This window comes from Humulus lupulus, chromosome 6 (genome assembly GCF_963169125.1).
Source record: "Humulus lupulus chromosome 6, drHumLupu1.1, whole genome shotgun sequence".
In the NCBI taxonomy this organism is placed as follows: Eukaryota; Viridiplantae; Streptophyta; class Magnoliopsida; order Rosales; family Cannabaceae; genus Humulus; species Humulus lupulus.
Genome location: NC_084798.1, coordinates 209,093,671 through 209,207,727, shown reverse-complemented (window position 1 = coordinate 209,207,727; position 114,057 = coordinate 209,093,671). Strand labels below are relative to the sequence as shown.

Below are 114,057 nucleotides of genomic sequence, written 5' to 3'. Positions count from 1 at the left end.
TATTTCATTAGATTAATTTACACTAAATGCTTTGAAATTATAATTTTGAAAAGTGAAGAAAAATCCTATCTTTTTATAAGAAAATTGTGCTTAAAATTATAAATATTTTTGGAAAATGATAGTTTAAATTATTTTAACTATCACTAAAACTTGGGAATCAATATACTAATAAATATTATTAAACTTACATTTTGTGGATTCTAGTATCTTAATAATCTTTTCTTTTAACACTTATTTTCAACTCATTATTGGTTTATTTTCATTATCTTAAATAGCTTTATTTTTCAATCTTTTATTTTATGTTCATAATATTGAAACTTATCAATCTTTGGAACTAGGTTAGAATTTATTACTTTTGATTTAAAATAGTTTCATTTTCGATTTTAGACAACTCCTTTGGGTTCGACATCCTTGCTTACGATCACTATTCTATATGGACGATTCGTGCGCTTGCGATATATAAATTTGTAAACATACCCGTTTCGGGTCCATCAGCATTCAAAGATTGTCTCATGCCGAATGTCTCGAACAAATCCACATATAATGTGGTATTATTCATAATTTACCAAACATGCAGTAAAATACACAATTACGCCCTCAACGAGCCAAATTACCAAAATGCCCTTATATTTAAAAATGTACCCATATGCATGCATTTATCATCATATAATAATATAATTCACATAAACATGCATATAATCATTTAGTGACATAATAAATCAATTATGACCCTCTCGGCCTCCTAATAAAAGTCTTAAACCTTATTAGGGATTTTAGGGAATTACAGGTTCTCATTTGCTTCTAGCCTCTGACAGTTGTTCACCTGATGGAACTGCTACAGGTGGTGCCTCTAGTAGACTGTTCCCTGCAGGAACCTATTGTTGTCTCAAGATACAGATTTCTTCTTCCTGCCTCATAACTCTTGCTTGTAAATCAACAAACAGCTGCTGCCAGTTATCAGGACTTGGCTGAGGAATCTGATTCTGGTCATTCTTTTGACCCTGTTTGTCATTCTGGCCCTGATCATCCTGGCGAGCTGATGAATCTGTCTGCCTTGGAAGCATATTATCAACTTAAAGCTTGCTACAATAGTCAATGTAGCCAGTTAGGCAGTAATAACTAAAACTCTTGCCGCCTCACGGTCCAAGATCAAACAGATATTCATCCATATACCACAATCATACAGATAAACATGTTGAGACATGATCATAACATTTAGCATTTAGTAATCAACCATTATCAGTTAATAATGCAAATAAGCATGTTCTAGCAATATAAGTAGTATTAAGCACGTTCTTGCTTATGATGCAGTAGTCAAGGCCCAACCTTATTAATGTATCACATGTAGACAGGTAAAACATGTATATTCTATTTAAGCAGTTAAACATATAATCACATAAATAGTTATCAAACCATGAGTCGAGCTTGCCTTCAATGGCGAGTTTACATACCCAGCCAGTCTATAGGAACCCTAAACCTTGGCACGCTCTGATACCAAGTTGTAATACCCTGGTTACTTAAATACTGTTACTGTGGACTTTAAACAGTGCTTAACTCGTTAAACGAGTCATTTGGTTATAAACATGCATCTAGGTGTTATTAATAGGCTAAGGTGAAAAATCGTGATAAAAAGGAATTGATATATTTTATTTAAAACATAAAACTGTACATGGGCCCATAAAAGTGTTTACAAAGTTATTTACAATTCAAAATGGTTATTAGAGTGTAAAAATTACAACCCGACGACCTAAGCGACAAAAATAGGGTTAACCCCTGGGTCCTTTGAGAAACACCTTGGCTATGGTGGTCAAGCGGCCGCATATGTACACATCGCCACCTAAGCTCTCCGCTCAAGGCTGGGTGAGCTTTTCTTTCCCTTTACCTGCACCACACAGCACCCGTTAGCCAAGGCTCAGCAAGAAAACTTATTACTGCATGTATGTAATATCAATAAATGATTCTGGCAATCATTCTGGGGCTTGCAGCTTTAATCAGATAGTGAGTCACACTTCGAGCTCCGCACCCTAATCAGATAAGTGACTATTAAGTAATACTCTGAATAGATGACTAATAAGTCTATCTCTGGATAGATGACTAATAAGTCTATCTCTAGGGTTCTGCACCCTAAGCCATGTGACATTCGGTCACCTGAGCCTTTTGGCTCTGGATTTATGTAACTAGCGTTTAGACTAGACAAGCACTTTTAGATTTCATCGAACTTAGGGTCGGTCAAGCATTTCATGCTCATGGTGATTAAATATAATCATTTCGGCCTGTGTTAAACACATTAATGTCATTCTTGACTCTTAAGCCAATAACGTACAACCAGTGCCCATATCACGCTGAACTTGACTGGTAAGTCACAGCTTCAGGATCAATACTAAACACCATTATCATTCTCTGACTGATAAGTCAGTACCATACACAAATAAGCCAAGCTGCTATGCATTTACTATGCAATCAATGTCAATATATAGAGCATCTCAACATGCTTCTTCAATAACCATGTGTGTCACATACTGTGTGCAGTTTTCTTACCTCTAGTTCGAGCGAGAAATAATAAAAGAACGACATTTGAGAACGATCGGTCCTTAAGTTCCTTAGCGGTCACCTAGTCATAACCAATATGAAATCACATCAATAAAAATAAATAATAAAATGTTCATAATCTAAAACCTCGCTCCCGAGGCCTCAGATTGTTAGTAGTGAGTCTAAAACGGTTAGTATATTCTGTCTCGAGCCTTAGGAAATGGAACCCCGAGCCTAAGCCCTTGAAAAACTCCTCCCTGGTACAAAAGGAAGGGGCGAGCTACGACTTGGCTTAGTGAGTTGCGGCGTGCCCCCAAGACAGAGAGCAATCTATCTGGGGTACTAGGGGCGGGTCATGACTTGGCCTAGTAAGTTGCGGTGCGCCTGCCTAACAGAGCCCAAGGGAGGCTTTGGCTTGGGTCCAAGTCGTGACTTGCATGAACTTGGTCGCGACTTGACCCAGCGAACCCAGCTCCCCTACCCCTTTTCTCAATCCAAACCAGCCAAAATCTTCACCAATTAAATCCCAAAATCACAACCAAGCATTACCACAACATATCCATCATTCAACCAACAAAACCTAAGTTTTATAACACTTAAAACCTCATCAAATTCCCAACTACTCAATCCAAAATATCAACTAAAAACCAACTGAAAAACAGAGCACAAACCAGGAACATGGACTAAAATCTTACCTTAAACTCATAATTGAATCCCCTTCAATGGTTGAACTAAAGTCCTAAGTCTCCAACCTTGATCTCCTAACTTGAATCCTTAGGTTAAGCTTCAAAATTCCAAAGGAAAGGAGAGAAAGAAAGATGATCGAGAGGGTGAAGGAAAATAGTCTCTGTTTTCAGCCTACTTCCTTCTACAACCATCTAGTTTAAATATAACCCTTGGTCAAAAGACCAAAATGCCCCTAAGCCTATTTAATTCCTATACAACCACCCAAGGGAAAACAGTAATTTCTCACTTATCCCGCTAATTATAATTAACGTCCTCCAATTCTCGTTATTCCTGAAATTCTCAAATAATAATTAAATCATAACCCATTACGCATTCATTCCCGGTAATGTACTAAGCATCAAATTACCCTCAGACTTACCTCGAGCCTGAAAATTAATCCCGCTATGACCACACCACTAATTTTCATTCTAAGATTGTCTCATGCCGAATAGCTCGAACATATCCACATTATAATGTAGTCTCATCCATAAATCACCAACATGCATATAAATGTACAGATATGCCATCAACGGGCCAAATTACGAAAATACCCTTTTAATGATAAGTGAACTCACATGCATGCAATTATCATCATATAATCATATAATCATGCATTTAATCACATAATAAATAATAAATAAATTATGGCCCTCTTGACCCCCTAATCCAACCATTAAACCACATTAGGGATTTTGAGACATTACAGTCAGAATCCTATGATCCACAGAAGGAAATACCGAGTAAAAAGCTGTGCAATCCCACATCGCCTAGGGAAGGTCAAGTGTGATGATTCTAAGACTGTGTAGGTATGAGACTATACAGTTGAAGAAAGATTAAATGGATTGATGAGTACTACCTATGCCAACAAGATGCATCTTCTTTTCGGTAGCCCATTACTCGAGAACTCCAAAGTTAAACGTGCTTAACATGGAGTAGTCTCATGATGGGTGACCTCCTGGGAAGTTTTCCTAGGAAGAGTGCGAGTGAGGACAAAGGGCGTTACATATATTCTGATGTAGTCCTCTCGAGAAGATATTCCTTTTGACTAGCTCTCTAAATTTGACATCGTTTACTGCCACGTGTCCTCATTTAAATGCCACATCATCATCTCCAAATCTGGGTTAAAGTTACCCCAAATGGACACCCGAGTAAAAAATTACGCCTCTTGTAAGAATCGCATTGAACACCATCGAGCAACTATCGAGTAACCATTAAGAAAAGTAAAATTTTCATGAAAATATTGATTTTGAAGGCCCCATCGAGCAGCCATAAAGCAAAGTCAATTTTCTACAGATTTCAGAGTTTAAGATTTGAAAAAAAAAATTGCAAAAAAACCAAAAAATCATGGCCAGATCTGTTTGAAATGTAGTATTTAGTGTCTTAAGTGAAAGAAACAACACTATATTTGAGAAAAAATTACTTACCCATATATTTATACTCCAAAAATTCTCAAAATGTATGTTGCTTTGGGTATTGTGTTGATTTATACAAGATGGTCGAAGTTATGGAAGCTTATCAGTGGCTGTCGTGTAAGAAGAATGGTTTGATGGTGGTTGCTGTGAGAGTGAACCGTGAGAGAGAGACAGGGAGGGAGAGAGAGAGAAAAGATAAGAGGAAATGTGAGGGGTATTTTGGGGAAGTTGGGAAAGTTTAGCATCATTTTTTAATTTGCATAATGCCTGGGATAATTTTGAATTAGCAACATCCATCAAGCATAGAAAGTGAAATTTCCCTTTGGACATTACACCATATGGACATTAATAATGCCATTTTACATATGAATGTATACAAGACATTACCAAAAGGCTATACTCCACTGATGATTCCACCAAATCTAGTCTACAAATTAAACGAAAGCTTATATGGCCTTAAAGAGGCTTCTAGACAATGAATTTCAAAGCTTAGCTCTACCTTGCTCAAAGATGGGTTCCACCAGCCTTAATCTGATCATTCTCTTTTCATCAAAAATAAATTAGGCATTTTCTTTAACTTGCTCATTTATGTTGATGATATTATTATTAGTAGTAGTAATAGTGAATCTGCCATTCATGATTTTAAACTTCATATTGACTCAATATTCAAACTAAAAGACTTTGGTCATCCCAAAAAATTTCTTGGTCTAGAAATTGGTAGATATGATAAAGGCTTTTTTTCCCAGAGTATTGTTATGACTAAGGCCCTAAAAGCATGTAAATACATTTTATTGATTTAAATAAAAGTACGATTTTATTATATTTGAATGTTATACTTATTGTTTGAATTAATTATATAATAATATCAATAAAATTCCTTATTCATTCATGAGAAATATGATCTTGTATTAGTACGAGAGAATTAATATCATATATAATGAATAAAATAGTCAATAACATATTAAAGTAATGAATCTTTAATGAATGGTTACTGGTGTGGTTTACTAAGTATACGAGATGCAAGTGTTCTAGATTCAGATTACTGATGTGGATAGACATCTTAGTAAATGTGTTGTATATAATAGAGATTATATATGACAGGACCGATGAGAATTAATTATCTTTATAAACTTGTCGTTTGACATAAAGATTTGATTTTTATCATAATAGATGATCATTTGTAGCTTAGTCTAAATTCTGAGTATTCATGAACTTCTGTTTGTGATTATTGGATCTTTTGATTCACTCGTTAATGTTTACTAGTATAATGAGACTAATGACTTTTGTTTTGGAGATTCAATATCATGAATGGCTGGGAACATGATTTACAATAATGTAATTCATACTTTCCTAACAGATCGAATATTGATTCCTTTAATTTTGAAATTGAATAGTTATTGAGCTCAAATCTATAATTTGAATATAGATTAATTATTTGCTAGTGAATTAATGTTACTTAAGGATCAAGATGTAATTAGAAGGGTAAAACGATAATCTTGACCAGCTCTAATTAACGAACCAATAAATGGAGGACATAACTACATTTATTGATTATATCAATGACTACAAGAGAAAACTCTACAAATATAATTCTATAAATACTCAGAGTGCAATTCCATATTTATAGTGAAGTAATCACGGAATTAATAAATAAGATTATTAGATTAAAGAGTTCAATTAATAATATGGTTTATTGGAGCTTTGTATTATAGGTTCATGGTCCTCATATTACATATGTCCTACACAGTCAAGGGTAAGGATGTCAAAAGAAAGATTTGTAGAGAGAATAACTTAATTGCAAAGAAATTAATTTTCCAGGGCAAGGGAATAATTATGTGATAATTATGGGCAATTGTTTAATTATGAATTAATTAATTATTTAACTATATAGTTTTATTCTAAAAAAACTATATGTTAAAATAAATATTAATCATGTTTGGATTAATATAAAAAGAGAGATTAATAATTATCTTATTTATAATAAGATATTTATTTAAAACTGATATTTTAAGATAAAGTTATTTTTGAATTAACTGATATTTATTTTGGGATAAATATATCGTCTTAAATATTGATTAAACAAACAGATGAGAAAATTAGGGAGAGCCTTAATAGTGTGGGGTGACACACTCATTGTGCCGTGAGTGTAGCGCCACACACATGGATATCTGTATCCTTGAGATTTGAATTTTGAATTTCAAATAATTTATTTATTTAATTATATATATTTAATTATTCTTTTTAAATATGATTCAAATTAAATAATTAAATAGGTTATAACTGATCGGTTTTATTTTAATAAAATAAATATTAATTAATTAAGTTAATTATCTTTATACAACTAAAAGAGCCATACTTTCAGGAATAAGTTGTTTTAAGCGATTAAAAAGTTTAGACTGTCCGACTCTCTATGAAAAGAAAGCGATATATGTATCTTCTCAATGATCCCACTTCTCATTGGAGAATTGATATATTTCATTATAATAAGGTTAGACATCTCACATTCAACAACATGCTAATTTAATATCCATCTTATCCTCAAGTATCTCACCTTAAAGCTGCTAACAAATTTCTACAATACCTTAAGGCACTCCTGGTCAAGGCTTGTTCTTTCATTCCAAGATAGATACCAATATAAAAGTTTTTGATGATGCCAACTGGGGTACTTGTGTTGACACACACAAATCCATTTTAGGTTACTGCATTTTTCTTGGCAAGAATCTTGTCTCATAGAGGTCTAAAAAGCAACATACAATCTCAAGGTCCTCAACTGAAGCAGAATAGTAATGCCCAGTGTCACTTGTGAAATCAATTGGGTGTTTGCTATTCCCTAAGACTTTGATACACTCCATCTACTCTAACTTTGCTTTTTTTAACGACAATGCAACAATACATATCTTTGAGAACCCAATCTTTCATGAATGCACCAAACATATTGATATCAATTGCCATATAGTTAGAAAAAAGGTCCAAGTAGGCATCGTCAAAATGATTCATGTTACATCTTCCAACAACCTAGTTGATGTCCTAACCAAATCCCTTTTTCCAACTCCTTTCCGAGATTTAATATCTAAAATGGGAATCATAAATTTGTATACTCCATCTTGAAGGGGCGTATTGGGATTCATTTAGGTTGTTACTTTATAGTTAGTTGTTAATTCAATTAATGAGTAATGATTGAAACACACTTTTTTATACACTATTTGTACACACAATGATGTGTCAATATTATTAATCACCTATGATAAGTCACATGGTCCCTCTCTTAATAAATTATACTGTTAAAAAAAATCTCCCCATCATTGTGTGAAATAGTATGTAAAAAGAATGTGACTAGCATCACTCTTCAATTAATACTAATTACTCATGTTGGTTTAATTTTTGTTATAACATATTACTTAGGGAAATTTGAGTTTTAATGCAATAAGTGACACTACATTTAAAAAACACCCTATCACTATATAACTCTCGTTTTTGGTGCTACTAATGACGTTACTACTCAAAATACCCCTGACATAATTTTCCCTCTCTTTTTCTCATAGTCTTCACTCTCTATCTCTTATGTTTTCCCTCTCTATCTCTCAAACTCTCGTACACACAAAAAAAAGCCAGCCACCATTAATTTGCATTTCGGATCTAGGGGCAAGTTGTGAGTCATTTCAAGTAAAGAAACTTCATTTTGGATTTCGGATCTAGGGGAAAAAATCGTATGGGTAAGTATATATTTGTTATATGTAGTGAGGAAACTTGTCTGGTTACATTACTTGTCTTATTTCGAACAGAACTGTGTATGCCTTCATGTTTTATTGCAATTTTTCACTGTCGAATGAATTTTGGATACTTCGTGCGTTTTTTTTTTGGATTTTTTTCCTGCCTCGATGAGTTTCGATGAAACTCGAGAGGTCTCGATGTGTTGCATGCATGCTGGCTCGATGGTCCTCGATGGACCTCGACATGCCTCGATACTGTTAGGATGTTAATACCTCGATGGTCCTCGATAGGTGTATAAGAGTTTAATTGGATTTAATAACTTGATTGTACTCGATAAAACTCGATAGGTGTATAGGAGTTTAATTGGATTGTTTGCCTCGATAGTCCTCGATAAAACTCGATAGGTGTATAAGAATTTTATTGGATTGTTTGCCTCGATAGTCCTCGACTGTACTCGATAAAACTCGATATGTGTGACCTCGATAGGACTCGACATATATAGATAGAAATCGATATTTTCTATTTTATGTTGTAGTTTAACTTTTTGACCTTTTTTTTTGTTTTTTTGTTGCAGATTCAATTGTTTTCGTATTTTTTGCATTCAATGGTGTTTGGAAACTCAAAAATAGGGGTTGGATTTTCAGAGATGCTGAAAATCAAGTTCTGCTCGTGGAGAAGGGTGTGACATATGAGCAACTGCTTGACATTCTGTACGATGAGCTTGAAGTGGATAAATATGTGCATGACTTGAAAATTGAGGTCCCGTACACATGCCTATCACAATCCGTCAAACCTACCGTTATAAAAAATGATAGGCATGTGCGTGCATTCATTGGGTTAGTATCGAAATCTGTAGAGAAGCTCATTCCTCTATGTGTGACATTGATTAAGAATGGAGGTGTAAGAAATGCATCGGCTTCTGCCAGCGTTAATAAAGAAGTTCGATTTGAAGAGAACATTTCTCCTCCATGTCATGGTTTCAAAGGAACTCAAGGTGACGTTGGAACATGTGTTCTCGAGACAAATCCAGATGTCATAGTCCATAATGATATCCCGGTTAGAGATCTGTCATTTGTGCATGACACGGCAGAGTACGATCCCTATGGCTACGAACCTTATGTCAACGACGATCCTGTTGCTGATGCAACAGATCTTGGTGGGCCAAATGTTAGGGCAGATTTTCCAACACAGAGTTAAGATGTTATGGTAGATGAGGAGCGTAGAATAGAAGACCGGCAAACACCTGGGACCAGCAATAGTCGTCCAGGTCCAAGTAGAACCGATGATAGTTTTAGATGGAGTTCTCCATTGGACTTAGGTAAAGATCGTAGAACATGGAGTGCTCCCATGTTCACCAAAGAGGATATAGAGGCCTCACATTAACATCATTCCTCAACCAGCAAAGCTTCAGGAGAATTGCACCTTGGGAAGTTCTTTCAGAATAAGCTTGAATTGAAAACCAAAGGATCCATATTTGCGAGAAAGAATAATTTTGAGTTTATGGTGAAGAAATCTGGGACTGATGTGTGGTACATTACTTGCAAGGATCCTGATTGTGGTTGGAGACTGAGGGGTAAGAAAAAAATGCGATCTGAAATGTTTGAGATTACTGTATACAACGAAGTACACACTTTCTCACAAGAAATAAGAGATAAGGACCACCTTCAAGCATCACTGTGGGTTGTTGGGCACCCAATCAAGAGGAAATTTGCTACTGACAGTACTCGGTACATGGCAAACAACATAAGGGAGGACATGAAGCACCATTTTGGGGTCGAAATGAGCTATGAGAAAGCGTGGAGATGCAGAGAAAAGGCTCTTATGTATGTCAGAGGGACACTTGAGGAATCATACTCCAAGTTACCTGGATACCTGTGTCAGTTGGAGCATAAAAACCCAGGTACAATTATTGATTTTGTAGCAGAAGATGGTCGTTTCTTGTATTGATTCTTTTCCCTCGGTGTTTCTAGGTGTGGTTTCCAGTACTTTCGTCCTGTAATTTGTGTGGATGACACATTCTTGAAGAATAAGTATGGTGGCCACATGCTCTGTACTGTTGCGTTGGATGCAAACAACCAGTTGTTTCCAATTGCGTTTGCATTGGTGGATAGTGAGAACCATAACTCTTGGACTTATTTCATGAGAAAATTGAAGGAAGCCATAGGGGACGTTGAGAACCTTGCTTTTGTATCGGATAGGCATAAAAGCATTAATCATGCTTTGGAGCTTGTGTTCCCAGATGCGTATCACGGTGCATGTTACCATCATATCTGTATGAATGTTGTGGCAAAATTCAAAACTGACCACGTGCAAGACATCATGGGGTGTGCAGCGTACGCATTTCGAAGAACGAAATTTCACAAGTTCTTTGAGAAGATTAAGGTAATTGATCTACCCATTGCTCAATATCTAGAGGGAATTGGCTTTGAAAGGTGGAGTAGTGCTTATTTTCCTGGTAACCGATACAATATCATGACGAGTAACTACGCAGAAAGCTTTAACAATAAGACCAAGGAGGCAAGGAGCTTTCCAGTCGCCACTTTCTTGAATTCATAAGATTCACTCTTCAGTCTTGGTTTGCAGATAGACGTGAAAAAGCTGCAAAAACAACAACTGTGTTATCACCTGAGATGGAAAAAGATTTGAAGCAAATAAGTGATAAAACAATTTTTTTAGATGTCCAAGTCTTTGGTCATCACGAATTTCTTGTGGTCGATGGTAATGGTGATGGTGAGGTGAACTTGGCCACAAAATCATGCTCTTGTGGCATGTTCCAAACCATTGGGATACCCTGTGTACATGCTTTTATTGCAGCTAGAAAAAGAAGCATAAACATTTACACATTGTGTTCCCCTTATTATAGAATCGAGGCATTGAAGAACACTTATAAAGATACTATTTACCCTGTTGGGAACGAGGATGAATGGGTAATCCCTGATCACATCAGAGATACAGTTGTCGGCGTCCCTGTTGAGAAAACCCCTGTAGGAAGGCCTAGGAAACAGAAAGTGGGTAGGCGAAAGACAAATCGCTATGCTTCACGCGGGGAAAAGATTGTCAAGCCACGTAAGTGTAGCAGATGTGGTGGTAGTGGGCGCAATAGGAAGTCATGTAAGGCTAGGATTTAAAATATTGTGTTATGTAATTATTTAATTGATTTTGCTGCATTTATTATATGGAATACTTCTTCTAATACTTTGGTGGTTTGGATGTCGAGGCAGACACATTATGTGAATTTAGTACTTTTTTATTTAATAACCTTTTCAAAAAATATTGTTTGATAAAAAATAATATACAAAACTAACTATATGCTATACTATACAAGATGTGTAAGACAAAAATGTAAAGAGAATCACGGGGCCAAATTCTTATAGAACAGGTCCACACACCAATTGGTCTTGAAATGCTGGATGTTCTCATCGATAACAGTATCGAGTGGTAGCCTGGCAACCAGATGCTCGATATGTTTGATGGCAAACATACCACAATCCCCATTGCATATAATCGATTTTGTGTCAATAGAAGATAAAAATAATTTTGGTTTGTAGATTTCAAAATACACTAATTAAATAGGGGAATGCCTTGTCTTAGTCTGCGGACACTCCTCTGGAGGAATACAACAATAAGAAAAAGGCTTTGCATTCTGCTTAGGATATACCTGGAGGTCCTCATGGTCGTCAAACATGCTAGAACACCATAACAACGAAGGCAACAATAAGCACCAAGGCTTGATCGCTTCCTCCATCAGAGTGGGACTGAGCACGCTATGGTTGGAATCATAAATGTTGATGCACCACGTTGGAATGGAGACTTCAATGGCGATCCAATGCGCGACTTTCTCGACGTGCAAGGCAAAATATACTTCACTCACATTTTGCCATGATACAAGGAATTGATTATCATCTCCCTTCAACATTCTCCGCACATCTTTGTCCCATGTATACTTAGTGTCGGTCTCTCTGAAATGATTCCAACGACCTAGGCACACCTGGGGGAAGGTGGTGTTCATGATCGCAGCATCCTGCCGAAATGCAGCATGGTAAAAGTGGCGTCGGCGACGTAGCATGTGCAAAGCGGCATCAATATGCTAAAAAAACATAAAAATTCGTCAGTACCATCAATATATTTTAATATTGAATTGAAAACATGAATGTAATTTACATACCGAATCCCAAAGCCAAGTCTGGACTGGTGCAACTGTAAGAACCATGCCACACCGTGCGTCCCAGTATACACGTTCCGGTCTCTCTTATTGTCGAGCTTCCCGATGATCCACTTATGGAAGCTCTTCTCCTGCTGTGGGTCATACTTCCTCAGTGGTTCAGCAACTAGCCCCTGTTTATCTAGTCTGATCTTCTTTGTTGGGTCGGTGAAGTCATCAATACGCTTGGGCCTGTGTTTCTTCCTGACAACTTCAAGGCCAGTTGCCTCCTCGGGCTGCAGTACTCGTACACTGGGACTGTCAGCATCACTGGCAGCTACAGATGTCTGGGCTTGTGGAGTGGAGGGTTGATCACCGTGCTCGTAGTCTGCAGGCAAGATATCAGACTTTGTATCTGATTTTACGTCGGTGGATTGACCTGAGACCAGTGAAAGCAGCTGCGCCAACTGAGCCATGATCGTGGTCTGATTCTGTAGTAAGGTTGCCTGGCCCTCCTCAACCCTCTTGAGCCTCTGCATCAATTGCTCATAATCAGGCTGGGCAACCTGACTAGATGAAGCTGCACAGGCCTGTGAAGTGCCCTCCTCAACCCTCGGGATATCCTCATAAAAAATGGAGGCTTCCTTTGCAACTTTTGCTAGCTTCTCTGCCTTCTTCTCAGGTACCGCTACTTCATCCACTGCAGTCCCAGCCTCCCCCACAGTTGATTCTAACTCAGGGAATAACCTGGAATCAACTTCTGGGAGGCTATTGTAGTAGACTACCTCACAGGGACGTGGCTTCAGCATGGAAAATACCACTAACTGCATGGTTGAATAACATGTGCCAGAAATTTTTTAATAAAATAAATCGTTAATCAATTAATTTGTGACATTTAACAAGATAAAATGGAACTTACTCGATGATTGGCGAATATAGGAACCAATAGAGCTGTCGAAATAGTGATATCAGTCTTCGTAGCCCAGCTAAGCATCCTCGGAATCTGATTCCCACTATTCTCACCGAATTTACTCCCGAGAGAAGGCATGGCCTCAAAAGCCCAGTAAAGAAGCACGGGTGCATAGAAATTGAAACTATACTTCGCCTCCTTCTATTTTTTGCTTGATCCCTCTTTCTTCTTCTCCTCGTAGTGTTTCAATTGCTTCTTCATGTCCTTTTGAACTCCTTTGCTAACCTTCTTAAATGACAACTTCCCCCAAGGATACTTGAAAAAGTAATCAATATCCTCAACCATCCTCAGGGAATCTCCCCATATCGTTGTTGTCTTCTCTGGGGCATTCAGTACCCCCTCTATCAAATAACACAAACCCAACTTAAATGCATCTTCTGGGTTAGTGGAGGCCTTCAATGCATCTTCCAACTGACCAAAACTAACCTTCGAATCACCATTAAAATATTCCTGGATGATCAAATCACTTGAAAGATGCTCTTTCAATTCATTTAGGGACGATGATTTCCCAAAATTTAGCCTGGTAACTAAGGCAAACTCTGCAATACCAAATCTACACAGAGTGTTGCCCAGGTAGAACTGACCCTCTTCAGGCTTCTTACTTTCTACCTTACGCAACATTAGTTGATGCAGCAGAACCCCAGAAAAACTAAATGGCTTCGCCTTAAAGAACTGTCCCAACAGGCATGCCTGTGCCCTTTCAATAAGACCATGCCTCTTAAACTGCTCTATAAGGGTATCCACGTAGACACTACCCCTATAAGTGACACGACCAGGAAAGTGTTTCTCCAACGACACAATAAGGTCAGGCATCTGGAAAAAAAATGTTAAAAATGTTTAAAAAAATGTTAAAAATGTAAAACAATCTGGTAAGGCAGTTACTATCAAGGCCTATTGAGTCCCATCGAGGCAGAAACTATCGAGTTCTATCGAGTCTTATTGATGCCTATCGAGGTGGGTTCCAAAAATCACAAAGAATAATATCATCGGGTTACTATCGAGGCCTATCAAGGTAAGGCCAAAAAACCAAAGTCTAGTAATATCGAGTCCTATCGAGGCCTATCGATTCCTATCGAGGTATGTCCTAAAATATCCCAGAGTCTTGTATCATCGAGTCCTATCGAGGCCTATCGATTCCTATCGAGGTGGGTCCCAAAAATCCGAAAGCCGTGTATTATCGAGTCCTATCGAGGTAGGTCCTAAAAATTCCAAAGCCGTGTATCATCGAGTCCTATCGATTCCTATCGAGGTAGGTTCTAAAAATTCCCAAAGCCTTGTATCATCGAGTCCTATCGATTCCTATCAAGGCACAGTCTAATCCAGTCTCTATCCTATACTATCGACTCTTATCGATTTCTATCGAGTTGCATGAAAAATATCAAAAAAAACCCAGATTTCTTCATTCCCAGCCCCGATATATCCTATGAACAAAAATCAACAAAAAAAACCAGGCACATACACATATTGCAGATTAAAAACGAAATCCCTCACCTTCGCTTTCTTTGAGGTTGTTTCCTAAAAATTTGGTTGGCTTGCTCGACGTTTTCTCTTTCCCCTTCTCCGATCGTCAAGCCCGACCCTTTGGGAGCCCTTGTTTGTGGTCGTGGAAGACAATGAAGGTTGGTTTCTACGGATTCAATCGAGGCCTATCGATTTCAAAGTTTGCTTGGTTCAGGTATTTTGGGAGAGAATACGGAGAGTTTGAGAAAATTATGCCAGGGGTGTTTTGGATAGTAACGTCATTAGTAGCATCAAAACGAGAGTCTTATAGGGATAGAGTATTTTTCAAATGTAGTGTCACTTATTGCATTAAAACTCAAATTTCCCATTACTTATTACCTTTGGTTACTAAGCTATATAAAGGCCATATGTATAAACTCATTCATTCAAAATGTTATTCAATTCAATACACAATTTTCTTTCTTCTCATATTTTGAACTCCGACCATGGGTTACCAAGCCCAAAGTCCCAACTACTTTAGCTAGGGGTGATTAGATTTCATCAAAGCTTTTTTATATAATAAGTTATAAGAGTATCTCTCAATTTAAAATCTAGTTAATTTGTTATCATGCTAACACATATATGATATTGAATAGTTTAAAAATAACTCACAACAATTTATCTATCTATATATTTATAAAGCTAGGTTCTAAAGAGTTTTTGTGGTACTCTAATTTTTTTTTAAACCACTCTATTTATTTTCTCATTTTATTTATTCTATTTTTTAATTTATTTTTAGCAACATTTTCTCACTCTTTTATATTTTTTTAATTTAAAATTCAAAAATAAAAATCTTATATACAACTCATTTTTAAATATCATTTCATATAATATAATACAATACAAAAATAAATATTTAACATATAAAATAAATATTTTTTTAATCAAGATAGAAAATTAATTTAAATATATATATAATTTTCAATAATTATAAAAAGAATATTTTCTAGTACTCATAAGATTGAGATTAAAAAAATCACATCTTGTACTTTTACCAACTACAAGTTTTATTAGCTTTCCTTATGAAAAAAAATGGTAAGCCAATCCGATGTGCAGTTTTTCTAACAGCAGGTGACTTTATCATATTATCCAATTTAGGATATCGTCGGAAAAAAATGTCATAAATACCCCTACTCAGTACACTGTACAAAAGCAAACAAAGCCTAAAGCAAATGAGATAAAATAGTAAATTCAATTTCGTGAAACACTTGTCTTCGTATCAGAGCCCCACTTGTACGGAGCGTAATCTTTATGAACAAACTATATTTTATTTTATATTAAATTAAATTAATTTGTTTAGCTTTTAAACTTTTTAGCCTATTTTTACGCCATTATTAGAAAAAAATAAGCCACTATATATACACTCTGGGTTTGACTGATCTGAGTATTCGTTCTTATCGCCATTGTTACCTATTTCAGTTTGTAAGTCTCAGTTTTTCTTCTTCTTTGGAGTTCTTCTGCCTTTTCTCTTTCTGGGTTTTGCTGATGGTTATTATCTATCGATGTTTGAACCCTTTTCTGGGATTTTTATTCTGTATTAATCTATATATATTATGTGCTTTTTATGTGCAAGGCAATAGTTTCATGCACAGGAGACTCTTCTGGTTATTGTTTAATTCTTTAAACCGATGTTAATATCTGTTATTTTCATTCTCAGTTTTCCAAAATTTGCTCATATAATTTTATACTCAAATTTTTGGGCTTGTTTATTGATCAATTATGAATTATTTTCTTAAGTAAACTTGTTTCCACTCTGAGTAAATACATGAATGAATGGGAAAAAGAAACAATTTTCTTATATCCATGTCTTCTGCTCTTCATTATGAATAGGTAAATATGGCCTTGTCTTTGTTAGATTGATTGTGGATGCTGTAAAGATTGCATTTTTGCTACTGTTGCTTATTGATTATTTGATGGATGGTCATGATCATTTATTCTTGTGCATTATGTATTGCAGAATTATTTGCGAGTGACAATGAAGATGAAGCCTGCAGAGATATATATGCTTCTGCTTTGTTTGAGTGTGCTGACCTTTGGAGTGGTAAAAAGAAATCTTATTTTGATATAGTTTGTTTAATTACAATGGTTTTGGTTTTTAAGATTGTTGGTCATTTATTCTTTCTTTTTGTGTTATTTGTCTATGGCTTTCTTCAATGCAGATTGGTGGTCCAGAAACATGCCCAGCTAATTTGGAAAGTGAATGCAATGATTCTGGTGAATGGAAAGGGGAATTTTTCCCTGAAATTCCAAAAATTAAGTATGAGGTAAGAATAACTGTGGCTGTTTTCCTCTCAAAGTTGATTAGTTTTGTTAGCATGGTAAATTACATGCCAAATATATCATTGGCTCAATTGCATCATGTCGTGGATGGAACCTTCAGCGTTATATGTAATTATATAGTAAGACAATCTGTGGAAGTTAACCTTTATTTCAATGGCTATTGCTAAAAATTACACCATTGTTTGAAGTTGTCAATGCTCAGTTTCTGAAATGGTCATAGTTTACATGTGAAACTTACTACCAATCTGTTTCTTTCTACAAATTAAATTTACATGATGAGCCTATAATCCTAATTTCAGGGCCCTTCTAGCAAGAACCCACTTGCATTTAGGTGGTATAATGCCGAAGAAGTTATTCTAGGGAAGAAAATGAAGGTTAGTCTCTTTCTCTAAATTGTTTTCTTATGTAAGTTTTCAATTTAGTAAGGTATTAACATTTTCAATTCTGGCTACAGGATTGGTTTAGATTCAGTGTAGCATTTTGGCACACATTCCGTGGAACTGGAGCTGATCCATTTGGTGCACCAACTAAATCTTGGCCTTGGGAGGATGGAACAAATTCATTGGCTATGGCAAAAAGAAGAAGTAAGACTGAATATTCATTTTGTGTTGGTAGTAAAAAATGTGTGGTTTGAAGTACGAAGAAATCATGTTTTACTTTAAAAAATGCAGTGCAAGCCAACTTTGAGTTCATTGACAAGCTTGGAGTTGATTTGTGGTGTTTCCACGACAGAGATATAGCCCCTGATGGGAAAACCCTGGAGGTGAGTAATCATTTAGGCTCTTTTGATTTGTCATGTCTATGCCAGTGATGGTTTACCTTATTTAGAGAAGAATATATGAAATTGGAATTTGTTGTTTTCTCTCTGAAATTATAAGTGACAGAAATGAAAACGTGGTTCGATATTTTACCAATAATGGTTCATAAGCCTTGGAAAACAATTCATTGTTGTATTGTGTTGTTTCAGGAAAGTAATGCTAACTTGGATGAAGTGGTGGCACTTGCTAAGGAACTTCAGGTAATTTTACCTGACTAAACTGAGAAATGTCCTGTGTATTTCCATGCATAAATTTCTTAATGCTTTTTTAAATCTGACCTTTTTTATGTTCAAGTAGTAGGTTCATTATGTAAGTATGTCTTTGCATTAAACGAATTTCTTCATAACTTTAGGAGGTTCTCTTTTCTCATAGAAATTTAGTTGTTGAATATTATTGGAAATTAGAGGTTTATTTCAACTCTTTGATATCTACAAACTTATGCATTAAGTTAGAGTTTATAATATTTATATATATATATATATTTATGTAATAGAAACTGCAATTCCCTATGATCATTGTTCCATGTTGTTTGTGCTTGGTTACCAAGCGGGTATAGAACAAAATGATGATAACTCACATTCTTTCCCGGAGCAATCCAATTCTAATCTTAAGTTGTGGTTCCATTTGATGTTTCTTTCTTCTCTTACTATAAACTATAACTTGATTTTGTTGCACCATCTTGTGTTCATTGACTGTACAGGGTTCTAAAATTCATCCCTTGTGGGGTACAGCTCAGCTGTTTTTGCATCCTCGCTACATGCATGGTGGCGCCACCAGGTAATCTTTAAATGATACTATTATAGTATTTTGTTTATAGACTAATTCTACTACTAATTTTGTGAATGCTGTACAGTTCTGAATTAGGTGTATATGCATATGCTGCTGCCCAAGTGAAGAAAGCTATTGAGGTGGGTATATGTGCTTGTAATGTCGAGTGAGAGTGTGCTTGTTTCCATTACTCAAATTAAAAAATGGCGTTACTTGTCCTTGAAAAACTAATATGTGTGAATATTAATATGCATTCTACAGGTCACACATTATTTGGGAGGAGAAAATTATGTATTTTGGGGTGGCCGTGAGGGTTATCAGAGTCTCTTGAACACTGACATGGGACGTGAACTTGATCATATGGTTCGTTCATGTCATAACTTTTTCATATTCTAATTTTTATGTGGCCTTAATTTTATAGATATTGGCTCTGAGTATAAAAGCTGGTAGCAATCTAGCACTTGTATTATTTGTTTCATCACTTTACTTTCTTCCTTTTTTGAGCTTTTCAATTACTATTTGCAGGCAAGATTTCTCGAAGCTGCTGTTGCCTACAAGAAGAAAATTGGATTCAATGGTACCTTGCATATTGAGATTATTAACTAAATGATTGCACACTAAATATTTGATTAAAAGATCATTGATTGAAGGAAAGTACTAAAATATGTGAGCAAGGAATGGTCGCCTAACCTGTTTTCTTTTCTACTTCATAAAGAGTTCTGATAAGTATTCTCTGTTATTTTTACCGAGCTAAAGTTCTACTAGGAACTTATATTTTTTCATCTGCTGTGCTATTTAGGGACACTGCTAATTGAACCCAAGCCCCAAGAACCTACTAAACATCAGTATGTCTATTTCCTGTTCACTTTCTAATATGATATGTTCTCCTCGCTATGTTCACAAGGTGATATTATTATCTCAGGTATGACTGGGATGCTGCAACATCAGCAAATTTCTTGCGAAAATATGGCCTTATAGGTGATCTTTTTAACCATCTTTTATAATTTCTATGTCCATCTTAACACATTTATTCAGTAGTTTATAGTTTTAAACTTGCAGTTCGCTATACTTGTGAACCACATAACTAGAATATCAGATTCCCCCCCACCCACTAATATTGCAATTGTTAACCGTCTTTCATGACAAAAAAAAAAGTTATTTTGATTAAGTAATGTATGTATTTCTGTGTTGTTACTGCTGGCAATTCTGGTTGTGTTATGCAAACTTCAGGACTGGTCACTTTCTTTTTCTTTTCCCTGCTTTATTTCTTTCCTTGCCAATCCTATAAAAATGAGAATTATCATTGAATATAGCAATTTTATAATCTATCTCTTACTACACTTGTGAGGTTTCTATGAGATGACTCTTTACCCAATATCCTTTAAACTAAGTTTCTTGAAAACATTTTCCTGTTCTGTATTTACTTGTAATAAAGAACTATCTCTCAAGCACATGTCCCATTCTTTTTGTAGGAGAATTCAAACTGAACATTGAGTGCAACCATGCAACTCTATCGGGTCACAGGTATATCACATTTTACGTTGTTATAAGTTCTTAAATAAAATGTGTAATTTCAACATCTCCTTAGATGAAAATGTAGACTTATTCCTTGAACTTATATGAACCTTTTACTCTGCAGTTGTCATCATGAGCTCGAAACTGCAAGACTCAACGGTATATTGGGAAATATTGATGCAAACACTGGTGATCCTCAAGTTGGTATGTCACAGTTTGTTTGTTTGTCCTAATATGTAGCAGTAACAGAAGTTGTAATTTGTAACATGAAACTTCTTTCGATACAGGTTGGGATACAGATGAGTTTCTCACAGATATTGGGGAGGCTACCATGGTGATGCTCAGCGTTGTGAAAAATGTATGTTAGAGAATCTTTTCTATCAATTTCTTTTTCAATCTCAAATGTATTCTCTATAAACTTGTTAGTGAATCTAATTATATTTTCTTTGTGCTTCTTTTTTCACATTTCACAGGGAGGATTAGCACCAGGGGGATTCAACTTTGATGCGAAACTGTTAGTTATCTTCTTTCCTTATTATTTGTGCCTGCTTTATTATATATCATACATAATTATGGATGTCATGAATGCCTCTGATTTTATTTTGATTTGTTAGACGAAGAGAGAGCACAGATGTTGAAGACTTGTTTATCGCTCACATTAGCGGCATGGATACACTTGCCCGTGGACTTCGAAATGTTGCCAAGATCATTAAGGTTGCATATCTACGTTCTTTTTTTGTGTGTTTTCACTCTACCTCTAATTAAAATTTATGCTCTCTTTTTTTTCCTCTGAAATTAGGCTGGTTGTCTTGATGAGCTTGTTCAAAAACGATACTCAAGTTTTGACTCTGAAATTGGTGCTCTAATTGAGGTAAGTGACTCCTAAAGTGTTTTTATCTTTGCTTATGTTCTAAATGTCTATTTATGACTGGTTCATGTGTTGCCTCTTTCCACAGGCTGGAAAAGCTGATTTCGAATTTCTCGAGAAGAAAGCTATCGAATGGGGTGAACCCAAAGTTCCATCTGCTAAGCAGGTAACTTAGAAAATCTCTGAGAAATATTGCCATAGGACAAGTCACATTCATTAGTCTAACCTACAAATAAGTAGTAGTTAAATTTTCACATTTCATAAAGTCAAAGTTCATCTTTAAGGGTTCAAAACAGAATCATCTTGAAGTTGAGATTAGGATTAGTGCTGGGAGAAATAAATTATTTTACCATGCCTTCACGAAATCTTCATCAATTTTATTCATAACTTTCTTGTTTGGATTTGCAAACAACGCTTTGTTGATCGGTACAAAATAATTATGTTGAAGACTTCGTGCAAGTATGGTACAATAGTTGTTTAATCCCATGTTGCCTCCTCTAGCCCACTTCTCAATTTCCAAAGAGAAAGGTTTGACAATCAAGTTTCATACCATTGTTGGTTGGAATACAAAATGTATACTAAAAATTTACACTCAATGATGTGACATATTTTCAATCCTATTTGTAAATGTGAAACCGCAGTGTATCATCCCTAATTCAAAAAACATGTCACATTTGTTGGTGCCTAAGTTTTTAGTGTAAATTATAAATAACCAACATGGTCAATCGAGCTCATAAAATTACTTTAATATGGTTATTTTGTTCGTTTCAAACTTTTTGTTGTTAGTTTGGCAAATTTTTTTTTTTTTTGGAAAAAAGACGATTGTTAGTTTAGCAAATTACTTATATATATAACCTTGGCTTTGGATTTTATCACGTTATTGACTTTGTGTCAAGTTTTATACACTTGGTTCTAGATTTAATGTATTTTATATCTAAAACTTAGATTGATTGAAAACCAACTGGAAGTACATTAATTCTAATTTTAAGTACATAAAATTAAGCACAAAGTACATAATGGGACAAAATCTTTAGCAGCAGTTTTGTGAATACATGATTTTTAAGTGTTTAACTACTGATTTTGTGGTGCAGGAACTGGCGGAGATGATTTTCCAGTCTGCTCTGTAGATAAATGGAGATGTAGATGGTTGAATTACTTAAAGTTTTATTTTTCTTTCTTTTCTTCTTTTTTTTTTAGAGGAAAACATAGAAAAACTATTCACTAATAAAATATACTCTGCCACCTTTCTCGGTTTAAGTTTCTTTGTTAATACATTTGTAGTTATCTTAGTTAATTTTACTTTCTAAATTAATTGAACATTAGTTGATCGATGACACCATCCAGTGGTGATGTTAGCATAAATTGCCCAAGTTGGCATTTCCCCAGTTATGATTCTTCATGTCAAATTTGACAAAATATCACTCGGAGCAGCTATGCTAATATATACTAGTTTGTCATGCCCATCAGCTTGTAGGGGTGAGCATCTAAACCGGCAAACCGCGGCGACCGATCGCATCACACTACACCGCAAATTACAATGTCAAAAGTGAAATGGTTTGGTATGGTTTGTATTTTAGTTAAACTGCGCAGTGCGGTGCACGGTTTGGCGGTGTGAAATTTTGGTTTGCACCACACTGCACCGTATACTTATAAATATGTTAAAAAAAATTAAACTTTACATATATACCATTTTTTAGTAACTCAATATGAAACTAGGAGCCCACTTAAATTAGGGTATAACCTTATTTTCTAAAACATCATACACAACAACTCATTCCTCTCTCATCTCATTTGTGCCTCCTCTCTATCACCATCTTTATCTCATACATTTTTTAACACACTTACACCGTAGAAAACCACCCAAACCACACTGCAAAAAATGGTTTGGTTTGGTCGGTTTGGTGCAACGAAATCACACCGCACGGTGTGTTCTAGCTACTACACCGCACTTGTGACGTAATGTATTAAAAAGTGTTCAAACCGTTCAAATCACACCGTGTACACCCATATTAGCTTGTATTGTAATATTTTGAATATTAAGTTCGTATTGTGGTAAGTTTCGGGGACATGCCGGGTTCCGGATCCTGATCTAGGGTTGGGTTCGAGATCCCTATCAGGGTCGGGGTCACGGTAGTATCACTTATGATATTGTTTTAAAATATTTAATTTATTTAGTTTTAATTCATACAATTCAATTCTGTACCAAATATAATATAATTTAATACAACTTTCTAATACAATCAATTCAAAAATGCCAATTTCATTTCTATAGTTAAAGTTACTTTTCTTTTGGAACAATTTGTTCAAATTACACTTGCCATTTTACCGAGTTAAAATTAGCAAAATAACTTGCATTTGATAGTTTCAATTTCTTATGAAAATATATATATGATATGATTGACTTGGTTTAAGAGTATGATGATAGAAGTAAAGTGGCGAGGGATCATTTTAGCTTGTATTACAATGTATATATATATATATATATATTATTTTGATAGGTAAATAGTAGTACTCTGTACTCAACAATTCTTCTCGTAATTAAAACCTTGTCTCCTGCTTTTATAGGAATTATTATAAAACTCGTTTATGAAATTATAAATTACTGGTTGGGAACAACAACCATAATAATAAAATCTCTCCCAAAAATGGACTGAAAGTCACACGTATAATGTAAGAGGCATGGACCAATAGGAGTTGTGACAAAAATTATTTTAGTGTTGAACCATTATCAATAAAATTTAGGTATTTATGACTCTAAAAATAAATAAACTAAGTATTTAAGTGCAACCAAAACATAAATTTATATATTTGTACAGCTAATATTCTTTTTTTTTTCCCATTCCAATGTTACACCAAATTTTAGCACTTTATCTCACGGCTTTATTGGCGCCACATTTTTTTTTTTTTGTGAGAACGAGTTATGATAGAATACGTCTTGTTTATCTTGATGAAATGGATGGAATGACTATCACAATTCCAAAAATACAACTTTCGGGATATTATCAATGACTTCTCTAGCATTACCGGACATGAACAATTTTATTACAGAATTTACAGTATAAATATATTCTATATTATTATATTATTTTATCTTATAAATCTCTTCTGTATAAAAAGTATGTATATAACAGAAATTATTGATTTTAACAATTTATTTTGTTACTGTTATCCCCAAAAATTGGATATCGATGACGTGGTAATAGAGGTGACAAATGGCAGTACATGGTCCGTAAAAGACATATTAAATAGTCAATAAATACATTGACTCCTCAGAGTTGTGAAAAAGTGACCCGGTAGACTGACGAAGAATTTGGACTGCTTGAAAGATGTCATAACCAAGCCAAGTGCACCTTGGTCCGAGGAAAGCTAAGGAGATGCATCCTAGGAGGCTAAGGAGAATGCATCATAGGAGAGCTAAGGAGAGTGCATCCTAGGAGGCTAAGGAGAATGCATTCTAGGAGAGCTAAGGAGAGTGCATCCGAGGATAACTCAAGAGAGTGGTCCTAGGAGACCCCAAGAGAGTGATCCTAGGAGACCCCAAGGATGAGGTCCGAGGAGGAGAGCCCAAGAGACCTTGGTCTGAGGAGAACTCAAGAGAGTGGACCTAGGAGACCCCAAGGATGAGGAGAGAAGTGCATGTCCTACCACCATGCACGTCCGACCAACAAGTGTATGTCCTACCACCATGCACGTCCGACCAACAAGTATATGTCCTACCACCATGTACATGTCCGACCAGCACTTGCATGGGTGGTCAGTAGGAGGTGGATCAGCTAGCTAGAGGAGACTAAGTCAAAATTCCCAGAAACAACTTCAACAAGATATGCGGGAATATCTCATTCTTCCCACAAATGGGGGTTTGTTACATTTTGAATTTTGAATGTTTCTTTGTAATTTAAATGTAATAAATATAATAAAATATCTCGGTTCTAGGGGATACCGTATGTATGACCCTAAGCCTATAAATAGAGGGCTTATGGGATGAGAGAGGGGCTTCTTCTGCTTCTTCTTTCTAGAGAGAGAAAATTTGGGTCTGAGTATTCTAGAGAGAGAAAGTGCTAGCATTTGAGAGAATTCTTGTATTTTTGCAATCTGTACTGAAGAGACTCAGTTGACTCAGTCCATCTGATCTTGAGTACAGATCTATAATCACAACTCTAAGTGGATTAGGCTATTACCAACATATTGGGGCTGAACCACTATAAAAATCTTGTGTGTTCTTTATTTTCTTTATTATACCGTCATTGTTGTTTAAATTGTCTTGAAGGTTTGTCGTATTTGACGTTCTCACGTCGTTGGCTAAAAACACAGTCAGCAGTTACTTTAATAGAATATTCTAAATATTTAAGGGAATATACATTGAAAACTAATTAAAAATAGAAATACAAGAGTTAACATAAACCTACCACCAAGTTTAAAGAGATATATCATTTCCTTCGGAATTTTGATGCACTATCAAATCGGCTTGATAATGTCCATGAGTCATGGAGATATAATTTCTTTTGTGGTGTGTTAGTGTCTCATATTCATGGCTAGTAGTAGTAATAGCTCATTTAGCACTCCTGTGCCGGGAGTGGTGGAGAGATTATCCCTTGGAGAGTATTATGAGACTTTTAGCCTTTTATCAAGAAAATATATAATTTTGGCTTAGGAGACATATGATTATTATTTCTTAAATACGGATTATTTTATTTTCCCTAATTTTTTTTGCGAAAGAAGATAATTATAAGTACGTGTTACATACCAAAATGAATTGTTATCTTTTGCTCAGCAATTGAATTGTTATTTATTAGAACAATGTTAATGGAAGAAGTAAAATGACATATTATTTATAATATAGAAAAAAAAAATTAAATAGTCTTCTAATAAGTGACGTAAATTTATATTTTTTTTATTTAAATGAATAGTATTTTTTCATATGTAGTGAAATACTATCGATAAAACTATAAATATTTTATTATTTTTTTATAAATTTTTGTATATATATATATATGAATGTGATATTATTATATTTAATTATTTTATTTCTTAAAATGAATAAAATATTTTTTAAAAATATAATATTTTAATAATTAATAAAAAAAATAAAAAAGTTGTTGTATGGTTCAGTATAAATATAAAAGTTTATGGTAAATTATAAAAAGTATGGTTTGGTTATTTATTTTGTAATATAGAATAGAAGACTGTTGGGAGTACTCTTATACATTTTGCTATTCAACCATAATAAAATGAACAAAATAATAATTAAAAAGAAAGACAGAAAAATCTGGTTGGTTTTATTAGTTTCTTACTTTCTTGACACAGAGTGAGCCACAATAAGAATAAATGAATGGATAAAGGCTCTTTCATCCACATATTTTTTTTATAGTTTATAATATTCATATAAATTAAATAGAAGAAGGACCTAGAGAAAATAAAATTAACAAAAAAAAAAAATGAAGATGAAGATGAAGATTGGATTGGTATGGATGATGATAAGGTGTTTGATAATAATCCAAGCATGGAGCACTCCATTGCCGTCGCCATGGCCGGAGCAATTCCACGCACTGGTGGTGATGAACTTGAGCGAGAGCCAGCAGCTGTACGTGACGGACGTGTGGTACGACTGGCGGAGGGGCAGAAACGTCAATATCCACCAGAAGCAGCTGGCTGAGAAGGAGTACTCCGTCGAATGGAACAACGGCACGTCGTTTTACTACTCCCTCGACCACAACCCACCCTATTGCCGAGTCACCCACTACGAAGTCGGAATCCCACGCCCCGATTTTCTCCAGACCGAAGCGGAGTACGACGGCACCCAACTCACAGGAGGATTTCTCTGCCACGTGTGGAAGAAGGCCGATTTCATTGTCTACTATGAAGATGTTCTCACTGCTCGTCCTGTTCGCTGGGATTTCACCGACGGTGGTAAGTATATTATACATATATATATATATGTCGTTTCATTATCAACTTAATTAATTTCTTTTTTATTAAACATATGTTTGACTTAAAAAATTATAAAAAAAAAACTTAATCTTAAATTATTTAGCTGGCCTTAGTTCAGATATGAAGAATGAAATTATTTAATTACGAATAAACTTATTTATAAGATTATACTATGAGATCGATTATGAGTGAAACTATTTCTTAACGTCGGATTACTAGCTTATAGATTTATTTATTTATAAATTTACTTTTGTATTTTTAATTTAGGGTGTTTTTATGGTAGGCCTAGAAAAATAGTGTTTTGTTGTGTTTTTGACTTGTGAACAGTTTTTAATGCAATTTTTTTTATGTCCGTAGATATTATAGTTATTTAGAACATCCCAGAAATTTTTAGAAAATTCAAAATAATTTACAGTATTGAAAATTATGTTCAAATATGTTATTTTTCATGTGCATAAAAATATTAGTCATTAGTGTTACAACCTATTTTTTTTTGATGAATCAGATCAATTTTATTGCTTCAAACATCCATTACATTCTATTCAGCACCTATAGACAAAGGCCTGGACAAAAGCTAAATACAACAACAAAAAAAAAAAACTTATAAAGTATCAAACCATTCCTTCTCTTTATGTGTAAAATGGTTAGCTATAATGCTAGTAATTCTATGCTTTACATTGCATTTAATCCCCTGTATACAAGCTGTAATTGTTTGCATTTTCTGGTTCCAAAAACAATCATTTCTATTTACCCAAATTTGGTACACCAAACCAGCTACTGCTGTCCTCAAAACCTGTTTCTTGAAACGCTGCATTTTAGCCCTCGAGATACACCGCAACAGCTCCAACAAAGGTCTATTCCTCACTTTCCAGCCTAACCATTGCTTGATCTCTAGGAGACATCTTGAGTTGAAATCACACTCAAAAAACAGATGTGTTGCTGACTCAACAGCAGCACCACAGATGAAACAGAAAGTTTCTTGGCATATGTTGAAGGAAAACAATCTGTCCTTAGTCTGCAGACGATTTTGAATTGCCAGTCATGTTATAAAACTATGTTTAGGAATATTACAGCGATTCCAAACCTCTCTATGCCAAGGCACCTTCTCTTGTTCTACACAGAGCATCTTGTATCCTTTTTGGACACTATATTTCCCGGTCATAAGATCCTGAGAGTTTGTAAGAAGCTTGTATTTTTCTTTAACTCGCACGATTTGCTTCCAATACCAACTGCCATTAGTAGGAGCCCTATAGTTCCACCAATTCTCATTTTTCAAGTAGACACTATGAATCCATCTCACCCAAAGATTGTCTTTCTTTGAGGCAATAGCCCAAACATATATTTTGCAATCGCAGCCGTATTCCAAAATAAAGAGTTTCGAATCCCCAAACCCCCTTCAGATTTAGAATTACAAAGCTGCTCCCAAGCTATATACCCCGGGGTATAAGATTCAGCAACACCTCGCCATAAGAAGGACCTACAGATTGCATTAATCTTCTTGAACACCCTCTTTGGAAGTATCATGATTTGTGTCCAATAGGAGTGTAGGGAAATGAGGACAGAGTTTATTAGCGTCAATCTACCAGCAAAAGAGATGTTCCTAGATCCCCCAAACTCTAATTTTTTGAACCATTTTTTCCACCAGCATTTCACATTCTAATGCTGAAAGTCTTCTAGCACAGATTGGTATTCCCAAGTATTTAAATGGCATCTCACTTCGAATAAATCCGGAAGCATCCAAAACTCTCCTGATCTCCATATCCTCCATACCACAACAGTAAATGGCAGTTTTCGACTCATTTGGTTGTAAACCAGACGACATCGAGAATAGTTTCAAACCTTGGAGAAGATAATAAATGGACTTAAAGTCCCCATGACAAAATAATAGCACATCATCGGCAAAGCAGAGATGATTCATTTTCAACTCAAGGCAGCGATCATGGAACTTGAAGTCCTCTTTTTGTCCCACCTTTGATAAAATTCGAGATAAGTATTCCATACAGAGCACAAAAATCAAAGGTGACATAGGATCTCCTTGGCGCAAACCCCTTTTAGCTTCAAAGAAACCATGAATAGATCCATTGAAAGACAAACTGAAGCGAGGGGTTTGAATACATACCATTACTAATCGGATAAAGCTTGCTGGAAAATTCAGAGCTGAGAGCATTTCTTCAATGAATCCCCATTCTAGTGTATCATAAGCTTTCCGAAGATCTAGCTTGATCATACAATTCGATCTTGTTCCTTTCCGCCCATAGTGTCTCACCAAGTCTTGCACTACCATGACATTATATGCAATGAACCGTCCTTGAAGAAAGCCACTTTGATTTTGTGCTACCAATTCAGGTAAAATTAGCCTTAGCCGAGAACATATCAGCTTTGATGCCACCTTATAAAGCACATTACAACATGCTATAGGTCTAAAATCACTCACTCCATCAGAACACTTAGTCTTAGGAATAAGAGTAAGTAAAGTAGAGTTCAGCTCTTTTAGTAATTTACCTGAATGTAAAAAGGATAGCACAGCTGAACAAACCTCTTCTTTAACCAGCTCCCAATTATCTTGAAAGAAATAACTGCTATATCCATCTGGTCCAGGAGACTTACTACCAGGAATATCAAAAAGAGCCTCCTTGACATCCAAAACAATGTAATCTTGCAATAAAAACTCCTTCCTAGACTCAGAAAGAACCGGCCCAAGATTGATAAGTCTTTTGTTGACTGACTTCCTGTTTTGTAACTTCGAACCCAGCAGACTAGAATAGAAAAGAATAAAAGCATCTCTGACTTTATTCGGGTCATCCACCCAAACTTCGTTCATGTCTTTAATGGAATAGATTTTGTTGTTTACTCTCCTTTGTCGAAGGCTGGCATGGAACAACGAAGTGTTCTCATCTCCCTCTTTTAACCAAATTTTTTTAGCTTTTTGGTGTAAAAAAGAGAGATAAGCTTTATGGATGTCTGAGTATGCTTTTCGAGCCTCCTGCTCTCTTAGGCAAATAGCTTCTTCAAGTGGCTTCTGCTGTAACTCAGCTTGGCAAGCTAGCATTACATTATAAGCTTGAATTTCAATAGCTTTAATATCCCCAACTTTATATTTGTTCATGCTATGAAAATCTTCTTTCAACGCCTTTAACTTTGAAACCAATCTATACATCGGAATCCCTGAAAATTGCCTCTGCCACCCTTTTTGAACAATGTCACCATAACCTTCAAACTGTTTCCACATTCTGAAGTATTTAAAAGGCCTCTTCCCCACCTTGAAATCAGGATAAACAGTCAATATGGCTGGACAGTGATCAAATTTACCTTCAGCAAGGAAAACTACCTCCGCTTGCTCATATTTCCCAATCCATTGTTGGTTCGCTAAAACTCTATCAATCTTCGAGTGAATTCTAGCCTCCGGTCCCTGCTTATTATTCCAAGTGTAAAAAGAGCCAGTAAACTTTACATCTTTTACTTGACAAACCTCTACACAATCTCGAAAAGCCGTGGAATTCCTGAATTTTACCGGTTTCCCTACTCGTTCTTCCGGGTTTAGAACATCATTAAAATCACCTAGTATCAACCAGGGATCTCTTACCCCTTTAGCAATGTCTATTAACTCCTGCCAAAGAACTTTCCTTCCTTCCTCTTCATTAAACGCATAAACAAATGTGACCATAAAAGAGTCAAAATGCCCCGATGGCCTAACTTGTAGATGCATTAATTGGCTTGAACATTGTAGAATACTAACCGTGAATACTACCGGGTTCCAACTTAGTATAATTCTTCCACCTTGATGCCATGGAATATTATTTGAAAAGCACCAGCCACTGAACATATTTACATAAATTGTCCCCAAATTCTTCGCTTTCACTCGAGTCTCAAGGAGCCCAACAAGCCCGATCTGATATTTAGAGATCAATTGCTTAATCTCAACTTGTTTATTTCGGTTGTTGAGACCCATTACATTCCAACTTAATATCTTATCCATGAGGAATTGGAGGACCTCCCCCTCCACTAGTAATACCTTGCTTTACTAACCTCTCATCTGTCAAACTTTTCAAATTTTCCCCTGGTTCATCTAAGACATGGAAACTGTTTGAGGTAGTTACAGCCATCGATGAATCAATTGTTTTAGTCATTTTACCCCCTTTTACAACCTTTTGAAATCCTTCTTGATCAACTTCCATTACTTCCCCTTTACTCATCTCTTGTTGCTCTTCTAACTGATTGTTCTCCTTGGCTTTAGGAACCCAAACTTTCTTGGTGACTCCCTTCTTACAATCAATTGTCGCATGCCCCATCCCCTTGCAGTTACAACAAACTATAGGCAGCCACTCGTATTTCACTTCTAATTCATGGACTTGATTGATCTCATCAGTAAAGGAAATAGTTCCTGGAAAGTCTTGAAACATACGCACTTCCACGAAAATTCATGGAAAATTGAGCCTCTCCTTGTTCTTCGTAATACCATCCAACTGTAATGGAGTCCCTAGTTGCCCAACAATTTTAAAAAGAGATCGCTCCCCCCAGAATTTCAATTCCAGTCCATGTAGCTGTATCCATGTCGGTACCGAGCTTACATCCTCCTTTTGAAAATCAGTATAGGGATCCCAAGGCTTCATTATGACAGGTTTGTTGTCGAAGAACAAGTATCCTCCATTTAGTATCTCATTTCTGGTATTGATTGCTTGGAATCTCACAATAAAAACCCCTGGTTTCAGCATTCCCACTTTGTCTACTCCCTTATCCTTCCAAATCCGACGAGCATATCCTTCAAAAGGCCCCAATGGCGGATTCGCTCCGAAAACATAGCACACCATCGCTGCCTGCCAAAACAACACTTCCTCTTCGATATCCTCCATTTCGAGTTTAACAGCAGTCCCCTTGGGTATAGTCTCAGTAGTTGTATCTTTAAATTTCCCAGCCAAATCTTGAATTACAGAGGGTGATGGGTGTAAAATTGGAGGAGTAGTAGTCTTACCACTCTTCAACTGAGATGCACAGAATTTAGTTGCCGCCAAATACGACTTGAAATCTGCTTGCGTTGTCTCTTCCATCCTCAAGCGATTGAGAGATGATTTTGGAGAAAGAATCTCAGCAGTATCCTCAACATTACGCATCTCTAGATCACCTGGTAGAGTTCTCATCTCTTCCTCATTTTCGTCCTCTGAAACATAGAGAGCTTCCACACCTAAGACCTCTGCCATTGATTTGGTTTTGAGCCCCGCATCAGATGACGTTGGCCCGTTCTTCTTTCGATCCACAACCTTTCGCTTCCTTTTCGTAGCCGATCTAGAAATCCTGTCACCGGAGCTCCAAGATATCCCCTTGCGAGGCCGTCCGCGACCTGCCATGGCGTCAGTGAAAACTGAGTCCCCGAACCCTAGCAGAGCATATCCCAGTCCTATGACTTTTTTTTTTTTTTTTTAATTTCTAGGAATAACAAATACTAAATTGCAGTGTAACAACCTATTTTTAAATTAGTTTTTGACACTTTAAATTATTTAGAATTTTTCAAAAATTTACAGGATGCTCTAAATAATTATAATATACACGATCATAAGAAAATTATACCAAAAAAATATTCACAAATCGGAAACACAAAAAAATTATATTTTTTTTTCTAACCCCTACCATCGAAATGCCCTTTAATTTATACTTGTTACATATATTATTGCCCCATCACCTATGAATTGATGATGTTAAATGTTCACTTGGTGATTATGTCAATTTGGCATGTTTTTTAGTTAAATAAAAAAATAATAAATTATGTTAATTCAACTTTGGAAATTAATGGCATACTTATTGTGATCTTTTTAATTATGGTAGACGGAAAGGGTGTTGGAAAAATCACATTTTTCTTTATAATCATTTTACATAATAACTTTGAAAATTCTTGACATTTTGTATAGATTTCATGTTATTTTGTAAATCATTATCAAAAGAATATTATTTTATAAAATAAAATAATAAATTTTTTAAATATATTTATATAAATACCTTATTTGAGTGTAATTTTTACTCCCTATAACGTAGACAATTTTGACCTTAGCTAGCTATTTATAGTTTTTTTTTTCGACAAGTGTTTATATAGATTTTGGTTTATTAATTATAATTTGTCAAACTATGCAGTAATATATAATTACGTGATGAGATATGAAGTTGGTGCAGTTTTGCCGGATTCAGAAGTGCAAGCACCTGCCTTTTGCTTTAACCAAGATAGTGATGTATGAGAATATGTAGCAGCTGTATTACCTTGCAATTTTCTAAAATCCCTAATTTTTTGGTCTTCCATTTATATATGCCTTAAATTTATTTTAAAAAAGAAAAAGAAAATTGAACTCGTTAAAAACCTCTCAAAAGCAAAACCCAGAAGAAAAAAGCTTGAGAGAGAAAAAAATAGTATCAATTAGATATCATTGATATTAAGCATCAGTCACATAATGAGGGTCAGATACAATTAGGAAATCCTGGCCACTAAACAATATTATAAATAACATTTAAAACATGCTTAGCTAAAACATGAGCTACCTCATTCATCAATCTAGAACAAAACTGAAACTTTACGTAAAAAATAAAAATCATTACAAATAACAATGTTATCTTGAATAACTATGCTAAAAGAGGAATCAAGATACTTGATTATTAATTTTGTTTAACACTGACTTACAATCAGATTCAATAATTATAGAAAGTAGCCCAATTGTCGGCATAATTTTAGGCCATTAAGGATAACCATAGGCAGCAGTAGAAGACCACACTATCAAAGCAAGCAAGAATTTGACCTTGAGCATCGCGAACAACCCCTCCAAACCCACTGGCCTTTTAGCCATATCAATAGCCGCATCTACGCTAGTTTTCACAATTTCATTAGGCAGCATGCACCATTTCATATCCATGCTTTGGTTAATATTTACCCAAAAGTCGAATCTCTTCAACAACAACAGTTCCATTTGCTTTTTGATAAGTCTCCAAAAAATCCAATGACCAATTCATAGCAAGTTCCACACTAGAGAGAGATTTTTCATAAATTTATTCCTCCTGTGCCAAATATGACAAAAGAGAACCACCACTTGTTCCATTTCTTTTGGAGATAAACAATGAATAATCTCTAAGAGAAACACATAGAAATCCATAGAGGTAAGGTTTAAGACACTTAACTTGATAGTTAGTAATATGGGTTAAGGAGGAACAACCCCGTAATACATGGAAGGAAGGATGACTCTATATCTGACGAACAAAGTGGGCATAATTTATCAGTGTTAACACCATGTTTTTGGAGATTCAATATCGTAGAAATCCACCCCAAAGATGCCTTCCAAACAAACACTTTAATTTTTGGTGGAATATTGAAAGCCCATATATTCTTCTACTACAAGGATGGTCCCGAAGAAGAAGATGCCTAACCCAACCCTAAGGAACAGACTGCATACCAGTAACCACTGCGAATAGTCTAAAACCCCAAATCCTTATAGTGCCATATTAACTTATTGTTTGTCTTCGAATTTGCCCAAGAAATAGATAATATAGCATCTACCTTGTCCTTCATAAAAGCTTCATTAATTAAAGGCGTGGGGGCAATGGAACTACTATCTCAATATATTATGGTAAATGGATACCTAAAGAAGAGGTGTACTTGTTCCATTCTCCTTGTGTTTTTTATGAGAATTTGAAAGTCGCACAACTTCGTCTCTCGAATGGTGAGTGAAATATGCCTTGAATCTTTTCATTGTTAGAAAAACTATATTAAAAAAATGAAATCATGTATAATTAAAAATTACATGCATTGCCTTGCCACACAATTAAAATTGTTTGATGGTAGTCATTCTGTCTTCAGGATTGAATACATTAAGATTTTTTTAATGAGTTGTATGACTTTCCCATTTGATAGGTAGTATATTTTACCATGGATCCAAATATGATTTTTTTTTTTAAAAAAAAACAGGCAGTAAACTTAAACAAAAAGGATAATATTTGTTACATTATAGTGACAATTCTAAATTTGAAAACTTTATATGCTATAAACATAAAATCTTTACAAATATATTTAGGCCCAGTTTGGTTGCTAGCTGTAGCTGTGCTGTGGGTAAAAATAAATATGGAGAAAGGCAGCTGCAACTGTACTATGGGAAAAATGTTGAGTTTTTGGTAAATTATATATTTTAAAGTGCTGTGAGTTGGAAAAATTGTAGTAGAGTGTTTGGTAAACTATATGATTAAAGTACTGTTAAATATTAAAAAACCAAAATAAATGTCATATTTATTTTATTTTATTAAAATAAATTCACACATACTAAATAGATTTTAATATAAATATTGTATTTATTTAAAATGTTAAAATTAAAATGTATTTTTGATAAGACTCTAATAAGTGATCATCAACAAAAATGTTATAATATATAATATACACATATATAATTGTATATATATATATTATAACAGTCGGTATAGCTAAATTTCTAATTATAATGATCATAGTATAATAATTTTGTCGTGATATAATCACAAATATATATAATTTAATATAAAATTTAAATTATGCAAAACTCTCATTTTTTATGTTTTTAATAATTTTTTTTCTAAAGCATGAAATTAATATTTGTTTGATAAATTATAAATTAAAAATACTACTAGAAGCAAAAATAATATTATATTTTATAATAAAATCTATATTAAATATTTTAAAAAATATATCTATATTCTAAAATAAAAAATATTTAAAAATATATAATAAATATAAAATTATAAAAATATATTTTTAGAAAAAAATAAAAATTTTTAAGATTTAAATATTATTTATGTTATTATTATATTAAATATCTTGATTTGTATTTACATATAATAAACAAGCAATTATATTTAGATAAAAAATACATTTATTATAGAGTGTTTTCAAATAGTACTTATTAGACTAAGTGTGACAGTCAGAATCCCGTGATCTGTAAGGGAAAGATCGGGTAAACTGTGCAATCTCACACCGCCTGGGGAAGGTCAAGTGTAATAATTCTAAAACTGTGTAGGTATGAGACTACACAGTTGAAGATGGCTTAAATGGATTGATGGGTACTACTTATATCAGGAAGATGCATATTCTTTTCGGTAGCCCATCACTTGAGAACTCCAAAGTTAAGCGTGTTTGACCTCGAGTAATCTAGGAATGGGTGACCTACTGGGAAATTTTAGTGATGTGGGGCGTTACACTAAGCATAAATTATTCAATTTTAATTTTTTTTAAAAGTTGTACTAAATTATCGCCTCAAACTACATTATATATTAATATAAATAATCCAATCTGTATGGTAATTAATATAAAGACATAAAGGCACAAACATCATCAATCTTATATCCACGTCATCCTTTCTTTTTTATTTTACAAACATCTTGCTTCATTTTTTATGTGTACTCTTTGATTTTTTTTTATCTATTTTATAATTGGTATGATTTTTTTTTGAGAAATAATTAGTATGACTTAATAAATTTATGAATCCAAACATCAAAATTAATGAAAAATTGGGAGGCATATTTTTTTATACAAAAAAAAACACGGTATAATGTTTATATGTGATGCAATTAAATAAAAGAGATTTTATAAAAAAAAAATACAGTCTGTGTAAAATAAAATAAAATGATAATATTTTGTTTTGAAAAAAAAAGGGATAGTACAATACCACGTCATTTCAAGAATAATGCCACGTCATTTTAGCGGACCCACTGGAACCCAGAAAAAGGTTAGAGAAGCAGTTTTGGTCAGTCAGCTCTGCTGCATTTCCAATCTTCTAAAAAAAAATTCCCAAAAACTCGTCTCTCCTTTTCCAGAAATTTTTTATTCTTCTCTCCATTCCATAATAACCACAACTTTCTCATATTCCCAAATTTGTCCCCCAATTTCCCATAAATTTCACAACCAGGCCCTCTTTTCTCTTCTTCTTCTTCTTCTTCTTCTTCCATTTCCAGGCAAGCCCAACTCAACCCAGTCTTGCTCTGAGTTATCTCTCTCTTCTCTCTCTCCTCAATCAGGGTTTACAAGTCTTCGTTTTTGCAGGGAGGAATAGGGTTCTGCGTTTGAGATCCGAGATCTTAAAGCAGTGCCCCTCATTTGATCTCGTTTCCTATTCATGTGTTGAGAGCTAATCTTTATACTTCGAGAAATGGGTTTATTGTTCAGTCGGATGTTCTCTTCGGTTTTTGGCAATAAAGAAGCTCGGATCCTTGTCCTCGGCCTCGACAATGCCGGAAAAACCACCATTCTTTGTGAGTGTTTGTTTGTCTGTTTTACAAGTTCATTGGATAAGTCTTCCAGGAGTTGAATTTCGCTGAATTATGGTCTTCGTGTTGAATTTATTTTGCAGATCGGCTTCAGATGGGGGAAGTTGTCTCCACCATTCCAAGTTAGTATTCCTTCCCTGTACTTGGATTTGTTTGTTGGTTGGTTGTCGAGAAATTTTTAGATTATATTATATGTAAATAGTGTAATAAGGAAAAATTCAATAAAGAGTTTATTCATTATGGAATTGGAGTGAAGTAATTGCATGGGATATAATGTTTACAGTTTTGGGGTACCTTTTGCTTAGAATATCTCATTGATTAATAGTTTTAATGCTCCTTTGTTGCAGCAATTGGATTCAATGTTGAAACAGTTCAGTATAACAACATCAAATTCCAAGTCTGGGATCTGGGTATGCCATTATATTCCTTGCATGGCTAATTTCAAATGCCAAAACATGAATTTTGTTTTCTTATTATATGAAATTGCTCAGTACAGACTTATTTTAGGAAATACCAGAAAGAACTAAATTTTAACTAATGATGTTGTGGTTACCTAGTATTTGTTAATACTATTACATTGATGGTTAAGTACATATATTTTCTAGGGTCAGATTGTTATCCTTTATAGCTATTGTTATTCACACTATGTATTATTGCTTAAACAAAGTCTATATTTGGGAAATATATACATAGGCTGTCTGAATTTTGCATGCTTTTGGTGTTTAGAGGATGTGCACTTTGTGTCTGGATCATGATTTGGGTTGTTAATATATTAGATTTGTTTGTGATCGCTACTTTTTACAAAGATCAATAGGGCACTAGGTCGTATGTTCATGTAACTCTAGCATTACAAGATATACAAAAAATGGGATATATATATCTACCATTTATAACATGGCTAGATGCGCTTATAGTTTATATAATATGTATTATGTTGTACATATACATATATATTTATAGAGTTCAACTTCAACCTGTTATCGTCTGGTTCTAAGGGGTGCATTATGTTGATTGTATCTTAGTTTCTTGGAACAAAATGGTGTCCTGTTGCAACTTTACCCATATAAGAAAAGAAAGAATAGGACATTGGATTAATCTATCTAGTTTGATGGTTAATTTGACTAGTGACAATTGATGACCACTTTCTAAGATTCATCATATGGTTTGTGTTGAATTTATTTTGAAGTGATCTGGGTAGTTATTATTTAAATGTTAAAATCTTTTTATACACTCATTCCTAATCACTAGGGGTGTATTTGGATTAATTTTGTGGAGCAATGATTGAGTTGCATGTGGCTCTTTTTAGAAGTTAGGATCATTTTGCTGACCAATTATTTGTGTTGTTATCTTGATAGTAGCTCTCTTCATTTTCTTCTAGTTATTTTAGAATTTCACACTGCCACTTTAATTCAATTTGTCATTGCAGTTTTTGTTCTTAAACGTAGAATGTAAGTTGATTATTTTATTTTATGACACTTGTCTTTTTTTTTTGTTGATACAGGTGGACAAACAAGTATCAGGTATTTTTTTTTTATTTAAGTTAATTTAGTGTTTTTGATTGCGATGGGGATAATGGTGGGAAGTGCAATTGTGCTGATGCACTATGTCATCAAAACTGTATGATTCACAATGTTATCAATTAAACCTTTGGGGATAGAATATTTCTTGGTTAATAATTATGTAATACATTCACATCGGATTATAATTGGATTTAAGGTGTAATTTTCTGCATGTACTATTATTTAAATCAAAACTTTGAATGATCTCTTTAATCTATTATCCTATCAGCTTGCTATGTGCATGTGTTAGGAATTGTGTAAAGTTAGTTTGAGTTGAAATATTACTTCTCATTTACCTTGGTCACCAGTTGCAACCTAATTGGTATATTTGTTTTGAATTTTAGTAAAAAAAAAAAGTTTGTTTGTCATAGTTCTTATTTTCCATTACTGTCATTTTTATTTAAGAACTTTTGGTCGAATGGCTGGACTAGATTACAGTGGCTGACTTTGAGTTAAGGTTCTAGGCATACACTTACACCATGTCTCTCTTGCAGTGCATGGAAAGAATTGGAGGATTTCATTTATTTTATTGTATGAATCAGAATGCCTAAGTTACAACTTACAAGCTTTTCATAAAATGCTTTTAGCAGAGATTTGTAAACGAGTGGCATTCATATGCCTTTTTTTTCATTTAAAAGGACGAATTATATCTGTCAAATTTTCTAACTTTGAAGACATGATAATTCTAATTGGAAGTATAGTACTTCTGTTTTATAACTACCAAATCTTTTCAAAAGGTTGAATAGTGTCTTAAATCTTGTTTTTTGTTTCTTAAAAAGTTATGTTCATGACCCTAAGGGTTAAAATTGTTTCTTTGTGTTTAGTATAAGACTCGTTTCATGGTAGCTACCTTATTTCACTTGTTTGCTCCTCAAGTTGATTACTAAATTGAAGTTACGTTATTAGTTAACATGCGCACAAGCTTACTGTCACAGGCCATATTGGAGATGCTATTTTCCAAACACCCAAGCCATAATCTATGTCGTTGATTCCAGTGACACTGATAGACTGGTAATAGCTAAAGAGGAATTTCATGCAATTTTGGAGGTATGCTTTCCTCAGGTGTTTTCAATTTTAGTTTTATTAACCTTTTCCCCTTTTGGAGATTAGTGCATTTTTCAGAGGCTTCAGAGATTTAGTTTTTTTTTTTGCATAATTCTCCATGACTGCATGGTCCTTTCCTCTTTTTTTTTTCCTCGCTGTAATTTATACTTAGTTCTATTTTGCATTTACTTTGTGATCTTACATCTCTGAATTCTAATGCAGGAGGAAGAATTAAGAGGTGCAGTTGTTCTCATTTTTGCAAATAAGCAGGTTAGTGCTGTTGCCCATTATTTGATTTATTATATATATATATAAATATTTTACTTGGTAGTTGTGAGGGTTATTGTATGTGAAAGTTGATTTTAGAGCTCTTGCATTGCATAGATTTAAGTGACAATCATCCCGTGGGTGATGAATTGACTCCTTTAACTGAATTGCTTTACAGTGCAGTGATATATTTATGCTATCCTTTTTGCTTTTACAGGATCTTCCTGGTGCACTAGATGATGCTGCAATCACTGAGGCTTTGGAGTTGCACAAGATTAAGAACCGCCAATGGTCTATTTTTAAAACTTCTGCCATTAAAGGGGAAGGTCTCTTTGAGGGCTTGGACTGGTAAGCTTTGGTAGCAGTACATGTTACTAGGAGTTTGTCTAGCAGTTAGTAATTATTTTTTTCCAAGTTGTCCTGACTTTTTACGTTTGTGCATCATGTGTACCATAGTTGATCTGGTGCGTCTCTAAAGCCTTTTATTTTATACTGTTTTATTTATACAACACTATAGCTCCTCCTCTGTTTTTAAACGCGCCTTTCATTAAGGTACATTTGAATATAAATTTTCTTGGCTAGCTGATGAAGACAGACATAGGATCCAACTGCTGCATCATTAAGATTTTACCATTCGGCATATAACATGCGTGGCTTGTTTTTGTGCTGTTTTAAATGTAGAATTGTTGAGCAGGAATTTATACTCTGCTTCAAGACAATTTTTTTCCCCCTCATCAACTTTCTCTGTTTGCATTCATGCTTTTGAGTGTACATGTAGTTCCTTGATAACAAGACTGGAAAACTACATTAAACTTCTCTTCGTCAAGCATGCAGTATGTGTAGCATGCTTCTGAAAGAACTACTTGTTTGTTAGAGATACAAAATACAATTTCGGAGAGCATGAAGTACATACAAATATATATAAAGAAAAAAAGAATCAACATACTACATGTACAAAGTGAAGGAAGTGTTTGGAGTTATCAAGCGTCCTTATCATCAAAGAACAGTTTTAATTGGGAGAATAAATGAATGTGTTCAATGCTGGAATCACACAGAGTAGAGTCCTGATTCTGCATACAGGAGTTTCTATTTTCAGCATTCACTAGTTTTGGAGAAATTTATCCTTTTGCTCACAATACCTTAAAACTCATTTATATGTTACCCTTTCAGACATATCAGTAATAACATCTTACATTTTACTGTCTTAGAAGAAATAATGCCAATCATGCTTTGCTTTTGATTTCTCTAAGTCTGCTTTTTTAACTTAAGTTTTCTCAATAAATCTAATCTAATGCTAAGAGTAATTTTTTTGTTTTTGTTATTTTATGAAGGTTGAGCAATACACTGAAATCTGGAAGTGGCTAACTCAATTTGGGTTGGAGAAGAATTACAAGATTGTTGCCGTGTGGCCATTCTGGAATCTCGAAGGTTGACGGTCTTTTACTTGGTATGACTTTCTGATAGAAAATTCTTGTCATGAGTGGTTGTCCATTGACCTACGATTTTTTTTTTCTCCCATTTTGGATTAGACAACTGATATACATGTAAAATTTTCATTATAGATTATTTGTGTTTTTGCGATAAAACAAATTCATCTATGTTAGTTCTCCTTTTGTTTGTTTTATGCGTTATGGGATATACTTATTATACTTAAGTGGTTGAATCCCTGACTTTGAAGATGGAAGGTAAGCTTATTTGGCTTACTTACTGTCCTTTGCTAAAGTGGATACACTGAGAATTTTAGTTAATCATCATAAATATTTTTTATTCCAATCATATGGAGAATGAATTAACTTGATGTGTTATTATTCTGAATTTGTTACATTTGTGATGATCTTATGTGATGGAGAATTAGTGGTGAATTAGGACTACAAACTGGTTAGATGTATTTCTTTCCCCCTATCTTTTTTTTATGTTACGATATTACAAATCCTTTGCTTCTTGCGTGCTTGTTTGCCCCTTTTTGGAATCTAATTTTCATAATTGTTTGAGTAAAGCTATTGCCTTTGTCTTATCATTATTTAACTGATGAAAATAAAACAAAACAAAACAAGCACTTGTTAGTGATTAGAACAATTACAAAGAAAGTAGTGGAGTCTTTTTTTTTTTTACTATATATATATATATTTTAAAGTGGGTTTGTTTGTATATTTAACTAATCTCTCAGTCTCTTATCAAAATCTTTTGTTTTTTTAAACTTTTCTCTAACTTTTTTTTCTCACAATTTTGACTCTCGAGAGCTCCGGCCTAATTATAGGGAAAATATATATTTTCTTAGTCAATATTACTCTGCTTTCAAGCAAAGCTATATATGGCCTTTCTAGTATTTTTTTTTTTTCAAGTTTAAGTTACAACCCAAAAATTAAAATTAAGATAATCATGATCGGAGGCCAAAACCATCAAGGAGCTTTTATATTGTATTATAACCATGCATGTTTTATTCTTCCAGCTAGCTTCTAGAGATAGTAGAAATCACTAATAGCCATGAAAATATTACTCTGAACAGCATAGAGCAGAGCAGGCCCCACTTAACTAAAGTTAAGTTTTTAACTCCACCAGTATACCGATTTGGAAGCTCATATATATATATATATATATATATATATATTTTGGATAATTCTTTTATATGAGCTTCACCTTAAATTCTACCGGTAGGACTCTCACTGTTTCTTAATCCGTGAACATTTTTTGGTGCGATTTTTTTTATGACCGTGTATATTGTAGCTATTTAGAGCATCCTGCAATTTTTCAGAAATTTCTGAATAGTTTACAATAACGAAAACTAAGTTCAAACATGTTGTTTTCCACGCGTAGAAAAAAATTTAGTCATACGTGCAACAACATGTTTAAACCTAATTTTCATTACTGTAAACTATTAAGAATTTTTTGAAAATTTGCAGGATACTCTTAATAGTTACAATATACACAGTCATAACAAAAATTGTACCAAAAATTACTCATAAGTTATAAATACTGAGATTCCTACCTATAAAGGGAAAAGGATTTTCCTATTTATATTATTTAGTTTAGTTTTTATATTATATAGCCGAAATCGCGAAGAAAATGCTTGAAAATCCTTGGAAATTTGGCTGGCTTTTGCCGTTTGGGTGATTTTTTGGGTTTTCTACGAGTGAAGTAGAAAGAGAACACGGTTTTTCAAAAAAAGCAATTATTACTTTCCAAGAGGTGGAATACTAAAAGGTCAACAAGTTCTTCTAGTGCTGACTGATTGTACTGATGTTTGATGACTTGATACTCATAATAGATTGAGTAAATCTACCAAGGGAGTCAATAATATTGGTCAAGATACCGTCACCTAGCAATAATCTACTTGATCGATGTATTATTGTTCGAATTAGCTGATCAAGCACAAGTTGTAATCAATATATCACTGGTGGATATATCAATTGTTTTAAATGCATTTTTTAATCATTTAAGTCCTAAAATACATTCTAAGACCCATGTTGTAATGCCTCAAATTTCCTAATAAGATTTAGGACCTTGATTAGGAGACCGGGAGGACTATAATTAATTTATTATGGTATTTAATGATTATATGCATATTTACGTGAATTATATTATTATATGATGGTGAATGCATGCATATGTGTTCATATTTTAATTATGAGGGCATTTTGGTAATTTGGCCGCTGTGGGCGTAATTGTGTATTTTGGGTGCATGGTTGTGATTAATTAATAAGGTCACCTTATAAGGTGGATTGGTTCGAGCTATTTGGCATGAGACGATCATGAAATGTAAATGTTCGGTTTAGTCATAACGGGTTTAAGTTCGGGGCTCGGGGTGAGTCTCGGGGTCATGTTGATGACTAGAACATTACCGGGAATTAAAGGGTAATGAGATATGATTTATTAGTATTTGATAATTTTGAGATTAGCGGGAATTGGAGAGCGTTAATTATAATTAACGGTATAGGTTGGAAAGGACAATTTTGCCCTTGGGGTGGCTTTAGGAACCTTAAGTGACCTAGGGGTATTTAGGTCATTTGGATTGGATTTATATGACTTTAAGGCTGTGGAAAACAGAACCAAAACAGAGTCTCATCCTCATCTCCTCTTCTTCTTCTCCCGTACATGTTTTCCCCTTCACTTTTCTTTGAATTTGAGAGCCCAAATTGAGGAGTTAAGCTAGGAGATCAAAGGTGAGAGCTTAGGAACTTGATTCAGCCATTAAAGGGGATTCAAAATCAAGTTTGAGGTAAGTTCCAGCCATTAGTTTCATGGTATACTCTGTTTTGGGTTTAAACTTTTAGCTTGTGATTTCATGGTAAATAGTTGGAATTAATGGAAGTTTAGTTGATGTTTAACTTGGGTTTTGATGTGGGTGAGTTGTTGATAATGTTTAGTGGTTGAATTGGGTGTTAGGTTAAGGTTTGGAACTGGTTTGAAGGGTTGGTTCCGAGGGAAAACGCAGGGGAAAGCAAGCTGGTGCTTGCTGGTTTTGGTAATGGGCCGCGACACGGCTATGGTGAGCCGCGACCTACGTGCAATTTTGTGAGGGGATTGGCTCTGTCAGGAGGGTGAGCCGCGGCCCATCAGGGCAGTTTTGGCCAGAAATAGGTTTTTGACTTTGGGATGCTAGCCATAGACCTCGGGTTGATCCTACTACACGGTTAAGTGTGGATTGATGTCCCGGAGGCTAGATATTGGTTTGGGAACCTATGTTGACCATTTTTATTGATGATATCCTATATTTGGTTATGACTAGGTGACCGCTAAAGGACTAAAAGTTGATCGTTCTCAAGGGTCGTTCTTTTAATCATTCTAGCTCGAATTTGAGGTAAGAAAATTGCACCCTGTGTAAATGTGACATGCATGGATATTATTGATGCATGTTGGTTGATTATTATATGTGACATGCATGGCTATTCTTGATGCATGTCGGTTGATTATTAAACGTGACATGCATGGCTGTTATTGGTGCATGTTGGATTGTTGAATATTATGCATATGATGCATGAGAAACATGTGTTTAGGACATGCTTTGTATACTGAGTATGATATCGTTCAGAGCTTGAGCCTTTGTGTTTATGCATGATCCTAATTGTACCAGTACCTGTTTAGTAAACATGATGAATACCTTATTTATGGATATTGAACATGTGATATATGTTTGGTGGCATGGCTTACTTGTGTATGGCACTGACTAGTTAGGGATTCTGACCTAAGAGTCAGAAACGGCACAAGTGTCGAGGACGTAGGGCTGAATGAAGATTAGATCTAATCGATATCAGCGTTGAATGGCTCTATGGCATTAATGCTGGACCGACCCTAAGGTCGAAGAACTTATAAGCGCTTGCCTGGTCTAAGACCAGATGTTCCATAGCCAGGGCATATGGCCCTGGTGACTATTTGTCACATGGCTAGGGAACGCTGTCCATAGTTACGACTCTAGAGTCGGGAGGAAGGTTATGATGGTGACCAATCACCATGCACCTATCCTGCTAAAGCTAGTGAGATGCTCACTTATTTGTTTAGCCTGGTGATCCTATCATCACATGGTTAAAGGGTGCTGTCCCCAGGTTATGACTCTATGGTCATGAGGAAGGTTATGTTGGTGACCATTCACCATACACCTATCCTGATTGAACTTATGAAAGGATAACTTATCAGTTAAGCCCTGGTGACCCTATCGTCACATAGCTAAAGGGAGCTGTACCCATTTTTGTGACTTTGGCTACCGTCACCTACCTGTTTTGGATTTATAGCCCTGAATGATTATTATGATCATTGTTGATATTATATCATGCTTTATTGTGTTTTCTTGCTGGGCTTCGGCTCACGGGTGTTATGTGGTGCAGGTAAAGGCAAGAGAAAGCTGGACCATCCTTGAGTTGGAGAGCTTAGGTGATGACGTGTACATATGCAGCTGCTCGTCCGCCACGACCGAGGTTTAAAGTGGAACTAGGGTTAAACCCTGTTTTGCCGCGTAGAACGGCCTGTTGTAAATATTTTCTTGTAGTAGACTTTGAAATTATATTTTTGGGATCCCAATGTATATATTAAACGTTTTAGTGAAACGTTACATCTTATCCAAAGATTTTAATCCCTAAACCGCTAATCACACTTAGTTACACGATTTTGGCCAAATGACTCGATTAGCGAGTTTAGCACTGTTTACAAGGCACACCGTAACGGTCCCTGGAGTTTGGGCGTTACACATGTATCATTTTGTACCGCCAGTAAGTTTATAGATAAATGACTCACTTTATCATTTAGATGCATGCATACTTTACTTACAAAATCTGTCATTTTGTATTCTCCTCTCACACTTAAAAAATTCATTTAAATCTTGTTTATTTGATCTTAAATTTAAGATTTTTCAATTAATAAAAATATCAAGTTGACGTACGTCATTATCAATTTTTGAAGCCAAACTATTATAAATTTATGGTGTTATTATTCTTTTAATTTGATTGGAAAACTGCATTTTAAAAAATTGTGTTTCTGAAATAAAAATCCGAATTTATATTTGAAAATATGTTTTTGAAAATGTGATTGGTTCAGTATTTAAAAAATATTTTTGAGTTTTCAAAAATTGAATATGTGATTGGTAGAAAATCTGAAAATATAAAAAAAATGATATATTTGTAGGATTTTAGGATACAATAATTTGAAATAAGAGAAAATATAATTTTTTTTGTTTTTGATTTTAGAACACAAAATTAGAATATTGATTTTTATTTTCAAAATTATTTTACGAATAAGTTATTCTTGTAGGTTCCACTATTTTCAAAATTTTAAAATGATAATATGAGATTTTGATAGAATTTTGTAAGAATTTGGATTTATTTTATTAGAATTTCAATTCTATTTTATTTATCACCTAATTAGTGACATGCTCGGAAAATGTATGGGAGAAAACTATCTAACGCCTATTTATTTATTACTAATTAATATGTGCTTAATTTTTTTTGTAATAATAATAAAAACAAGCACCACAACTTATCAACATTTGACCGTATAATATATATATATTTATATACTTTAACCTTATTTTTCTGATGGAAGAAAAAAATGTCAAAGATAAAATAAAAAAGCAATATTGCATGCATACTGCAGTAGTGCAGTGTACAATTTTAAGAAAATTAGATCTAAGAATTGGGGTATACAGAAAAATAGAAATTTATATGTTTTCTATCTCTTAACATAAAATGTGATTTAGTTTTTGAATTTTGTTTTTCAAAATGAGTAACCAATCAATTATTATTATGAGTCCCACAACTTTTATGTTTAGAGCTAGTTTCTTTATTTGGGAAAATACTAGTCTGGCTTCTGTATTTTTCTTAAATACGCAATTCACCTTTGTGTTTTGTTAAATGACATTTCAGACCTTATGTTTTACAAAATACATTAAAATTCTACCTTAAACCCAATTTTGATGATATGTTTTTAAATGGGTAAGTAACCATTTGGTACCTTGTGTTTTTGCAAAGTATCATTTTGGTATCCTCTGTTTTCAATAATGCTCATATGGTACCCTGTATTTTAAAATCGTACATATTTGGTACCCTAAACTCAAATTTAATTAATAAAATTTTACCAATTTAATCAAACTGCTGTCAATTATGTAAGTTCCAAATTTAAATTTAATTACATATAACTGATGATAGTTTGATCATATTGACAAAATTTTATCTATCAAATCTGAGTCTAGGGTACCAAATATGTATAATTTTAAAATACATGGTACCATATGAACATTATTGAAAATAGAAGGTACCAAAATAATACTTTGCAAAAATATAAGATACCAAATGAGTAAATTCCCTTTTTAAATTATCATTCTTGAACACTGAACTCACCATCTTCTACAATGTACGGTGGGTAACCCAAGCTAAATGTGGAAGGAAAAGTATAGCAACCAATAAATGTGGATCTCATCTTATTTGTTTGGAAAGAATAGTGAACTGATGTTTAAAAGAAAAATTAAAAGTAGATGAGCACACTTGGAAATGAAATGAATACCTTTTTTTCGAGAATAAAATAATTAATTTTTCGAGAAAATATATAATTATTCATTATTTTTGTTTAAATAAATACTAGAGGTGAAATAATTCAACAAGTGGATCCGTGGCGCAATGGTAGCGCGTCTGACTCCAGATCAGAAGGTTGCGTGTTCGATTCACGTCGGGTTCAATCCCCACCACTTGATACTTTTGATATCCTTTTTTCAAAATAAGGGTATTTTCGTCATTCCGACTCAACCTTATTGGTTTGCTTTGCTCTGCTCCACGGCGGTCTGAGAAGCCAAAAAAAGCTATTCATACTCCGGCATTTGGATTTACCCATTTACCCTCAAATCCACTTCGAATATACCAAACTCACCACACCACTATGTGACAACTGCCTTCAGTGCCTTGTAGCCCTCCCACAACACTATATTTTAAAATATTTTTTAACCTATCAATAATACTATAATATCTTTTAATATTTATAAAATCTATCAATCTATATATTATATCACATAATTATATTATAATACTACCCATAAAAAAATAACAATAAAAATTTATTAAAAAATTGAAATATAATAATATTATAAAATATAAATAAAACTCATTTACTAAGTATATAATTATACATATATAAATATATAAAAATAAAAAAAAAAGAGCATATATATTTGTGTGTGTGATTTTATGTGTTTGTAAATAATATAAGAAAGAATATAAAAAATTAATATTATATGTTATTAAGGGGCCTTATTTATTCTATTCAGTGTTGTACTTCTGTTCCAGTTTTTATTTATCTTTTTGCTTTATTAGAATTAGGAGTGTAGTTTGTTGTATAATTAGTTTTTCTGTTAATAAAGTTGTTACATTAGTTAGTCGGTTTAGCCTCAACCGAAGCTTAGGACAGGTTTAGTTTCTTATATAAAAGGCATCCTCTGTAATTGTTCTTGGTAACTTTTTCCTTTCAATCTTCTTGAATAAACAGTTTTAGTTTTCTTCTCTTTACGATTCTGAAATTTGTTATGGTATCAGAGCAGGAGAGTTAAGCTTTCCTGTTTGATTCTGGTTTCCTTTCCGACCGTCCTTCCTCTTCTCCGGCACGGTTGCGCTTCCTTCTTTCTCCGCACTTTCCTCTGATCCGACTAGTGATTCTAGTTCTTCTTTTATTTCTTTCTAATCCTCTTCTGGAAAATCACCATGTCTTCCGATGAACAAGAACGGCAGACCTCTACTCCCGCATCGATTCCGACCGCCATTGACGAACAACACAGTTCCTCTGCCAGAACCGATCCTCACATGCAGGTTCTTGCATCACGAAGCCCACTCGAAGACCCTGCGAATCCTTATTACCTCCATCATGGCGATAACCCAGGCAATACTCTTGTCTCTCAACCCCTCACTGGCCAAGAAAACTACGTCACTTGGAGTAGGGCAATGCAGCTAGCTATCTCAGTCAAGAACAAGCTAGGATTTCTGGACGGTTCTATCTCTAAACCTTCCATCTCTGATTTGCCTCTTTATAATGCTTGGCTGCGTAATAATAATATAGTGATTTCCTGGATTCTGAATTCGGTTTCAAAAGAGATTTCTTCAAGCATTCTTTATGATGAATCTGCATCTGCAATTTGGAATGATCTAAAAACCCGTTTTCATCAAAGAAATGGTCCTTACATTTTTAACCTCAAGAAAGATCTGATGAATCTCAAACAAGATTCACAATCCATTAGTCTGTATTTTACTAAACTGAAAACAATATGGGAAGAGTTAAACATTTACAAGCCTTCTTGTACGTGTAATGGATGCACCTGTGGAGGAGTCAAAAAGCTTCAAGATCATCACAATATGGAATACATAATCTCTTTTCTTATGGGGCTGTCAGATTCTTATTCACAGATTCGTGGGAGCATATTGCTTCTGGATCCTCTACCAGACATAAGCCGTGTTTTTCACCTTGTCACCCAGGAAGAAAATCAAAGAAGTTCCTCCTCTTTCAGTACTGATCCTAACCATGCTATGGCGTTTGCTTTCCAAGGAGATAGACTCAACAATCAGAGAATTGAAAATCAGCCACACCGACAACATTTTCCAAAAAGAAATCGCCCCTTCTGTACTCACTATAATGTTTTGGGACATACAGTTGAGCGGTGTTTCAAGATCCATGGCTACCCTCCTGGTTATAATAAGAACAATAAGCCTAAAGATATCTCTACTAACCAAGTTCAATCCAGTGATGATGGGCCCTGCATTACAGAAGATAGCCATGCCACTCTCCCTCAACTGACAACAACTCAGTATCAACAACTTCTTAATCTTCTTGCCTCTCAAAATTCTGGTATGCCTACTACAGATCCTTCCACTTCGACAAATAACGGAGGTATCATTTTGTCGCATTTTTCAAACTTCCCAATTTCTAATTCTTGGATTGTTGACTCCGGAGCAACTCGCCATATATGCTCTAACATCAACATGTTTCAATCACTATGTAAGATAATTCCAACTAAACTTCTCTTACCAAATAATGAACATGTTTCTGTGGATAAAGTTGGAACTGTCATCATTGACAGTAACATTGTTCTAACTGATGTGTTGTATGCCCCTAATTTCAAATATAACATTATCTCAGTGAGCTATCTAACTCAGAAAGATTCTATTTCTGTCATTTTTTATTCTGATACATTTATTATGCAGGACAATGCCAGCAAGAGGATGATTGGCAAAGGTAAAAATGTCAAAGATTTGTATATCCTGGACACCACACCTGATCCTCCTCAAGTAGGCAATGTCACTGTTGACACATGGCACACAAGGCTGGGACATCCTTCCTCCAAATGTCTCAATATTCTTAGAGATACTTTGCAGTGTAAAAACTCTTTTTTAAATAATTCTACCTGATATGTGTGTCCTTTAGCTAAGCAAAGGAAACTTCCCTTTCCAAATAATACATCTTTTTCTGAACATATTTTTGATCTTATGCATTGTGATGTTTGGGGTCCATATCAATTTACTTCTCACAGTAATCACAAATATTTTTTAACACTTGTTGATGACCATTCACGTTTTACTTGGATTTATTTGATGCAAAATAAATCTGATGTTCTTCATATTATTCCACAATTTCTGGCCTATATACAAACCCAATTTGGTTGTGTTTTCAAACGATTTAGATCTGATAATGCACCAGAATTGGTGTTCAAAAAGTTGTTTGCTGAAAAGGGCATTTTGCATGATTTTTCTTGTGTGGAAACGCCACAACAAAACGCAGTAGCTGAAAGGAAACATCAACATTTACTAAATGTAGCTCGCGCCCTTTTCTTTCAATCTAAAGTTCCTATAAAATTCTGGTCTGAATGCATTTTGACTGCTGTTTATTTAATTAATAGAATACCCTCACAGATTCTACACAACAAATCACCTTATGAATTGCTCTTCAATAAACTGCCTAATTATGATCATTTGCGATCTTTCGGATGTCTTGCTTTTGCCTCTACATTAACTGTTAACAGGTCCAAGTTTTCACCTCGAGCAAGACCTTGTGTTCTAATGGGATTCCCCAACGGTATCAAAGGATATCGACTTTATGATCTGAACTCTCACCTATTTTTCACCTCCAGAAATGTGGTATTTCATGAAACTATTTTTCCTTTTCACAATTTGAATACTGAGTGTAGCACATTGGATCCTTTCTTTAATGTTGTCATTCCTAACCATTTTGTTACTAACACACCTGTTGATGATTATACTTTAGATACCCCTTGTCCTCCTCATGTTCATTCACAGGTTCCAGATTCTACACACCAACACAGTTTTGTCCAAGAATCAGATTCTGACATTACTCCTGAACATCATGAACCCTCTGTTATAGCTCCAAGACGATCTGCCAGAATTCCAAGACCCCCAAGTCACCTGCGTGACTTTGAATGCTATTCAACATTACAGGATCTCTCTTCAACTCCTCACTCTTTAGATAAAGTCATTTCTTATTCTAATATTTCAAACACTCACAAAGAATTTGTCTTTGCAGTTTCCGCTCAAAAGGAACCTCAGACATACAAGCAAGCCATAAAAAAACAAGAATGGACAAATGCAATGCAAGCTGAACTCCAAGCTCTCACTGCTAACAACACTTGGACTCTTGTCTCCTTACCACCCAACAAACATGTCATAGGCTGTCGTTGGGTGTACAAGATCAAACATAACAGTGATGGATCCATTGAACGGTACAAAGCCCGTCTTGTTGCTCAAGGGTATACGCAACAAGAAGGGCTTGATTTCTTTGACACCTTTTCTCCCGTAGCTAAAATGGTTACTTTTAAATTATTATTAGCTATTTCTTCAATTAAGAAATGGCATACTTTACAAATTGATGTAAATAACGCCTTTTTGAATGGTGACCTCAATGAGGAGGTTTACATGACCATACCAAAAGGACTAACATTACCTAATTCTTTTATTGCAGATTCTAATCTGGTTTGTAAACTACAAAAATCGATATATGGCTTAAAACAGTCCTCACGGCAGTGGTACAGAAAGTTGTCAGAAGCTCTCTTAAAGGAAGGTTTTCAACAATCTAAAGCGGACAACACTCTATTTACAAGAGGAGCAGATGATAGTTACATAGCCCTGCTTGTTTATGTCGACGACATAATAATCACAGGCCCTAATTTATCCATCTTACACGCCCTACAATCCTCCCTGCACCAACAGTTCAACCTCAAGGCTCTTGGCCCTCTTAAGTATTTTCTAGGCTTTGAACTAGCTCGGTCAACAGCTGGGATATTTCTCTCTCAACGCAAATACACTTTGGAGCTCTTGGAGGATACTGGCTTCCTCGGCAGCAAGCCCACAAAAACGCCTATGGATCCTAAAGTCAAGCTCCACGATGAAACCACCCAACCTCTTGATAATCCCTCTGCATATAGACAGCTTATTGGACGCTTACTGTATTTGACACACTCACGCCCAGACATTACCTTTGCTGTAAATTCTTTGAGCCAACACATGGCAACCCCTCGGACTAATCATTTACAGGCAGTACAATACCTACTTCGGTATCTCAAAGGGAATCCTGGCCAAGGCTTACTTTTTTCTTCACTTTCCAGCCTACAGTTAAGGGGTTTCTCAGATTCAGATTGGGCATCATGTCCTATTACTCGTCGTTCAGTAACTGGTTTCTGCATCTTTATAGGAGATTCTCTCATTTCCTGGCGAACCAAGAAACAGCCAACAATTTCCAAGAGCTCAGCTGAAGCAGAATATAGAGCTTTGGCTGCCACTACAAGTGAAATAACTTGGATACGATATCTCCTACTTGACCTTCATGTTCCACAAACAACTCCTTCATTTATCTACTGTGACAATCAATCCGCAATTCACATTGCCAATAACCCTGCCTTCCATGAACGCACCAAACACATAGAGCTTGATTGCCATTTTGTCCGCGACAAAATCAACAACTCCACAATCCGTCTTGCTCATGTCCCCAGCTCACTGCAGTTGGCTGATGCTTTCACAAAACCACTGACTTCCCCTATTCTACAAACCCATATTGCCAAGATGAGTGTCTACAATATATACACTCCATCTTGAGGAGGGGGTATTAAGGGGCCTTATTTATTCTATTCAGTGTTGTACTTCTGTTCCAGTTTTTATTTATCTTTTTGCTTTATTAGAATTAGGAGTGTAGTTTGTTGTATAATTAGTTTTTCTGTTAATAAAGTTGTTACATTAGTTAGTCGGTTTAGCCTCAACCGAAGCTTAGGACAGGTTTAGTTTCTTATATAAAAGGCATCCTCTGTAATTGTTCTTGGTAACTTTTTCCTTTCAATCTTCTTGAATAAACAGTTTTAGTTTTCTTCTCTTTACGATTCTGAAATTTGTTATATGTTTACATAGATGAATAATGTGTAATTTTTTTTAAAGGATAAATCATTCATTAGAGACTCATTTTAGTATATTTCAGTATATTTTTACCTATTTAATTATTTTAGATCAGCCATTAGGAGTGCTCTTAGGTTTGATAATCTTATCTTCTTCTTTATACTTTTTTTTCTTTCTTTTCTCTCAGTGATGCTTTTGAAGAAGTTTTAGCTTGTGGAGCTTTGAAAAATGTTTAGTTTAAGTAACAATGTGTACGTGATTCAGCATAACTTTACATTCTCACGTTAAGAGATAAAAGTGGAATAGCATATTTTTATCAGTTGAAAAAAAGTAGTTGATTTTAACGAGTTTTGAAGAGGGTAAGAGCCAAAGAACAATCATAAAGAAAATATATATGTTGAAAGAGAATTTGGGTTTGTTTAAGGGTTTATACATTTTTTGACTCTGTGTTTTTACTCATTACTTGTTTAGACCTTGTGTTTTAATAAATTACTTTTTGGACCCTATATTTTGTAAAATGGTTAAAATAGAACCCTAAACCCGCTTTTGGTCAATGTTTTCTCAACTAAAATCACAAATAATTTATCAAACTAACAATTTAGAACAAAAATAAAATCATTCTGCTTAAAAACTGTATTGTTATATTCAATTTTTTCTTCATCAAAATTGAGTTTAATGTTCTATTTTAACCATTTTATAAAACATAGGGTCCAAACAGATAATTGGGAAACCCTTTGTTTAATGACATAACATTTTCTTTTGGTTCTGGTTACTCCAGTCCAGGGACAAAGCCCAAGGCTATTATTGGATTGGGTCTTTTGAGAAGATGAATGGAATGGAACGGTGTCAAGTCAACCCAACATTGTGACATTATACGACATTCTTTTGATGAGAGCATTGTTTATGATCATTCAATTCAATGATCACAAAACTATGGAAAGGCACGCCAGTTGGGAAAGGCAGAAGATGACTGATATGAGAGTCTTATAATGAGATGTATGTATGGGTTGTGTGACTGTGTTTCCAAGTTGTGCAAGTCTAAGAAGGAGATAAAGCCTTCAACATTGAACGCCATGCCTGATTTCTTGTTAGAAAGTGGAAAGTAGTTTAGAAGTCCATGTTGAAAAGCAGTATTTCATTTCAAAACTAATTGATAATGAGTGAAGTAACTCATGTTCTTATTTGTTGTTGAATATACTCACACACTTTTCATCTGAGATAATATCCCCTCAAGATGGTGGCTAATTTTGTTCACTAATCTTGGACGGCTCGATCACAAGTGATGCTTTTTTTGGCTCACTATTTCCGAATCACAAGTGACTCTTTTGACTCTCTTTTTGAATTAGTTTTTGGATTTGGATCGTGTATACTCGTTAGAGTTTTTTTTTTGCTCATGATATCATGTTAGAATGTGGAAAGTGGTTTAGAAATGCATGGTAAGAAACATGAAATTTTATCTCAAAATTAATTGTTAATGAGTTTGGTAATGAATGGAATAACCCATACTCTTATGTATCGTTTAATGTATAGATACTTTTTACCTGAGATATTCTCTAAGATTTCTATTGCATGAATGGCTTGCCCAAAGAAGCTCATAAGAGCTTTTTGAGAGTGCAAAGAGTAAAGGTGTTGCCCAAATTCATCTACATTTAAGCTTCTTTACAAAGCGTACACCAAAGCCAACATGAAGGAGCTTGTGGAGAACCTGTTGGAGCATATGAAAAGAGATGACATTGTTCCTAATAAGAGCTTCTTCTTAAACGCACTAGGAGCATTTTTCACTTCAAAACCATTATTGCATTAACTTTGGATTCAGAGGAAATTCTGCAATTTCAAGGGCAGTAGAGAGGTTTAATACATACATAAATACATACCGGTTAGTACCATTAGATAATGTGGTATATAACTTAATGTGTATAAAAAGCTTGTGTATTTCTTTCTTGTCTTGTCACTAGCTTCCTTTTCTTTATTTTTGCAATGGCCTGCCCTTGTACTTGCTTCAAACAGAGCAAGTGTTTGTCATTATTATGTATATAGTTTGATCCATCTAATTATACATATATATATATATATACATTTACTGTTAATTTAGAATTGAAATAAAATAAGGAACGAATTACCGATAGAAATTCCTGGTTGAGTCACAGACTATGTCGCTTTCTTTAAAACGTTTTGCGGCTCTGCCCTAAGTATGCACGACAACCTATCAATGATGTTCCCAGGATAAAACAACCACTGTATACGAAACCCTTTTTACACCAAAATGAGTCGCTCTCGTACACCCTAAAAATTGCTCTAAGAAAATTCGATTTTTTTAGAAGATAATTTTTTCTGTAAAGGAGATGTTATCTCCCATTATTCTAATTCTACTTATGTAGAGAAGTCGATCAAAAATAAAACGGTAAGAAAAATCGATTAATTCGTGGGAGGAATCGTGGTTAAAACGGATCACGTTTACTGCTTCTAATACAAAAATTTAAAATTAATTAATTAATAAATAAAAATATTTATTTTATTAAATAATTTTTCAACAAAACAAAAAAGAAATAAAGTGTGAGTGTGACACACCACCCACCCGCTTAGCTCGGCACGGTCGGACGACGGCGCGTGTGGTGATTAAGTGTGTGGGTCATCACCCATGCGCCAAAACTGGGCGCCCCTTGGGGCTGAAACCCAATTCTCAACATTGTCTATTATATACCCTTATGAAAAAGTATTCTTATCCCATGTGAGACTCTTTCCACCATCACACACTTAACACTTCTTTATTTTACAAAATTCACACAAGTTCCAACATATTATATGATGTTTAGCTTACTATAGCATTATTATTTTCAATTTTAAGGGTTATTTATGGCTTTATCTATGACATACTCGACATCCGATAAGTATTCAATGTATATGATTAGTTCAGTATTTCAAAAGAAGAAAAAATTTAACTATGGAGATCTTGTAAGACGATAATATATTTCTCCATAAATACAATGTACATGTATTTAACCATGAAGGTCTTAGTACAATGCTTAAAAGAGGAAAACAAAAATAATTAAGTTTAAAGGGTAAAAAATTAGAAAAATCAATGTCTCCCTTTAACATAAATTATATGTATCTTAAATTCATTCAAGTTTTAGAATCAGTTCTAAAATTCGACAAAAAATATTGTTAATATAGAGCATAATAGATACACTTAATTCGATCCCAATATTAGTTTATATATCTAAATCGTTTGGTAGACAAATTTGTATCTCCCTTTGTTGAACAGTGCTCGTTGGCAAAAACAATAAAACTAGGATTCAATTATGTGAAACAGTTAAAGTAATTCGTGAATAATTAAGACTTAAATATATTTATATGTAAAATTATTTTGGCTAATCAGAATAGCACCATTTTTTTGGAACTCCCAAAACTAAACTATACGACCACATGGATGAAATTTACATTGTATCATCAGATTAAGAACAGGCTTTTACCAAATTTTTACATAAATCTTACTTAATACAAATAATTCAGTAGCACCAGTAGAACACTGAATCATGATTTGACTACTTCAGCAATCTCCAGTTAACTCTCTTCATACTCTGCACAGAAATTCACAACAGAATGAAACAAAGATTACAAAAACACAACTCACTTATGCAAATTATGTCAGTTCCATTCATTTCAAGTCTGTTGCACAAACAAATGCACAATGTCCAGAAATGAAGAAAATTATTATATCTAAGCGCGATAACTTAACTGCTTTGGTGTCAATTTGTTTGTGTTAATTGTGAAAAGTAAGCGATGATGGTGAACACTTTCTAGTTGATCGAGTGAACACTAATTTTCAACAATGAGAATTTGACAAGTGGATAGTATTTTTATCGCAGTACAACTCTGAATGATAAATATAGTAGTGCTCTTTCCAAATTCTCAAACAAAATCTACTTCCTAGCTAAAATGTAAGCATGTTTTCTTAAATGGGGTTAATGTCATGAACAAGAGGAATAGAGAAACCTGTTGAGAGAGATACTTACCATGTATAGCTTCCATGTTGTCTTCCTTGTAAACACCAAGTGGCGAACCACGGACAGATAGAAGCATCTCTCCAGGCTTCGGAAGCCGTAGTGTTTTGGGTGTCATTCCAACAGAGAGCCTTTGGCTACTCATCTACAGAATTTAAGAGTTAATTATCTATAGCAATCTAACTCAGGAATCTTTTGATTTAGATTGCTCATAATCTTTTAAGCTCATAATCAAAACTCAGGAAGCACAAAATATCAAGCTTTGACCCTGCTAACCTAGGACAATTTATTTGATTTACCACTCAATTACACTCTATAGCCATGTATGGATTACCAATACAATTCTTATAGCAATTACACTAACAGAGGACCTATAAATGCTAAGCTTGTCTCCTAAATCCAGCAGAATTCTACAATAGAGTTACATCAGTACACCTGCATATAATATTTAGGTGATCCAATTACATCATCATGGCTTTACCAGCCTTGTTAACGATTCACCTCACCTAGATTACTTCTGTTAGCCTCTAGTTTGACACACTTTGTATCTCACTTAGCTCTATTACTTGTTTTTCTTATGACATAACACAGTTAGTGCCTAGCAAATTATCAGGAACCACACAAATTCTGACACTAAATAATATTGAAGCTCAAAACAAAACAAAAGAAACACTCCTGAAGTTACATACCCCTGGTGTACAAAAAGCATCTTGTATCCCTAACATCTGTGTTTCCAAAAATAATATACCATCAAAACTTATATAATTTTTTTTTTGTCATATTTAATTTCTATTTTATTATACATAGTGGTAGTATATAATTTTGTATCATAGTATATACATTTTCGTTTTTTTAGTAATAATTTTATAAGTTTTGATGGTATAGTATATATATTTTGTCGTATGATATATCATTCAACAACTCATAAAAAACGAAAAAAAATCAAAATAACTTTAAAATAAAAACTAATTAAACAAAACTAATATACATATACCATAATATTAAAATATTTAGAATAAAATAGTAATTTGTTAAATAATATATTTGGTAATATGTGATATTAAATAGATGATTATGCTATTTTACTACAAAATTAAAAACATGGACATTTACTTACTTTCACATAACATTAATGGTCATCTTGCTCCATGCCCTTTTCTCAAATGATTTAGAGAAATTATAGGAAATGACCCAAAATAAAACGATCAATAAGTTAATGTCCTCATTTTTAAAATTGTAGATAAATGACCATTTTACATTGTTGATTACCTAAATTATCTTTTTTTTATAATTTATATATTTATTTATGACTGTATGACTTTAATATAGTGATATATGTATATTAGTTTTGTTTAATTAGTTTTTATTTTAAAGTTATATTGATTTTTTAAGTTTTTTATAGGTTGTTGGTATATTATTTTCCAATTAGTGTATATGTTTTTTGTGGTATAGTATATAATTTTTTTTTTGTGATATTTAATTTCTATTTTATTATACATAGTGGTAGTATATAATTTTGTATCATGGTATATACATTTTAATGGTAGTATATAATTTTGTTAACATAGTATATACATTTTTTAGTAATAATTTTGTAAGTTTTGATGGTATATTATTTTTCAACTCAGTATATATATTTTGTGGTAAGGTATATCATTCAACAACTCATAAAAAACGAAAAAAAATCAAAATAACTTTAAAATAAAAACTAATTAAACAAAACTAATATACATATACCATAATATTAAAATATTTAGAATAAAATAGTAATTTGTTAAATGATATATTTGGTAATATGCGATATTAAATAGATGATTAGACTATTTTACTATAAAATTAAAAACATGGACATTTACTTACTTTCACACAACATTAAGGTTCATTTTGCACCATGTCCCAATGATTTACTAGGTCTGGGTTATCATGTAATCGGCCCAGGTCGGCCCAGTTCAGGGTGTCAAAGCCCAAGCTCGACCCTGACCCTATATATGGTCGACTCATTGTATTTTATTGCTGAAGAGTATTCAGCTTCATTGGGTTTCATTTTTCAGCCCAAAATGAACAGGCTCAGCCCACTCGGCTTCTTTGGCTTGGGTCAGCAGTTAAACAAGCCATTCAATTCGACAAAATTACTTTTCCCCCCCTCTTTTTCTAAAGTATTACACTTATTCTCATAATAATTTACTTTAATCTATTTTACACCAAAAATCTCCAAGAAAATAAATTGTCTCAATTTATTCCATATGTTTAAGGGTCTGTTAGGAGCTTGGATTTTGGTAGGGGAAAAAAGTTAAGAAAGAAAAAGGCGTGGTAAAGGAAAACAATTTTTTTAGTAAGGAAAGAAAAATGTGTGGAAAGAAAATGAATTTCTTATTGAAATATATATTTTTTGTTTGGTTCTTTCATAAAATGAAAAGGGAAAGAAAATAAATTCTTTAAAAAATCAAAATTAAAATATATTTATATAATTTTTTATTTGATTTTTTCTTAAATAAATTATTTGCAAACTAATTGTTGACTGTCTTTTTCGCTATTAACTTAATAACAGAACTTAAAGAAAATAAAGAAGATTAACACCGAGATTTTACATGTTTCAGGTTATAAAACAACCCTAGTCCACGAGTCTTTAGTATTAGTGTTTTTAAAGCTTGAGATGACAAGATTCAATGGAGGTTTTCTCAGGCTGCGTATAAAGTGCTCTGAGTACAAGAAATTGTGAACCCTTTTACAATGGTATCCTAGCCCTATTTAAAGAGGCTGAGGGCCATTAACTCTCTTAATGATGAGTTATTACAAGAACATTCCCACATAAGTGAGATTAAAAGCCTAATTAAAACATATTTTTATGACAAAGGTGGTGGTGGGCCCATGCAGATCGCACAGGGCCCAATCGCAGGTTTCAGCCCACTCTTTTAGGGAAGGCACGTCTCTGACCATGTCAGAATATGACTGCACGTTTTTCTTTGTCAGGCGGAGTTGTGGGAAATTTCAATTGTTGAATGTTCTATGATAAGTTCATTGTTATATATATATATATATATATATATTGCAAGTTCTTTCGTATTTGGATGATGTTAATTTGATGTTTTAAGAGATTTTAGCTTCATTTTGTAAGTTTTCAATATTTAAACTAAGTTGTAATTTTTGTTGATAACACTAATATATTTGATGCATTTTTGGTTTAAGAATTTTATAGGCTACAAAAAGAAGTTGCAAGATGAAGTTGAGATGTAATTCTAATGTGTTTTGAAGTCTCTAAACATATATGGTGATATTGCGGTTAATGAAGCTTGAGTAGTGGCTTACAAAATCAAGAGAAGTGAAATTTGGAGCGTTGGTTGCGACTCAAAGAAGTGGTGGCTGCAACCTAATTACAAGGAATTAAAATTTTGGAAACAACAAGTTTTGGCCGCGGCGAGTACTTCTTCAAGTAGCGGCCAAAATAAGAATTTTTGAGAGAAATTGTGCACTGGCCGCGACCACTACTTTTCCAGGCCACAGCTCAAGGTGAATTTTATCAAGTATCAGGCACACTGGCCACGACAAACACTTTTCCAGGTCGTGACCAGTCGAAGCGATTTCTGTTTTTATGTTATTTTTTTTTAGATTTTTAAGAGGATTATAAAGATTTTAGTGCTAAGGTTTTCATAAGTTTTTAATTACGAATTCCGAAGATTAGAACAGAGGAGAGGAGAGGACAACAATCTTTCCTCCATCAAACGAGTTTTTCCTTCTTCTCTTTAAAGCTATTTAATTTCAATTATGATTGTGTTATTGGTTATGTTTGTAATTATGGAGTAATCTTCTTTTATGTTAAGGGTTATTTTTTTGATGAATTATGTTAAGGGTTATTTCAAAACCCAAACACATGAATTCTTGATTTTCAATCATGAATGTTATTTCTTGATTTCTCCAATGTTAAATTGCTTCTATTCTTCTATGATTAATGTTATGGATTATGTGATATCTTGTTAGATGACCAACTAATTAGGATGTTTCATTATTCTACTATCATCTTAGAATTACTATTCACCTAATAGTTTAGGGTTCTAAGTGTATGTGATAATTTGCAATTGATAGTATTGTCATAGGTATTATTGATTGTGATGAAGTTTAGAACCTAGGTTAAACGAATTATATGCTAAATTGATTTGCTGCTTAGATTAAACTATCTCCACAAAAATTAATGTTATTCCTAGGTTAAATAGATTACATGCTTCATGGTTCTATTGCTTGGTATAAAGATTTAATTATACAGTGTTTTGCCTTGATTAATTGTAATTGGGAGATTGAGATAATTGACTGCTTTAGCGTTTTCTACGGGATTAATAATTTAATTGGGAAATCAGAATAATGTTTATTATTGTTGGTCTTGAATGGTTGTGAAGGGTGGAGAATGACACTGTTTCTTTAAATCGTAACATCAACTCATTATTGCTTTTATGTTTATGCTATTTAAGTTTCAATTTGAGAAAAAAATTCCTTATTTAATTTTCGTTGTTAATTCTTGAATAATAATTTGAACGTAGTCTTCGTGGGTTCAACTCATATTTACTATTATATTGATATAATTGGTAATACTGAAAATAAAATAATAATTAAATTTGACACGGCACACGACACCTGTCATTCTAACTCAACACCACTACTTGAGACACACAAAAAGTTGTTAGACGATCTTATGGTGGCCCAAGGCTGCAATGTCTGATGCCTGGTGCTCTCTCCAAGCCACGAGGACAAAGTTCCTAGATCTGGAGGACTACCGAGTTAAGAAGGCTAAAAACCACTAGGTTGGTCCTCGGGACATGGCCTCACTTGGAGACATCAAAGCCTAAAATGGGATCACGAATTACTGGGGGAGACTACACTTCGAGGAGCTCTAGGTGAGCTCCAGAGCTTTATTATCTCTAGAAGAGCTTAATTACTTCTCTAATGACTGCCACATGTCCAATGATGAAATCACATACAACACTAATAAATATATTTCTTCATTAAAAAAATCATATATTAAAATAACATTCTTAATGATGTGTTAATCCCATTTGTTTGAATTAGGCAATAAGCAAATTTATTTATCAAATGATTAAGGATCAAGTTTTATTTAAAGTTGGAATATCACTTCCTAGAAATAAACTACAATGGGACAAAAGTACATAGTGGCATACATCATCAAAATTAAAACAACCTCATACAGTTAGAATAAGAAACATTTTATTGGTTAGTCTTCCGCGTAGCTAACTCATCCTGCATAATTCCTAGATTAACTCGCAAGGCTTCCACTTCCATATCATCATTTTCTTCCATCTCGACCTGGAGTTCCCTTTTTGGTATCCCTTTTGAGGGAGGAGATGGATCTTGAGGTCTTTTAGCAGTACGTATTTGATTCTTCTTGGGAAGCATGTTGATCATAGATTTGGACAACGACACTGAGTCATATATATAAATGATGTAAAAATAGAGAAGCTGAACTAAAACAAATAAAAACACTAGAATTTTATAGTGGTTTGACCCCAACAGTTGGTAAGACCTATGTCTAATTACACTTTTATTGAATGTAAAAAGTCTAAAACTCATGATTAGATGAACAAGATTCAACCGAGTTTCGTAAGCCTGAGAAAATATAAGGTTTTGTGTGTATAAGTGCACAAATATTTCATGTGAGCCATAGTGATGTGCTAAGCCCTATATTTATATGCTTAAGGATCTTACAAAATGAGTCTTGGGCCTTATGAAGTTTGTTTACCAAGTAATAATAAAATAATGAGTATATAATACATATTACATTTCAAATAATAAATATCTACGTAAGTTGGTCGTTTTACGTGTTTAACCTAAATTATCTAATCATTCTATTCGAGCATACCTTTAAGCTGACCAAAATTACCTTTTTGGAATATAGCTTTGACTGTGTTCTAATCAATCATTGAGTGATCAGACTTTCATTACTTCATATAGTCTGGTTGAGGTTTCATTAGCATCTGTGATGTTATTGTCGTTTGATCTTCTTTGATTGCCACATGTTGATACACTATGCCACATTATCACGCTAGTTTATAGGGAAAACAAAAACAAATTTAAAATTATCATTTTCATATAAAAAAAATTGAAGAAAAAAAATCAAATCAAATCAAATTAAAAATAATAAATATGTATTCTTAGGAAGCCCAGATTCACATGTTCATCATCATCATTCCAAAACCATTATAAAATCACAAAATCATAGTTCATCATCTTCAACAATAAAAAAAAAAAAAAAAAAAAAGTATGTGAATAGTTGATTGTTTCAATTCTGTTTTCAATATTGTAAATTAATCTGAATTCCTCGAAAACTGAAATGATGTCTACTATTGCTACAATATACACTGTTATGTATTTGGATAAATAAAGAAAATGTATGTTGATAGTAGTAAAAAAAATTTTAGAAAGAAAAAGGAAAGTAAATTAACTATATGTAACACTTAGTACATGTATATGAGCCAATTTTTTTTCAATAAATTGTACAAATATAAATTATTTTATTTTCAAAGAACTTATTTCTTTTCTTTTTCTTTTCAAACATAAGAAAATGATTTTTCTTTTCTTTTCCACACATGTTTCTTTCCTTACCTTTACTTTAGCTTTTTCTTTCCCTATCAAATCTAAACTCCAAACATATCCTTAAAATTTATGATATTAATTTCATGGATTAAAGCCTTTGTTTGGTTCTCATTTTGGTGCTTTATTTTAAGTAGATTGTTGGCTAACATAAGATCTCAACTATGATTTTGGTGTGTACATATATAAACACCAAAATCACGCTCAATTAATGTACTATTATATACAGTATATTATTGCTTTATTTAATTGTCAATTGGATTTAAATATATCTTGAAAAAAGGCTATGGAATCTATGTGAACTTTGGAGTAGATCCTTTTGATGACATATGATACTAATCGACAAATAATGAAATAAGAATATATATCATATAAAATTTAAGAGTGGGATACCGTATCTTATATAACTTGAACTGATTGAAATTAATAGAAGGCCAAGTAAGACCTTCATATTATATACATTAATCTCTCACTAATTTACTTTATCACCAATAAACAAAATATTTAAATTTATTGATTAATAAAGTTTTAGTTTGAAATGACACTTTAGTTTTAGCTCTACCTTTTATTTTTACTTTTAGATAATTTAAAAGAGTTTTATAAATAATTAATTTTTTGATATATATTTTTATTTATATTAATTGTAATAAAGATAAAATAGGAAATTTCTTATTAGGATGTGAATAAATTATGAAATATAAAATTTCACTAAAACTCAAATTGTTTTTTTTTCTTATTTTTTAAAAAACTTTATGGAGATACAAGTAGATATCTACTTCTTAAAAATATTTAACTCATTTGCCTAAGGTTCTATAAGCTATTTTTTATCTTCTAAAATTAAAAAAAAAAAAAATTTAGAGGTGTTTGGGTAAACAATAAAAAAAAACATTTTTTTAATTTAGAAATCATTTTGAGAGAAGCGGAGAGATCTTAGCTTCTTCTAAAATGACTTTTGAAAAATTGTTTTCTAAATTAAAATAATTTTTATAATTCATAATTTACTTATAAAAGATATATTTTTTTTTATTAATATCCAAACACTTTGAAAATAAATTTTTATTAAAAAAATATATTTATATAATAATTATCCAAAAAAAAAAAAAAAAATCTTATCCTTTTAGTTATAAACAAAATTAAAAATTTAACCAAACAGGACCAATAAACACTTAAAGTACACTCTCAAAAGTAGTGAGCTTTGAAAAACTATGCCAAATATATGTAGTTTTATTTGTTTTATTTCACCTAGATATTTTTTTGTCTACTAATATAATCTTAATATAATTTCATATTAATTAAAAATATATTATTATTTGGCATGTGATGTAGGCACATACTAATACAGATTACATGTGTCCCCATAATGTGAATTCAGGTGTCTAATCATGGTTAGATTGATTAAGAGCAATAATGAAATGGTTAATCTTTATGAAGAGCACTCGTTAAGTAAAATAGAAATACTTTCAAAAAATAAAGAAAAAAAGTCAAAAGAGCACTCCATATGATTCTTTATTTTACATTTTTCTAGTATATTGCTATATATATATATATATAGGTATTTTCTATATTTATGGATTACTATATTTATCCTTCAATTTTTTTTAATAATATCTCTTTCCTCTCTCATTTTATATTATTTCATCTCTTTTCATTATTTCATATTTAAATCAAATAAAAAATATTAAAAAAATGATATAAAGAGGTTGATGCATGCATAGTCACTACCCTTGGCTTTCTAGCATTTTGGTTTGTCTTTAAGTAGTTCATATTAGAATATTTTATCTGGAATAATATTGTTAAGTATTGTTTATTCAGTATTATTATCATATTACGATAATTGTATATTTATATGCATGGTATTATAATCGAGTCATAATGGAATTGACATAACATATTAACATGCTCAAGACTCATGAATACTCTCTCAACGTCTTGTGCCTAGCCCATTGGGCTAAGACATCTAATTCTCCCTCTCTTTATGTATGAAGGCCCACTAGGCCCACTGAGGTTCGTACAAAATGACAGATGCACCCTTGCATATGGTGTGGTGGTGTGTGTATGGTTTAGAGAAAAATAGAAGAGAATAGTGTTCATAGACACCTTTTGCTCCTCTTGTTGTTTATGGCTTGTAACGCCCTGAATAGTCAGAACCGTTACACTATGTGTTAAAAATAGTGTTTAACTCATTAAGCGAGTCATTTGGACTTAAAAATGTAATTAGGATTAAACGACAGTTCAAGTATCAAAAGTTTTGGTCAAAAGTTGGACTTTTCATTTAAAAGGTTAAGTAATTACAGGGAATCCCAAAAGTTTCTAATACAATACAAGTTTATCCAAAAATAAAGACTTAGCCGACCTAAGCGGCAAATTTTCAACTAAAGTCTCCTGTTCCCTAAAATATCTTGACCGTGGCAGTCGAGCAGGCTGAGTATGTACAGACCACCCTTACAGCTCTCCAACTCATGGCTGATCCAGCTTCCCTTTGCCCTAACCTACACCAGGAAGCACCTCGTGAGTCAAGGTCCAGTAAGAAAACCCAAAAAAATCATACAAATATCCAGATAAACATTAACATGTATTGCATATTCTATAATCACAATTGGTTCACATAGATTTTCCAAACAACATACGACTCATGCCGAGTAGATGGACGTTCCATCTTCATAGTGGCCCCACCACTGTGGCAGATACTGTATCCGCGTTATGGCCTTGCCACTATGTTGGTATTAAATGATCAAATCGAAGATGCGCATCGAAATATATGGACCCATTTTAATAAATATTAATACCATCCAGGATCATATACATATATAAACATTAAATCACATACAAAATAGATCAGGGATTACCTCTTGTAGCCTATCAAGTGTCATTGAGTCTTTTTGTACAAAATCAACGTTCATCCTATCCAGTAATATGAAAGCTCACACCTTGATCTTCCAGACCAATCCTCAAACACACAAGGACATATGTGGACACGTAGGATTTAAAATGTTGATTAATATATGTGGCTCTCTAGATGTACTCAACACATGAGATCTAGAGAGGTTTGATAGATAGAAGAGGTTTAGAATAGTTTTCAGGTTTAGAGAAAACTATCGCTTTAGAGAGAGCGTCTGTAAATTATGAAAAGCCTGTCTCTGAAAGTCACGTACTATCACACTTATAAAAATATTTAATCTAATTAAATAATCTTTTTAAAATTCAAATTAAAACTGATATGATATTTATCTTTAATTATTTAATTAAATCATATTTAAAAAGAATAATTAAATAACTGATTAAACAAATTTATTTGAAATTCAAAATTCAAAATTCAAATCCCAGGGATAAAAATCCTTGAGTTAGGTGCCACATACTGTGCCGTACAGTGTGTATCACCCAACCCTATTAGGGTTTCCCTAATTTTCTCATTTGTTTATTTAATCAACTTTTAAGAAAATATATTTATCCCAACATAAATATCAGTTAATTCAAAATTAACTGTATCTTAAAATATAAGTTTTAAATTAAATAAATAAATATCACATTCTAAATAAAGATATTTATAATTCTCTGTCTTTATATTAATCCAAACAAGATTAATATTGATTTTAACATATAGTTTTTCAAAATAAAAATTATATAGTTAGATAATTAATTAATTCAAAATTAATCAATTACCCATAATTATCACATAATTATTTCCTTGCCCTGGAAAATTAATTCCTTTGCAAATTTGTCATTCTCTCCACAAATCTTTCTTTTGACATCCTTACCCTTGACAGTGTAGGACAAAGGTGATTTGGTGACTATGCACCTATAATACGTAGCTCCAATAAACCAGATTATTAATCAAACTCTTTAATCTAATAAAATTATTTATTAATTCCATGATTACTCCACTATAAATATGGAATTGCACTATAAGTATTTATAGAATTATATTTACAGAGTTCTCTTTTGTAGTCCATTGATATAATTAATATATGTAGTTCTGTCCTCCATTATTGGTTCGTTAATTAGAGCTGGTCAAAATTACTATTTTATCCTTCTAATTACCTCTTGATCCTTAAGTACCATTAATTCACTAGCGAATAGTTAATATATAATCTAATTATATATTTGAGCTCAATAACTATTCAGTTTCAGAATTAACCCTTAAGGGAACCAATATTCGATCCGTTAGGAAAGCATGGATTCTAATATTGTAATTCATGTTCCCAGCCATCCATGATATTGAATTTCCAAAACAAAAGTCATTAACCTCATTATTCTAAGAAACCTTAACGAGTGAATCAAAAGATCCAATAAACACAAACAAAAGTTCATGAATACTCAGGATTTAGAATGATCAACAAATGATCATCTATTATGATCATAATTAAATCTTTATGTCAAACGGCAAGTTTATAAAGATAATAAATTTTCATCGGTTTTGCCATATATAATCTCTCTTATATACAACACATTTACTAAGATGTCTATCCACATAAGTAATCCGAATCTAGATTACTCGTATCTCGTTATCTTAACAAACCGTACTAGTAACCATTCATTAAAGATTTCATAATTTAATATGCAACTGCCTATTTTATTCATTATATATGTTCTTAATTCTCTCGTACTAATACAATATCATATTCTCATGAATGAATAGGGAATTTTCTTGATATTATTATCTAATTAATTCAAAAAATAATTATAATATTCAAATATAATAAAATTGTACTTTTATTTAAAACCAATAAAATGTCTTTACATGCTTTTGGGGCATTAATCCTAACAATCTCCCACTTGCCCTCAAAGCAAGTGAGGCATCTTCCTTAATCCCATATTGTGCACGTGACCCATGAACGTCTTTGCAGGAAGTGTCTTGGTAAACGGGTCAGCAATGTTTTGTTCCGATGTTATCTTCATAATAGTCACATCACCTCGGTGTACAATCTCTCTTACCAGATGGTATTTCATTTCTATATGATTTCCTCTCTTGTGGCTTCTCGGTTATTTGGAATTAGCTACTGCTCAACTATTGTCACAGTACATGATTAGTGGCTTATCCATATCTAGAACAACTTCCATATCAGTGTAGAACTTCCTCAACCAAACTGCTTTCTTAGCTGCTTCACAAGACGCTATGTATTTGAGTTCCATGCTTGAATCATCTATGCTGAATTGTTTAATGCTTCTCCAGACAACAGCTCATCCACCAAGAGTGAACACTGACCCAGATGTCGAATTTCGACTGTCTTTGTCTGATTGGAAATCAGAATTAGTGTATCCAGTGGGGTTCAGCTCAACCCCTGATAATATAAGCGTATAATCTCTCATCCTCCTAAGATACTTGAGAATGTTCTTTACTACAATTCAGTGTTCCAAACCAAGATTTGATTTTATGGCTATGTTAAGGAGTTTTAGTTCTATGAGGCAAAGTAGAACTTGTTCTTTTGGCAATCTTAATCTCGAATTTCAATCATGAAAGAGAAGATGATTATCTCAATTATTATCTTTGAGAGTACTAAGTTTCATATAATTGTATTTTTCATCCACGATTGATGATAAGTAAATAAAGTTGTCCAAGTTGGAGTTTTATGTTGGCATTAGTCAGGGGGCAAGAGATTATTTAAGAAAAAATTGGATTTATCCTTTGTTATGCTTTTGCTGTTAATGATGTTGACCCTATGTTTGGCTAGAATATGATGAGAAACTCCACATGTGAACAAGCAAAGATAAATGATCGAAATAATTTTAAAGACCTAATTTCCAAGCAGGAAATAAGTTTGATGGCATATACCTCTTGTAATGCCCCGAATTCTCCGATGTGGTTTAATGGCGGGATTAGTAGACCGGGAGGGCCATACTTGCTTAATTATGCCATTAGTTGATAAATGCATGTATATGTAAATTATATTATAATATGATGTTAAATGCATGCATGTGGGTCCACATTCTAATTACAGGAGTGTGATGGTAATTTGGCCTGTTGAGGGCATAATTGTATATTTGTATGCAGGTCGGTGATATATTGTTGAGACCACATTATAATGTGGGTTTGTTCGAGCTATTCGGCATGAGACGATCATGGAATATTAGTTAGCGGTCTAGTCATAACAGGTTTAAGTTCGGGGTTCGGGGTGAGTCTCGAGGTGATTTTAATGATTAGAACGTTGCCGGGAATTAAAGGGTAACGAGATGTGAATTATTGATGTTTGAGACTATCGAGAATAACGGGAATTGGAGAGCGTTAATTATGATTAACGAGATAGGTGGGGAATACCAATTTTTCCCTTGGGAGCCTTTAGAAACCTTCATTAAACCTAGGGGTATTTTGGTCTTTTCACCCCTAGGATAGATATAAGCCATTTTAGGCTGGGAAAAAGAGGAAAAACAGAGTATACTTGAAGCTTCTCCCGTACCTTCTTTTTCCTTCAGTTTCCTTTGAGATTTTTGAGCTATTCTTGAGGATTCAAGCTTGGAAAGTAAGCCTTGGGAGTTTAGGAGAGTGTTCCTCCATTGAAGAGCATCATAAGCTGAGCTTTGGGTAAGTTTCTAGCCATTGAATTCTCTGGTTTGCCCTATTTTGGTTCTAGTTTTCTGTTGTGATTTCTAGGTTGAATACTTGGTTTTGTTGGGAGTTTTGGCTAGGATTCTTATGGTTGTGGTGTTTGGGGTATGTTAGGATGGTTTTTGGGTTCATTTGGCACCAAAAATGGGATCTGGAAGCATTGGAATCAAGTTAGAATCGAAGGAGTTGAAGAATGAGGTTTCAAGGGGTGTCTGGTCTGGAGGTAGCGCTACAGCGCCCACCCTAGGGTGCTATAACGCTACACAGGATGCATTTGGGCATTTTGGGGGTTCTGAGAATAGCGCTGGGGCGCTATGGAGCAGCACTGTAGCGCTGCTCTGTTCCTTCAGAATCCCGTTTTGAGTGTTTTTAAGGGTTCTTGGCTCGGGGTTTCAATCCTTAAGGCCTGAGATCGAATCTATTCACTGTGTGGGCATGTTTTGAGGTCCCGAGAGTGGTGCTTAGGTTAAGACCCTTTCAATGCTGATTTTCATTAATGGAGGTTATAATTGGTTGTGATTAGGTAACCGCTAAGGAACCAAAAGGTTGATCGTTCTCAGGAGTTGTTCTTATTATATTTCTCGCTCGAACTTGAGGTAAGAAAACTGCACCCTGTGTATATGACATGCATGAGTGTTGTTGAGGCATGTTGGTTGATAAATGTGGACATTGACTGCATATTAAATGCTATCAAATATTTTTTACTTGTATATGGCACTGACTAGTCAGGGACACTGACCTAAGAGTCAGAAACGGCATAAGCGTCCTAAACGCAGGGCCGAATGAAGATTAGATCTAATCGATATCAGCATTGAATGGCTCTAAGGTATTAATGCTGGACTGACCCTAAGGTCGATGAAACTTATAAGCGCTTGACTAGTCTAAGCTAGTTACTCAGAGCCAGGGCTTAAGGCCTAGGTGACCGTTTGTCACATGGCTAGGGAACGATGTTCCAGGGTTATGACTCTATGGTCATGAGGAAGGTTATGTTGGTGACTAGTCACCATGCACCTATCCTGTTTAAGCTAGTGAAAGGTTCACTTATCAGTTAAGCTCCGGTGGCCCTAATGTCACATGGCTTAAGGGAGAAGTACCCATCTTGGTGACATTTGCGACTGTCACTTATTTGTTTTGGACTGAAAGTCTTGAATGATTATTATGATCATTGTTGATATTATATCATGCTATTTTGTGTTTTCTTGCTGGGCCTTGGCTTATGGGTGCTATGTGGTGCAGGTAAAGGGAAAGAAAAGCTCACCCAGCCTTGAGTGGAGAGCTTAGGTGGTGATGTGTACATATGTGGCCGCTTGACCACCACGACCAAGGAGTTCTCAGAGGAACTAGGGGGTTTACCCTATTTTTGTCGCTTAGGTCGGCGGGTTTGTAAATTTGAAACAGTAATGACCATTTTGAGTTGTAAATAACTTATAAATGTTTTTATGGGCCATGAATAGTTTTATGTATTTAATAAAATATATCATTTCCTTTTTATTGGTTTTCCACCTTAGCCTGTTAATAACACTTAGAGCACGTTTTTAACCAAAGGACTCGGTAGCGGGTCAAATTTCTGGTTCACCGATCACCGTAACTGTTCTGGGGTAACCAGGGCGTTACACCTCTAAATTGTTAATCGATAGCCATTAGTAGTTCTTAATCCTTATTGGGTAGATAATATAATAATATCTCGATTTCCAAGCTATGTTCAAGCATGAAAGTTTAGACTTAATTACATGGTAATTTGAAGTTTTTTATTTATTTTTTATTCTGGTTGAAGTTCATGTTAAGAACAACCTATTTGAGGATCAAATTAAGGTAAATTAAAGCCTATAGCTAGTCGTTATTCTGATAAAAATGACTTGTTCATTTTGCACTATTATTGGATGGTAAAACGATGACTTAGAAATCAATGTTCAAGGATGTAAGAACCAAATTCTTATTTAAGAATATCATATGGCTCAATTAAGCCTTGAGATAGTGACTGACAAAGGCACCTGAGTTCAATGGATTAAATCCATTTTGTGGAAAGGCATCAAGACATTAACTATTGTAATTCTCAAAAAGGTCAATTCGAAAAATTATCGTTAGTAAATATTATGTGATGGATCAGTGAGAGTAATGATATGTTAAATCCTAATAAGATACATGAGTGGATTGCTCTTTTTTGTGATACTAATTTATTCAAGAGACAAATAAATAGTTATTTGATACTCTCTGCTAAATGAATATGTAGAGTCCAAGAACTTTACTTAGCTAGTTAGATAGTAGTAGTAATAGTAAGAGCTAGTAGCAGTTGTAGTATGTTTATTACTGTGGATTTTGGTTCAAGCCGGGACTTAGTAGAACACTCGTAGCAACACTTGTAGATTTTATAAGTTTAACCTATAGTTTAAGAATATTAATTATAACATAAGGTATGATTAATATAATTGATTATGAATATGATAATTATTATACTATAAGGTTTAGATAGACCCAATAAGAGAATGACACTTGTTGTGTGCATGTTTATTAAGAAATTAAATATTTTTTAGGAATAGTTTCTTAAGAGTAATATTTGAAAATCCCAGAGTCTTCCATCAGCTTTGAAATCGTTATAGGACTTAGTCAAAGCTGTTTACTCAATTCAAATTAGGCTGAAAAAGTGCAATTACGTGTATAATATTTCAGCGTATGCCGATATATCGCCACTGGGGGAATAGGAAAAACACGTAACTTCGCACGAACACTTCGACGAGCCTCGGAAACATAAGCCCAGGAGATATATCGCCTAGAATGGGTGATATATCGGCTTTAGGGCATGATTTTTGAATAATTTTGAAACTGAGCTCAATTTATTCCATAACCTCTTGATAAGCCCATAATCTTTTGACCGAGTCTTAAGCCTCTGCTGAACGAATATTCAAATGTTTTTCAATTAAAAATTCATTATTTTTATTCAAGCTAAAAGAAGATCTTTTCATTCTTGAACTATATAAATAGGACCTAGAACCCAGCCATTTCTTTCATTCTTCAAGCTGAGTTCAGAGCCTTCAAGCTGCTAGGTTTACTTTAGAGTGTTAAGCACTTGGGTTGGGGTTATAAGCTTTATCATTTTAAGCTTATTAAACACTTGGTAAGTAAGGTTCATCATGTATTTCGATTTCGAGGTGTAGTATGGTCATAGTGCATTCAAATGTATTCCTATTCCTAGTTCATTTCTGTATGTTTCATTAGTTTTTATAGTTTTTCTCTACTCAATTCCTAACTTGCTGTTTTCATTCATGGTTAGGCATCTAAGTTCTTTGAACTTGAGGTTTCTTGTCGGTAAGTACCTTCTCGGTGGTTTAGTTCATTCCTTTTCATCTCTTTCTTTTAGAATACTCACCTTTCTATTAATGGTTTTTAGGAGTGTTCCAAAATCCCGTCCTTGTTCTCACATCCCGGTATTTGGTAAGGAAAATAGGATAGTATTATATGCTTATATGATTATGCTATAGTATGTTTTTATATGTTATGATATATGTTTTGGGGCTTATAGTTGCTTAAATAGCAAACCCCAACACTTTTATGTTTTTGGGGCTTATAGTTGCTTAGCTAGCAAACCTCATTGTATTTTGAGGCTTATAGTTGCTTAGTTAGCAAACCCCAATAGTTACCATGTACATGGGTTAGAATTATGATACATGTTTATAGAGTATGTGATATGTTAATAGCTTATGTTTATGTATATGTTTCATGCTTGTAATAGATTTTCCTTGCTGGGCATTAGGCTCATTCCTTTGTTTTATATGTGCAGGAAAATAGTTATGGCGGCGGTAAGATTCTTGGCAGCTTGGGATTGTGTATTGAGGGATAATGGATTCGATGGACTGCGTGAACGATTCGAGGATGAAGTTGTTTTTAGTCATTTCAATTATGCTTTATATGTATTTTTCCGCATTTGATCTTGTAATGAATTTATTTACAATTTAAGATATCTTTTATTTTCAAAACAATGGGATCCCATATCCTAACCGAATCTTTATGTATTTCAACCTTTGCCTTACAGTTTTTTTTCTATTATAAAGTTATGAATGTTTCACATGTATATTTCCTTAAGATTAGTATCTATGTATAGTAGTTATTAATGGTCCAAAGTCTAGAATAAGTTGGGTCATTACAGTTGGTATCAGAGAAATGGTTCATTCGCATGAAGTTCTCCTCGATACACACACTCAAAGCTCTGAATCTAATCGCCAAGTAAGTGTTTATATTATAGTTATTATGTTTATATGTATAGCTAACAATTTTAGTCTTTATGTTTTCAATTAAGAATGAATGGAGCATTAACTTATGAGGATATCCGAGCCATTAAGGCTTTAAAAAGAATTAGAGAACCCCGAAACACCGTAGGAGTGCTAGAAAGAATCACTCGAAGACTACTTTTGTTCCACAGGGAGATAGGTCACCTCCAAGAATCTAAGCAGATCATGATGAGATCAACAGAGCAATACATTTTTAGTAATTAGACTTTTTAGAGATTATCCGACTGTGATTGCAGCCTTAGAAGAAATTTGGGAGACGATAGATGACGAAGATGAATTGCCGGTAGCTATGAGATATTATTTTCTCATACTTAGGTTCACTTCAAAAATGGAATTTCAGTTTACAAATGAACAAAAACATAGAATTTTATGAATCTTCCTCGAGGGCATTTTGAGGCACAAGACAATGATGAATATGAAGAGATAGACGACGATATGCTAGATGAAGGATCGGATGTAGAAGATCCCGATTTTTAGAATAGACTAGTTTCATTGTTTATTTTAATTTATTATTTGTTTTCTTTTATGATTGTAAATAGTGAAAAATTTATTTTCCAAATTAATATCATGGTTATTTTGTTATCATGTATGAGTTTGATTTTCTTTTGCAATCATAATAAATAATGACTAAGTTCGGTGAGGGTGGATACAAATCAATGAATCAAGTTTCTATATTGAGAGTTAGGGGGCCATAGTAGTGGGAACGATTTTACTGATCCCAACCCTCCCTCAATATGGTTAACTTTGGAACAAAGATGAGTGTCAAGCTTGAGAATTAAGTCACATAGGATGATTAGAAACAGACTTAGAAAATAATAAAGATGGCTTATTTTTCTAAGTATAGAAACCCACTCTAATAATAAAGAAGACTTATATAATTTTCATAAGAAGTCATAATTAATAGGTCCGAGTTATGTTAGTTTTTTCCTTAGAGCCTATTATGGTTAAGTTCTGACACATTTTTCTCAACTGTTAGAACTCTATTGAAGATGTCGCTCCAAAGATTTGTTCACACCAACGGAAATGCCTCCAATGCTGCTCCGGTGAACAATGAAGCCCCTCCAATTCCCAAAAGGGGAGTGCGTGTTGTTGCCTGCCGCAATGCACCGCCGACGCTGCTAATTGACAACATTCCGGAAATCGCCAGACTAAGATAACAAGTTGAGGAGTTATTGCAGCAACAACGACAACAGGCTCAGTCTCAGACTCAGCCTCCGCCGCAGCAAATGGCCTTAGTACCCCAACAAGTTGGTCCATATGGGGGATGGCCAGTGGTGAATTATGCGCCATATCCAGTTCAGCACATGGAGCCAGTTTATGAGCGGTTTCGTAAGCAACACGCTTTGAACTTTGATGGGACTACAGACCCCTTCGAGGCAGAAGAGTGGCTAAGAAACGTGGAGCCAATCTCGACACACATGAATCTCGGCAACGCAGACCGCATATCCTGCGTTTCGTCTTTACTCAAGAAAGATGCGAGAATATGGTGGGACCTAGTCCAACAGACACATGATGTTGCCACCATGAATTGGACCCAATTTGTAGAGCTGTTCCACAAAAAGTATTATAATTCGACTGTCATCGCTTCAAGAGTCGAGGAGTTCATCGGCCTGAAGCAAGGGAATTTATCAGTGGCAGAGTATGCTCGGCAATTCGACCGATTAGCTAAATTCGCACTGAAAATGGTTCAACTAAGGGTGTTAAGTTTGTTAGAGGACTTCGACTAAAGATCGAGCTAGGGGTTAAACTAGGAAACCCATGAAATACTACCTATGCCGACATTCTAGAGACGACAATATAAGTAGAAAGGCTGCAGGCTAATGTTAGTAAAGAAGAAGCCAGTAAGTCTGAGCCTAGACAGCAGAATCAACCTCAGACTAGTTGGAACAACAACCACCATAACAACAGCAATCAGTCCAGCAACAACAACAATGCTCAGAAAAGGAAGCATTCTAACAATAAGCAGTCCAATGGCGATAAAAGGGCATGGACAAATAATGGAAGCAGTAGGTCGGGTTATGTAGAGTACCCGCAGTGTACCAAGTGCCAGAAGAAACATCCTAGTGAATGCCAGGCAAACACCAAGGGATGTTACAACTGTGGTCAAGAAGGATACCGGAAGAAAGAATGTGCTCTGCTCAAGCCAGAAGGGAAAAAGGAAGACAAGATGGTTCCTGCCAGGGGGAAGTACTCGTCGTGTCTTTCCCTTCGGTCATTAAGTACGTCCCTCTGATCTTCATCCCTACGTTTCTACTCGCTCAAACCTAGTCGGTCAAAGACGTTGGGCTGTCTAGGTTGCCCCCCAATGTTTTGGCTTGTTGGTCAGTTATCCATTCGGGGAGGATTTCGCTGTCCATCCCTTTCCTGTTGTTGTCGACCATTGTTCCTCCTATAGGAGTCTACTTCATTGTAATCATGGTTGTCTCTGAATAGCCACCTGTGAGTGTGTGACCTGTTGTACGCATTATCCCGTCTCTTCTCCCTGGTCCATCCCGGTAAACAGGTGGGGGCCTGCGCTGGTCATTGGGTCCCCTTACATTACTCTATCGAGGGGGCTCCCTGACCGTAGAGCCTGAGTCCACTTTCCTCCTGCCCCCTGAGGGACATTTTCCCCTGCCAGGAGGGTTCTCTTCTCCAGCTGTTTGACGTCTAGGGCTTCTCTGATGTTACTCGTCCCTATTTTGTCTGTGCTGCTGAGTGTTATCTCGACCATCACGACGGGGTGGTTGTTGCTCGTTATTTTTGTTAGGATTCTGGGTTTGTCTTTCCTACTGAGTAGCCGGAGGTTGTTTCGGTCTCTGTGGACTCCTTGGGTGTGGTGGATTTTGATGACACTAGGGGTGATCTGACTGCGAATTTTGAGGAGGGTAAGAGTTTGGTGGAAGATCTGGCTGAGAGGTTGGTGTAGTTGGAATAGGCTGTCCTCGAGCCAACTGAATGGCTGCCTTTAAAGCTGTTGTAGCATCTCTCTGCCAACGATCCATGTCGGCATGCTGCTCGTTCAGTTCCCAGTGTTGTCGGTCAATCTTCATCTGTTGCATCACCATAGTTTCAGCCACATTCTCCTGATTAGCTTTTAGAGTAGCTAACTCTTCTTGCAACACTATCAAAGTTGTTCACAAGGTTTCAGTGTCCATCTCTTCCTCTTCTAATTCCACTTGTGGCTCGCCCTCCGCTACACCTTGTGGAGGAGGTGGATTTGGTACACTTTCAGACGTCTGCCCGGTTTAACCCACTCTCCTACAGTTCTTCACCATTTTTATCTTCAAGTTCCTGAGTTCTTGAGTTCAGCTCTCGATGAAAGCACCAAAATATTTTCTCTCGATTTAGTCAACGACACGGAGTCACTAAAAACTATAAGAATTATAAAACTGAATGCAAGAACTAAAACGACACAAAGATTTTATAGTGGTTCGGCCCCAGAGATTGGTAATAACCTACATCCACTTAGTGATTTGATTGATGTAAACTCTGAAACCTACGATCAACGAACTATGGTTCACTAAGTTCCATAAGCTTCAAAGTGGAATACAAAAATCGTGTACAAAAGCACTTGTTCTCTCTGAATACAAATTATTATATATCTCTAAATAAATCTCATGAGTCCTATTAATAGGCTCCAGAATGTACATATGGGTCTATGAGCCATCCCTTAACTTGTGCTACAAGCATCTTTAAATAATAACAAAAATAATGATATTTACATATAAAGAGAATCAAATATCCTAGAAATATCTAACTCATAACCGTCCCTGAATTCTGGCTTCGGTCCTACGAGCAGATCTGGTCGCATATGTCAACATATCAACTTCCCTGTTACTCAATATATTTCTCAAGCCTATCAAGCAGCTCAATTTCCTCTTGATCTCCTGGTCGTTGGTCGACTAGGTCTTCATCAATAAATAATCACATGTTATTCATGTGTGTCTCGATCGTGCCATATCATCATGCAAATATTTTGGATAAACAATAATATTTTATAATTTTTGAATCATATTAATATAATTATTTAAAAATTAAAATGATATATTATTATCATAATAATATTTTATATTAATATAATTATTAAATATCTAGTATTGTATTATATATTATTATTATAATAATATTTTATAACATTTGAATTTGAATAGATATTAATATAATTAATAAATATCTATTTTAATATTTTAGAGGTATATTTTGTTAAATATTTAGAATATTCCGTTAAAGTTAACAAAATAAACCGTTAAAACAAAGAATTTTCGTTATATACACATTGATTATATAGAAGAGATATACACTATATCAAAAGAGAGAGATATAATACATTAACTAATAAATTATATTATATTTTTGTTGTAAATATTTTTATGAGGAAAAAATTAATTATCACTAACAATGAAAAATGATATATACATATGTAAATATTTTGATTATCTTTTATCTTTTGTATTTATTTTTTACTATAAAAATAAAAAATAATTATTATAAAACTTATATTTAATGGCAATTGCATGTAACTTTACTACTAATATATATAAATCCTATATATTTAACGTTTGTTTGCTATTTGAAGATAATGGAAAAAATATCCACAAAACATCTTTGCATCCACGACCAAGGTGAATATGAATCCAACCATAGTACTCTAGTCTCTTTAATTATAAAACACTACATTTATTTATATATAGGACATGGATGAGGTCACGCTGCGTGACTGGTCCTGCAAGCGATCTGAGCCGTTTAAATGTAATAAGAATGCATCTGACGGGTAATAATCATTTAACATATTTAATATATATTTTAATTTAAAACAATAAAATATTACAAGGACATTTAGGGGGGGGCCGGTTTAGTACCCGGTTAAGGTGTCTTCTCTCTCATTCACTCTCTTCTCTCACTCATTCCCTCTCATTCACTCTCTCCCCTCTCTTATTTTTAGAAACCCATTTCAGAGCAAAAAAAAAAAAAAAAAACCCACCTTTTTTGCTGCTGCGTGGGCACCTTCGGACCAAAATAATAAAGGTGGGTAACTTATGTTCTTCGATCATCATCATCATCATCAATGTCATGTTATTTTGTATCAATTTTTAATTTATTCGGTCATTATTAGTAAAGTGTGTTAGTTTTCGTGAGCTATTGCCATTGTTAGGACTTTTAAGTTCATCATATTATAAGAAATGATTTATTTAAGTTTTTTTGTTTGTTAATAGGATTAACTGTCATTTTTCGTGAGTTTGGTTTCTCAAGAACCATTTGGATTTCAAGTTTCACGGTTATTCCAAAAGGGGGTTAATAAAAAATCCAGGTCAAGTAAAAATCTGTTAAGGTGAGATTTTAGTTGCTTAATTTTGTCTCTGTTAATTGGTTTCATTTAGGTATTTCATATCTCTGCTATGTGTGATCGGTGTGTCTTTGTTTTATCCTTTCTTGAGTTTGAAAATAGAATGCATTGCATGTGTTTGATAAATTGATTGAACTATCTCGTATATAAATTGAATAGTATAGTAACGTTGGAACAAAATTTAGCAATTGTCTTGGTAAGCTATTTAACTTTTTCAACTTGGCCTTTGTATTGCCTGATAATGTTTAATGTTTCTTTGATTGAGAGTACATTATTGCTTATAACTTATACTGCATAAATTATAATACAACCGATATTTGAGAAGGTAAAATTATCACTTTGTGTCAAATCTTTAAACACTTATAGCGCAAGCTAATTCATCATTTTTTGTTTTATTACTATTTTTGAAAGGATAGCAAAAGGTTGGATACCATGCCACTCATTCATATAAAAAAAAAGTAATTAATTTTGCTGTCCTTGATGTCCTCTGAGCTTAGCCTAGAGTGGAAATGGGAAGAGAATCATGATTAAACTATGACATTTGGGTTTAAATTTTAACATTTTGTGCTTTAGAGGTTGATACATTGGATTCAAATGGTGAGTTGAATATGGATGCAAAATGTTGTAATGGTATTATTGGATTGGATTGGTCTCTTTATTTAAAGGCCAAGATAGAGATTGATGGTGTGGAAACGTTGGAATCAAGGGATAATTATTGTATTAACAGAATGATTAAAAATAAGCATAGCATCCTAATAATAAATATTTCTACACGCCATCTGTTCTACAATTGCATTTTACTTATGATCACCATTTTTAGTTTCTTTGTTGATAAGATAAAGCTTGTTTAGAAGGCTCGTTTCCCTCTATTCCATGGCAAAGAGGAAGAAATCAGCAAGGAAGCCTGTTACTCGATCGGTTTCACAGAGCCTGCCTTCAATCCAAGAAGAAACTACGCTGGAAAGAGATGTTGATGAGGAAATTTTGCTGGACGGTCACGAATAGAAGTGTGAATTGGCCCATGCTGCTAAAGAGAAGGGTTTGACGGAAGATGTTCCAAATACGAATGGTGAATGTGCGAATGCTAGGAAGTCATCGTCTAGCTGGGTGGACTCCATGGATGCAGAAGATTTTCAAGCTTCAACCCAAAGCCATTGGAAGAATTTCAATTCGGGTAATCTCTCTTTTTCTGACCAAAAGCTTGAGTATACTGAGCCGTTGTTTAAGGATGGTAAGAAAATTGCTCAAGTAGATGTTGAGGAAGTTAAAAGCCAGTCGACCAATTGGAGTTCTGCTGTTATTTGCATGGTGCTTGGAGCAAACCCACCCATGGCTGTGTTTGAAGGGTTTATCAAAAGGGAATGGGGTCACTTAGGGATTGCACAAATAGCTAGGATGACAATGGGACTGACTATGGTTAAATTGAATGATGATGCCACAAGAGATCAGGTTTTGGAAATTGGAATTCTTCACTTTGATAGGAAACCAGTGATCATTCGGCCTTGGTCTTCAGATTTGAGTGCTTTTCGAATGATACGTTCAGTTCCACTTTGGATCTGTTTACAAGATCTTGGTCTCCAATATTGGGGAAGCAAATGCCTTAGTGCTCTTGTTAGTACCTTAGGCAAGTCGATCATGGTGGACAAGTTTACTCGTGAACGTTCTAGAGTTCAGTTTGCTAGGATCATGGTGGAGATGGAAATCAATGATAACTCGCCTAGGACAATACAATTTTTGAACGAGCATGGTCAGTTAATAGAACAAGGGGTAGAATATGAATGGTTACCTGTGAAGTGCAAAACTTGTGTGGGATATGGCCACACTATGGCTGATTGCCGTAAGGAACAGAAAGATCGGGGGATGCTGAAGGTTTCTCCTTCAAAGTGTTCTGCTATAACAGGGAGAGATAAAGGTAAGGAAGATGCTGTTATTTCTGCTATGACAGGGAGAGACAAGGGTAAGGAAGATGCTATTATTTCTGCTGGGAACTCTTCTTTAAAAAAGAGTACTTTTAATGAGGAAATGGTTGTTGGTAAGATAAAACTTATTGCTAAGGATTCGCCAGCTGAAAATGGCCAAATTGGGTCTAAAATTGATTGGCAATCTCCTAAGAAAGTGGTATATAAGCAGGGGAAAGCAGATAGTAGACAGTAGAGGGATAACTCAGGCTTAGCTGAATCGGGACAGCCTCAGTCTAGTTACTTTGTGGTCTGCAAGATCAGGTAGAGAGAGGAAAAGGAGGTTTAAGTGATCCTAGCTCATCTCATGAATAATTGTAATGTTTTGAGCTGGAACTTAAGGGGTTTGAATGGTCCGAAGAAGCAGGTTAAAGTTTTGAATCTTTGTAGTAAGAATAAAGTTGGAGTGGGTGCTCTTTTAGAAACAAAAATGAGGGGGTCAAAAGTTATTGCGATGATGGCTAATAGGTTTTTGAACTGGGATTACTACTCTAGTTCGATTACTGAAGGAAGAATTCTAATAATTTGGAGAATGGTCTTTGTTAAGGTCACTGTGGTTGAAGAAACAAGTCAGTTTGTTCACTGTCAAGTTAGAATGGCTGGTTTGAATTTCCCTTTTAGTGTTACATTTGTATATGGGCGTAACACGCTGGAGGAAACGAAGCACTTATGGCATAACTTACCTATGAGTTCAACAGATGATTGGGTAATGTTGGGAGACTTTAATGCAGTGTTTAAAGCTAATGAAAGGGACATAGGAAAGCCTGTTTCCAAAGCTGAGCTAATTGACTCTTCTCAATGGTTAGCTAGTTCTCATCTTGATTTGCTTAATCAAACAGGTTCCTTTTTTACTTGGACGTATAATCAAGAAGGCCAGGCTCGAATTTACTCTAAAATTGATCATGTGTTTGCTAATGAGAAATGGCAGGATATATTTCCTACTTCCACAGCAGTGTTCAAATGGGGAACAATCTCGGATCACTGCTCTTGCACTATATCTATTCAGACAATGGAGTTCTTGGGTGTCAAATTATTCAGGTATTATAATTTCTGTGCAGACCATAAAAGTTTCAAAGATATGGTTATTGATAGCTGGAGTAAGCATTCTTAGGGGACTGGATTAAAGGCCATTTACTTTAAAATCTTGCGGCTGAAGCATCAGTTGAAAAAGTTTAATAGGGATCAAATATGAGATATTGGAACTCAATTTCAGAAGGAAAAAATAGAGTTTCAGGATGCTCGTCTTCTTGCTCAGCAATTCCCTAGAGATTTAACTCTCCAAAATAATGCCAAGGAATCTGCTGAAGTGTACAGTAGGCAGGAATAGATGTATTACCGTTTTCTGACTCAGAGAGGTAAGATAGATTGGCTAAGGAAGGGAGACTCAAATACAGCCTATTTCCATGCATTCTTGAAGAAACGAAAAGCAGAAAATCAAATAGCTTCGTTTATTAATGAGCAGGGAAGTTTGGTGGATAATTTCTCTGAGGTGGTTACTCATTTTTTGAACCACTTCAGGAGTATTTCAGCTAAGCAGAAGATTAATATCCACTGTGTAGAGCTGGGTCCCAAATTGAATGTTGACCAACAACTTTCCTTGTTAAAGTCGTTTTCTCATCAAGAAATTAGAGCAGCATTATTCAGTAGTCCTAGTATAAAATCCCCAGGCCCTGATGGATTTGGTTCCGGGTTTTTCAAAGCCATGTGGCAGGAGATTGGAAATGAAATATGTAGAGCTATCAGTTAGTTTTTTGATACAAGCAAAATCCCTGAGGAGTTCCTTGACACCACTTTATCTCTGGTTCCCAAGTGTGAGAACCCTTCAAGGGCTGTGGACTATAGGCCGATAGCATGCTGCTATACCATTTATAAGTGTATATTCAAGCTAATCTGTTATCGCTTAGCTAACGTTCTTCCCATTTTGGTTCAATCTTATCAGGGTGCTTTTGTGAAAGGCAGATCAATAGCTCACAACATAATGATTTTTCAAGATCTTATTAAGAACTATGGGAGATTAGCTACTTCCCCAAGGTGTGCTATTAAAATAGATATTAGCAAAGCCTATGACACAGTTGATTGGTGGTTTATTGGAGATCTTTTAACAGCATTGTGTTTCCCCGAGAGATTTATCAAATGGATAATGACTTGCCTGAACAACACCTCTTACTTATTACTTATGAATGGCAGGGTCCAAGGAAAGTTTAAGGGTGAAAAGGGGCTTAGGCAAGGGGATCCTTTGTCCCCCCTTTTATTTGTTTTAATCATGGAATATCTCACTCGGAGGCTTCAAATGGCTGCGCTTGACTCATCGTTTAGACACCATCCGATGTGTAAAAGCTTGAATTTACTAAATCTTTGTTTTGCTGATGACTTACTCTTGTTTTGTAAAGGCACAATGGCTTCAGTTCAAGTGCTGAAGAATGCCCTTGAGGATTTTAGCTCTGTTTCTAGGCTGGAAATAAATACCAGCAAATCTCATGTGTACTTTGGAGGGATTTCAGTCGATGACAAGAAGTGGCTAGCTACTGAGTTGTAGCTGGCAGAAGGTAGTTTTCCCCTTAAATATCTTGGGGTCCCTATGAGGCCAACAAAATGGAAGCATGAAGATTGTGACATCATTATTCAAAAATTTAGAATGCGAATTCATAACTGGGCTAGTAGGCACTTATCTTTTGCTGGTAGAATTCAGCTTATTCATTCTGTGCTTTTTGGTCTAAGAAACTATTGGATAGGGATATTTACACTTCTGCAAAGTATTATCAAGGAGATTGAGAAATTATGTCGAAGCTTCCTTTGGGGAGTAAATGGAAACATAAGTAAAATTCATTTAGCTTCTTGGAATAAGGTCTGTCTCCCAAAATTTTATGGTGGTCTTGGATTCAAGAATGGCTTAGCTTGGAACAAAGAAATTTTAGCTAAGTATGTTTGGGCTATCACTGAGAAGCAGGACTTACTGTGGGTTAAGTAGATAAATGCAGTATACTTAAAAGGGACTGGTTTCTAGTCTTATCAGATTCCTCTTGACACTAGCTGGTATCAGAGAAAACTTTGTAACCTCAGGGATATCTACAGCTATGAAGAGATTAAGGCTGCTGGTAGTGCTGGAAAGTTTCACCCTTCTAAGCTGTATAACAGCTTACTCTGCCAGCAGCAAATAGGCTATCACAAAGCTGTTTGGTGCCGGCTTTCATTCCCCAAACATAGATTTATGCTTTGGCAAATAGTTAACAATCATTTCTTAACATGTGATAATTTGATCAGGTTCAATGTGATGCTCGAATCCCAGCTCTGTCCAGTCAGTGGAGTAGTTAATGAGACCCATGGCCATCTGTTTTTTGATTGCCGTCTATCTAGGCAAGTCCTCATAACTATTTTCAGCTGGTTGGGTTTTCAAGCATGGCCAAGTGACTTTCCTAGCTGGCTGGTTTGGATCTCTAACAGGAGGTCTGGTGTGATAGCTGACATCATTATCTCGGTGCTAGCAGCTGTAGTATATGGAATATGGAGGAACCGAAATCGTTGTGTGTTTGATAGTTGTTCTTGGTCAGCTAATAGCACAACTACTGATATAAAATTAAGGATGAAGTATAGATTTTTTCATTGTAAAAAATAGGAAACTCTCAGTTCAAGAGTAGAGGTTTTTAGATAGATTAATCATGTAATTCTAGCTTTGAGTTTTTGGCTGTTTCTTTTAGCTTGGGTTGGAGGGTTTTCCCTTTTGGTTTTGGTTGTAAGTATTGAATGTTTTGTTCATTGTTTGGTTTGCTAGTTGATTAATGAAGTAACCTTCTTCTTGATTAAAAAAAAAGATAAAGCTTGTTTTATTATTAAGATCTTATGATAGAAATTTTTAGGCCAAAAAACCAAATAGAAGTCAATTCTGAGAGGCTGAAAAGAAATATATATTTTGTTGAAATAAATGGCTTTATAGCCTTTACATTCACAAGGCAAGTTGCTCACTTAAAATGGTTTAAGTGAGATTGACCATGTTTTTGTTTGACATTACCATTGACATTAATAATTTTAAAAGGTGATGTATGACATTATCATTATCATTGACATTAATAGTGTACGCCCTAAATATCCGCGAGTTATTAGCGAGTTGGAAAATGGCATAATTCAATCCGCCACGTGTAAATCGACCACCCAGAGCTGCTGTTACGAGTCTCCACCTCTCCAGCCCGAGCTGATCAGAGAGTTAGCAGTCTACTTGAAGGCAGCGGGTCAGCAATATGATATCACTAGCTGGCGCTACATCAAGCTCGAGGTGCGGCATAGATCTAACACCCGAATCCTTGTAAAGGCTACCATGCAATGTAAACGTGCACATATCAGACATCACGTGTCTATTCCATTCCTGAATTCTCAGACACACAGTATAAACGTGCGTGTTCAAACACCCCACGACTGGTTTGGGTCATGCAGCCCATTATCCCCCTTACCTATTAATTAGACCATACCTCACTGTCAGGTTTTAGGAATTAATCATCAGTGTCGCAGAGATGGCATGATGGGTAAAAAGGTCACGGGATGACCCTCTTTACCAATGCCCAGGTATCCTCTCCCTATAAATACCAAGACCTTGGGCGTTGCAAGGGGTTAGCATAGTTTTGTAAAGAAACACCCTGTAAGGAATAATCAAGAGAAATCAATAATATTGACTAGTGGACTAGAGGGATTTTAACCTTCAAACCACCTAAAAGGAAAGGATTGATAACCTTCCCACGATATTAATTTCGCCAGTTTAGAGTAACGTTATTTTCATATTACGGTTCACTATTTAGCACTAATCCATTATGTTTATTCATATAATTATCTGTTGGCGAAGAACCATGTCAACAGTTTGGTGCTTTCATTGAGAGGATTTAGATTTGTGCTATCGCAGAAACCTGATCATGGTGGTTACTCGTTCGAGACATGGTAACGAGGTGGATTAACATGATGGGTAGGAGGCCCACCATGCCGCCACATCCGATGAACAAAACCCCGAGGTCCATCATCGACCGGGAAAGCAGCCTATGGGTCAGGGCGGCATCGAGAGTTCGGCACCCTGGCCGCCGAATCCGAACCCGGATTTCCTAACAACGATAGAGATGGAGAACATACAGTTAAGGAGTTAGCTATCAAGAGCAAACAAGCAAATCGAAGAAGTCTTGGCCCAGGTACCCCCTCTTACAATCGACGTTAACGTCGGAAAGAGGCAAAGTGGGACTCATAAGTCCCACTGGGATAACCGGTCCAGGCCCAGCCGATCAGTCAGAGCCTCGACTCCGAGTTCTACCCCCACATCACACCACCACTAGGAAATTGTGTTTGAGGAGTTTCCTAGGGAAAATCAGCAATTCAGCCGATCAGTCTGAACCTCAACTCCTACCTCGATTCCACCATCGAACGCACCAAGAAGAGCCCGAGGCAGATCGTGGAGGAGATCCGGGGAGGGCTCGTGAAGACAACTGCTCTGGCCAACCATCCTGCACCACGGTCAGACCGCCGAGCGCAGAACGCGAGGGATGGTAGAATGGAGCGGCCGCGACCTAACTTGATCTTCCCGGACGGGACTAGGATCGCGTCACCAGTTAGGCATCCCCTGTCGCCAATAAGATACCCATCTCCTCCTCATCTAGTTCGGGACATTCTGGCTCATGGGAGCAGCAAGAGAAATCCTCTTTCCGCCGGTCCCTCCCATCGCAGCCGAGCGTGCGGGGAAGTCCCGGACCCTCACCCTCAGCAGCAGGCTCCGAGTTTTTCAAACGAGAGTTACTGGACCAGGAGCCATCGAAGTGGCAGGTCCGGTGAAGACCTGCGCAATCATTTCAGTTCGGCGCAAAGCCCTCGGGCCACCCCGAGGGTCGACCTTTGAGATCGCCTCAACTCACAAAGGGGAGATCCGGCTAGAAATGGTAATCGTGCTCGCCGAGGGGATGGTCTTTCAGAAGTACGTGACAGCGGGAGTGTCCCACCTAACCAAGCTCAAGCTTGGAGGGAGAATAACCAACGTAATTCTTACAATGGAATTGGAGCTGTTGAACAGCCCCAGAACAACCAAGGAAGTAAATACCAAACCCTAGAGCGTTTAGCTCAGATGGAGGAGCTGATGAAGAAGCTCTTGTTAGACAAGGAAAAAGACTAATACTACTTGGGGGGTGAACTCGAGCTCTTCGCCCCCAGCATAACGACCACAACGTATCCACCGGGTTTTCGGATGCCCTACTTGTCCAAGTTCGATGGAGACGGAGACCCGCTGGATCATTTGGGTATGTTCAACACCCTGTTGATGGCCCACAACATCGACCCCGAGCTAAGGTGTTTGATATTTCCTTCCACCTTGACTGGGCCGCCCAGGCAATGGTTCAAGCAAAGTAAAAAGCAGTCCATCAGCTCGTGGAAGACCTTTTCTGCTGACTTCAAGAGGGCATTCTGAGCTTCTCAAGTTGCCTGTGTCAAAGCCGACAACCTGGAAAACGTGAAGCAGCAACCCGAGGAACCCTTGAAAGCTTACCTGAGAAGGTTCGCAAACGTCGCGGCTCGAGCCAGGGACGTAGACGATAGTTCCAAGCTTATGGCCTTAAGGACCGGAATCCTCGTTTGAGGCGGACTATGGAAAGAGATACAGAGAAAAGGTGTCAGCACCGTGGATGAATTCCTGAACAAGGCCCAGGGATGGATAAACCTGGAAAAGGTGCGAGCATCGGTCGCGGGAACCAGCAAAGCCCCTGATCAGCCCGTTGGAGTGGGAAGGGATGTCGTGAAAATGAATCAAACCGTTACACAGAATAACCAAATGGGTGGAGGCAAGAGAAAAGGGAGCAGTGAGGGCAGCCAGCACGGTCCGAAGAAGAACAAGCCCATGGAAAAATTTAAGCTAGTCTACACGACTTATACCGAGCTCGCAAACACTAGGGAACACATTTTCCTAGCCAACCCTGCCTGCCTCCCCTGGAAGAAACAGGAGCCTTTGAAGCACTGGAAGGCCAAGAGGGACCCTTCTAAGTTCTATCGAATCCACAACGACATTGGCCACAACACTGACGATTGTAGGCATCTGAAGGATGAGATCGAGACTCTCATCAGAGTCGGACCTTTGGCTCAATATGCACAGAACAGAGTTCCCACCAGTCAACCGGCTCCGGAAGCTCCGGTGAGTTAGCCCGGGCCTCAGATAAATTAGGACACCCCTCATCCTGTGATAGGAGGAGAGATATCCACAATCTCTGGAGGCCTCCATTTGGCCGACACGAGTAGAGGTGCCCAGATGAGATATATCAATGAGTTGAAGGCTCATAAGGGAGTGGAGTTCGTCCCAAAGCAGCATCTACCCAAACAGTAATGATTGGAGAGGCAACCAATCATATTCATCGAGGAAGATGCTAGTCACGTCCAGTTCCCCCATAACGATCCTCTGGTCATAACCGCCCAGCTCGCCAACCAGAGAGTTAGCAGGATACTGGTCAATAATGGGAGTTCGGTGAACCTGCTGTTCCGGTCTACGTTGGAGAAGATGGGGTTCTCTGTCACCGAGTTGAAAGTCACCTCCATGAGGCTGTATGGATTTTTCGGAGAAGGATCAGCAACGATAGGGACAATCGAGCTGGTAATTACCTTGGGAGAGGGGCCCCGGACTGTCTCTAAACTCCTCGAATTCGTGGTCATCGATTGCCCTGTTGTCTTCAACGCCATTCTGGGTCGGCCTACGTTGATAGCATTTGAGGTCGTAACCTCCATCCGCCACCTCACAGTCAAATTCCCCTCTTCCATGGGGATATGCACGGTCCGAGGTGATCAGCTCACTACCAGGGAATGCCATAGCATTTCCATGAAGGGAAAGTCATGACTCGGGCAGCAGACAATGACCATCCAGGGCAGGGATGAGGAATCTCAGGAAGTAGGATTTACTCCGGGGTAGATAAACCTCAGAATGCCAGTGGGGAGAGTATCATCTTGAATGATGATATCGACCCCAGAATAGGCGAGGATAGATCCGAGCTCCAGTTCATCGAAGAGCTCGAGGAGGTGAATATCGACCCACAAGACCCCTCGAAGGTGGTAAAGCTCGGGAGAAACCTGTGTAGTGAAAGGAAGGCGGAGCTGCTTATATTTCAACAAGAAAATCTAGATGTGTTCGCCTGGTCTCATGGGGTCATGGTAGGGATCAGCCCGAGCATCATCATGCACACCTTCAACTTGGATAAGAACGTGCCTGCGAAGTCCCTGAAATAAAGGCTCCTGGGCACGACCCGAGCTAAGGCCCTAGAGGAGGAAGTAGCCCGACTCTTAAAGTGCAGCTTTATCTGCGAGGCAAAGTACCCGATCTAGGTCACCAATCCTGTTTTGGTCCCGAAGCCTAACGGGAAGTGGCGGACCTGCATCGACTTTTCCGATCTAAATAAAGCTTGCCCCAAAGATTGCTTCCCTTTGCCAAGGATTGACCAATTGGTAGATGCCACAGCGGGGCACGAGCTCATGTCTCTTATGGATGCATACTCGAGCTATGACCAGATCGCCATGAATCCAGCGGACCAGGAGCACACTAGCTTCATGACCCCAACTAACGTTTATTGCTACAAGGTCATGCCTTTCGAGCTGAAAAACGCAGGAGCTACATACTAGAGGTTGGTAAATGGGATGTTTACCAATCAAATCAGGAAAAATATGGAAGTGTATGTTGATGACATGTTGGTCAAGTCAGAAACTGCCGATAACCATGTTTCCGATCTGAAGGAATGCTTTAAGATTTTAAGAGAATACGACATGAGGCTAAATCCCCAAAAGTGTACTTTCGGGGTTGTGTCAAGAAAATTTTTGGGTTTCATTGTCAACACCAGAGGAATAGAGGCAAACCCCGATAAGATCAGGTCGCTACTCGAGATGCCATCATCCCGATCGTGAAAAGACATTCAAAGTCTGACAGGAAGGGTGGCAGCCCTTAATCGGTTCATTTCCAAATCTACCGACAAGTGTTTGCCATTCTATAACTTGCTCTGGGGAAATAAAAAATTCGAGTGGACCGAAGAGTGCGAACGTGCCTTCCTCAACCTGAAAGCACATTTAGCCAAGTCGCCCATGTTGTCCAAACCAACACCAGGAGAGCCTCTTTTACTTTACCTGGCTGTCACGGAAGATGCGGCTAGCGCCGTACTGGTCCGGGAAGAAGACCGGTCTCAGAAGCCAGTCTATTACATCAGCAAGAGGCTTCTCGGAGCTGAATCCTGATACCCATTGATGTAAAAGATTGCTTTCTGCCTTATTACAGCCTCCTGAAAGCTCATGCCGTATTTCCAGTCCCATTCAATACACATCATAACCGATCAACCTTTAAGGTAGGTTTTGCAGAAACCGGAGGCATCGGGACGTCTGTTGAAATGGGCTATCGAGCTCAGCCAATTTGAGATATTGTACGTGCCGCGAACTACTGTGAAAAGCCAAGCTCTGGCTGATTTTGTGGCAGAGTGCACAGGATTCTGAGAAGAACCAGTGGAAGAACCAGTTTGGGCCTCGTGGAAAGTCTTTGAAGATGGCTCGTCTAATGAGAACAAGTCTGGGGTTGGAATCATGTTGATATCCCCGGATGGGCATCGATTCCACTCCGCGTTGTGATTTGGATTCAAAGCATCCAACAACGAAGCCAAATACGAAGCTTTATTGGCTGGGCTAAGGGTGGCCCAGGAGCTGAAGGCCAGCTCCATCTAGTGCTACAACGATTCCCAGCTCGTGGTAAACCAAGTATTAGGAGAATACCAAGCACGGAGAACCAAGATGGCTGCTTATCTGGCCAAGGTAAAGAAGGAGCTATCCGCATTTGAGCATGGCGTAATTGAACAGATACCTCGGGAGCAGAATGCCAATGCTGACGCCCTGGCAAAGCTCGCCACCTCTGAGGAGGCAGAAACTTTGGGCCTGGTACCGGTAGAGTTCTTGGAAAAACCAAGCATAGAGGAATTCGGGGCGGAGGTCGAGATGATCGACACCAGACCGACCTGGATGACTCCCATAATCGAGTACCTCACAACAGGGATGTTAATCGAGGAGCGAAACGATGCAAGGAGGGTACTTTACCAGGCTCCGAGGTATATAATGATAGACGAGATATTGTACCGGCGTAGCCTCTCTTTACCTCTTCTGCGGTGTGTTCTGCCAGGCGAGGCGAAGACCATTTTGCAGGAGGTGCATGAGGGATTTTGCGGAGATCACGCTGGGGGGCAATCCCTGGCCTTAAAGGTGTTGAGGCAAGGGTATTATTGGCCCACTCTATCAAATGACTCGATCTCTTATGTCAAAAGTTGCGACAGGTTCCAGCGGTTCGCCATGGTCGCCCGAGCCCCTCCAGTCGAGCTAAAGATGATTACATCCCCATGGCCATTCGCGGTCTGGGGGATTGATTTAGTTGGTGCCCTTCCCATAGGAAAATGAGGAGTTCACTATGTTGTGGTGGCTATAGACTACTTCACAAAATGGGTAGAGGCAGAAGCCCTGGCGACGATTACTTCAAAGAGGGTCCTCGACTTCGTGGTCAAGAATATTGTCTGCCGATTCGGGCTGCCAAAGAAGATCGTGTCGGATAACGGAACACAGTTCGATAGCGACCTCTTCACCGAATTCTGTGAGAGGCACGACATAGTTAAAAGCTTCTCCTTCGTGGCCTACCCCCAGGCTAATGGGCAGGTCGAGGCTGTGAACAAGACATTGAAAGCGAACTTTAAGAAGAGGTTGGATGAAGCCAAGGGAGTTTGGCCCGTACAGCTCCCCAAGGTGTTGTGGGCGTACCGAACCTCACACCGAGCTTCGACGGGTCACACTCCTTTCTCCCTGACTTTCGGGAGTGAGGTCGTCCTTCCCATCAAAGCAAAGATAGCCTTGCATAGAGTCCGGACATTTGACCAAGACCAGAACGACAAATTGCTCTGCGCGTCCCTCGACCTAATTGAGGAAAAACGAGAAGCTTCGCAGCTGCAGCTCGCGCATTATCAACAGAAGATCACTCGTTATTTCAACTCAAAGGTCAAGAAACGCATCTTTAGCGTAGGAGACTTGGTGCTCAGAAGAGTCTTATTAGCCGGTAAGGATCCCAAGGACGGAGTGTTGGGGCCAAACTGGGAAGGACCCTATCAAATAATAAAGGTTATGAAAGAAGGAACCTTTAAGCTAGCTCGGCTTAATGGAGAAGCAGTCCCACGGACTTGGAACTCTATACACCTGAAGAAATATTATCAGCAATACTTTTGTAAGGCTTAGTTAGAAAAGCCGCCTTGTTTTATTAAATAATGAGATAGTTTCTTCGTATTATTGTATATTTTTGTGGACGTAATGTTAAAAGAGCACGTTTCAAGTAACCACGAAAGGTCCTTTCCTGGATACTTAGGGGGCATATATCCTGGAAACAACCAGGTCCTAAACTTTGAAGTTGATTCAAATTGGTTAATCGATGTTTTTCTGAAAAAACACGAGGTATCAATAAAGAATTAACGCGAACTAAGCTCTTAAAATCAACGTCCTGAGAATAACCAGGTCCTAAAACTTAGAAGTTGATTCAAATTGGTTAATCGATGTTTTTCTTAAAAAACACGAGGTATCAATAAAGAATTAACGCGAACTAAGCTTTTAAAATCAACGTCCTGGAAATAACCAGGTCCTAAAACTTAGAAGTTGATTCAAATTGGTTAATCGATGTTTTTCTTAAAAAGCACAAGATATCAATAAAGAATTAACACGAACTAAGCTTTTAAAATCAATTCCTGGATACAACCAGGTCCTAAACTTAGAAGTTGATTCAAATTGATTAATCGATGTTTTTCTTAAAAAGCATGAAATATCAATAAAGAATTAACGCGAACTAAGTTTTTAAAATCAACGTCCTGGATACAACCAGGCCCTAAAACTTAGAAGTTGATTTAAATTGGTTAATCGATGTTTTTCTTAGAAAGCACGAGATGTCAATAAAAAATTAACGCAAACTAAGTTTTTACCAAATGCGCTAAAAATAAATAACAATAATGGTAAAAGTAGATTAAAATGAAACTCGGGAAAACCAATTGTATCGAGGAGAAAAACCTCGTGGTAAAAGATTACAAATAAATAAAAATAAAAATTTTAGGCCCCCCCAGGCCATTTCGTTGAGGTCACCCCTTTGGTCTCCTGCTCGCTTACAACGGAAGTCTCCCTGGTCTCAGAGGGCGCCTCCTGTTGAAGACGAGCCTTGAAGGCCTTCTCTGCAACAAGGGCGGCCTTGGCCTCCTCAAGCTCGACCTTCGCAGCGGCCAAGGTGGCCTGTGCAGCCTCGAAATTGATTTTTTCCGCGGCCAAGGCGCCTTTGCGGCTTCCAGATCGGACTTCGCAGCGGCCAATGCAACCCGCACAGCCTTTTCGCTTTCCTTGACAGCCGTCAGGGCAGCCTTGGCATCTCGCTCTTGATGTAGTACAGACGCGAGAGTGGCTTGAGTAGTCTGGAACTCGCCCTTGATCTCGTCAAACCTGGCCCTGGACCAAGCTATGCTGCGGTGTAGAGCCAAAGCCGCCTGCAAAGGAAAAGATAGTAAGGCATGTGCTAAAGAGAAAGCAGAGAAAATTGACTAAGTTAACTAGGTAACCTTATCGTGAGGTTCATCCCCAGCGAAGACTCCATGACATTCTCGGGGCTCCTCATCACGATCTCTTGCAAGTCCCTCGTGGTGGCGTTGTAGTAATGCTCCACCGTATAGCTCGCAGTCTCGTAGACCGTCCCTCGGAAGGCCTCGGGGAGTTTCTCCAGAGCCTGAGTGTTAACCGGTATACGCACGGTGGGAGTGGGAGCTGGCAGGATTCTAGTTGGTGCCTCCTGATCCCGAGCAGGGACAGGAGGTCGCGGAGGAGGTGGAGGCATGTTCTCAGCTGTTGCAGGGGCCTGGCTCCTCCCCTTAGCGGGAGACTTGGAGACGGGCCTGGGAGGAGTCTTCTTGGTAAACTGGGGCTTCTTGACTAGTGGCCCGGACGATCCGAAGGGAGGATTCCCCCCCTCGAAGATGGACCGCAGGACATTGTCTCCGGGCTGTGCCATCTCTTCTCCTGAAACAAAAAGAAGGAAGTGTTAGGAAACATGTAAGGTTATTCGATTATAAGAAAAATCTAAGGATGTATTGAAAAGGTCCTACCCTCCGAGCTGGAGGAGGAATCTATTGCCACGACCTCCGGCCGCAGAGCTTCTGTAACGACCCAAAATTACTAATAAGGCATAAGAGCCTTGATTAGTGTGCCGGGAGGGCATAATTGGAGGTTAAGAGAATTAATGGTAAGAAATCATGAATATGGGTATTGGATAAGTAATGCGGGCCCTGTTTGGCTGGTAAGGGCTTAATCATAATTTTGGCCGTTTGGGCATAAATGTGAATGTGTGTGATAAATTTTTGAGACCACATTATTATGTGGGTAGATAGATAAATATATATGCGTGTACATGTGTGTGCATTTGTAACTATCGGCACGAGGCGATCCTAGGGAGCAGGTAGCGAGAAAAGTCACAACAAGGCTTAATAGTTGACTTTGGATAAGTCAGGGATATTATAGGCACCAGGTAGTTATTTAGACTATTGGGTTATTAAAATAAATATGTGGAGATATATTTGAGGTTAGAAAGTCTAGGCAGGAATATTGGGGAATTTTACCATTTTTTCCCTCGGGGACGTTTCCGGCACCCCGAGGCTCGGGATTGACTTAACGGGATAAGGGATAGACTTGGTTAAAATAAAAGCTAGTGGAAAGGAAGATTAGACCGACTCTCATTTTCTCTCCCTCTTCTCTCACAAGGGAACTAGAAAAAACACAAGGAAAACAGAGGAAAAACTTGGAGGATTTGGGCTGGGATTTCAAAGGGTTTCAGTGGGGATCTAAAAGCTTAGCTCAAGGATTATCCAAGGAACATTTAATCAAAGCCAAGGTGAGAATCAAACTGTGATTTTGAGGTTAGAAGCTCTGAGTTTTTCTAAGTAGTAAGATGATTATAATTTTGATGTTTAAGGTTGAATTGAAGCTAGAAACTTGGGAACTAGCTGGGATTCTGCTTAGAGAAGGGGTTCAGCTGAAGAGGTAAACTTTAATTTATGATTTAGAAGCTTAAATTTGAGTTCTGTATGGTTGGTATTAGTGGTTGATGTTCTTGAGTTTCAGAGATTGAAACATGGATTGCAATGAGTTTTAGGTTGGGTTTCGTGTTGAATTAAGATGTTAAAGTTGTCTTAAAAGTGTTGGGAATGATTGATATTGAAATAGGGAGCTTTGGGATGGTTTTGGGTAAGGTTTGGAGGTTGGAAAAGGTGGAAATTCTGGGCTTGAAGGGAAGGGCCGCGGCTCTGTTCTAGAGCGCTACGACCATAGGATGAAGATGAGCCAGGAGGGCTCGGCCAAGGGTGAGCACCGTGGCGCCCAAGGCAAGGGCCGCGGCGCGTGTCTTCTCCCAGGAAGGGCTTAGGTTCTGTTTTGGTGCAGGGCCGCAACCCTTAGATGTATACTTGAACATTTGGGGTTTTAAAGCACGGGAATCATACCTAAAGTGCTCGGGATCAATTTCACCACCGTGTTTGGTGGAACTCGATTCCCGGAAACTAGTTTTGTACCCGAAAACCTATATTTGAATATTAATGGCATCCATTATCTTGGTTGTGACTAGGTAATAAGCTAGGGCTCGGGAAATGGATCGTGCTCGGGGGTCGTCCTTTCTAATTGAAGCATATGGAATTAAGGTAAGAAAACTGTACCTGTGTATGTGGATAGGATGGGACTAAGTGTTCCCTATATTTGAATGTATTGTTATGTGATCGTAATAAACCATGTGAATATGTTGGGACTAAGAGTTCCCTATAATCGTATGAATGTCATAAGGTGGTATTATGCCACGGGGACATGTGGTAAGGGCCTAAGGGTGCTGAAATCCACACTTGCGCATATGGCGCGGTTCGGACACTGGTATCCGAGGACAGCTTATTAATCACTGAGCTCGGTTAAGCTGGCCGGAGTCAGTGGGCATGTCACTGGAGTTGGCCTAAGCGAGCCAAAGGTAGTGAATTAAACAGAGGGTGTGGCCTGCGGGCATTAACCCTAGTTATTGCTTGATATGTGTTTATTGTGGATTATTGTCTATGACTTAATGAGTATCTGAAGCTGGATTAATGGTTATTGACCAGTGTGTTACCTTGAATGAATTTTATGGCTTGATGGAACCGAATAATACTTTGTGATTATTGGACTATGCTCTGTGAACTGTTTAGCTGTTAATACTGTTATGTTATGATATTATGTTTTCTTGCTGGACTTCGGCTCACGGGTGCTACATGATACAGGTAAGGCAAGTTGGCCATGGGTTGGAGAGCTCGGGGGCGAGGTGTACATTGTCAGCTGCTCGGCCACCACGGTCGAGAATTTGTACAGGAACGGGAACCTAAAACGTATATTTTGCCATTAGAGTGGCTTGGTTATTTATTTGTAATTAAGAATTTTGTATTTACATTATTTGAACCCTGATTTGGGATCCCATATAGCAAACATCCGGTTTAATAAAGTTTAACGGTTTATAATCAAAATTCTTTTTAACCTAATCTTTTTGTGTCATTAGATACACAGTTCGAACTAAATGACTTGATTAGCAAGTCTTGCACTATTTCAAACACACAGTGTAACAGTCTTGGTTATCCAGGGCGTTACAGCTTCTATGGGGGACTCTAGGTTTATAACTTTGCGAATGAGAGGGGGCTCGGGGTCCGGATCAACCTCAGGACTGGACTCCTCTACATACTGCCTAAGCCCTAGAGCAACTACACCCTCCAGAAGGGAGGGCCACGACCTAAGGTTGGTCCTGTACTCCTCGAAAAAGGCTGACCTAAAAGCCACGGTGTTGTCTACAACTATAGTGCCCCTAGGGTGGCTCATGTCATAGGGTAGCACCAGTTTATCTACACACTAGAGTAGGGTTATGTTAAGGTCTGGGTCATCTTGGTGACGATGTACGAGCTGGCTTGGGTTAAACCTAGCGAGCCGAAGGTCTACGGCAGCCCTGTCTAAGTCCCTAAACAGGTATGGGTTACCTTGGCCGGAGGGGCCGGCTGTTGCCCCGGATTGGATCCGATCCGTGTCAAGGCCCTGGGCAACCTCGAGGGCCCGCTTCCGGCGAACGAGCGGCACCTCGTCTTCCTCGTCCTGCTCGTCATTCACCGCAGCACCCTCCTTGGGGATGGGCACGAACTCGCGAGTTGTTGGGATAGCCCGCGACCTCCTCAAGGCAAGGGTCTGGCCCGAAGAAATTAACTTGCACGCTAGCATCATCTCATCAGACATGATCTGGCGGTAGTCTTTTTCGCTTGGTGAGAGCCCCGCCAAGGTCTCATATTGACCCCCGAGGGTCACCGATTTGGCCGTCCTCGCAAAAATGGATTCACGATGGTATTCAAGTCAATACACATGGAAATAAACAAATCATTGTGACGATTTTGCAAGCTGAGGATAGAAAGAACTTATGAGGACGGTTGAAGTAGTGGTGATCGCAGTTGCGAAACCCCATCGACATAAAGAACTGGTCCTTGAAGTCGTTGGGGTGGCTGGGCAGCTCGATGACTGCAGCAGAGTTGGGAAAACGGGTCAGGTAGTAGAACCCGTCGCCTCGCCCCAGTTGATCCGGGCTGGCTTTGAGGCAGAAAAAAATAAAGGATGTCCGCTGGTGTAGGGACCTTCCACTCATACTTCAGGAAGAGGTACCTCAGCCCCGCCAGCAGACGGTAGGAGTTAAGGGGCAGTTGGAAAGGTGGCTAACCTTATATATACGTAAGAGGCAAAGGAACGAGGACCGTTTGATCGCATTAATGCGAGATACGATGGTCATAACTCGAGAGGCGAAACGACGACCGAAGATAGGCTAGGCCATTTAATGCAATTCTCGGAAGCCGGACCGTCGCCAACCGCGGTGCTCCATGTGTCCGATACCTGCACAGTGGACGGGACATGAAGAGTCAAAAAAGAAACCTAAAAGCCCCCGTTGTGGTCATAGATGACGTCATGTGTCACGAGCAGGGGTTGGGGGGCAAATGTACGCCCTAAATATCCGCGAGTTATTAGCGAGCTGGAAAATGGCATAATTCAATCTGCCACGTGTAAATCGTCCACCCGGAGCTGCTGTTACGAGTCTCCACCTCTCCAGCCCGAGCTGATCAGAGAGTTAGCAGTCTACTCGAAGGCAGCGGGTCAGCAATATGATATCACGAGCTGGTGCTACATCAAGATCGAGGTGCGGCATAGATCTAGCACCCAAATCCTTGTAAAGGCTACCACGCAATGTAAACATGCACATATTAGACATCACGTGTCTATTCCATTCTTGAATTCTCGGACACACAGTATAAACGTGCGTGTTCAGACACCCCACGACTAGTTTGGGCCATGCGGCCCATTATCCCCCCTTACCTATTGATTAGACCACACCTCACTGTCAGGTTTTAGGAATTAATCATCAGTGTCACCTAGATGACATGATGGGTAAGAAGGTCACGTGATGACCCCCTTTACCAACGCCCAGGTATCCTCTCCCTATAAATACCAAGACCCTGGGCGTTGCAAGGGGTTGGCATATTTTTGTAAAGAAACACCCTGTAAGGAATTGTCAAGAGAGATCAATAATATTGACTGGTGGACTAGAGGGATTTTAACCTTCAAACCACCTAAAAGGAAAGGAGTGATAACCTTCCCACGATACTAATTTTGCCAGTTTAGAGTTATGTTATTTTCATATTACATTTCACTATTTAGCACTAATCCATCCTGTTTATTCGTATAATTATCTGTTGGCGAAGAACCACGTCAACAAATAGCTTTACCACAAAATCTTCCTTTGTAGCATGACATTGGTATTGGGCATCCAAGAGCTTCACTTGAAGGTCACTTATGGTTTCCTTGGATGAAGAAAGCTTGCTCTTAAGCTCCCGGTTATCATTACCTTTACTAAAATCTGAAAACTCCATCTCAAAGTACCTTTTCTCAAGCTCATTTATATACTCAAGAGGATTATCGGGAATAATGGAATGGACTTTTGGTGTGAAACATTCATGGTCAATTACGTCATCAATGATTACCTTAGTTTTTAGCGTTGCTCTAAATGAAACATTTTGTGAATCCTCTGATGTGGAACCTTGAGAATCCATTACCAAAAAAAAAAAACTTTGGGGTAATTTGTTAACTTAAAAAATTTCACTAAATTAATAATGGACTCAATGGCTTTTCTCTATACACCCATTTAACGTGCTAGTTTATATAGAAAGGTATATATGTGAATTGTGTGCTATTGTCAAATCAGAGTGAACTTCATTTCCCATGTTCCTATAGAACTTTAAATATTTGATATTATATACAAAAATAACTCATGCTCATATGAAGCAATATTTTCCTGAAATAAACAATGTTAAGCCACATTTAAGGAATTATATGTCCCTAATGCGCAATATCTTTGTCATACATGTTACTCCATACCTTAGTACATTTTGTTAGTATTAATAGTTGTAATAGTACTTTTTATCTGACAAAATATCTTCTTTGTAGATACTTAGTACAAAATAAATCTAAAACTTAGTACTGTAGCCACCCTAACACCTAGTTATATTTGAGAGTTGGAACCATGTTTGAACTCTTAGAAAATCAAAGGATTTTTGTAAAATTTGGAGACATTTAATTTATTTATTTTTAACTATATTATATTATACAATTCATTTACTGTTAAACAAAAAGAAAGGTAATAAATTTAATTTTTTTAGGTGTATCTCTATATTATATTAAATTACGATACATATTCTGGGGTAATGTATGGACATATGAAGCAATATGAGTTCGATATAGCAAATCTTGCGAGGCCCTCAAGGCATTATGTCTGAGTAGGGCGCAATATCAGGTTCATACACGTTACTCAATACCTTGGTACATTTTGTCAGTATTAACAACTGTAATAGCACTTGTTATTTGACGAAATATCTTCTTTGTAGATACTTAGTACAAAATAAACCTAAAACTTAGAAAGTAGCCACCCTAACACCTAGTTATATTTGAGAGTTGGAACAATGTGAACTCTTGGACACTCAAAAGGTTTTTTAAAATTTAGAGACATTTAATTTATTTTTAACTATATTATATTATACAATTCATTTATTATTGAACACAAAGAAAGGTAATAAAGTTAATTTTTTTTTACAAGTATCTCTATATTATATTAAATTATGATAAATATTATGGGGTAACGTATGGACATATAAAGCAATATTTGTTCGATATAGAAAATATTGTGAGGCTTAGTCTGACTACGGCACAATATCAGGTTCGTACACGTTACTTCATACCATAGTACATTTTGTCGGTACTAACACCTATAATAGTACTTGTTATCTTGCAAAATATCTTCTTTATAGATACTTGTACAGATTAAAGCCTAAACTCAAAAAGTAGACACCCTAACCTAGGTAGGTAGTTGTTAATATATTTAATTAACATAATAAACTTAACCTAATAAAAAAACAATAGCTTATATACTCATATTGTGGCGCCATACAAAATGGTTAAAGGGTGTCATTGAAAATTTTGAAAATTTTATATTAATTTATAATAGGATTTTGGTTAAAAACAAAACCCCATTTACAATAATAGTTATATAAAATATTATATGTTTTAAGGTATTTTTGATTGAGCTAATGTGGCATATAAGGTAGATTATTGTTAATAAATAAAAAAAAATAAGAAGATGCCAAAGAGTCCAAGCAATTAGTGGTGACAATAAGGATATGAATAATTTATATTGGTCACAACATATTGCTCATTAGGATAGGAATAATTTCTATCTAAACTAAGAACACTTAATGAAAGTTGGAGAATAAACACTAACTAATATAGATAATCAACTCAAAACTAACAAAATTACATAAAAAGTTTTAATACAACTACTACCCCAACAAATACCAAGATTTTGTAAAGGCATTTAATTTTCTTCTTTAGTAGATTAATTTCACTACAAACCAGAGACATCTCACTCTTAAGCCCATTGATTTGGGTGCTTTGTTCTTCAAACCTTGTATCCAACTTTTGAAATACACGCCTAGCTCCCTCACATATAGGATGGTCTATCCATTCGAAAAAATTACACTCTTTCACCACATTTTGGCTCTACCATCCATTTCCATGAAATTAGTAGGGAGATAGTAATATGGTGTATACAAAAATAACTTGCATTATTATTTAGTACTTACGTAGTTTCCACAACCCCAAAATCTACGTCTCGGATTATCAGTGGTCCATGAAGTATACCACACCGAATTAACACCACATTGACATTCAGGCCTACCTAATGCCATTGAACGTGCATTAGAACTCCCCCCTGAGTGCTCCGTGCTCCTACTCATAAGCAAATGGAAGAAGAAAGTTTTGTAGATGTGTTATATCACCATGAGCTGGTTACAATATTCTTTATATTTATAGACAACAAATACCAAAAATAAGATGGGATTAAACATCAACTGTTTGACTTAGTCAATGACACGTGTGCCAATATAAGTATAGGTGTATAACAAAATAACAAAAATAATACTACAGGAAAAATAATCCATTATAAAGCAATACATTACTACGACAAGAAAAATAGTACCATAAACAACAATAAGAGTTAACAGTCAAGAAACATTATATAGGTTGTTATTTTGATCTATTCCACTTGAAGAGTGAGATACATTCGCATGAGCTTCATTTTTCATTTGTGCAATAACCATATTTAAATCTACCCACTCCACAACCAAGTCCTCCTTCATTTTTTGCATGTCACGTAAGTCACCCTCTAAGTCATCAATCCTTTCTTTTAGTGAAGCAACCTCATTCTCCATCACCCGTTTCTCGCTTGTAGCTTGCTCCCTAGCAAAATCAGCCTCATAGAACTTCTTCTCTAATTCGTTAAGATACTTGAGAGGAACTTTTGGTAGTATTTTATGTTCCTTTGGTTTGTACACTTCCATTTTATCATACACTCGAATTGGTCTTGGAGCTTAACAAGTATCTAGGGTATTTGTGAAAGCTCTTCTTATGAAAATGTGTTGAATACAAACTTTTTTTTCGTGTTAATATATGAAAAAAAAAGCAATAATATATTACACCATGTTTTTTTCCTAGTGGTTGATAAACTTAATTTTTTATATGTTATTTTATTAACTTTTTCTAAATGGTATCGTGGTTATAAATTTTTAATTAATATATTAAAATAGGTATTGTGGTTGTAAATTTTGAATTAACAAAATATATAATATAAATTTTCTTCTAATTTGACAAACCACCTTGATAAATCACTGCAGAAGTACGTACTACATCACAGTCGTACGTACTACATCACTGTTGAAACGTACTATATTGTCCTAGCACAGTACATATTATGGAAATATAAAACATTTTGTTCAATTTCCTCCAAAGCAATGTATGTGTTATAGTGAGGTACACATACCTTTTATTGGGTTGGCTGTATAGTTTTGGATTACAAAAATAACAAATCTTTAGAAAAATGGCAGCAAAAAATGTTCATCTTTTAGTTTTACCAAATTCATATTTTTACCTTATGAAATTTTATTTGCCACAATACTTACACTTACCATTAAAAGGCTATAAATATCAACGAAGTACAAAATTTAGGGATGGAATTTAATGTTTACAAACAATGGAATTCATAACTTCTGAATAAATGGTGAAAAAATTGTAACTAGTCAAAGAGGTCAAGGCACTATTTATCCATATAATTTAAAAAAAAAAAAAAAACTTATTTTGAAGAGACACTATAGAACAAAACGTGTCCGGATGTTATTGACCTATTACAAATGTAGTGGAGGCCGTAATGTTCTAGTGCTCGCTACAAGTGCTTACAGTCAAAGTGGCCAACACACTATAGAACGAGCCTGACCTTCCTCCTTGCTTCCATTCGAGGTCACCTAACGTAGTTTTGGGGTATTTTGGACCGCAAGAATGTGTCCGAATTTTATTGACCTATTCCAAATGTAGCGGAGGTCGTAGTGTTCTAATGCTCGCTACGAGTGCTTACGGTCAAAGTGGTCAATGCACTATAGAACGAGCCTGACCTTCCTCCTTGCTTCAATTTGAGGTCACCTAACGTAGTTTGGGGGTATTTCGGATCGCAAGAACATGTTCGAAGGTTTTTGACCTATTCCAAATGTAGCGAAGGCCGTAGTATTCTAGTGCTCGCTACGAGTGCCTACGGTCAAAGTGGTCAACACACTATAGAATGAGTCTGACCTTCCTCCTTGCTTCCATTTGAGATCACCTAACGTAGTTTGGGGGTATTTCAAACTGCAAGAACATGTCCGGAGGTTATTGACCTATTCCAAATGTAGCATAGGTCGTAGTGTTCTAGTGCTCACTATGCGTGCTTACGGTCAAAGTGGTCAACATACTATAGAACGAGTCCAACCTTCCTCCTTGCTTCCATTTGAGGTCACCTAACGTAGTTTGAGGGTATTTTGGGCCGCAAGAATATGTTCGGATGTTACAGACCTATTACAAATGTAGCGGAAGCCGTAGTGTTCTAGTGCTCGCTACTAGTACTTACAATCAAAGTGGTCAGCGCACTATAGAACGAGTCTGACCTTCCTCCTTGCTTCCATTTAAGGTCACCTAACGTAGTTTAAGGATATTTTAGACTGCAAGAACGTGTCTAGAGGTTATTGACCTATTCCAAATGTAGCGAAGGTCGTAGTGTTCTAGTGCTCGCTATGAGTGCTTATGGTCAAAGTGGTCAACGCACTACAGAACGAATCTGACCTTCCTCATTGCTTCCATTTGAGGTCACATAACGTAGTTTGGGGGTATTTAAGACCACAAGAATGTGTCTGAAGGTTATTGACCTATCCTGAATGTAGCGAGGTTGTAGTGTTCTAATGCTCGCTATGAGTGCTTACGGTCAAAGTGGTCAACGCAAAATATAGAACGATTCTAACCTTCCTCCTTGCTTCCATTTGAGGTCACCTAACGTATTTTAGGGGTATTTCGGACCGCAAGAAATGTTTGGAGGTTAATGACCTATTCCAAATGTAGCGGAGGCCGTAGTGTTCTAGTGCTCGCTACGAGTGCTTACGGTCAAAGTGGTCAACGCACTATAGAACGAGTCTGACCTTCATCCTTTCTTCCATTTGAGGTCACCAAATGTAGTTTGGGGGTATCTCAGACTGCAAGATTGTTTCCGGAGGTTATTGACCTATTCCTAATGTAGCGGTGGCCGTAGTGTTCTAGGGCTCACCACGAGTGCCTACGGTCAAAGTGGCCAACGCACTATAGAACAAGTCTGACCTTCCTCCTTGCTTCCATTTGAGGTCACCTAACGTAGTTTGGGGGTATTTCAGACCGCAAGAACATGTTCAGATGTTATTGACCTATTCCAAATGTAGCGGAGGTCGTAGTGTTCTAGTGCTTGCTACGAGTGCTTACGTTCAAAGTGGTCAACACACTATAGAAGAAGTCCGACCTTCCTCCTTGCTTCCATTTGAGGTCACCAAACGTATATAAGGGATATTTTGGACCGCAAGAATGTGTTTGAATGTTATTAACCTATTCCGAAAATAGCGGAGGTTGTAGTGTTCTAGTGCTCGCTACGAGTGCTTACAGTCAAAGTGGTCAACGCACTATAGAACAAGTCTGACCTTCCTCATTGCTTCCATTTGAGGTCACCTAATGTATTTTGGGGCTTTTTCGGACTACAAGAACATGTCCGAAGGTTATTTACCTATTCCAAATGTAGCGGAGGCCGTAGTGTTCTAGTGCTCGCTACGAGTGCTTACAGTCAAAGTGTTCAACGCACTATAGAATGAGTCTAACCTTCCTCCTTGCTTCCATTTGTGGTCACCTAATGTAGTTTGGGGGTATTTCGGACCGCAAGAACTTGTCCAGAGGTTATTGACCTATTCCAAATGTAGTGGAGGTCGTAGTGTTCTAGTGCTCGCTACGAGTGCTTATAGTCAAAGTGGTCAACGCACTATAGAATGAGCCTGACCTTCCTCCTTTCTTCCATTTGAGGTCACCTAACGTAGTTTGGGGGTATTTCGGACCATAAGATCGTGTCTGAAGGTTATTGACCTATTCCAAATGTAGTGGAGGTCGTAGTGTTCTAGGGCTCGCTACGAGTGCTTACGATCAAAGTGGTTAACTGATGGACCCAAAACGGGTATGTTTTAAAAATTTATACTCGCAAGCGAACGAATCGTATATAGAATATAGTGTTCGTGTAAGCACGAGATCGAACCCAAATGAGTTGTCTAAAATAAAAAAGAAAACTATTTTAAATCAAAAGTAATAAATTCTAACATAGCTCCAAAGATTGATGAGTTTTAATGTTATGAACATAAAATAAAAGATTGAAAAATAAAGCTATTTAAGAGAATAAAATTAAACCAATAATGATTTGAAAATAAGTGTTAAAAGAAAAGATTATTAAGATACTAGAATCCACAAAATGTAAGTTTAATAATATTTATTAGTATATTGATTCCCAAGTTTTAGTGATATTTAAAATAATTAAAACTATCATTTTCCAAATAGATTTATAATTTTAAGCACAAATTACTTCTAAAAAGATAGGATTTTTCTTCACTTTTCAAAAATTATAATTTCAAAGTATTTAATGTGAATCAACCTAATGAAAAAAAAAAAATCAAATAACATTATTTATAAGGCAAAACATAATATGTTTGTTCTAGGCATGGATGTATACAATTTAATGACACATCTTACACAAAGAATATTATGTTTTTGCAAAATGAAGAACAAATTGCATATTATCTAACAATCCAAAATATGAGATATTAAAGATGAAAGACATATATGAAGAAGAAAAATCCATAAACTTTGTTGCATTACAAGGGAAATCAACATACAATATAAATATTACCTAGTTACAAGTTGCTTCATCATGATCTTAATAATCTTATGAAAAAGATTAGAAGCACATAACTAGAGTAGAAATTACAAAATAAATGACATACATACTTGCAAAATGCTCTTGAAAAACCCAAAATGGAAGAGAGAAAATGGTAGAAGAAGATGGTAACCCAAAAATTAAGCACCCAAAAAATGGTCTTGAAATTCTATTTATAGCCAAAATGAGATTATTAAAATAATCAATTTAAATTAATTAAATTGATTAGATTAATTAAATAAAATAAATATGGTATGTAGAGGTAAATTATAGGGTGTAATGATGATGTTGTGGTGAAAAATGTGGTGAAAAATGTGTCAAAAATTGACATTTTGGACATAGGGGACAAATGGTACACTTAAGCAATTTTATGGGCTCAAGAAGGTGGTGTACGGCTGGGCCAGGCGGCTAGCTGCTGCAATTGGGCAGAGGAAGAAGGCAGGCCCACGGTTGGGCTGTGTTGGGCCTAGGGAGAAATGAAGGGGTTCGGTTGGGTGTAGCTTCAGGCATGTTCGAATGGCTTCTCTTCAGCTGAGCAGGAGGCGTTGCTTGCTGCTTCGAGGCTGAGGGAAGCAACAGCTGGCGACCTGGGGAGAGTTGCTGCTGGAGTGAAGCTCGGCTAGTGCAAGGGAAGCCAGGCGTACGGCTGGGGGCATATGGGCCGGATCTAGGCAAAATGGAGGAAAGGCGGGCCCAAGGGAGTGAATGCCATTCTCTTTGAAATTTGCCACTTTTCTTTCTTTTCTTTACTTTTCAAAGCCCAAAAAAAATTACAACTTACTCCCTACAAAATAAACATAAATTAAATCAAAATAAAATATTTTCAACTATAAAATAAATCATATTAATTCATTGAAAATATTAATTAAAACTTAATTTAATTTAAACATTTAAGCTCAAAATTGCATCTTTTTACACCTAACTTAACAATATTAATTTTAAATAATTAAAATATAACATAAAACAATAAAATATATATAAAAACATATAAAAATCTAGAAAACTACAATAAGACTAATAAATTAAAAATTACTTAAAAACTTAATAAGTTAATTAAAAACTCAAGAACTAAGCAACAATTAACATATAAAATATGGTAAAATAACTCTATTTTGTAGAGTTATCATTAACGCACTATAGAACGAGTCCGACCTTCCTCCTTGCTTCCATTTGAGGTCACCTAATGTAGTTTGGGGGTATCTCGGACCACAAGAACGTGTCCAGAGGTTATTGACCTATTCCAAATGTAGCAGAGGTCGTAGTGTTCTAGGGCTAACTACGAAAGCCTACTGTCAAAGTGGTCAATGCACTATAGAACAAGTCCGACCTTCCTCCTTAATGTTATAGTTCTAGAAAATAGACCATTTTATAACTTTAATGTTGCCTAAATAATGGGAGCAAATAATACTACAATCACCTTGAAAGAGAGTGTTCACACCCAAATTTTTTGGGGGTTTTGTATCATATATAATCTTACATTTTCTTAAAATATATATAGAGTTTAATACTAAATGGTAAATGGTATTCTATCTACACACTTTGATAGTACATGATATTCTACATACTACATGACACTAATTAACTTTTAGATACTTATGTGTATTCATGCATGTAATTATATACTTAGTGGTATCTTTTATATAATTATATACTCACTCGTATATCTCATAAAAAAACCATTTGGTATCCTTCTTATGAACTAAGTACAAACATGCTCATGTTCCACACTTGATGATTAGTTAAATGTTATTGGGTCGTATTACATAGTCAGCCCAACAACAATAGTTAAATTAGGCTTTTAGGTATTTGGACTTTATATGGTTAATTAATTTAACTAACAACAATAGTCAATGTAAAATAATTGTGCAGTTCTTAAACTTTTAATTAAGTGTACTACAAGACATAGACAAAATAATAAATGATATTACCTACCACCATATCTATCATTTTATTTGATTTAGTGTTAGGATTGATGACACCAAATATAGGGATGGCATTGTTAGCATTTGCTGGTGGGTTTATTCTAATGAAGGTTTTCGAAGAGAAATTTTTATGAATCTGCCAAACTGAAAGAAATGTCTAAAGGAAATAACACGATGCGAGTGCCAGGCTGCAATCCAAATCCTTCGAATGATAGACACAAACCTTTGGCGATGTAAGGAATTTGTAGCGGTTCACAATCATGATTTGGTGATCCCTTCACAAATGCACTTTTTATGGTCAAACCGTGAGGTTCCAGAAGCAGTGGCTTCCCATGTAATGAGCATGAACAAATGTGGGATAAATACTAGTTCATCAGTAGCACACATGGCCCTACAATCGGGTGGTTACGATAATCTTCCTTTTCAACTAAGAGATGTTTACAACAAATTTGCCACTTTAAGAAAACTAGATAACCTACCAAGTGACTCAGAGGGTGCAATGGCTTTCTTGGACGACCTATCAACAAAGGATCTCAATATATATGTCGAGTACAAGTTAGATGACCAAAATCGCTTGGTAAATCTTTTATGGGCTGATGGAGTGAGTAGAAGGGACTACATGCTATTTGGTGAGGTCATTGCATTCGACTCAACATACAGGACCAACACGTATAATAAGCCATTGACAATCATTTTTGGCGTCAACCAACACTTTGAGACTTGAGTGTTTGGGTGCGCAATGATAGTGGGTGAGACAGAGGACATTTATTGTTGGTTCTTGAGAGTTTTCCTTGACTGCATGGGCAACCAAAAGCCGAAAGTAGTGCTCACTGACAATGATGAAAGAATTGGATTTGCTGTCAACCAACTTTTAAGTGATTCTACTCATCGACTTTGTGCATGGCATTTGGAAACAATGTAATGAAGAACATCAAGATTCCTAAGTTCAACCAATGCTTCTATGACTTAATATACACCTACTACACAGAGGAAGAATTTGAAGAAAAATAGGATGAGTTGTTGGCAAGGTTTGGCCTTCAAGAGAATTCACAGTGTCGTACTAAATACAACACACGAGTCAGATACGTACTTGAGAGGGGTGTTCTATGGAGGCATGCAGACAACTCAAAGATGTAAATCAATGAACAATCAACTAAAGAGATTTATAAAAGCTAATTATTCATTGCGAGATTTCATCGAAAGATTGACCTAGCCATCAACACGATGCGCAACAATGAAGCCTTAAATGACTACAAAAGTGTACACACCCTTCCTCATATTCCAGACGGTAACAATAATTACTTGATACTGTATTACAAACAGGCTTCTGAAATATTCACACGAAATATTTATTACAAAGTAGAACAAGAGCCTATACAGGAGGCAACATATTCAATTTCAGATAAGGAGAATCATGAGGAATAGAACCTGTTCTCTTTCGTGAGATTCCAGTGCGGTGAATCAAGGTACAAAGTTTATTACACTAAACTGACCAATGAGTTCAAGTGTTCGTGTTTCTTATTTGAGCTGATGGTATTCCTTGCAGGCATATATGGCGTGCAATGAAAAGTCTTGACATACGAGTTATACCGATTCCTTAATCTTAACTCATTGGCGGAAGGATGTTAAGAGTTCTTCTAATATATCGCTACTTGAACCCTCAGCTGACCATCAAAAGATGATTCAAGCTTCTAGGTAAAAACTAAATGTTTCTTCATTATTTATGAACTACATGTTAAGTAAATTTTACCTTTTTGTCTTCGTGTTGTAATACATAATTTTATAATTGACCGCAGGTCTGGGGCACTCAATTCTTTAGCACAGTCATTGAGTTTTTATGAATCACACAACGACGCCACATTTCAAATGGCAAAGAATGAGCTCACAAAATTGATGACCATATTTAAAGAGGCTTACGAGCAGGGCCAAAGTACTGAAACAGGTACTGAAAAACAACTAGAACACATCATGATAATATAAATATTGTACAAGATCCTATTAGGGTGAGGACGAAAGGCATGGGGTACCCCGAAAAATTCTAAAAGAAGACCAAATGATGGCGTACAAGGCGGTCGGCAATGTGCAATTTGCGGAGGTCGGGACCATAACAGGTGAACGTGTCACTTGAGGTCTGAAATAGCCTCCACAGCTTGGGTAGGAACATCATCTTATACAAGGAATGACACAGACTTTCCAATTCTATCGATACAAGACTCCTTCCAATCTAGTTAGTATAACTTGTTTCAACCATTTCTCACCACTTTAGTTCATTTTCCTATTTCAAGTTTCTAGATTTAGTTTGTATGTTGTTGACCCAAAATCCATGGACCATTATTCCGTTTTTTGAAACCCTTTTCTCAACAGATACATGCCACCCTTTCAATATTGGTATTTGTAACAGAAAGATAATTTGATTAAATTGTTTGCATCAATCAAATTAAGGATGCCACAAGTTAATTAATTATAATAGGGAATATACTTATTTGGTATCTTGTGTTTTTGTGAAATATCGTTTTGGTACCATCTTTTTTCAATAATGCCCATATAGTACCCTATATTTTAAAATCATACATGTTTGGTACCCTAGTCTCAGATTTGATAAATAAAATTTTACCAATATGACCAAACTGTCATAAGTTATATGTAATTAAGTAATTAAATTTGAATTTATAACTCATATAATTGAGACCAGTTTGATTAAATTAGCAAAATTTTATCAATTAAATTTGAGTTTAGAGTACCAAATATGTACGATTCCAAAATACAGGATATCAACTATGTACAATTTCAAAATACAGTGTACCAAATGAGCATTATTGTAAACACGGGGTACCAAAATGATACTTTAGAATAACAAAGGGTACCAAATGGTTACCTACCCATTATAATATCATCTATGCATATGACATGATTTGAGTAAATTTCCCACTTATTAACAAATATTAAAGTTGCACAAAATTTACTATGTATAATAATAAGTTATAATATTAAATTGGTACAATATTTACAATGTAAAACAATAAGTTCTTCATGTGAAATTGTACTGCCAACAATATTCCACGAGTAATAATCACTTTAATTATAATAGGGAATATACTTATTTGGTATCTTGTGTTTTTGTGAAATATCGTTTTGGTACCATCTTTTTTCAATAATGCTCATATGGTACCATGTATTTTAAAATCATACATGTTTGGTACCCTAGTATCAGATTTGATAAATAAAATTTTACCAATATGACCAAACTGTCATAAGTTATATGTAATTAAGTAATTAAATTTGAATTTATAACTCATATAATTGAGACCAGTTTGATTAAATTAGCAAAATTTTATCAATTAAATTTAAGTTTAGAGTACCAAATATGTACGATTCCAAAATACAGGGTACCAACTATGTACGATTTCAAAATACAGTATACCAAATGAGCATTATTGTAAACACGGGGTACCAAAATGATACTTTAGAATAACAAATGGTACCAAATGGTTACCTACCCATTATAATATCATCTATGCATATGACATGATTTGAGTAAATTTCCCACTTATTAACAAATATTAAAGTTGTACAAAATCTATGTATAATAATAAGTTATAATATTAAATTGGTACAATATTTACAATGTAAAACAATAAGTTCTTCATGTGAAACTGTACTGCCAATAATATTCCACGAGTAATAATCACTTTTACTCTAGATATAACTCATTACCTAATTTACTTATATTGTTGCGTCTAGAAATAAGTAAATTACTTGCTGAAGGTTCATATTCACCCTGGAAAGTAGTTCATTTGCTTTTGAATATTTAAATTACAATTTTATTCTTACACATATAACATGAATTGGCTAAATTGTCCACCTATTAACTAATATAATATTTTGGCGCCACCGTAGCTAGTAATTAAAACAGGCTATAGCAGGTAACATTCATCAAGCAAGTACATTTGAGTTGACTCACAGTACAACTGTCAGAAAAAAAAAACCATTAATTTAATATATCACACCATTTATTTGATATATTACACATATACACATCATATTACTTTATTATTATTATATGTGAGTCCGGTCCATAAAAGTGATGGATGCGTGACTGCATCCATCGCCTATATATATATACTAGGTGTAAGCAATATTCAATGCACGGTTACTTAGTTTTATCTAGAAAATTTATTATTTATTTTTATTAAGTTTTTATGATAATTATATAAATTTTAAATAAATAAACAATAAATGACATAAACATATTGAAAGAAAAATTAAACCAAAATATTGTTTATGTTTTTTTAAAATAATACGATAACTTTTTAGAACACACCATATTTAAGGTACAAAACATTCATGATATTATTTAA

The 114,057-nt window shown here is 35.8% G+C and overlaps 3 protein-coding genes, 1 long non-coding RNA gene and 1 other non-coding gene across 6 annotated transcripts; 4 read left to right on the top strand and 1 right to left on the bottom strand.

Annotated features, from left to right (window-relative positions):
* The first annotated feature begins 16,262 nt into the window (after positions 1–16,262).
* On the top strand, positions 16,263–22,495 carry LOC133783078 (xylose isomerase). 2 transcript variants are annotated; one of them, XM_062222613.1, is made up of 21 exons: positions 16,263–16,411; positions 16,947–17,030; positions 17,149–17,253; positions 17,569–17,643; positions 17,724–17,853; positions 17,941–18,032; positions 18,237–18,287; positions 18,788–18,864; positions 18,941–18,995; positions 19,117–19,218; positions 19,381–19,432; positions 19,655–19,700; positions 19,778–19,833; positions 20,328–20,379; positions 20,495–20,574; positions 20,658–20,728; positions 20,844–20,884; positions 20,985–21,084; positions 21,170–21,241; positions 21,327–21,404; positions 22,330–22,495. In XM_062222613.1, the coding sequence occupies exons 2-21, from the start codon at positions 16,965–16,967 to the stop codon at positions 22,363–22,365; spliced, it is 1,437 nt and encodes a 478-aa protein (XP_062078597.1). In that variant the 5' UTR covers positions 16,263–16,411; positions 16,947–16,964; the 3' UTR covers positions 22,366–22,495. The 2 variants fall into 2 exon arrangements, with proteins under 2 accessions (XP_062078597.1, XP_062078595.1); XM_062222611.1 differs by lacking the exon at positions 16,263–16,411 and adding an exon at positions 16,431–16,477.
* Positions 22,496–26,502: 4,007 nt separating this feature from the next.
* On the top strand, positions 26,503–33,446 carry LOC133783077 (uncharacterized protein At4g14100-like). The gene is made up of 2 exons (XM_062222610.1): positions 26,503–27,145; positions 33,287–33,446. Exons 1-2 carry the CDS (start codon positions 26,674–26,676, stop codon positions 33,385–33,387), a joined length of 573 nt encoding a protein of 190 aa, XP_062078594.1. The 5' UTR covers positions 26,503–26,673; the 3' UTR covers positions 33,388–33,446.
* Positions 33,447–36,914: 3,468 nt separating this feature from the next.
* LOC133783076 (ADP-ribosylation factor 1) lies at positions 36,915–42,105 on the top strand. Its single transcript, XM_062222609.1, has 8 exons — positions 36,915–37,405; positions 37,504–37,542; positions 37,768–37,830; positions 38,922–38,940; positions 39,915–40,026; positions 40,246–40,293; positions 40,508–40,638; positions 41,622–42,105. Exons 1-8 carry the CDS (start codon positions 37,303–37,305, stop codon positions 41,653–41,655), a joined length of 549 nt encoding a protein of 182 aa, XP_062078593.1. The 5' UTR covers positions 36,915–37,302; the 3' UTR covers positions 41,656–42,105.
* A 6,270-nt stretch (positions 42,106–48,375) lies between these two features.
* Positions 48,376–48,447, top strand: TRNAW-CCA (transfer RNA tryptophan (anticodon CCA)). Its single transcript has one exon. It is a non-coding gene; the product is annotated as a tRNA-Trp (tRNA).
* Positions 48,448–57,459: 9,012 nt separating this feature from the next.
* On the bottom strand, positions 57,460–58,875 carry LOC133784437 (uncharacterized). The gene is made up of 3 exons (XR_009871345.1): positions 58,831–58,875; positions 58,154–58,286; positions 57,460–57,718 (listed from the first exon to the last, which is right to left on the bottom strand). It is a non-coding gene; the product is annotated as an uncharacterized LOC133784437 (long non-coding RNA).
* Positions 58,876–114,057: the final 55,182 nt, after the last annotated feature.

What these genes read in the sequence shown, in the direction of transcription:
- LOC133783078 (XM_062222611.1), top strand. An exon ending in GAAGAAAATTGGATTCAATG is followed by an intron (nt 19,433 to 19,654) that starts GTACCTTGCATA and finishes TGTGCTATTTAG; the next exon opens with GGACACTGCTAATTGAACCC. An exon ending in TGCTCAGCGTTGTGAAAAAT is followed by an intron (nt 20,729 to 20,843) that starts GTATGTTAGAGA and finishes CACATTTCACAG; the next exon opens with GGAGGATTAGCACCAGGGGG.
- LOC133783077 (XM_062222610.1), top strand. Translation starts at nt 26,674, where the DNA reads ATGAAGATGAAGATGAAGATTGGATTGGTATGGATGATGATAAGGTGT. An exon ending in CTGGGATTTCACCGACGGTG is followed by an intron (nt 27,146 to 33,286) that starts GTAAGTATATTA and finishes CAAACTATGCAG; the next exon opens with TAATATATAATTACGTGATG.
- LOC133783076 (XM_062222609.1), top strand. Translation starts at nt 37,303, where the DNA reads ATGGGTTTATTGTTCAGTCGGATGTTCTCTTCGGTTTTTGGCAATAAA. An exon ending in AATTTCATGCAATTTTGGAG is followed by an intron (nt 40,027 to 40,245) that starts GTATGCTTTCCT and finishes ATTCTAATGCAG; the next exon opens with GAGGAAGAATTAAGAGGTGC. An exon ending in CTCTTTGAGGGCTTGGACTG is followed by an intron (nt 40,639 to 41,621) that starts GTAAGCTTTGGT and finishes TATTTTATGAAG; the next exon opens with GTTGAGCAATACACTGAAAT.